The sequence below is a fragment of the Liolophura sinensis genome, chromosome 3 (assembly GCF_032854445.1).
Source record: "Liolophura sinensis isolate JHLJ2023 chromosome 3, CUHK_Ljap_v2, whole genome shotgun sequence".
Lineage (NCBI taxonomy): Eukaryota > Metazoa > Mollusca > Polyplacophora > Chitonida > Chitonidae > Liolophura > Liolophura sinensis.
Window position 1 is genome coordinate 15,942,687 of NC_088297.1, and position 126,078 is coordinate 16,068,764.

Consider the following 126,078-nt stretch of genomic DNA (forward strand, 5'->3'; position numbering starts at 1 on the left):
GTGTGACAATATGTGTCAGGATGACGCGCCTTCACTGATGTTTTCATGCCATTCAAGCTGGGACCGTAGGTTTGCAAGAGTCTATAGTTCTTACTTCCAATGTTATCGGACCCTTTGTAACAATAAGCAGCCCAAGATTCTCACGTCGTGTAGTCTTGCATGGAGTTCACTGGAGGCCACTTGAATTCCATACATCAGCCAGTGCGATTTAAAAATTTGGTGTCAAACACGCAGGGGGTTGACTCCTAGCCCTCGACCCGGTTTCATCCACTCATACATAGTACATTGGCTGTCGCTATGTACGTGAATTTTTTTTTTTAACAATGGAATATAAACACAAAAAATCTCTTGTCCATCATGGTTTTACATTGAGGCAGCACTACAAATACGCCAATGTGCTACAAGAATATAAACTGTTGTGAGATGGGTGAAAGGTCTTTTGAAATCAACGCTAGTGCAAATAAACGTGCCTAGAAATTTTTTTTACGCCGTCGTAGAAGTGAAATGTTCTTGAGTACGGTGTAAAAAACCAATCAAATAAAATAAAATAAATAAATTTCTTTTCAAACAGGATTTCCCAGGATTCCAGCAAATATATGCACTTGGATACAGTGAATATCTAAGTCCACGTTTGACACGAATTCTCTTCTCCTTGTACGTTAAATTCACACAGGCAGCTACACTGGATACACTGGATATAGGGCTTTGCATCGAGTGCCACACATTGTACATGACATACACAAGCCAACAACAGACTATTCAATTTGCTCTGCGTGAAAGGTTCTGCTTGGCTCTTTAAAAGTGTAAATGTTTTGTGAAAAGGCGTCCGTACAGAAAAATCACCGCAGAAAGAAACTTAATAGACCAATGTGGGCAAAGATACATACAATTACATTGTTATACCGAAAGAGAAAAAAAATCAGACCATATATCCGTCTATATATTATAAACAGGGTTAAACATCTGTAGGTCAGTTAAAACCTTATATCACTCTGAAGGCGGCATACTGTATACATGTAGTTTCATGTCTCACTTCTAAGTTCTTCTACAGCCCTTTTAATACAATTTCCATACTAATTTTGTTGTTCTTCGATGTATAGAGGTACCTTGATCTGAAAAAAGCATACATAGGTCTACACAGTTCAAATATAGCGCTGGCTGTGCGAACTGTCAGACCCTTGATCAATGAGATCGCGAGCTCGATTCCAGCTCTTGCTACTTCGGACGCGGTTTTAACCCCAAGAGGTTCGTCAAGTACATGTACCTGACAAAGGACGGTGCATGACTATGGTTTAATCCGGGCGTTCTGGATTCCTCCACCCATACAACTGGTTGCCATCATTCATGTGGAAAATTCGTAGTGAGTTAATGGGCTCTAAACACCAAATGCCACAATAATAATAATAATAATAATAATAATAATTGGTCTTCAGCAACCTGCGGATGGTCGTGGGTTTCTTCCGACCTCTGCCCGCTTTCCTCCCACCATAATGCTGGCCGCCGTCGTATAAGTGAAATATTCTTGAGTACGGCGTAAAATGTGGAAATACGTCAGTAAATTGCCAAAAGGACCTCAATATATCTGATCGCCATTGTACATCGTAAGGGAAATATTTCTTGATTAGCAATCAAATACATACCAAATGAAATAAAAGAAATTAAACAATTTAGTCAGTAATTCATCATCATACTGCACTACATGGTTGTATGAACATGGCACAGTTTAACAATATCACAGTTCTTATTTATGTGCAAAGTCGCAAAAAAAACAATGAAAAGCGACTGCATGCATTTAAAATATACTTCAAAATTTACTTACAAAATTAAAAGTCCTTTGCTTTGTGACAATATAAAAAGCAAAAATGTAAAAATTGCAATATTTAACCAAACTATATTATTAGCTGAATAGACTTGTCCATCCGGTCTGAGGCTTTGTGTAAGGGTTATAATCTATAACTACACTCTGAATCATGCGACAAGCAAGTACATGGCAGAAAGAAAGGAAAGAGAGAAAAAGGGAAACAGCGAAAGCAGTATACAGCAGTGTACACGTTTTCATGGTGCAATACTTTCGGAGACGGAATCACCACGTATCATGGTGCGATACTTTCGGAGACGAAATGACCACATATTCATGGTGCGATACTTTCGGAGACGGAATGAGCACGTATTCATGTTGCGATACTTTCGGAGACGGAATGACCACATAGTCATGGTGCGATACTTTCGGAGACGGAATGACCACGTATTCATGGTGCGATACTTTCGGAGACGGAATGACCACGTATTCATGGTGCGATACTTTCGGAGACGGAATGACCACATATTCATGGTGCGATACTTTCGGAGACGAAATGACCACATATTCATGGTGCGATACTTTCGGAGACGGAATGACAACGTATTATGGTGCGATACTTTCGGAGACGGAATGACCATGTATTCATGGTGCGATACTTTCGGAGACGGAATGACCACGTATTCATGGTGCGATACTTTCGGAGACGAAATGACCACATATTCATGGTGCGATACTTTCGGAGACGGAATGACCACGTATTCATGTTGCGATACTTTCGGAGACGGAATGACCACGTATCATGGTGCGATACTTTAGGAGACGGGATGACCACGTATGTTGGATATGTTTAAGCTGCAAACTACTGATATAGACCTATGGCGATACATGTAGATGTATATATTTTGATGGCAGAATTGAAAGTACACGTGTAGGCCTTTTACGTGTAGGCCTAGTATGTGGTATACAGATCTTCTCCGTGAGTGAATATAACCATGCTGAATATAGTCTATTTCTTTAACTGCTGTTTTATGTCGTACTCAAGAATATTTCACTTGTCCCACGGCAGCCAGCGTTATGGTGAGAGGAACCCGGACAGACAGTTGAATATAATAAAACCACTGTTCCTATTACATTGAAATTCCCCCCATTTTTTTACACTTTGTTTACCACCATGTAAGGACGTTAATATGATAATTTCCAGCAACAATCATACAAAATAGCACTATTTCTTATGTTCGCGAGTAGGTCTATACAGTTTGTGATGTGTGCAATGCATTCTAAAATAGAGATGTACCTACTGCCTCCGTTGAGATTACATTCAGTACCGTAGGATCACGTAGAAAGGCGTGTGATCTCGAATGGGGTGCAACGATGTGCATGATCGAGTTCACGATACATAAAGGCCTATTTAGGCCTACATATGTAGTATCATGACTTTTCATTTGTGTGTGTGTGTGTGTGTGTGTGTGTGTGTGTGTGTGTGTGTGTGTGTGTGTAGGAAATATTGATAATAATCGAAATATTGATACAACTGGAAAAAATTGGAATTGTACTGTTTTTTTCCACCAGATAAATGTTTCGTGTCTAGCACGATATTTCGATGGTCCGTTTTCGTATATTTTTACTTAAAAATTGAAGTCAAGATTTTTAACACAGCCTGTCAGCATTTGGCGGGGAAAAGAAAAAGCGGTTGACTGAGCGTGAGCGCGAGGTAGGTGCGATTACCTGAAGGCTTTCTCTGTGTGTTAAGATGCGACTGGATTTTTTCGAGATAAGAAATGATTCTTTTATTGCTGTTCTTTGTTTTCACCGGTGAAAGTACTGATTTGGAGAACATTTCAATAGTTGTTCCGTCTATCATGCGACGGTTCCCCTAATCGGAGAACAACAACAACATGATGCAAAACAACTTTTGAGAGATAACGTTACCCGCTTATTTCAATCTAGCAATGTTTTGTCGTCCTCGATCCATGACTCACGGAAAACATTAACAACTTACAATTGTTTGAAATCTAAATGTTTGTCAGCAGCTAGCAGTTTGTATCAATTGTAGTTCTCGCAATCAGTATGACAGGAAAGGGAAAGCACCTCGAACGAGGTATTATACCTCAATTGGGGTACCCCTCAATACCTCAATCGAGGTATTACGCCGCTATAAAAGGTAAACTCGTTCTGCAGCTCCTCACTTGATCAATATCGCCAGCTAAAGTAAGTAAACAACCACAACACAGATTACTCTCCATCGACCCAGCAACCTGTTTTGAAATAATTTAGTAACATTTCATACTAGGCCTACATGAAGTTTGAAGAGCAGACCATATGGAGAAAGCAACCTGTGGATGGTCGTGTTTCCTACGGGCGCTGCCTGATTTCCTCCCACCATTATACTGGCCGCCGGCGTATAAATGAAATGTTCTTGAGTACGACATAAAAAGCCAATCATATAAATAATTAAATAAATAAGCAATATACCTTGCTATTTCGTTTCATTATAGGCTACCTTTACAGGTTTATTTCTACCCTAAATAACTGATATTTTCCTAACTTTTGTTCCCCCACGTGTGCGCTGATTTTCACTCTGTCTGCCATGAACCATGTGACTGCGGAAAGTCGTGTACTTTGAAAGCTATGTAGATATTTCTGTGGTTGTCTAGTTTACATATGCACCATAACACAAGATACGGTAGGCTGTTTGTGATAAACTGATATTATATATTTTTTTTTTTTTTTAATAAAATGCGACTTGTTTATGTTTCGCCAGAAATGCCAATCTTTGCCTTGGGTTTACAACATCACATGGTAGAATCTGCACACAGAAAACAAGCAGAAGGCCTTTAGAGCATTATACATGCTTTCAACGTCTAATTTCATTGAATGACAGTTAATCTGCCCATTATGACCCTGGCGGTGTGATTTGTCACTTAAATGTTCTGAATAACAGAATTACCAGCAGAATATCATTTATGGAACAGAATATTGATTTTTGTCATACTTTAAATTAAGTTTTACCAGGCCAAATATTCCGACTAAAATTACAGTATTGTGATAGGCCTGGTGGCATGCTGCTAAAGTTAGAGTCAGAAGTCATGCCATGAGAAAAAAAAAACAACCTTTCCAAACAACTTTGCTCATGCTAAATTACCCACCTTATTCTCTTGTTTTAGTAGGAGTGAAATATTCTGTTTCCTATTTTCGTAGCAGAAATGAAAACAGTTATAAGCATGGGTGAAGTAGATGTCTTGGAAGGATTGGATGTACTAGAGAAAGAAATAGCAACCAAGTCCCACATACGAAAGGAAAAACAGAGAAGTGCCAGCAGACTTAAAGTGCTGAGGGAAAAATGTGAGTCACTGAGAAAAAGAAAGGAGCACCTGGAAGAAAAACTTCAAAGTGAACTGGTAATGTACTTTCTTGTTTCATGGATATTAATGATTTCAAAGACGGCCCTTGGTTCATTTGTTGTTCTCCTTACAGCTCTTGGACCTTCAGACTTTATAGATCCTCGCTGTTTCGGCTGTGGTCAGTAAGTTTGTCAGATACCTGGGCCTGGTAATTGGAATGGCCGCACTGGTTTACTTGAAGCTAACCATGGATCTCGGCTGTGATCTTTGAATATGGGGGTTAGGAGTAAATCATTGCCGAGGAGTCTTCCAGGTTAAAACATTGGTATTTAAGAACAACAAAAATCAGAAGCAAAAAAAATCCATGTAAAATGAACCAATACATGCATTAACAGGGCAAAACATTTTACCAAGACATTCTCTCCCAATTTTTTTCCACATTTTGCAGCCTTTACAATCAGTAAATCCAAGATGATTCACAGTTGTAACTTACACACACATACCATGTCAACATCATGACCTAATAAATCATTGTTCCTCGCCGGGCATACGTGGTTGACCTTTCCCGACGCTGCTACATGTATGTTTTGATCAGCTGGTTGTCAGTTTTGGGGCTAAGGGTCTGGGGCTAAGGGTGGCCAGCATCCCCGCGTGTCTGTATACATAAGCCACCCTTAGGTCGAGGTCTCAGGCTGAGGGTGGCCAGCATCCCCACGTGTCAGTATGCATAAGCCACTCTTAGGCCGAGGTCTCGGGCTAAGGGTGGCCAGCATCCCCGCGTGTCAGTATACATAAGCCACCCTTAGGCCGAGGTTTCGGGGTAAGGGTGGCCAGCGTCCCCGTGTATCAGTATACATAAGCCACGCTTAGGCCGAGGCGAAATGACCTACAAAGATACATCAACAACTTTCATCAACAATGTACTAGTCATTAACTCTTCTTGCCTTCATTTTCAAAAGAAAGCTTATGATTCAGCAGCTAACTGACAACATGTGGAAAAGCTTTGCGTAGCATCTTTTTGACACAATTCGGGGCCTCCATGGCTCAGTTGGGTAGAGCGCTAGCGCAGCCTAATGACCCAGGAATCTCTCACCACTGCCTTTGAAAATTGCCTTGAAAATAATTAACTGGCAGTTCACACAAAACAGGTATGATGTGTTTGTGTACAGGTACTTGAAACATGATCTGTATGTGTAAATAATATATTTGTGTACATGTACTATAAGTCCAATCGGTGTGTACATTATGTATTAGTATACATGTACTGTAAGTCCAATCTGTGTGTTCATTATATATTTGTGTTCATGTGCTGTAAGTCCAATCTGTGTGTACATTATGTATTTGTGTGCATTATATACAGTATTTGTGTGCCTATAGGTCATGGATTCAGAGGAGGGGATTATCGAGACTGTGACATCTGTGTGGAAGTCAAGACTGGATGAGTGTCTCAAAATCTACAGATTAACAGGTGAGTTCTAGTTATAATATAGCAGTACGGACCAGAAATCAACAAGCATTCAGGTAACTTCAACAAATCAACGGTTGGAGTGCTCCGTATTTGAATAGTCTCCAACGCAAGAGATCAGAATTTTGGAGGTGATTTGGCACTGGGTAATTTGAGCATTATGGTAAACTACTTCAAGCAGTTTTCATAACAATTAAAGCTGTCATCCAACAGTGTTGCCAGGGTCCAGGAGACTAGACTTTTACCACTTCTGGTAGCCTGGTGCCTATAAAGCTCATGATAATGGTAAAAAACACGAAAAAATGTAATGGAATGTACTGGATTTGAACCCTACACTGCCAAGCACCATTTACTATTGGCCAATTACTGAAGACTGGAATAGAGAATAGGTGGCTTTGATCTTCTGCTATTGCCCCAGGACAAAAGGCAGAAAGAACATATTGTTGTGAAGTTGGGAAGAAGACAGGAAGAATACATTGTGGCAGAGCTGATGAGGGTTCCCACAGTAAACTGCATTAAATGGTTTCATGCAGTCTAGCACAAAGCTCCTGTGTTATTTACATAGGATGTGTTTGTAAAATTTTTCTAGGTTTTTTGGTCAAAATTTGCGAACAACACAAAGTACAAAAGTAATTCTTGCAGATTTGTAATTGTGACATCACTTGGTACCAGATAGTGTATTTATTTAATGATTTTAATCAGTTTTAAAAATTGACCTGCTTTTGAACCAAGTTCATTGGTCAGTTTTGGCCTTACATACATACAAGACTTCACAGTTTTTTACAATAAGGTTTGGGCCACCTAAAAACTGTAAACGAAAAGTTTATCTCGACAGGTTTAGCCATTTTGGAGAAAAAGATTTTTATTAGCTCATCAAATAAAATTCAAAATGGCTGCTAAATCACGTGACTGGTAAAACAGTAGAAAACGTCAAAAGTTGCTTTATATGTTCCTGCATGTTCCTTATTAAGACCCCAAAGTTTGGTTTTTCTACTTTTACCAGTTTTGGAGATATTGCATGACTTGCCCAAGAATAATAATAATAATAATTTGAGCAATTTCAACAGGTGTCCTGCTAGGATGCTAGCGTGGACCCCTAATAATAATCCGAATGATTTCAAGAGGTATCCCGCTATGATACTAGCATGGACCACTAATTATTATTGAATTTTTTTTTGTTGGTTTGTATGTATGGCGATTCATACAAAGAAGAGTGCTGTAATTTGTATACAAAGATCAGTACTGTGATATCCATACAAAGATCAGTACTGTGATATCCATACAGAGATCAGTACTTTGATATCCATGCAAAGATCAGTACTGTGATATTCATACAAAGATCAGCACTGTGATATTCCTACAAAGATCAGTACTGTGATATCCATACAAAGATCAGCACTGTGATATTCATACAAAGATCAGCACTGTGATATCCATACAAAGATCAGCACTGTGATATCCATACAAAGATCAGTACTGTGATATCCATACAGAGATCAGTACTTTGATATCCATGCAAAGATCAGTACTGTGATATTCATACAAAGATCAGCACTGTGATATTCATACAAAGATCAGCACTGTGATATCCATACAAAGATCAGTACTGTGATATCCATACAAAGATCAGTACTGTGATATCCATACAGAGATCAGTACTGTGATATTCATACAAAGATCAGTACTGTGATATCCATACAAAGATCAGTACTGTGATATCCATACAAAGACCAGTACTGTGATATCCATACAAAGATCAGTACTGTGATATCCATACAGTGATCAGTACTGTTATATCCATACAAAGACCAGTACTGTGATATCCATACAAAGATCAGTACTGTGATATCCATACAGTGATCAGTACTGTTATATCCATACAGAGATCAGTACTGTGATATCCATACAAAGATCAGTACTGTGATATCCATACAGTGATCAGTACTGTGATATCCATACAGAGATCAGTACTGTGATATTCATACAAAGATCAGTACTGTGATATTCATACAAAGATCAGTACTGTGATATCCATACAAAGACCAGTACTGTGATATCCATACAAAGATCAGTACTGTGATATCCATACAGAGATCAGTACTTTGATATCCATACAGAGATCAGTACTGTGACCCTTGTACAAATATCAGCGTTGTCATTTTTTACAGCAACAGTTTATTTATGATTTCAGGTGATATTGAATGATGAACTGCAATATTTAGAATTATCCAACATAATGTTGTTTACAAAATGTTTGTCGTTCATCTCTCTTTGATTTTAGTACGTCGCTTTGTCAGTTGCGGTGTGTGCCATTCATGTTTAAAAAAATGTAACAGTATTCTGTCACAACATTTACAGTCAGATGTACCCGGGCCTTTTCGACTTCATAAATGTTTTAAAATCCAAGGGAAATCAGGCGTGGCTTTTTAAACAACTTAAGGAGTGTAAATATTTGTGGGGTTCTTTTCTGGTCAAAAATAACCTACAATTATATACACGTAAACAAAATGTCAAACATGTCAACTGTCTTCAGTGACCATCACTTGTAGACCAAAAACCTTGACAGTTTACAATTTATTCATCTAAACCTTTATTAAATGTTTTCAAAAGAAATTTCAGTTTGAATTATCCTTCTATTTGGAACTCCATAACAGGAATATCAGCCAGCAGCCTCGATGAGACGTCAATGTTAGTTCGCTTTGATACGTCATTTGAGGGGCAGTTCCACGAGCCATACTTCCTGGAACTTGTGAAGACTCACCGCATGATGATTCGCCAGCACACCATTCCTGCGTTTGTGCCAGTACAGTGGCTGGTAGAACGATACTTTCCAGACAGCCTGCAGGCTTTCTTGCGACTGATAAGCGACCACCTTGTGGCATTTGTGCGCAGACGAGAAGACCTGAAGAGAGCTCAAGTGAGTTGAGCCGATGATGCTTTTATCTCTTGAGAAAACTGCTCTAAAACAGGAAAGGTTATTGGTGTGAAATGAAATATTTATTTCATTGGTGTTTTACGCCGTTGCCAAGAATATTTCACTAATACATGTACAACGAAGACCAGCATTATTATGGGAGGAAACCAGGCAGAATGGCAAACCGAGGGGGGAATCACACGACCATCCACAGGTTGCTGGCAGACCTTCCCACGTACAGTCAGAAAGGAAACCAGCATGAGCTTGACTTGAACTCACAATGACCGCATTGGAGGGAGGCTCCTGGGTCATTATGCTGTGCTGACAGCAGTTTGGGAGCCCAAACATTTTCCATAATAAAAGTGGCTGTAGATATGGCCCTAGATATGGCCCTGTAACCACGGAGGCCCCCTAATCAAATATAGATGAATATATAAACAACCAGCATGATGTACATGTGTATTTAGGATCAGGATACAATTGTTCAGAAAGTGCTGTATTCTCTTTATATGGTTAATAAGCATTCAAGACAGTCCTGCATTCTGCTCAGATTGTCCATGTGTATTCAAGACAATCCTGTGTTCTGCTCAGATTGTCCTGGTGTATTCAAGACAATCCTGTATTCTGCTCAGATTGTCCTGATGTATTCAAGACAATCCTGCATTCTGCTCAGATTGTCCATGTGTATTCAAGACAATCCTGCATTCTGCTCAGATTGTCCATGTGTATTCAAGACAATCCTGTGGTCTGCTCAGATTGTCCTGGGGTATTCAAGACAATCCTGCATTCAGCTCATATTGCCCATGTGTATTCAAGACAATCCTGTATTCTGCACAGATTGTCCATGTATATTCAAGACAATCCTGTATTTTACAGATTGTCCGTGTGTATTCAAGACAATCATGAATTCTGTTTTTTCGCATTTTAATACTTTTTTCAACCAAGACAATTCTGCATTCTGTTCAGTATTGATTTTGGACATTTGTTTCAGGAATTACTGCAGATCCGTGGATATATCATCGGTGAAATATCATACACGCTAGCCGTTGATGTTGTACAGTTTCACACAGAGCGTGATACACTGGCAGGTCCTGCTCTAGATGTTGTACTCCGCTTTAACGATCTGCTACATTTGACACCAAGTTCAGCCTCAATCAAAGGTTCGTTTTTTAAATTATTTATTTGATTGGTATTTTCCACTTATACAACAGAGATCTTTGTAATATATTCCTTGTTAACAAAACACAAGTGCACATAATGGTAGGTTTAAAGAGTCTAGATATTCATTTTAAGGTCTTTGTCTGCTCAGAAAGCAAACCACCACTGTTAATACATGTATTACATATCGTCTTCACTTTGGTTAGTTTGGTTACATGCAAATTATTTCCTTTCAACTGGCAGACTGGACACCTCAAGGGTAAGTTCAATTCTAGCCTTGGATAGGACAGCCTTGCTGATACTGTTATGGTTTGTTTATATTTGTTTTAAGATTTCTTCCTTGTATCGTTGAATAGGAATATGTGCTTGTGCAGTTGTTGTATTCACTTCTCATGATATTTTGAATTGTTATAAATTCTCTGAAATTTAATTCCTCCTGTGCACCAAAGCACTGCTACCATGATGTAGTCAAGCTTATCAAGGGAGACAACTTCATCTCTCCGGCTTCTGTCCAACATTGAGGCAGGCATTTTCTGTTTTGAAATTTTCATTTAATAAAGCAAATAGAAAAGGCTAGCTTGTCAGTTCTCAAATGGAGAGGAAAACCTTCAAAACATTTAAATTATATAACTGAAATAATCTGATCACCAATCAAACAAATGAATAAGTTAACCAATGATATTAATTTAATTTCTCTTTGCTTCAGCTATAGGAGAGCCAGCGGAACCCTTGGAACAGATAGAAGACTGGCAGAAGCTGTTGATGTCTGGTCCTCCTTCAGAAACTTTACATTTTCTTTGCCCTGAAAGAGAAGAGGAGAGTGCTGATCAGTCAGAGATTAGTATGAGTGACTCAGAATCAAGTGCTCATCTGTCACAGAACACTGTCAGTGACTGGTAGATAATAATATGAGTGACTTCAAATGAACTCATCAGTGACAGAATAGTATCAGCAACTTAAAAAGATTAAGTGCTATAAACATATTTATTGTGATGCCAAACTAAAACGCTATGCCCGGAGACACAACTCGTGAAACCCCACAAAGTCACGGTATATTATTATCATACTACAGGACATGACATCCGACCCAGTCACAGTGTATTGTTTTTATACTGACACCAGACGACACCCAACCCAGTCGCAGTGTATAAATAGTATGCTGACATGAGACATGACATCCGGCCCAGACACAGTATATTATTATCATACTGACACCAGATGTGACACCTGAGACAGTCACAGTATATTATTATTATACTGACACCATATGTGACACCTGACACCGTCACAGTATATAATTATTATATGAATGTCAGACACTTCCCCCAAATATGTACATGCATAACCATGAAATGAACTCTCCGGGTCACAAATTCCAGTTATAGGAGAACTTTTACAAGACAATGAAATCAGGAAATCATGCATCATCCTATAAACAAATTCATAATTTCGTAAATTAAGGGGACGAAATGTGTTGGAAGACCTAGTAATGTGATGTAGACACAATGAAATCTACTACACCGTATAACAATACTAAATGTATTTTGTTAAAAGCTCAGTACTCAGTCATGCAGGGAGCCGAAGTGGTTAGAGTGCCAGCATGGCGCAATGACCCAGGAACCTCCCACCAATGCGGTCGCTGTGAATTCTAGTCCAGCTCATGCTGACTTCCTCTCAAGCCATACGTGGAAAAGTCTGCCAATAACTTGCGGATGGTCGTGGGTTTCCCTAGGGCTCTGCCTGGTTTTGCCACACCATATTGCTGACTGTCGTCGTATAAGTGAAATATTTTTGACAACGGCTTAAACCACCAATCAAATAAATAAACCAATACTCGGGCCTTCCGATTCAGCGTATGCGTTTTAATTGTTAGCGGTGATTCGACACTGAGTTTGCTCAGTCTAGTGTTCGTTGAAGACCACGAGTCTTCCAGCAATACGGATGGTTTATGTGCATATTTGTATCATGCCTGTAGGACGACAACACACGTGTTAAAGTTTGTCAGGAACTCGCCAAATGGTCAGTACCACTCACACACGGGTTTGTCAGTTTTCTCTGCTCATAAAACTGACCATCATTGTGTAAGTAAAATTCTTGATATGCATACATGTATGTATGACATTAAACAATAGTGAAAATTATACGAATATGGAAATACTGTATGCAAGGGAATGACGGAGGAGGTTTTCAATATGACTGCAATGTCTTGACAGTTTAATATACGTAAGATATATATGTGTGTGTGAGGGTCTGTCATCAACCTGCGGATGGTCGTGGGTTTCCCCCTGGTTCTGCCCGGTTTCCTCCCACCATAATGCTGGCCGCTGTCGTATAAGTGAAATATTCTTGAGTACAGCATAAAACACAGATCACATGAAATATATATATGTGTGTGTGTGTGTGTCGTTGGTTTTTTTTTTTTGGTCATATGACGACGAGGAGTCATTAGGTGCGTGTACATGTACTGTGTCTTGTTGTGGCAGGGCCAAACCATGCCGCCAAATTGTTGCTGCCACTGAAGTATGCCGAAGACACCAGACATGACACTCCACCTACTCACATTATATGAACAATGGGCCATCCAGTCATGTTTCCTTGCTCTCTCTCCCGGTGCTGAGTGCTAAGCAGGATAGCAACAGGCACCACTGTTAAAGTTTTTGTTTCACCCGACCAGAGTTTCATCCCAGGTCTCCCAACTTTGAGGCGGACACTATAGGCGTATTAGGCCACCGGAGTGGTCCCCACCAAAAGTAATTCTGATTTAAGTTGTGTAGTTTAAGTATATGGGCATTGCATATTTCTGAATGTGACGACGTTTTGTGGGCTCTCAGCCCACCTTATTATAGCTTATTTGAAATGTTTTCAATCAGGCATGTATGCACCATTCTGACTTATCGAATGTAGATGGCCTACTTAACGCTTGGAGTAGGCCTATACTGAATTTACGATGAAGTGATCCAGATAAACCTGCACAAACCCTCTAACAACAAGAATCCATTTACTGGATTGGCGATTTGCGCCGTACTCAAGAATATTTCAGTTATTCCACGAAACCCAGCATTATGGCCGGAATTACATGGGAAAAGCCACGATCATCGGCAAAATGCTGAAAGACCTAGGGCCTACATGTGTGCACTCTAGACCGATGAGGAAGCCAGCATGTTTAACCTTTTGAATCGAGAAGTCAGACATCATTCATGCCTACATTCTGGCATCATTCAGATACAAAAGACTATAGCAAAAGCAAATTAAAGTAAAACCAAAGCAGTGATCACACTGAATAGCGGGTTGTGGCAGGTTTGTAAGCTGATAGTGTTAACCGGCACCTGATTTTTTTCATGGCATAGGCACACCGCCAAATTGTTATAGGTTTAGGGCTATCAGTTTTCGATCTGCGCAATAATGTGTAGGCCTAAAGACGTGTCTGTTTGGAAATTAGTAATTCTAGACTGCGAGACTGATTTGCAAATTCTCCATTATAGTGTTGCCCTTATAGGTTACGCATATACATGCGTAGGCCTGTCTTAGCAGTAGGCCTACTCCTATCCATCTACGCAAACGGGCGAACTATAGTTTCATTGTCAGTTCAGAAGGAGGGATGAGTTAAAATTCAATGAAGTCAACGGTTCAAATCAGCCTGAAATACAAACATGATAGTGCATCAAGCGACGTTCAAATATCAACAGTTTTGAAGTAATAAAACTGTACTCGATAAAACTTCTTGGGTAAAAGTTCAAATAAAAGAAATGTCAATTTTCATGACTAAAATGAGATCACGAATAAAAGATGGACATTACGCACATTAGCTGTCACTTTTGGAATTTAGCAAAGTGTCACAAATTTAGTTTATCCACATTTTTCACAATTCTACCAGAACGAGTTCGGTACTTTGGGCTATCTGCAGGTGGGGAGTAACTGCTGGTCGGTTCACATAAACACTGTAGGAGTGATCGCTGCTGGGTGTTGGTTGGGACGAAGTGATGTTGGTTCATCTCTGGACTTGGTTGTAGATCGTAAGACTTGGAGATTCCTCTTGTATCGTTTACCATTGTCAGCTTCGATCTCAACTGTCTAGGGACGACAGCTTGGCGCCATTCCTTTTTCCCCGGTTTCGATTGGCTGCATCCGTACGGTGTCACGTGGATTTAATTGCGGCAATTCTCGGCGATCATTGTATCTAGAAGCTGTTTTGGCACGCTTATTGCCTTGACGTGTCAGACCACAGTATACAGGCGGACGAAGCCGGTGTATTGTAGTAGGCAGGAGAGTTTTTTCTACGTCTTCCAATCAGGCGTTGTGCTGGGCTAGTTGTCAAGCCTTCTGTGGAAGTGTTGATTTAACAAACTAAGCTAAGGGTCTTATTCGGAAACTTGACTTCTTTTCATGAGCTTTTTGGCGATCTTAACGGCTGCCTCAGCTGCTGCATTAGATTTGCTGTTACCAGGGCTGGAAGTAGTATAAGTGAAGTTCCATTTTCTACCGAACGATACAAAATCGCTTTTGTAAACTGAGCCCCTCGATCAGAAATCACAGTGTCAGGAATACCGTGTCTGGCAAAATGATGTTTCAGTTTTGTGATGACAGTTGCAGATGAGGTTTCTGGAAGGAAATCTACCTCCGAGAAGTTACTGAGGTAATCAACGGTGACTAGGTAAGATCTGTCACTGATGGAAAACAGATCACATCCGACTTCTTCCCATGGTCGATTTGGAATATCATGTATCTTGATCGGTTCAGGTGATTGCTTGTCACTGTATATTGAACAGGGCCAGAACACGAGTTCACGTGCTCTTCTAATTCAAGAGTTTGTGCCCATATGTCCTGCATGGACGTAGCCTTTCATGTCTGGTCTCATCGTAGCAGGGATGGCGACACGTTCACCACGTAGAATTACTCCATCTTGTACAGTTAATTTAGCTTGCCACTGTTTAAATATGCTTAGTTCAGGGCCTGCTGTCTGCCTCTGCCTTAGAATGTTCGAGAATACCCTCAGTTCGGGGCCTGTTTGTTTACAACAAGTGTTCAAGAATTTTCTTATTCTAGAAAGACCTATGAAAGCAGGTCAAAAAGAGGAGAAAGGAGAATTATTGAGAGTTTTGGATGCTTTCGCTGTGTGTTACTTTAGTAGGCCCTTTGTGCTGAATTTTGGTGTCTTTATAGCCTCTGGCTTTGTTATATCCTGTCTCCACCGAGCACTTGTTCAGCCTGAACTTGTATATTTAATTTGTGCTCTTGTGTACACAGTGCTTTATTAGTACACGGACCCTGTCTGTGGAATTTTGTGTATATTTCGTCATACACTCAGTTATTTTTTAAGCATTGTGGAGTATATGCATCCGTTTGGACTTGACACCGCTGTACATGTAAGTACTTTAGTATTTGTATAGATACTGCTATCCTTTCTTGTTAAATTTAAGTACTTTAGTATTTGTAAAAGTCTGTTTATCTGTTCTTGTTAAACCTAATAAATTGTTGTAAAATAAAATCTGCTGGTTTTGGTTACTTTTTTGTGCGGCTAAACTGTCGTGTATCTCAAATAAGCCATCTCTTTATAATACAGACAGTTTGGGTCGTAACACGTATCTCATCCGAACGAGAATCACTTATAGGAAAGAATCTGACGTTGTTCACATTAACAGCCTCAATGTCAAGTTTTTCTAGTAGAGGTGCTCTAGATAATGTGTCTGCCACGGGAATAGCTGACCCAGGTTGATACGTCAGACGAAAGTTGTAGGCTTGAGTGCGTAGAAGTAGAGCTTACAGACGTTTTGGAGCTTTAGACAGTTGTTTGGAGACGATGGCTACCAGTGGTTTGTGGTCTGTGATGATTTCGGTCAGTCGGCCATAGGTGTAGTGATGGTATTTTTCAAGTCCAAAGCTGACCGCTAACATCTCTTTCTCAATTTGCGCATAGCGTGTTTCAGTGTCTGCTAGAGTATGCCACTGGTTTTCCACATTGGAAGAGAGCAGATCTCAAACCATACTCACTAGCATCATTTACCAAGACCAGTTCCTTATTTGGATCATAGTACGCTAGCACAGGAGAGTTAATAACCATGTTTTTAACTTTGACAAAAGAGTTCTGTTGGCATTCAGATCATACCCAATAACTATGAACTACAACAATATGTATAGGACTAACGCTGGGAATAGTGGTGCATGTTCCCAGGGCGAGTCAATAAATGATTCGTTTTGCACTAAGACCCATTTCCATCGAAATACCGGATATATTTGAGAGCATTAAACGTGGTATTTCCACCAAACCGTGTTCTATCCAACTGGACGATTGTTTGACATCGAATTCCCAAAGCAAACATTTAACTATTTCCAAATGTGGACATACCAATTGTCTTACATGTCTATCATTTGATACATCTGTCACTTTTATTTCCTCACTGACTGGTAAATGTTATTCTGTTAATTCGTACGTTAACTTAAGTTGTATTGCGTCCAATTGTATTTACTTGGTAACATGCAAGAATTGTGGTCAGCAGTATGTTTGGAAGACCACCCAGAAACTACATCTACGGGTGAACGGGCACCATAAGTCCGTGCGCAAGAAACAATTGCTAATATACAAGCATTTCTCTGCCTCCGACTATGACTGGGACCATTTCAGCATTCAAATAATAGAATCGGTTTATCCATCAACAAATGAGACTGATGTCGAATTTTAACGTAAAATCCGTGACCGTGAGCTTTTCTGGATGCTAGAGATTGGTTCAGTCTTCCCATATGGGTTGAATGATAATGTTATGGGAATCGGCAATGTAACATCTAGCCAACCATATGACTCAATGGTAACAGATTTATTCAAATACCATAAACGTAGACCTCGCAGTCATGGTAGGAGGAAGTTCAACAGAAACATGATTCACAAAATACGTTACAGTTAGCTATTTAGTAGGATTGTCGTATGACACCAATAGCATGCATGCTCTACGCACAGTATTATATGCACTGCCACTGAACTTGCTAAAACAGGTCGTTCAAGACGTATCCAATAACATGCACAATTTGAATGTTCCACCTCACCTTGTACGTCTGTGTCAAGACATATCGTATTTTCGATTGTATCGCCCTGTAACTACAATTTAAACTCAACACGATCGACTCTTTCTGAAGATAAAGTATTTAGACAGTGGCCTTGATTTAATTAATCTACCACGTATCTTTAATGAACCTGACGTTCGTAGTGCTGTGCCTAATTATTTTAATATCCAAGAGCCACTTTGCATATCCTATGAGTATACAAAGCCTATCGCTTCCAAAATTTTCAATTATTCCCAGGCCATCAAGGAGTTCGATTTGGCGACGTATACGTCTGGCGGCTATAACTGTGATTGTGAATCCTCAGTTTTTACCTACCTCAAATGTAAACATGCCCTGACTGGTGACCTTAATATTATTAAGAATCATGATCTAAGGAATCTCTTTGTGAGGGGTCCTAAGTATAGAGAAAAGAGTAATGTCAACATTCGATCAAACAAAAAAATATCATCTCGGCACTTGAGGAATATGTTAAAAAATGGTCAAAACGGGAGAAAATGGATTCTTCGGTACTTAACGAGTACAAAAAGAAAGTTAGTTTAACTATACACCGTCTAGACATTGATGCTCTACCTAAAGTTAAACAGGTTCTGAAGGATCCCACTATGCAAGAAACACTCGCTGACCTTCAAAGTAAATTTGTCGTCACTGTAGCAGACAAGGCTCCTAATAATGTCATCTTTATTTGCAAGAATTATTATTATCAAATTCTTGTTCAAGAGCTATGTGCATCTACAACGACATCCACGCATTGTGCTACTACATGTACTCCGGTGGAACTATTTAACAAACACAAAACCTTTCTTAAAGAAAGGCGCATAAATATACCTACCCGTCACACAGAAATACCACCACTTTACTGGATTCCTAAAATGCATAAATCCCCATACAAGGCTCGATTTATTGCAGGTTCAAGAAGCTGTACCACCAAACTCTTGTCAACCCTATTTACGAGAGCGTTACGAGGAGTAAAGTCATTTTGGAATAAGTATTGTTGTGCCATAACAAAAAATTCAGGTGTCATCTGCATGTGGGTTCTTAACAACTCCAAACGTCTTAGAGAAGAACTCGATGCTCATATGCATATACCGTACAAAGACGTATGCACATGGGATTTCTCTACTCTCTATACTACGATTCCTCACAAAGATCTTATTGAAAGAATATCTCAGTATTTACTAAAACAGGTCACCGTTACAGAAGCAATAAGCTTCTGAAACGTCAGAAGCAATAAGGCTTTCTTTAGTTCTACTCTTTATAAAGGTTACCACTCATGGGATGTTACATTATTTATTGAATTACTTGAATTTCTCATTAATAACATCTATGTGAAATTCGGAGATACCATTTACCAACAGTGCATAGGTATTCCAATGGGTACCAATTGTACGCCTCTTTTGGCAGACCTAAACCTGTTTCCATATGAATACGACTATATGCAGAAATTACTTAAAAGTAATATCTTTAAAGCTCGATCCTGATGGTACATCTTATTTGGATTTATACTTCTTGTTGTTCTTTGGGTTTCGAATGGACCTACGATGCATACCAAGGGGAGAATACTCAGTACCATTCCACATCCGCAGCCTACAGGTTGTGGGAGTGAGAGAGTCAGCACATTTCACAGGTATTATGTTGAATGAAGATCCGGTGTCAATTTGGAACACCACGTCAATTCCATTGACAAGGGGGTGACATTTAATGTCTTTAGAGCCAGGAGTTTGGACGACATTTATCCAGTCTTCTTCCGATAAGGAGTAGCCAGTGACTTGGTGAACCCTTTTGTCACGAGAAGACTTTTTACCAGTTTTCTTGGGGCATTTTTTGGCAAAGTGATTTTGCTGCTCGCAAACTGAACAAGTTTTATCCCAGGCTAGGCATCACTTTTTCTCCATTAGGTGTCAGATCGCAAAATTAACATTCACGCTCCGTTGGTTTTTAAGCAGCGGACGCCTTCTTGCGGCCATATTGTTTCTTTTGTGGTCTCTTGTAGTCCACCTTATTGACAATATCTGGATGTAGAGCTCGTTCTTGAGAGCATGCATTTTCCGATGCTTTACAAATGTCAATGCATGTCGCCAGTGTTAGGTTGCGTTCTTTTTACAGTGTAATCTGAGTGGAGTGGTCATTAATGCCCAATACAATGCGGTCACGCAGAATAGAGTCAACACAATTGTCTCAATCTCAGTCTTTACAAGAGTTCTTATTACAGCAGTAAAGCATTCAAAGCTTTCACCATTAATTTGGTACCGTTTATTGAAAATGAACCTTTCATAAGTTTCATTATAGTTTTTCCGACAGCAAAATTGTCAAATTTGGCTAAAATTTTAGCAATTGTCCTTTCATTTCCAGGAGTCTCAAAATTAAACCATTGTAGATTTTCAAGGCGTTGTCCTCTAATGTATGTAGCAAAAGGGCCACTTGGTATGCCATATCTTGTCTATTGAGCTGAGTGGTGATGGCATAATTTTCCCATTTTTGCTTAAGAAGTTTCCAATTTTCAGCAACATATGTCTCTGGGTTGAAGAGTTGTGGGGGTTTTTATTCCTTGAATTGGATTCAGGGATCTATGAAAGTCCACATTAGCCATATTGAGGAGTTTCGGGAATCTTTCGCTGTGAGTTCGTTGAGTGCAGAGATTATGCTGGCTGGGAGATTGGGCGCATCGCTGTGAGGAGTTTGACGACTTGCTTCTGTACTGTTTTATTGAGGATGGGGCCTTTTGAGAGAGTTAATGAATTATAAGTGTCTTACAGCTGATCGAGTAGTGATCTTTTCACCAAAGGTCTGAGAGAGTAACAGGAAAACAACACACAGCAGTCCAGGAGAGACTTAACGTTGAATCCGCGAATGCAGACGACAGGGGGCTGTTGTTGTTTTACACAGAAGTCTAACTTCTTTTTTTGAGAGAAACAGGCTTCATTTAGAGTTCAAAGTTCTTTCACAGCACCGCTGCCACCATGTTACGTGCTGTGGTTATTAGATATGAAGCACGAGATGTCTAGAAGTACATGAAATAACATTGGTGTTTTACGGCGTACTCACCAAATTTCACTTATACGATGGTGGCCAGCATTGTGTTGGGTGGAAACCGGGCATAGCAAAACCACGACCATCAACAGGTTGCTGCAAGACCTTAATTGCAAAGTACGACCGGAGAGGGTACATATATATACGTGCTGGAAATATTAATTTGATAATACAGAAAACAAAGTATACATAAGCATAGATAAATCGTGTGAACCTGAACATGGATAGAATCAACATATATTTTATAATCGTGGATAAGTGTATAGTTGAATACATGTATATTTGAAAAGACCGGAGACCGGTAGTTATATCCGAAACTTTCGCGTCAACAAGTAACAGCTGGTGAAATGATAGCTCTGTGCCTTCGAGTATCGAAAGGTCAAACCGTCCACAACCTAATTTTCGACAATAATCGTTTCAGAAATGTTTTTGTCTTAATAATTTTAAACGAGATTTGTTCTAGCAGCATTAAATCATTGATGGAGTGCAACATGCCAGTGTAAATCGGTCACAATCAATGTCTCTTCCGTTGAAATTGCTTCTAATTGGTTGGCAAGGGTTTGTGTCAATACATTCCTTACGGTGCTCTGCTAGTTGCGAAACGAAAACATGGCAAAGTGTCAGAAAGGAGGTCTCTTGTGAATCAGTCATGTCTTAATCGATGACACATTGCCGTTAAGCAAATGCAGAGGCAGCTCGTATGTTAAGTGCACACTGCTATGGACAGTTTAATGCAAATATTCATGTGATCTCTGCTTCATGCAGACGTTGCATTGTGGGTCATCCGCGAAATAAACGAAGGTTCCCGTGACAACAACAACATCATCGTCAACGAAGTAGAAGTCGTTTCATACTTTGGTGATCTCATTTACTCGTACTGACAGACCTGGTCGAGAAGCCCATCGACCTGTGGTAAATTAGTCATTAGTCTGTATTTTATAGGGTATCTGAGGTTGTGTCAGTTTACGTCCTGTCATCTCTCAGTCTGTCGGATCAGCAATGGCAGAGTCTGCAGTAAGATCTTCTCCTGTTGGAGAGGGGGACAGAAGTAGCGTGTCAACGACTGGCAGTTTTCACGGTAGTACAGATTCCATTCCATTGGATGACTCCGATCTAGCGCATCAGGGGATCAGTCTATTGCTTAACAACAAATTCAAGGAGGCGAAAGAACTCTTCGAAACACATAAGTGAGTTTTTATGGTGCTTGTACGTCCTTGCAGCAGTATACGCTTGCCATAGCGACAAATATGTAACTCTGATTAAGGTGGTTTTGCCACAAGAGTTACAATGCAAAACAATGTGGAATGTTATAGTCATGTCCCCATTGAATGATATTTTGTTTGTCATTACTTTATGTAAATGTGTTGCCTTCATCAACAAGTGTCACTGGTAATTACAGTATAGCCTAGCCGAATAGGGCCTATGAGAGATACGCGTTCCTGGGAGTTTCGTGTTGGGGCACTGGCGCATGTAACGGAAGTTGGGGTTAGAACCCTGGCGGTTCACAGCAACAGGCCTCCCAAGAACTCGTATCTCTCATAGGCACTATATCCTATGCCCTAGATGCATCATACGTGGACCCTTATCCAATCCTTACTGCCATCCTGACGTAACCATACGCCCATGGGACCATCAGGCCTTACATGGGAGGGTTTCAGCAACCTGCAGATGGTCGTTGGTTTCCCCTGGGTACTGCCCGGTTTCCTCCTACCATAAATTGCTGGCTGCTTTCCTGTAAGTGAAATATTCTTGAGTACGGTGTAAAACAGAAATCAAATAAATGAATAAATAAATAAATAAATAATTAATACAGTGTAGATTTTTAAACACTTGTACAGATTGGAACATAAGTGAAAGATGCTGTGATGCCATCATTAGTTGCACTAAATAATCCGCAGACATCTGAATAGTTACTTTGTTGTAGAGTTTTCAAGCGGACTGGCCGCAAGAACATAAACATGTACCAGTTGTGTTAGTGTCATAATATCGTGGGCCGCGGAATGTCGTAAAATGATGCTCGGATTGTCTTGTCACGATGGTACCATGGTGGCGACATGATGCACAAATCCTGATCAGATTGTACGACCATTAGACACATGCAATGGAACATAATCTGACTATGGCGGGCCCACCATACGCGGACAGTGGACCTATGATGGTCGTGGGATATTTGGCCGGAATGCGGCTGTACTGTACTTTGTATTTGAGTACTTACAGATAAGAAAAATCCCATTCTCATAATCTTATGAAATGAAATGTGTGCTCTGGTTGTTTCACAAGTTAGCTTGCATATAAACAGAATTTGCCATTCAATCTTGTTTGATATGGAAGCAGAATCAATTTTGTCTGTACCTTGGAGTGAATAGGACTAATCACAGGGGCTCAGACATGTCAGAATAAATACCAGTTGGCTTGTCTCAGGCGATTGCAGTTTGCCTTGTTCAGGCGCAGTAATAACTGAACCAGTCCCAGGACAGACACTTGTTTTTGAGTCAGTTTTGGAACAACAAGCAGGAAAATATATTTTCAAGCCCTGAATTATAAGTCCCTTCCCAACTATGATTATGTATAAATTACAGCATATCAACTGTTTTGCTTGATTTTTTTTTACAGGAATGGCAGCCCTCTTATGCACATGGGGTCAAGTTTTGTTGCCTTTATGGTAAGAGATAATAGTTACATAAAATATAAAAAAATTATTTTATAATTATTATGTCAATTTCCCCACCTCCTAAAAGAACAATGGTTTACAGCCACATTGGTTTCATGTGAACATAGGCTGGTATAGCAGAATTTGCTCCAGTATGGTTCCCAGTAGCAGATCAGTGCCTATTGTCTAATAGTTATAATAGTCTTATAATAGTCTTTGAAATTCTTCGTTAAGCACATCATGGAGTAGATCACATTTATGGTTTCAGTTTCAGAGCTTCCTGTATCGGTAGGAAAAATAGGCAATTTTGGTTTGACACTGATTTATGATAAATGACACAATGGTGTAGTGGACTGAAATAACCCCCCCCCCCCCCCACCCATGGCTGGTTCTGCCTCATGGGGTTCCCATGTTCCTAAGGTGGTTTAATACACCAAGTACTCTTAAACTTTATGATTTATTAGTATTGGTGTTTTATGTCGTACTCAATATTTCACTATATATGCGACGGCTTCTAGCATGATGGTGGGAAGAAACCGGGCAGAGAGGGGAAATCCATCACTGTTCGCAGGTTGCAGGAAGATAAAACTTGGGCATTGTTGTGTAATTAACAACTTTTTTTCACTTTCGCTTTTTTCTTCACCAGTTTCATTTACATATATAGTAAATATGAATTGGATAATATAACATTCTGGCGGGATTAAAGCTAAATGAGCTTGTGTAAGGCATTAAGAATTTAACCAATCAGGTAATTTTGTCACTACATGTATCGCGCTTTGAACTCGGCATATAAATAGGTTATATGAAATGGATCTCTAAAACACAGATTGTTTTTCTTAGCCAAATGAAAAAAATTAGGCTCCCAAAATTTTTTTTTTCATTTTCATTTTTGGAGTATTTTTTATACCTGTTAATTACCTCTGTTTTATGCATGTTTTCCGTGAATGATCCAATTTCTTTTGGAAATTATGTCATCGTTTATCTTGCTTGGAAGAAAACTTCAATATCAAACAAATACCAATGAAAAGAGTATGCATTTTCTCGCAGGTGCATGCCATGAAAAATTCTAATATGTACCTCAAGTTGATAAACTGTAAATAAAGTCAGTGCCAAAATCCGCTGTGGGCGACTCCATTTTGCCTAAGAACTAGTCCTGAAATCTTCTGTATTAGGAAGAGAATTTCCGTCGGAAACCGCCGAAGTGCAGTTCGTACGTTTCCTGTAGAACTCTTCTTCCCAGAAGGTAGCAAACAGTACAGTTCGTTTTCCACTTGACGATTGAGAAACCAGAATGTTGGACATAGGTTCCGGGTTTACACAAACAAGCCGGCAGTTTTAACGACTCTCATTGGCTGAGAGGCAACACACCCCCAGCATAAATTACAGGGTGCTAAAGATGAGGACGCGATGGACAGCGATTTATGTCAGCTTTGCCATTTGCAGCCTTTTTTGTATGGTGAGGAAAAATTGCAAACTTATGCAACAGGCGTCACCAGATAGAAAAAATGTGCTCTTTTCAGCCTCTAGTGTCATTTTGTAAAGTTTTCTTCTCGTTTAAGAATACTGAACTTTGAAACAGTTTTTATGCCCCAAAAAGAAGGCTGACATTTTTTTTTACTATTATATCTTATTACACATCCTGAACTGCACATAAAGAAATAAAACTAAAGCGTTTCATGTGTCCTTTAAGAGGAATGTACTTAGTATTTGTCAGCTCATTATCAGTGTAATATGTGACTGGGGCAGCACTGTAGATATCGGCATTTGGTCCGGGCCTGTTACAAGAAGAAACTGTTGTGATGTGATGGAAATTATGTAAATACGTCATGTGAAAACAAATTGCCATTTCCTGAGGATTTATTGCGTGAACTGAAGCAGTTTTGATTCTGTACCACGCATCAACCACAATTTTATGACCACTACGTTTGTAAGGCAAAGATGTTTGCCAAGCATGGTAGAAGGCTTTGGTTCATCTTTATGGCCTTGGGCTATTCTCACATGTATTGTTTAAATTTTTAATTATTATTTTTATTTTTTTTTACATGTATTGTATTTTTGTTCTCAGGAAGGCCTCATGTCATTTGAGGACGAGAGGCTGTCTGTTGCCATGAAAGCTCTTCAGGAAACAGAGAAACGATGCGAAACAAACAACGGATTTGTCAGTTCGTTTAAACGAAAGCTGAGTCGCAAGAAAAATACTGTAAATATGCTTGTATGATGATGTGCATTGTACATCTAGTAAATTCATAATCTTTCATTTAGAAGGCTCTTTTTATATTTTGTCAAAATTTTTTTCCAAACTTTGTTAGTCCTTATTTGTTTCTTATTTGTTTATTTGGTGGAATTTTGGAGATAGGGTATGATCAAAAGATAAATTATAGGCAAAAAGTCAGTTTTGTCATACTATTATTTCAACTGAACAAACCTGTAAAAATATGTATTTTGGACTATTTTATTTATCAGAAGTTAGACTTTCTAACCAGCAAGCTGCTTTGGGTTATTCATAGCCCTTGACTTCTTGCTAAGTCCTTTTCCATTATTTTAATTTGCAGACCCAATCACAGCTCAACCTGGAGGACAAACTACAGCGAGATGTCATCATAGCAGACACAATTCTCTATCAGTCCATCCTCACCTTCTTAAACCAGGACATTCCCAGCTACGTCAAGGGAGGCTGGCTGCTGCGCAAAGCGTACAAAATCTACGACAGGGTTCACAAAACTGTGGTACAGCTCCAGCAGAAACTCTCAGATTCCAAGATACCGGGACGAGCTGATCTCACCAAAAGTGCAGCAACAGACGGCAATGAGAACGAACTCACCGAAGACCTGTTATCACAGCTTTTGGCCGCTGTCAGTTTCGGCTACGGAACTCTGCAGCTCTCGATATCCCTGGTGCCGCCCAAGATTCTTAAGATCATTGAATTTTTGGGCTTTGAAGGGGATAGAGAAGCTGGGTTATCTGCCCTTCATTACACCAGTAACAGCCGTGATATGAGAGCTCCATTGGCGATGCTGGGAGTCCTGTGGTATCACACAATATTACGTCCCTTCTTTGCCCTGGATGGTACAAATGCAGCTGCGGGTGAGTACTGCATGGTTTTGTGTGGATGAGGTGTGTGAAGGAGAAAAGAGGGCTTGGTGGTGACCTAGAGGCCCTTAGATAAACTTCCATAGTACAACACCGTGAGTTTATTGCTTGGCACAGTAAGTTTTAAACCTTGTGGTACTGTAACAGTAAATTAGTGTGCATTTACTGTATCTGCTGCATGTCTGAAAATTGCACAGTTCTAAGCAGTTGCCACACAGTACCATCAGGCTTCAACAGAGTGCATGTACTCATGACGGCTGTTTGCAATAAAAACCCCACGTACTATGCAGTACTGAAATGAAATTGCCAAATGGTACAGGACAGCTGGCACAGTGTTTTGACCATTTTGAACAGTATTGCATGGTTTTTAAATTAACCAGCCAGAGGTCACAGCTTTGCTGTGTACAGAAATGTTACCTACATGTTTCCTCACTCTGTGTTTTAGTTCTGACAGGACACTGAGTCATATATCCATGTTATTATTCTTGGGCGTAAAATAACTACCACTGAACAACAACAACGTACACCACAGATATTATTCAAATCTCCATAAATTTAGTACTGAGATAAAGCCAAATAGCCAAGGCATCCATTTCTCCCGTCGCAGCAAACCGCTGCTGTTTCAAGCCAATGTTTTGAAACAGCCAAATCTGTGAGTTGTACCTGATAGCACTCTGCTTCTGTCGTGTCCCCGCCCACAACATTATAGGGAGCATCAAGTTGCAGCATCAGTCCCGAAACCAGCATGGCAGTGGGTGAAGTGGAATAGCTCAAAGTCTTTATTTTACAATTGTTTAATATCTGAAAAGCTTTACCCGTAAATTTATAATATGAAACAGAGAATGTTGACGTGTAAATTGATGCTTCCTGAAAATGGCAGGAAAATGCACATGCCCGGATGTAATTTGTGATCAGGAACAAATCGCACATTTGATAGCTTCAAAACATCAACTCGAGATATCAGCACGGAAGGAAAAGCCATCTGGGGTTGATACGGTGGCTATTTTGCTTTACCCAAGTACAAAATTTTTGATGGTTTGGGCAATATCCTGGGTGCATGCCGTTGTTGTTGAGAGGTAGGTATTTTTCGGCCGTGAGTGAAAGACATGAAGATACGGATCTGTGTCAAGACTCCTATTGTGCAGGACCACAAGCATGTATGTCATATTTATAGATCATAAAATGTATTTTTGCGTGACATCGAAGCCTGAACGACGAGCTTATGAGGAATGTTCTGCTCATTTGGCTAGATTTGTGTGTGTCAAAATATGTTATAATAAGGTCTAGGGATGTTGTATTCCTTTGCCAAGAGGTTGGTGTCAAACTTTGTTGTAACAAGTGGTGTTCTTGTTCACCACACAGGTGTGCCTGATGCTGAGGCTGTCCTCGACGCCAAACAGAAGGACTTCAACAATTCCTCTCTCTTTTTATTCTTTAGAGGCAGGGTTCAGCGAATGAAGGTACGTTTATCTGTTTATTAACTTGAGGTTCAATGCTGTACTGAAGAATAATGAGTGCAATCAGTTTTATGAACAGAGGAAATTTGAGCGCCTCAGTTAAACTACTGACTTTAGACATGTACATGTAACTTATTGACTTTCAAACATATGATTATGCTGGCATGCATATATTTGCCTGCTACATTGGTAGAAGACGAGTGGTATTCAAGTAAGGTATTTATTTATTTATTTGATTGGTGTTTTCGCCGTACTCAAGAATATTTCACTTATACGACGGCAGCCAGCGTTATGGTGGGAGGAAATCAGGCAACCCGAAACCATCATCGAATGTACGAAGACTGTATAAGATGGTCCCACAAGCACTGTCAACATCATATTATCATCAAGGCCCAACTTCCATTATGAACCAGGAAGTCCAGAAATTCTTTGTCCAATCCCAGGATTGAACCCATTCCTCATGGCCAAAAGTTTAGATCCTCTGTGCTCATCCACAGAATATATTTTCAGAAATGCTAATTTACACGTGTGATTCGAAAAATATTACTAGCATTAAAAATTTTAACATTTTAAACTTTTAAACTATTACGGTTTTCAAGTTTTAACTAAATTGTTAGTTATTTTGACATGTTTTGAACATGTTCGTGTTTTTATTTAGATGCTCTCATTGCCACTTCAAAACCATTCACTGCTTCCTTGTTTAAGTATTTTTCTCGTAAAACATTTCATTTGTTCATTGTTGTGCTGCTGTTTAAATTGAAGCCATGCCATGTTTTCAGAGGGAGACGGAGGCCTCCCTAATGACCTACAACACTGCACTGGCCCTAGCGGCTGACCAGAGAGAATTACAGCTAATGTGTCTCTATGAAATAGGTAAGTTTTACAAATCTCCAGTGCACTTTCGGGCTCATTTATGTGTAGCATTATCACTGTACAAATGTAGACAACAGGGAAATAATCCAATTGTTGTTTGCCTCAGTTGTGGCCCTTGACCAAGATGGGCATAGCGCCATCTGGAGGATAACTCATTGACATAGTCCATTGAATTATACCACTGAATTATCCCATACTCTAACCCACCCCCACCCCACAAACCCACCCCACCCCACACCCACCCCTTTCTTGCCTTAACTGAGCATTGTTTCCTGTTGGATGTTCCTGTCTGGCTTTCACTTTTTTACACCATTATGTCATAGGGTTGCCCTAATTCGTCAGCTTTTGTTAACTGCCTCTGCAACTAATATTCTGAAACATTCTGAGAAATCATTTTGCACAGTTTAATGAAGCTTTCAGTTTTAATGACATAAACAAGTAATTTTTAGGGTCATTTTCATAATAATTTTGTGCATACATTCCACTGGAAACAGAGCTTTAGTTTTGAAAAGGTTGAAGAATTTACAGTAATTGTTAATTACATGTAGAGATCAGGGGAAAAGTCTTTGTTTGATTTTATTATCCCACATTTCTGCAACAGTAGAGTGAGGGGTATTGATTTTTATATGAAATGTCTCATCCATATATTTATCTAGATATGATTAATTTTATGTGCTGTTTAATTTTTTTTCAATTTTGAAAACCATCTCTGTCCATGTATACCTTATGCAAATTCTGTGATTATTGATTGTTGCCTCGCCGAAAATAACTCAAGTGTTGTTTTGTCTTGATAATTGTCTTTCACTCTTTTAGGCTGGTGTCATCTACTTCGCTTACAATGGCACGAATCCCTGAAATGTTTCCTCAGGTATGTTCTAGTAAAGGACACCTTTTTTAATGTTTGGATAGTTTCTGATTAAGATCTTTATGTTGACTTCGTTTATACCTTTATCAAGAGTAGCAGTCAGCATTTAACATAAGTCTGCATTAACAGGTAGCTTTGTTTGCCAGTGCATCTCTCATTTCCATGAGCCGCAAGAGGTGCAGATTCAGTCCAGTCATGTGTAGGAGAATTTGTAGATTTCCCATTTGCATTTGTGGAGCCATTTACACATTCATGCTTGGTGCTTTAGTTGGAGGCCACTTTCTGTCCATTTTGTCCGCTCCAGGAGCTGTAGATCCCATGGCCAATCCTGAGTCGAGTCACACCTAAGACTTTAAAAGAGGAAGTTGTAACGTCCTCACTTGGCCCTCAGCAGGAAGGGGATACTGCAACGACTGGTTGACCCGTATCAGTATAATGGCTTGGGCAGAGCAGCTTACTTGCCTTCGGCAAGGCGTCTCGATGAAGCAGCACTAGATAAATGAGCGGTGGAAATCCATCCTGCAACAAGATAGCGCATTACATGCACTCTAAGGATTTCTTCGTCGTCATATGACTGAAAAATTGTTTAGTACGACGTTAAACCCCAAGCACGCAATCAGTCTTCTGTCCATTTATGTGGTGTGTGCCCCATGTGTGCAAAAGTTTTGTAACTTGCTACTTGCCAAAGCTCAGGGGTGTTACTCCAGTTTCCTCCACCCACAAAAATGATTACTATATTGTACTGGTTAAACATTATTGATTGTGACATATAGCAAATAAATAAATCTAATAAATTCTCCAGATTGTTATTTTTAATCTTGTGTTTTAGGCTAAGTGAAGAATCCAAATGGTCCAAGTGTTACTACGAGTACCTTCTTGCTAGTAAGTATAAGCAGTGTGGTATTTTTTTCTTTCGAAGATAAGCCACATCAGAATCCTTACATCTCCTGCTGATAAAAACTGACAAAACCTGACATACTTTGTATAATGTAGCACATAATATACCTATATCTAATATAACATAAAGCTGACTTGTGACTCTCTCTCTCTCTCTCTTTCTTTAGTCTGTGCAGGGGCCTTAGGAGACACAGCAGGCGCTAGGGAGAGATTCAAAGTCGTCCCCTCCCTGGTGAAGAGGAAGAATAATCAGATTGAGGCATTTGTCGCCCGCAGGGTAAGTTACTGCCGCCAATTCCACACGGTCATTTCTAACATAAATCAGTCATTCTCTAAAGCACATATTTTTGGACCTGATAGAGAATATAGAGTTTTGGAGATGTTTAGTTAGAGTTGTTTCCCCTTAGTGTTGATAAACAGACTTCTCAGGTTTGTCTTCAAAGGATGTATGAAATTCTGGGTTTTTACTTCTTCGTGTGGAGAATAGGCTGTGCCTTAACGTATTGAAGTACAAAAAGGCTTTTGCTTTCTTACTGAAGTTTGAAAATGGCTTTAAACCTCAGCTGTCAAATTACTGTCAAATCAGCTTTGCAGGGGTGGTAAGCTGGTACCGCGTTCACTATTTGTTCTTCGATGACGTCATTTCCGAATATTCCCTGCCACTGATGGAAAATATACATAAGTATATTAAGAAATATAAAATATGCCTCAAAAATGGAGAGAAAAAAATTCTCATTTTTGGCGTATTCTTTTTGCTTTTCCTTAAAACCATAGTGTTGGTGAAGGTGAATCTTCACTCAGGTAAGTAAATAAGGAACTACTTGGATTGATTGATGTGAAAAAAATATTTTCACCGCATTGTAACTGAAAATGTATACCTGCATGGGAATTTGAGCTGGTAGGAAATTTCTTTATTATTTCCGGTTAGTCTGAGAAGCTGGGGAAGACCGTTCCCAGTGCTGAATGCATGCAGCTGTTGACTGTTGAACTGCTGTTTCTCTGGAATGCTTTCCCCACGTGTACAGAAGAGGAATTGAGGGGGTTGTTAAAAGGTAGGTGTTTTAACAGATCATTATAAGCATATCTCAGACATGTCTGCATGCACAGGAAAGATATGACAGTTTTGATGCATGCACAGTATAAGCCTACATGTACCAGGCCTCTATTCGCTTTGACAATATTTCAACAAGTCAGTCAGGGCTTTTGTGGCCGAGAGTGTTAGCACACCAGCGCAACTCATGCTGGCTTCCTCTCCGGCCGTGTGTGGGAAGATCTGCGAGCAACCTGCAGATGGTAGTGGGTTTCCCATGGGCTCTACCCCAGTTTCCTCTCACCACAGTGCTGGCCAAGTATTCTTGAGTACAGAGTAAAACACCAATAAGATACATAAATAAATAAATACATGAACAAATATACTCAAGTATTCTTGAGTACAGAGTAAAACACCAATAAGATACATAAATAAATAAATACATGAACAAATATGCTCAAGTATTCTTGAGTACAGAGTAAAACACCAGTAAGATATATAAATAAATAAATACATGAACAAATCAATCAGCGCTTTACCTTTTGACAGGAATCCAACTCTTGTGATGACTCCCATAAGCCAGAACTACAAAAATCCTAACAGATGCCCATTACGTCACGGAAATTGTTATTAAATTTTTAAAATGACCAAAGTTTCCAAATTTCTAACTAGCATACCTCCTGTAGACCGGTGGATGTCTACATCGGTGTGTGAATGTTGTGATTTTGTCTGTCCTCAGTATGCGAGAGTCAAACAGAGAGGGGCGTACTTCATCTGAAGTGTCTAATAGAGGGCGCTTTGTACCGAGAGCTTCAAGATGAGGAACTGGCCACTACAGTAAGTACACTCCCTCGATTTGAATCTCAGATGGCTTGCCTGTGGAGGGGTTTGTTGCTATGACAATTATCTGCTGTTCAAGATTCATCATTTCTTTTCAAGGCTGGTGCATTTTTTCTTGCAGTCGTGTTCAGATTTGGCATTCAGTTACAAAATTTTGAACATGTGTTGATGGTAGAAAGGCTTGCCCTATATTGATGATGTTTTCTGATGTATTAAAGCTTAAAGTTCATTGTATGATTCAAACCATATAAAGTTTTATGGTGTGAAATTCTTGTAAATATAAATTAGTAATTATGCAACAAATAGATGTATATTGTGAGATGTGAGGGGGCCTCCGCAGCCGAGGTGTTTAGAATGTCAACGTTGCACAGTGACCAAGGAACCTGGCACAAGTGCAGTTACTGTCAGTGGCGGATGTGCGTGGGAAGGTCTGCCACCAACCTGCAGTTGGTCGTGGTTTTCCTCCCATCCCAGCCTAGGTGTTTAGAATGTCAGCGCTTACAGTGACCAAGGAACCTGGCACAAGTGCAGTTGCTGTTAGTACCGGCTGTGCGTGGGAAGGTCTGCCACCAACCTGCGGATGGTCGTGGATTTCCCCGGGCTCTGCCCGGTTCCCTTTCCCCATAATGCTGGCCGCTGTCGTATAAGTGAAATATTCTTGAGTTTGATGTAAAACATCAGTGAAATAAATAAATAAATAAATATAGTCAGATATGTGGGATATCAGATGGACTTGTGTTAACATAGATCACTTTTGCAGAAAACACACCGAAAAACATTACTGCTAAAATGGTGCACATAAATGTTATGAAATATTATTTTTACAGCTAAATCTGACATTTATCAAATATGATTTCAATGTACATTTACATGTACACATACCTTCTACACAGATCTTGAAATATCTTTCTAACTTGTCTAAGGCGAGTAGAAAATATGCAACTTGTTTGAAGGCATGGGCGAAATTTTAGGTCATTTACGGTACATGCACTGATTGTGTCTTTACAGGCTCTGTAAGTGCATGTTTTTAAGCCAGTGGAGGTCATGAAATATTGTTTTGGAGCTAACTCTTTTTGCCAATATGATTATAATCTAACTCTCAACAGATCAACAGGAACTCCCAGAAACAGGTGAAACGTACAGTTTGCATGAGCAAAGTTTTGGGTCATTTACTATCATACATGAAGTATATCCAGCTATCAATTGTGTGTCAGTCATGGTGGTATGTGTTTGTCTGCAGTGTTTGGAAGAAGCCATAGCGCGCCACCAGGGTATGAAGGATGACCTACATGTGGCTGCTTTCGCTATGTTTGAGTTGGCTACAATCTACCTGAAATCACCTCAGGTAAGGCTGGATAGGGGCTCAAATCTCAGTCTGGGTAATAGACTCGCTTCGCGTGTTGAGTGGTGTATGTAACAGAACTGACATACATGTACAACGGTATTAATGTATGCAAAGTACTTGCACACCTATGGTCTGAATTGTCCACACACAGGGATGTCACAAAGGCTGTAGGCTTCAAAGACTGTGTGGTGTTTGGAAAGGGGGATGGAGGAAATGGGTGTCCATCTAGCACCTCATCTAGTTTTTTTACAAGAACACTTTACAGCTACGAACAGAAAGCTTTGAAACTGGCAAATTTTGCAGTAAACAGTTTGCACAATACCTGTTCCGCGCAACGTAACTGTTGCTTGTACATAAATGTTATGCATTTCTGTCTAATCAGCTTTTTTGCATCTCTGTTCCTTACACAATTGTGCAACTTGCCACAGCTTCCCCTCAGAATCATCAACCACCTTACAAAATCCCCAACCACCCTACAAAATCCCCAACCGCTCTACAAAATGCCAAACCACCCTATAAATACCTGACCATCCTAAAAATGCCTGACCACCTTACAAAATCCCTAACAGTCCTACAAAATCCCCAACCACTCTATAAAATGCCAAACCACCCTATAAATACCTGACCATCCTAAAAATGCCTGACCACCTTACAAAATCCCTAACAATCCTACAAAATCCCCAATCACTCTGTAAAATCATCAATCCCCAACCAGCTTAAAAGTGCCCAATCTCGGTACAAAATCCCCAACCACATAACCATGTCTACGAAATCCGCAATGACCCTTGACAGAACAACTGACAATACAACACCCATGTTGTGAATGACAGACGCAAGGATAAGCTGGACCCCCACGGATTGCAATTTCGTCTAAATCTCATCTCCGTCATATGTTTTAGGGCTGTGTTTTTTTTTTCATCATTTCTTATATATTTATGTCTTTCAGAATACACGTGCTTCACATCTTTTCAGCAAATTATAAATGGTCCTTAAGGCTACTATGTTCTTTTTTTTTTCCATCATTTCTTATATATTTATGTCTTTCAGAATACACGTGCATCACATCTTTTCAGCAAATTATAAATGGTCCTGAAGGCTACTATGTTCTTTTTTTTTCCCATCATTTCTTATATATTTATGTCTTTCAGACTCTACCAAAATCCAAGACATTGCTGATCAAAATTAGAGTGAGTATGTTTTAATGTGGCCATCCAAATATGTTACAAATTTATGCTTGAAAGGAAAAGACAGAAAACGTGAAAAAAAAAACCTGATAGCAAATGTACTGTAGTATGATGAAAACTCACCCATTTTCTTCTCTTCGGTGTCTTAACTTGATTACACATGTAGCATGTGGTACTAGCTGGGTTTGTACATGTATTGGTGGGCCATACTGAGCAGCCAGGACTACATGTATTTATTTGTTTGATTGGTGTTTTACACCGAACTCAAGAATATTTCACTTATACGACGGTGTCCAGCATTATGGTGGATGGAAACCGGGCAGTACCTGGCGGAAACCCACGACCATCCACAGGTTGGTGGCAGACCTTTCCACTTACGGCCGGAGCAGAAGCCAGCATTAGCTGGGCTCACAGCGACCGCATTGGTGAGAGGTTACTGGGTCATTACGCTTCGCTAGCGCGCTAACCAACTGACCCACGGAGGCCCCCGTACATGTACAGATACTTATGCCAAGTTACATCCAGCCTCCTGAGCAATTAGGCCTCAAAAACAAGTTACATCCAGCATCCTGAGCAATTAGGCCTCAAAAACAAGTTACATCCAGCATCCTGAGCAATTAGGCCTCAAAAACAAGTTACACCCAGCATCCTGAGCAATTAGGCCTCAAAAACAAGTTACATCCAGCATCCTGAGCAATTAGGCCTCAAAAACAAGTTACATCCAGCATCCTGAGCAATTAGGCCTCAAAAACAAGTTACATCCAGCATCCTGAGCAATTAGGCCTCAAAAACATACGAGAGGTGATGTATGGTATCACTGCCGTCATGGTTGTTAGCTTAAAATGGACATTTTTAGGAGTTCCAAACAGAAATTGGATGAGTTTGACGAAACCATCAGTGAAATAAATAAATTGTAGTTTTAGTTTAAATAACATACATCTGCAACTCATTGATTATGATGTTATGGATCTTGTGTAATATTAATTTACAACAATAATCTGAGAACAATAATCAAGACATTTGTCAGAAATGTGTCACCTACCATTTATTTATTTATTTGATTGGTGTTTTATGCTGTATTCAAGAATATTTCACTTATACGACAGCGACCAGCATTATGGTAAAAAACCCACGACCATCCGCAAGTTGCTGGAAGACCTCCCCAGGTACAGCCAGTATCACCTACCAGACCCCTTTCATAGCCTCAAGAGGCATACCATATGTAATTCGTGAACAAATGGCATAGTTTTGTAGGATACCTGACATGGTTTAAATTGGCTTATGTTCACAAGATGTCAGTTAGCTTGTCAGTGTACCCTAATTCTTCTTATTTTGAGGACAGATTATAATTGTGCTGAGTTTCATTTTTTTTCCCAGTCTTTATGAAAAGTAAAGGTACATCTGGGACTATAATATACATAGTTCCAGGTTAGATGGACTAACCATGTGAAAAAAAACAACTAAATATCCCTTCTACAATTAGATATATATTATACTGGTTAAAAAGAGCGCACATGGGCCCAGTTTCACAAAGATGTAGTACATGTATGATAATCACACATATAGGACAGTGGGACAGATTAGTGATGTACAATATTTTGTACAACAAATGTACGTTAAAAAATGTTATGTTGACGCTTCGTGAAACTGGGCCCAGATGCCCCAAAAATTAGAAGAATTTTATAATACTTCTTTACTAGTTTACAAAATCCTGTTGTCTTTGTTCACAGGATAACCTGAAGGATTATGATTTTGAGAACAGACTGAGTGTACGAGTAAATAATGCGATCAAGGTAGTGGAGAAGACACTGAAGGCTCAAAATTGAAGAGATGACGATCTTAGTGCTCAGAGCTTTTTAGCTCCTTGTTTGTATTAACAGGTATCCAGGGAACATGAATATAATTTATTAGTGGTGAAAATTATTCTTATGATTTACATGTGATTGTATCAAAATTGCCTGTATGATAAGGTTGGAAAAACACTGTGAAAATTTTTCACTGACAGTTGCTGTGATGTGGTTGACTGGATATATTGTTGATTGTTGGTGATTTTGTATGTCCAGAATTTTGACTGGTGCAGATGAAAATGTGTTCTTTCATTTGGAAACAATCCGCAGAAATGGCCCATGATCAAGATATGCATGCCGCCATCAGAATGTTGTACAAGAGAAGGATAACTCAGTGGGCTAAGGGTTATACGTGTGCAATTCAGGTAATATGGTGCAAGATTTGCCTCCGAATTGAAGACTGAAGGAGCACTGATTGGGTAATACTGCCACACATACAGTTTCGGTTGTTGATACACTATAAATTTCTACTGTATTAGTTTGCATCTAATTAAAATATATCAGAATTTTGTCTGTTTTGATTAGAACTGAAAACTTCTTTGCCAGTGTTATTTCCACCCCTCTTGAGGTTACCAAGGTAACAACGTGGTGTGACTTTTTTTGATATGTTGTAGAGAAAAGTTGAAGCTGCATTTGATGGTATGGCATTGTACCGCGCGACAGTTAGGCGGTTTATATTTTTGAGGTTGAAGTTGACAAATTTACCATATAAATAGTAATGAAAATAAATGCGCTTGTGTATCCAGTAGCACAGAGTGATGGAGTGTATCACAGAGTTATCTTCCCTTATACAACGTCCAGATGGCGGTATGGCGGCCACAGCTGAGTAATGTTTCCCCTTGCTTTCTTGGTAGAGGTGCGAACACACTGACATTGTGAGATTTTTCTTTTTGACTCAACAAACATGACAAAAGATAATACATGTGGACAGACTAGTTTAATGCGTTAGCCACATTGATATCATGATATCTGTTGAATGCCACAAGTCCGATGAGAATATCCGGAATTAAATTTCCCCAGTTCGCGAATTTGTGGAGTTGTTACGACTTGTGGAACAGTGTGAACTTCGATGTTGCAACGCTTGTGAATGTGTCCGTACTACGTGACTGGCTGGCTGTGTACGCCTAAACAGTGGTTCAGTGGACACCATGGCATACTATATGGACAAATAGTGCATGCTTCGCGATGGGAAATCAGAAATTACCAGCTCGAGAGAATTGATGTTGAACGAGAGCGGAACACAAGTTGAACATCACTTGTCGAGAGCTGACAGTTCGTGATAGCCGATCCAAAAGCATGCACTATATGTTCTATAATACTACTACTAATAATAATAATAATAATAAAACAGAGTACCTGCTCAGTTGGCATTCCATCTGTCAGTCGATGCTAAACCATCGTCTTGGTTGTTTAGTTTACTAGCAAGCAAACGTTAGAGCACACCAAGGGGGATAACTGCAGTACACAATAAATGCAATTCATGGTTGGATGATAAAGAAAGGTCTTGAGCATGGAATATTACTTTATGAGCGAGACGTTACCTTGATTGAGCACTGTACATCATGTTTACGGAATATTACGAGACTGTGTATTGACCATTGAAAACCAAAAATCAATCTGTGAGGTATAGTAATACCAGATATATATTTACATGTAGGCCTACGTGATAAAACTTCTGCACGAACCTGGAAGTCTAACATGTTACCTCGTTTTTTCAGGGGGTTCGCGGCTGGTGTCCGTTATTCAGATATCATAACAAAGTCAGATGTTATTGTTTACATTAACATAAAGATTTCATTGAGATTTGATGTGACAGGTAGGGAAAGTTCGCCAGTAATTTACCAATGGTCGGGGGTTTTCATGTGCTCTAGACAAAGCAGTTTGCTCCACCCTTGCATCAAACTCAATTTTGTAAGTGGAGGAAGATGCATTAAATGGGACACTCGACGAAAAGCTACGCTGGCCATCCAAATGACAGTAGAACGCTCCCTTTTCTTCTGTGACGCTGCAGTGCGTGTGTACTTCATATATGTTTTATGACCACAAAGAACAAATGAGTTCACAACTTTGGACCGTCTTGATACAGCGGGGAAGTTTTATGAGTTTCCCATCGGCTAAGTAGCTATTGAAATCTTTTCTTTATGAAGGGTGTGATTATTAAAATGAGATACTAGAGCTGTGGAAGACTGTTTTCTATGTATATACATGGAAACAAATATTTATACGTCTCATATCGAAGGAAAATATTGCGGTTGTTATTGTGAGATTTTTATCCTTTGCTGAAGGAGTTTTATGAATTTCCCATGGGCTAAGTAGCCATTGAAATCTTTTCTTTATGAAGGGTGTGATTATTAAAATGAGATATTAGAGCTGTGGAAGACTGTTTTCTATGTATATATATGGAAACAAATATTTATACGTCTCATATCGAAGGAAAATATTGCGGTTGTTATTCTGAGATTTTGCTGTTGTGTTAGTAAACGAAACGTATTTAAGTATTGTCAAGGACCAAGTTGTTGTTGTTAAATTTTTAGAAAGATTTTGTAAGAGTCTCATTTTAAAGAACAGATAACCGTTAAGTATTTTAAGTATAAAGTTTTATGTCTTTTTTTAATCTAAATAATGTTTGTGGTGTAGCTTGTTTTAGAATTTTAAATGGTGATCAGGTTTTGGAGTGTGAATGTACATATGTGTATGCAGTGTTTTGCATTTATGTGAATTAATTACATGTCAGGTGCGGATTTTCTAAAGATATGACGGTATTGATCCTGGGGTATCGTCATTACATTGCACATGTGGTGAAGACGTTTCCAAGCATATCAAAGGCGCTCAGCGCAGTGTTGCGCCCATAGCGCTAATCACAAGATTCTTCAGAGAACTCGATTATGACGAAAGATAAAAAACGGTTTTGTATTCACTTCTTCATAAGTGTTAAGACTTTCTGTTTTTACTTAAATATATCTTTGCATTTTGTTTTAAAGCTTTGTTAAACGCACCCCAAGTGTTTGTCACGAAACTCTTCAGCAAGTTTGGCTGTGACAAAAGATAAACGGTTCTATACATGATAGATAATGCATTCCCGTTCTGATTCTTAAATGTTTTAAGAACTTATTTTTTATTTATATCTTGCGTTTTGTTAAAACAATATTAGACACAGGGAATTCCTTTTCGCAGATGACAGTTTTTGTAAACAAATTTCTGAAAATAAAAGAAGACAATAGTCAAGCTGTATATACAGACGGGCATTACAATGTACAATTTCTTTTATCTTATGGCCTTAGCCAATGTCATTTAGAGTAAATGATGTTTGACCTATCAAAGTATTTTAGTCAAAACATCAGACGTGGTACAAATAAGTTTTGAGACCGATTACGTGATTCTCAACGAAGACTACAGTCATTGAGATTTCATTTTATTTCCTTTTTTTATTTCACCGACACCTGCAATTTTGGCTGACACAGTGTTCCTTTTAAGATGTCCCGTGCAGATGAGCGTTTGACCCAGGACGAATTCATTGTTTTGTGTGGGTAGACAGATGCTGTTGCGTTAAAAAGGGATAAAACAGACGACATATGAAAACGAACAAAATAGAAACATTTAGATTACACTGGGTCACTATGATTTCTCTTTCTTTAAATATCTAGGGAGTTTCCTAATTGAAGAACCTTTAATACATTTCAGGAATAAGAAAACATAAGAAATGATAAAATTCTGCCAAACTTGAAACATGAAGGGACAATTTTGACAGATACGAGTTCTCACAGTCTTCCCTTCTGCTTTATAAAACTCGTAATTAAACAGACTCTTGGTTACCAAAAACCTGTGGCTTGAATTGGTGCAAGCCAAGTTTTGATTGGCTCGGTGCTGGTGTCTGGTACATGCATGACTGAAGTGCGTGATCCTCCAGTACTACGGCACTATATTTACGTCGTTTCTGGATTTTGGCGTCAACCGAAATGGACATTCTGAATGAATCGCAAGACCGCTTTTCAAAACTGCGTTGAACACAAATCACAAAGAACTAAGAGAGAATGTAAAGTAAGAAATTAGGGCGGATATATGCAGTTAAAGAGAGGTAGTCAACAGTTTTCAACGGTGCAAGGATTAATATTCTGTTCGAATGTATTAAATCTGAGACCGACCGAAAAGGGATATCGTCGTGATTAGAAGGAAGTGATGCTGAAAAAAGTGACGCTAGAGTGCATAGCAAATAATGTAATTCTTAAAATTTTAAGGACAGATATTAGCAATGCAAAGGGAAAAATCACGTTTCTCTCATTTGTCTTTTTTTGGACAAGTATAGACATGTTTTATGTTATTCATATATGGACTAACCATGAAACGGCAAACTGGCCATTTATGTGACTGTTACAAATATATTGGCTAAACGGTGCCCCGAAAACTGGAAGAATAAGGGTAAACGCTTTCCCAGTAGAATCACGTGAGATTGTCTGCCCTGGGAAGAGGAATATTTCAAGTCTGGTCACTAAAACCACTTGATAAACGCGTGAAGTAGAACACTTTAAGAGATCCTTGACGCTCTGTCCTTGTATGTGATAGCTTGCCAGCAAACCCATGCCATAGACACGGTAAGGAGTTCACAGAGTGGAGATCTCCAATCGGACAATTGGTGGCGTCTAGGAAAGCTGTTAGAGAGATAACTGTCAGCTCACGACAGTCCCGCGGGAAGTGACCTGGAATCCAACAGCTGTAGCAAATAACCCCGCAGACACACGTGTTACCCAGTGACCTAAGACAAGGCAGTGTAACTACTGTTATCGTTATCTGACACCTCTCTGAGTTCACACCTTGGCACCATGTCTTTAAATGAGGTAAAAACATGCACTGCAACAATCAGTTTCGAAAAAAAAGGCAAACTAAAGAACGGTTCAGAGTAGAGGAGGATGCCATCATGAATGTTCAATGAGCAATTACTGAAGCAAGTCTAGCATTATGTGGCTGTTTTGCTCCCTTTATACGTGTGCGTGACTAGAGGCGAATTCGCCCAACTATCAAAGTTTTGGGCGACGGTATGTAATATGAAAGACCACAACATAACCAGTAGAACGAGAGCAGCGACAGTAGTGGCAAATGGCTACGCGTCACTGGTGAACTTAGGCCTCCCGTCAGTTTACCTCAAGATTTTATTTTGTAACTGTTCACGTAAATACTTAACTGGCAGCAACTTAGAAATGCAGTTGTCCTAGCACCATGACTTAAGCAGATAACCAAACGAGAGAAAAAAAATGTAGCGATGCTTACAGCAATGCATTAGACGTCACATCACCCGTCATTCCGCCATGATGTAAATGCGAAACATCTTGACTCTAAACTGACTTTCGCTTCCAGTTCATGTTGCATTCACCGAAGAACCTCAGTCCATAATAATCATTATTGTACAATTCCATGAAATAGCCCAAATTCCTCTTTTCCTTTTTAAAAAACAGCTACAGTATTATAACTAATAAGTTACGAAGGGCATATAAAATCAAAGAGATTAGTTACAGCTGACAAAAAACGAGACAAACGAAAGAAACTTGTTTGATGATTTGTCTGTTTCGCCTCAATCTTTGACATCAGTGTAGTGGTATTTGTACAGTCCCTTGGGAGTGTTTTATGCGGCGCACAGCTTGCCCGGTGTTATTACGTTTTGGGGACGTATCGATCCGATTGTGCCGTTTACAACTCCCCAAACATCGATATATCCTGCTGGTGACATACTTGGTTTGGCTGAAGCCTTTATAGCAGTGCGAGAAACACCATGTTCATACACTGTAACAACAAACGGTGTATTTGTACAGTAAAATTTCTTGGCAGTTTGGCCTTCAGAGCATTTTTCTGTAGATAAATGTAGATTCTGTAGATGTCTCTGCTGACAGTAAATTAACGATCAATATAGCCGCACCGAATTACCTCCCCTGGGATCACTCTTCCATTTAAATGGCTCTTCTTAGATGTAGGCCTAAACTGTGGGTAGGTCAGACCTCAAAGACTACTCTCGGGTTACGTCATAGCTGCTGACAACGGAGGTAATTCAGAGGAGGCCTATTGCACAGATGCATAAGACATCGCTTTTATTTCCGCATACAAATTGCTGTAAAGGCGTAAGCACTAACTAAATATAAACTAGCATGATGTACCTGTAAAGTTACAGCTCTAACATAATAGCCCGGGAGCTGTCAGATGTTTATCGGTCATGCCGCATACAATAGGTTTGACACATTGAACATACAGAACGATGTGTGAATACGCCAAAATGGTGATTCTTAAGTGTGGCAGCCGTGCACAGCCCTCTAGGGGGTGGGGTGTTAAGTGCTCCAAAACTAATTTTATCGGTCACGATCGCGTACGAAGATGAAACTCATTTTATACATTCTTCAAGACAACCTGATCACTAAAAACCAATTCTTAAGACCCCAGATCATGCACTAAGTCACTTAAGAACGGTCTAATTAACGCTAATTATGACTTTTACCGGTCTTGTCGCGTACGAGGATTTTTTTCCCTTGCCTTGTGCCACTGCGCAATAGGCCTCCTCTGAATTAGCACCGTGAGATGTGCTAATTATAAAATGGTAATTCTTGTGTTCCAACTCAATGTTAAAAACCATTTAAGAACGGTACAAAGGTCAATATCTGGTCAGTATCTGGGCTAAATTACCTTAAAACTAGGGTAATTTTCAAAATTGAGTACAAGGAAGAAAATTATTTTATACACTCTTCAAGACAACTTGATCGCTAAAAACCAATTCTTAAGTCCCCTGGTCATGCACAAAGCCATTTGAGAACGGTCTAATCATACCGCGTACAAGGATTTTAATTATAAAATCATAATTATTAAGTTCCAACTGCATGTTAAAAACCATTTGAGAACGGGTCAAAGGTCAATATTTGGGCTAAATTACTTTAAAGCAAATTACCGGTCACAACTGAGTACGAGTCAAGGCAACTTGATCACTAAAATCTTTTCTTAACTGTTACAGCTTATGTACTAAGCCACTAAGTAAATGTGATTTTTCCCATGTATAGTACGAGAATTATTTTCTGACGAAAGGGTACATTGAGATATACTGATTTTAAAATGCTAATGAAGTTCCAACATGCACACTTAAAAACAGATTAAAAGTTATCTACCGACCAAGAGTTTGCAGCTAATGGACGAGATTTTTACATTCATGCATTTAGCTGACTTGAATCTCATAATACAATTTCCTGCTCTTTGTGCTCTTAGGGCGTCCCGACCGGGTGTCTGGCAATTCGTAGGACTTAAAGTCGCAGTCTAAACAGCGCGACTTTGATTGGAACACCAGTCAACGCTTTAATATAATGAGCCAAGCCACTGAATAACCACCTAATTAACGCTTTTCTGGCATCTGTTGGTAATGTCCGTTACACATGTGAACATGTGCAACAAGATGCATCAGGGTATGGTCATTATAAAATGGTTATTCTTACTGTCTTCAACCCTTTGTTCTGAATGGTTTATAAGAATGGACTAGATTTAATGAAATGGCTGAAATCATTTTCTGGAACGGAATAGGTGGGGCATTTCACAATAACTCAGTCGGGTACGTGGTTGAAAGCCGCTTTTGAAAAAAGTCTGAACAGAAGAAATGAGAAGTCAACAATAACTTTTAAATATCAGATGCATTTGGAATTATTTTTGAACATCATTGCCAATGTCTTTCTTGGAGAATGACAGCTTGACGTTACCCCTCATGGGTTTATTTGGTCTACCTCCCACATTTGTAAACAACAGACATTGTAAACAACAACAGAAAGGCATCAAATAAAGTCTCGTCATCAGATGAAGAAGAATATCATGAAGACGTACATCAACATAGAGAGAAAAACCAGTGCAGCGACGACAGTGTTACCCTTACAGACATGAGGTGCACACCTCAGTGTGAGGTATAGATGAGGTGTACACCCCATTTATATTATCCGAGGTGTACTGTACCTCCAGTACACTCCAGCCATATACTTATACCTCAGAAGTACCTCAGGAAAAATATAAGCACCTAGAAGTTGCGCCTCAGGTACACATTAGAAACTTTGAGAGTTTTTTTTAACTGGAGATATTGTACCTCAAATAAACCTCAGCAACTCTGAAAAAAATCAACACTTAGAAGATGTACCTCAGGTACACTTTATCGACCTTGAAAGTTAAATAAGTAAATGATGTACCTCAAGTACACCTTAGAAACTTTTTCAAAGTTTTAAAACAAGAGATCAGATTTACATTTTACTTCAGGCAAAATGGTGAGTACAAAATTTCAAATATTTTTGTGCAAAAGATAAATGCTTTTCTAAATAAATACAAACCTTTGTCTCGCCCTGTAATGACTTGCCATTCAGTGTGCACATATTGATCAATCACACGGTGGATATATTTGCCTCTGATTATTCCAAGATGGCTGCCCTTAGCAGGGTACATATATATTCTAGGCTATGGGAAAACAACACAATTATTCACTGATTGATGCTTCCTGGAACAGATTTTGTAACATGTTTGGACACATGCACAGCCCTAAAAGTGAAACCAGTATACATCCACTTTGCCTATAAGAATGAACCTCAGCTATACCTCAGTTGTACCTCACATACACCTCAGGCATTATATTTTTACCTACTATTTACAGGGTGAACCTCTACTGAGGTGTACTATAGGTGTACTTGAGGTACTAATTTGCATCATTGTCAGTACCTCAGATACACCTTTAATACACCTCAGATACACCTCAAGTATACCGTAGACACACCTCAATTCAGATATGCTACACCCCAATGGTACACCTCCTATGCACCTCAAGTATACCTTTAGTCAACCTTATAAGAGTAAGGGAATAGCTGGCAAATGGTCACGTGTAACCGCTGATATACGACATCTTCTCATTTAACCTTTGTTACAGTTATATTCTAACTGATCATGTAAATGCATAAATACCGGTAAATTACACGCCGAAACCCCCCCGCCCCCCCGCCAAGAGGATTTGTCAAGCGAAGAAAACCCATGCCGAGACGTCTTTCCTAATCTTCTACTTGAGCCCCATTCAGATAATAAATATTTTTCTAATATTTTTTTCTGTTCCTAGCTCTGAATTAAGTGAAGTGAATCTTAGAGAGAAAATTTTGTAATATTAAAGTATGGTCGTGTTGTGTCTGTTGTTGTTAATACATTTTTCAGGATAACATGTCAATGTGCAGCTTGTTTTTGCGTGTTGGAGTTGGAACTCCATCTCTTCTTGGCAAATGTAGAAGGTAGAACAATAAACCCATGAGGAGTAACGCCAAGCTGTCATTCTCCAAGAAAGACTCTGGCAATGATGTTCAAAAATAATTCCAAGTGCATTAGATATTCAAACGTAATGGCAAAAATCGTTTTTTTCTGTTCAGATTCTATTTTTTAAAAAGCCATTTTCAATCATGTTCTCGACTGGGTTATTGTGATTATCCCTTTTCAGAAAATAATTTCAGCCATTTCATTAAATCTGATCCATTCTTATAAGCCATTCAGAACAAAGGATTGAAGACATTAAGAATTACCATTTTATAATGATATCCGTATCTTGGTGCATCTTGTTGCACCAGCAGATTTTAGAAAAGGGTTAATTAGGTGGTTCTTTAGCGGATTATTTCATTATATTAAAGACTGGTGTTTCATTAAGATGGCACTGTTTAAGCTGCGGCTTTAAGTCCTAAGGTTTGTCGGGCATTTTGCCATGGTCGACACTCCTCCGGAGCACGAAGAGCACGAATTATGTTGGATTACTAAATATAAGTCAATTAAATGCATGAATTCATAAATTTATCCCATTAGGTGCAAACGTTAGTCCTGCAGTCCTGCTGTCTTAGTCGGTAGATAACTATTGATCCGTTCTTCAGTGTATATATGCTGGAACTTTATTAGCATTTTTCCTCGATAAATAATTCTCGCACATGACATAGGAAAATTCATAATTGACGTGAATTAGTGGTTTAATACATAAGTTGAACAGTTAAGAATTGGTTTTTAGTGATCAGGTTGTCTTGATGAATGTATAAAATAAGTTTCATCATCGTACGCGATCGTGACCGATAAAATTAGTATACACATACCCTACATATGTATATAGGCTACACATTTGAATGAATGTTCCAATCAACGGTTGAGATGTAAGTGTTGGCTCCGATATTCATATATCATATATTTATATGTATACCGTACATCATTTAATTTGTATATGCACAGCGTTATGGCCTGTTGACCACAGTAAGTTCTTCATTCTAGTGAGAATTTTGTTAGTATTGCGTTAAACACGATCAAAATAAATAAATAAAAAAGTGCATTCGTATGCTTCTATGATATCCTTTTCCTATACACCGTCAGTTGTTTTAGTGCGCTTGCTCCTGTTTTGAACTTGTTCTCGCCACGATATGGCAGATGTGCTTGCCGTAAGCTATAATCAATCATTCATTCAATTATTCGATCGTTTTAGTGTGTGCATGCGTTGTTCTTAATTGCATTCAAAAATTAATCTGTTAAATTTTACAGAAAGCCTGTTGTCTGAGTGATGCTAGAATGTGTTCTGTTAAAACATAATACTGTGTTATATTCAACATAATATCCTGTTGGTTTAATAGAATCTTTATTTATTTATTTATTTGATTGCTGTTTTACGCCGTGCTCATGAATGTTTCACTTATACGACGGAGGCCAATAGAATCTGTAGGTTGAATTAATAGAATATATGAGTTATATTTAACAGGATAATCTGTTACAACAGCAGAATACATTCTGGCATCACTTGCATAACTGATGAATTTTTTTGAGTGTAGGCTCCATTATTTTATTTTACAGTTTTCCAAAACACGAGGGTTAACGTGGAATCGGCTAAATAAATAGACAATTAAGTAGAATCCAGCATCCAGGTGACCTGAAAGTAAATAAACAGAAAACAAAACAAACCACATAGAGAACAAACGAACTATATTTATTTATTTTTTTCATTGTTTTACGCCGACAAACGAATTAAGTATTGTATTTACCTCCACAAAAGAGCTTTTGTTGTTTTAGGGTTTATTTGTCAGATCAAGATCCCGATTCACGATTTCTTTAACGCTCATATGTTCACCTTCGACAGATACGTGTAAGAGTATTGTCCCATTGTATGTAGTAGAGGAATTTGTACATTTTTCTGTTGCGGATGTTTGTTCTCTCCGAGAACCTTCTAGTATAAAGAAGAAATAAGCTTTGTATCAGTTTAGTAGTATAGTTTACCGAAAAATGATGTCTGTAAGTGTAGGCGATGTAGAAGAAATCTGGTAAGTACGTTCTATAGAATGCAGAAGAAAAGAATTAATTTTGTGAGGCTCTGATGCAAACTAGCGTGTACAACATAAGGGGTTACTGAAGACATTTATTAGTGCCTAAGAAAGAAAACAATATCCTTACAAATACAGTGAAAGTCTTTCACACAATAGGTCTTTAGAAAAACTAAATAACTTGGACAAAAAAGTACATGTTAAATATGTAAAATTGCGTATTTTGGGGGAAATGGTGGGTTTGATAATCAGGCGGAGGAAATCACTAACTTACTAAAGAAAAACTGTACAAAAGTTTAAAAAATAGACTCTATCCGTCAAGCAGCAAAATTTGTAACATGCAGAGAAAAGTCAGGGATTGACTCTTGTGTTTGAGATAAAAAAAAAAGAAGTGCGTCGCGTGCAGAGATCCGAAAACTCTAACATGCACGTGTCTTGCAGAAAAAGAAGCATGGTACTTTGCGTAAGTCGGAGATTCCATTATGCCGAAATTGAAACAACGTGCCTTTTGTAAATCGGAGATTCCCTTATGCCGAAAACGAAACGCAGTGTTTTACGTAAGTCGGAGATTCCATTATGCCCAAAAAGAAACAATGGGCCTTATACGTAAATGGGAGATTTCGTCATGCCGAAAAAAACTGCCTTACTTAAATTGGAGATTCCATTATGCCGAAAACGAAACAACGTGCTTTACATAAGTCGGACATTCCATTATGCCGAAAAAGAAACAACGTGCCTTAAGAAAATCGAAGACTCCATTTAAGCAGACAACGAAACTACGCGTGTTACAGAAGTCGGAATCCGTACCATGTAGAAAAAGAAACCTCAACAAAAGACATATCGTATCTTCTTTAATATGATTAATGACGTACTGCATGGAGGGTAAAACAAGAGTAGTCACAACACTGTGATAGCTGGCAAATGGTCATCCGTAACTGGTGAAATACGGCCTCTGTGAATTTACCACAGAAAATTATTTATTCTAACTGTTCATGGCTTAATCAGAATTAGGTAATTTATTTATTTATTTATTTGATGGGTGTTTTACGCCCTACTCAAGAATATTTCACTTATACGACGGTGGCCAGCATCATGGTGGGAGGAAACCAGGACCTTTGAACTAGTCAAATCATCTACATACAACTTTGAACCCTATATGGCCGATTTTACAAAGCACATCATTGTTTTGACTTGTAGGCCAAAATTTGAAAATTTAGCTTGAACACCTGACAATATTATGACAGTATAAATGAGTCCCATTGTTAACTTTTGGGCCGTTAATTATATATCGTGCATGAAGTTTTAAATTTTGTCTCAAGTCAAAAAATCCATTTTATGAAATCGACCTTCGGTTCGTAGTTTATATAATAGATGGTTTAATGCACATTTAGCTGTCTATATACATGTATGTACCCTACCCCTGTTCAAATCCAAATCGTGGACATCAGAATTCAAAGTTCACCTAACTGCCATGATCGCGTAAAGAGATAATTCGACTAATTCAAAACAGAGTCGCTTCATGCTAAAACCTTTTTAAATGGCTGACTTGTTACTGAGTCTCCTGTCATTTAGTATGCGGGAAATGGGAAAATAATTGGTGGCCTGGCATCAGTATGCTGTGACAAGTCGGCTGGGACGTCATGTCTGTCGTCTTAATTCGGCATGGCATTTCAGTGATGCAGCATTATAAATATTGGTGCGCTGAAACCAGGCTGCTGTAAGAAGGCGTTCTGGTCTGCGATAAGAAGAAGCTATGGATAAAATGCTGCAAGAAAAGCCGTCGAGGGACTGCTAGAAGAAATAGCCGTCATGAGACTCCTTCAAGAAATAACTATGGTGAGACTACTACAAGAAGCTGTCGCAACAAAGTCTATATATGTATCGTCGAAAGCAAAATCAAACCTTATTGTTTGGGGTGTTTTTTGTTCCAGCAAACAAAAACATCATTTGAATTAGAATACATTCTGCTGCTGAGTTTTAGTTTTCCTGTTGACGAAAGCATCAAAAAGGTAAAAAGAAACCGAAGTCCTGCTTTTTAACCTGACATGGAAACTCGAAAACATGGCAGAAGCAACACGGTACTGGTATGAACCTCCAAAGCCTTCGTCACGTTGGCTTCCTCTCCGGGTGTTTGTGACAAGGTCTGGCAGCAATCTGCGGATGGTCGTGGGTTTCCCCCGGGGTCTGCCTGGTTTCCACCATAATTCTGGCCGCCGTCGTATAAGTGAAATGTTTTTGGGCACGGCGTAAAACACCAATCAAATAAATAAATAATTAAATAAATAAATAAATAAATCCCAAGTCTTCGCCAAATTAATCTGCTTTTACACGCACATACATGTAGGTATCAGCCTATTTGCTCTGTGCTTTCTTTAGAACTCTCTATTATAAAACCAGTTGTTGGTACCAGTGTACCCTTTTCAGCCATCGGCGAGCCATAAGAAATATACACACACACTAATATAGCCAGCCTAGCTATCAAATGCTCATGTGGAATTCGTTAACGGTAGCAGAGTTTCTAGTACTGCAGGGAGGCCTGCGCTCATATAGGCCACAGCAGGGCGAACCTGACGGGTGAGTCCTCCCTGGCTCGAAGTTGAAGCTAGAATGTATCTCCTTCTGACAGTCTTCGCGGTGTATACGGGTGTCCCGAAATAGATTTGGGTGTATAAGGCTGTAGCGCCGGCTCTACACTCTCTCGCTCACAGGCGGATCGCTCCCTACGTCTGTATGCCTACACATAGGCCTATTTGCGCGGCCAGATTTACCCCAGCTTTAACATTTGCCAAGAAGAAGGGCTGCTGCTCCTACCCTTGTGCCCGTTTTCGCCATTTTCTTACCGGACCGAGCAGCCCATGTTTTCCCGTCTCCTCCTCCCAAACTCTAAGTAATATGGCGGACGTAGAGAGCGACGAGGACCGATACAAAAACGTCGACGTGGACTCGATCCTGTCACGTGTTGAGCGACGACCGCTGACGTTCACGCGGAAACGTTCGTTATGTCAAGGTAAGGATAGAACCTCACTGACTTTATTTGGCTATGCCGATAGGCGGAGTATACACTTATAGTTCTACATATGCCATACCACCTGGTTCTGTACCTATCCGAAATCCATGTAGTCTTGCACATGTACGGTGGTGAGTTTTTCTGTTTCTGACTCAATCTGCCGGGTTTCCTTCAGAATTACGTGACCTCCACCATACACGTGAAACTGACTTAACTAGATATACCACTGCATGACTAATTGCATGAGTAAACAAATACATATGTTTAGCAAATACCTGTGCATATGTATACAGAGACCTACATACTTCGTCATGAAGGTATTCACTATATATATAGCACACGGTAGAAAGCACGTAATTAATACACAGCAGTAATTAATGCATATATATGGCACTTTTAATAGTCAGAAATCGTCACAGGTTCAATACCGAGATGCGTCATGATCAAAATTTTAAAATTTTCAGTATTGAAATTTCCTTACTTGCCATACATGGTACATGTAAGAGTTTGTATACACACACACACACACACACACACACACACACATATATGGGATGGCGCTCCAATAAGGCAGCACTATAAATACGTATATGTCGGCAGATGGGCCTAAGGAGACACTGAGCTAAAGTCGCAATAATAATGACGATTGTCATGTTAAACCTCGAACAAACAAACGAACAGGCAAACAAACATGGACACAAAATCGCGGTCGAAACAAAACAAGCAGAGCTACATATAGCTAGGACTTATAGTTTTGATCATTTCATTCCACCGATGTCACGTGAATATAATCACGAGGCCAATGGGTCATTGACCACTCAGCCAAGGACCACTTCTCAAAATCTCGCTGATAAAAAGTAATGATATATATTATATTATATTATATTATATAATATAATGTAATGTAATATAAGACCTACTGCTTTGAGAGTAAAACCAGAGCGACGACATGTGATAGCTGGCAAATGGTCACACGTAGCCGGTGAAATGTAAGTGCATAAATAGTAGCAATTTACGCGCCCTCTGCACCATATGGCGTATGACCTTTATTTCCATTTAAAATGGATTAATTTTTGGGGTGATTTGTTTAGCCCAGTATATGTTTACTGTACATATCATACACAACATACAGCTGATGTCACTGTTCAATTGCGTGTAATTGTATTTCTATATGATTATTAATAAATAACACTCATGTAAACGTAGTTCACTGCAGAATCAGTAGACTCGACACATTATTCATAACCGAAAGTTTGGTCATTCTGGTTTCACGTGGCTATATATTAGGATCGGTAATGTTGCAACCATGTATCTTTTTTTTTTCACTTGGCTAAATATAAATTTCAGTAATGTATATGTCACGTGGATCTTTGTAGATAGAAATTATAAACGTCATAACCAAGTAGTCCAGTTAAAAAAGATTCGGATCATGTGCTGTACTTGGCTAAATAAATATTAGTAAAGTAAATGTCACGTAGATGTCAGGTAGATCTACGCTGAAAGGGACCTACAACAAAAGCATCATGGTCAAGCGATCCCGTTCAGACAGCCTGGTTTCTTACTGTACTTAGCTTAATTTATTTATTTATTTATTTGATTAGTGGTTTACGCCATTCTCAAGAATATTTCTCTTATATGCTGACGGCGGCCAGCATTATGATGGAAGGAAACCGGGCAGAGCCCGGGGGAAACCCACGACCATCCGCAGGTTGCTGGAAGACCTCCCACGTACGGCCGGAGAGGAAGCCAGCATGAGCTGGACTTGAACTCACAGCGAGCGCATTGGTGAGATGCTTCTGGGACATTACGCTCCGCTTCCGCGCTAACCAGTTGAGCCACTTAGCTAAACAGAAACATGAGTAAAGAAAGATAAATAAAGGAGCATCATAGCCGAAAAGCTTTGGATTTCGTTTTATTAGGTCATACTTACACATAAGCAAACTAAAATGCCCATGGAACAATATATACATAATGAAAACGTGAAAACTAAGTAGGACAGTTGAAAGTGTTTAGGATGTTAGTATTTGCTAAATATAAGCATCATTAAAGTAAACATCATAGCCAAATATTAAACCGCTTCAGTGGCCTAATGTTTAGAGCGTCCTCATCGAAATCGGGTCATACCAAAGACTTTAAAACTGGGATTTCCTGCTCCCTCGCTGGGGGCTAAGCACCGAGAGGTTATAGAGTAAGGAAACATGACTGGTTGGCCCGGTGTCAGTATAATATGACTGAAAGGGGTGTCATGCCTGGTGTCTTTGGCATTATACTTCACTTTGGCGGCATGGAGTGCCCTGCCACCAGAAAAGACATTATATGTACACACCTCTAGTGGTTCCTCATCGTTATATGACTGAAAATTTGTTAACAACGACGTTAAACCCCAAGCATATGTACATACATTCATGGCCAAGTAGTTTCGATCAAACATCCTGCATAGGACATTGTTTTACTTGGCTCCCTCTCTATTTATATACATTAGTAAGCTAAAACTCAGGTGTATATGAAGGTAAATATCACAATCAAGTGGTCTCTTCCAAAAAACCTCGGATCTTGCGTTCACAACGCTATTTCTACCCTATTTATTTATTGATTTATTATTTATCTGATTGGTGTTCCGTACTTTAGAGTGTTTCACTTATAAGAAATATATCATTTTAAAATAACGTAGTTCTGTGTAACAATTAATACAAACATCATAACAAACACATGCAGTGAAGTGCGAAAAGTTTGTGATTTGGTTTTTACCTCGTGGTATTCATAGTTACTGTCTAAGCTCTGAATTAGCATTGTTGTACAACGTTATATAACCGGATTCTTAGATTAAAGCGTTCGAACTTAATTATACTTTGGCATCCTTTTGTATTATCCGCATTTTTGTTTGGAAAAAAACGGCCAAAAACAGAACAGTTTTATTTCCTCTTTGGTCAAAGGTCAAACTTGGGCGCCGAAGGCGATGCCTTTGAAAACTGACTCAGGAGGGGCTCCTGCAAATCCTTACAATATTGTGTTTGTTTAAGATGCCTGGTAAATTACCTCGTAGTAACTTGACTCTGTTTGTTTTTACGTCCGTAGTCGCTTGTACATGAGATATATAGCCAAGGTGTGCAGTGAAGGAGAAAGCCTTAGATATGCGATATTATATAATAATGAATTGACGTTCCCGTTTAGGTTACCGTATTACGCCTGTTCTATCACCACGCTTTCCGCTAGTACGAGTTAGGTCACCTATACACATTTTGCTGTCAAGCACTTAGTTTGTGCGAGTACCGCCATAGCCGCTTTGGATTATCGCTCAGTTAGCCCTAGTTAACGTGCATAAACGTAACGTTGATCTCTGTATTACCCAACATTCTGCGTTAATTTTGTTTGTTGTATCTAAAAATACAGAGGTCAAGCTTGTGATCTCGGTAAATCTTTTACAGTGTACGACCGGCTTCTTGGTCGAAATGCACAATTTACTTTTGATTTGGGTTTACTTCAATTTGCACGCAAAAGGTTAAGGTAAAAATTACATGTACCAGAACGCCCTTCAGCGGGAGCGGGTCTGTTTTTAGCCCTTTGTACACTAAATACACCACGATTAGTCCCCATCCAAAGGATATATTATAGGATCACGGTAAAGAAACGGTGAAATTTTCGTGGATTGCGCAGTACCGTATGTTTGTCCAAGTAAAGTTTATATAAAGGTCTCCTTGATATTCGTCCAACACAGTGCATGAATCCAAGATACCTCCGATAGCAGGGAAGAAATATATTGTTTTTACCTTCCCCATGTATATATATTATACAATTATAGCGTAATGTATGTGTAGGAACGGTTACCTGGGACAGTGCTCCCCATTCTTAATTTGCTTCCTAGGCCATTGTTACACGTTAGTACTTGCTTATGAATACGATAGTGCTAGGATGGATACAGCATATATGTGTAAGAGTGCCGTATAAGAGAATACGGCTGTGTAATTTCTTTCAGCGTACATTGGTTAGTTATACCCCCATTAAGACGCCATTGTTACATAGTACATGTACATGGTACCTGACTTACGTGAGCACCTGTTCTAAGCGGTCGCCTATTATTTCATCTCACTTCACTGGCCACACACAACAGGTTTGTCTGTGCATCTGTAAGATTTGGTAGTGCCGTATAGAGATATTATATGTACATATATCGTACCACGCTGTTCAGCTTCTTTCAGCAAATATGCGACAGTCAATACTCATTTAGATATGATTTGTCAAAGTTTGTAAATGGATGCAAGAAACCCGGAAAAACGATGCATAAAATCAGGTCTAGAGTTGATATTGTTTTGCGACGATACACTAATAATCAAGGCCTATATATCCATCGAACCAAAGACCTTTGATTATTTTTTATTACTGAAATGAAAAGCCAAGCAGTCAAAAGAGGAACGAAATTCCTTAATCTCTTGCTATTGTTTTCCGACGATTCACGTAATTTAAATGTCTATTGAACCAAAGACCTTCATTATTTTTTCATGATATCAATGCAAAGCCATACATATAACCTGTTTACATCCCATATTTTGTAAGATTTAATGCTGGAGATGCGCTGATCTGTACATATCCCTGAAGATGTCCGACAGACGACACATTTGGTATGACGTCATTTGGAAGAGGTTTTTGTTTTATAAATTGGCGGTCAAAGCATTGCTGGTAGACCCTTTGGAGCGTTGCCAAGTCAATTTGCTGTTTCGTCTGAGCTGATGAATGAATCGTGTGTCCAATCAGATCGTGACCTGGGACATAAATTCGTTATTGTTACGTGTCTTTAATAATAACAATTACCGCGCCAGATATACCGCAGAAGCCTTAATTGTTTTCAGTGCGTTGAGTATGTTACGCGAAGAAGTACAAAACGGTATAAACCAAACAGCAGGGCCTACGTTTAACTACAACTACAGCTGCGAATGATGAAGAAAGAATAATTAAAATAACAGTAATAAAAAGAATAATAATAGCTATATATAATAAAACGAATCAATTATTCACAACAGATAATAACAATAATCGATCATAATCGATCATAATCTATCATATCCATAACAAATATGAGATTCGCCGTAAGTTGTTTTAAACAGAAAGACAATCAAGGGACCCTCGGCCGCCCAGTGAGGCTTGGAACTCTCCACAATCAATTCCTTCCTGATGAAATAAGAGAAAATTTGTTATAAATGTAAATCAATTATGGTAAATAAGCTGGTATCAGTCTGCCCATCCTGTCTCTGAAGTTGACCCGTATCAGGGATGGTCTTCTCTCCCCAACCATTCAGTTTCGGGAAAATTAAAAAAAAAATGGGATATTGATCCGGAGACAGGCATGCCCATCATTATGCGGAGTAATCGATGGCTTCACTTTGACGGCTCGGCTCAAGTTTACGTTCTCCATACGCGCTCGCTCAAAGAAGTCCGTGATGCCAAAGGACCTAAGGAGGAAAGTGTAAAAAAAAGGTGGAATTTGATTTCAATGAATCTTACAATATGACATTAGCTCTTTTGAATGCTGTCGGATTACTTTTTTCTGTTCTGCTATATTGCAGTCAGGTTAGTCTGGAATAAAGTTTTACTGCAGGCAAAGAGAACTGTTTTCTTCTCGTGACAGGACTCGTCACTCATGGCGTGTAGATAACAAATTTTTTAAGTGTAATCAGACATCATCGCCACGTGACCAGCTAGATAATGACTTCTTGTAAAGTGGCAGTGCATTTATCATGTTTGTTGGCGTTCAATTAGAACTGTCTCACACAAGTGAAATTATACGTAAATATCATGTCGGGTTAATGCTGTTTTAGTTTTATCCGTTTGAAAGAAGACGGGCATTATTTGCAAGGAAACAACGCAGAAGATTTGCAGTTTGGTTTTTATGGTTATCTGTTCTTGGTTAATTATTGAAGCATCTAGTGCTGGATCTCGTATATTGCAGGAAAATATTTGGCTCGTACTTTTATGTATCTTTGGCTTTTGTATAATAATGAAGAACTTATTATTGTATTGACCTAAGATTTATGACGTCATCTTCTTTTCGAAAAACAAATGCAGATATCAACTTTCCCTCCTGTCGCTGTATAATATACGTCACTTTGAACTTGACTAAAGTTAATTCGCGATCAAATGCAAAAGCGGATTTCCAGTAATAAATATATGCTGGTGAGCAAAACAGTTTACAGCAGATGATAACTTAGGGCCCGGTGGTTCAAAAGTGTATTATCTAATTCTAGTCTGAAGTCATGTTATATATTGAAGAATTTTGCTAAAGTGAGCAGCCAGTTCTGTTGTAAATAGGCCACCAGCGGCTGATTTAGTTATATTTAATATACTATTACAGCATCAGGTTTGGACGATGTATTAAACTGACCACTTGGCTTTAAGTTAAATCTGGTATTAAGTCTTAAGGGCCACTTTTGAACCAGATTTTTTTCCAGATCTCTTCCTAGGTGCGACCGGAGATAAAGAAAGAGATAAAAAAAAGAGATAAAGGTTCATTGCCAGTGGCGTGTAGGAGTAGGATGTGCAATCATCCGTGACAGATGATCGATTAGGACGCCAATCAACGGAGAAATTTGGAATGAATGAATGGTGATCCTGAACGCTACATGGACACTATTTCCGTCATTTTATGGCAAGTGAACAATTTTGAGGTTATAGAATTTAATGACGTAAATGCTTTGGTTTTTGTTCAGTAAAATTGGCTTACCATCATAAACGGACCAATTTAAAGGTAAACAGCCAACCAAAAATATGTACCACATTTCTTTTTTACATTTACATTGCCTTAATAACAGTCCCTTATTTACTTTATGAAATGGGAAATACAAAACGAATCTCAGACTTTCTCATTTTAGCGACTTGAATGAGTAATACATCAGAGTGAAAATAGCACAGAAATTAACAAAACACGTCATTTTGTTCAAAACATCGACTTATAAATCCCCAAATTATAACGTTCGATTATGATTGATATAGATAATATATAAACATTACCTGAAATGTCTAGATTTTGTATTATGCTATGTTTTATTATAAGGCGTACTCAGTTTAAGGCTAACAATTCCTATTTGTCCATTTATTTATTTTTTGGTGGTGTATTAACGCAGTAGTCAACAATCTTTTCACTCATACGGTGGCAGTCGGTTTCATATAGTGTAGAAAACTAGGCAGATCGGTAGTGGCAAGAATCTGCCTTCACAACCTGTCAGATATGTGTACGATATGGCATGCAAAGTGTGTTGCCATAGGTGTATAGAAGGCAAGTAGCGAACTTCATGTAAGACCAAGCAAAATGCCGTACGAGCACCGTGAATAAAACTTTCAGAACTGTCAATCAAGAACGCGCAGTTGACCATAAGCAGTATAATGTTGTAAATAGGTCAACCAGCTGTCCCTCACCTTGGCTGCAAATGTTCAATCTTTCTGACTTCACAATTTCTTTCATCGGGATTGGGATGAAAAGTAACGTTGTCACGAGAAGGGTTGGTAAAACATCGGGTGCGTTGGATTCTACCCCGCTGTTAGTTGCGGGCGGTGTGCAAATATACATATTAAATCGAGATGGCCTTTTAAACAACATCGAGTGTGTCAGTCCACACACCGGCCGGCACATTTACCTCCTCGAGTAATACCATTTCATGCCGTTTATGTCTACAAATAAAAGAATTTCAGTTTGTTTACTTCGTGAGATTTCCTTCGTAATTTAGATAAAGGTAAACTGTCGGAATTTTGTTTCGGTGATGAAAGTGTTATTTCGCACAGTTTATAGATATCGCTTTTGTTTTTACATGTTTTATATTTTACACGCAGATATCGTGACGTGGGAAAAGAAACATTTGTTTCATGATGTTCCAATCTGAGCTAAGCGGTATGACGTCATAATAATGTACAGTTAACTTTTACAGTTCGTCACGCAACAATACGACGCGGCGTCATGCATACACAGCTTTGACGTATATAGATTAACTGCTATTGCCTAAGCTTGAAGTTGACTTGTCTAAAATGCATGACTACTGTGAAGGAAGTAAAACAGAATGGCAGCATGAAATATGCAGTTTTTGTCCCATTTTCTTCATTTTTTTTGGGGGGGGGAATAGACTTTGACACCTTCGTCTTTTGTTGTGTAATCCGATACCGCTCAGCTTTGTTTCGTACGTCGTCTAATGCTTCGAATACTGCGCGTCCTCGGGATTGACTCGGTACGAAACAAGGTTCAGCGGTATCGCGTTAGACAACAAACACGGCTACGGCGGTGTTAAATCCTTATTCTCTTGTGCATCGACCTTTCCTTCGCACTTTTAACCCGACCAGTCTGCCTGCTATCGAAAATTGTAAATGATATCATCCATGGTTGCTCAGGCAAGCGTATCGATTTCGGTGTCTCCGGTGGTATTGGAGTTTTCTGCTCAGGGAATTAGACAAGGGCTTGAACATTACATAAGGCCACCACCGAAGCGTGTGCGTGTCTTTTGATGCAAAATTCTACCGCATATTTCAATTTACAACATCCCCCTCCTCCCCCCTGCCATAAGAAGGTCGGCAACCAAGCTTTGTAAAAACACGATACAGTGCTTGTGAACCATCTCTTTGCTTTACCACCACAACTGCAGAAACAGCTCTTACTACTATTTAAGCATTTACATGAACAGTTAGAATCAGGCGGCCGTATTTCACCGGTTACGTCTGACCATTTGCCAACTATCACAATGTCGTCGATGCTCTGGTTTTAGTCTCTGTGCAGCAAGTCCTTTATTATATTGTCATGCGGTTGAAAATTTACTTTAAAACGTTCTGCATGCCGAAGTTTTGCCCCCAGGAGCAAGAGAATTGGGTTAAGTCTTTTAACCATTGAATCTTTTTCACAGATAATACTTCCTGTCGGGCTATCTATAGAAAGCTTAATCCTTAATAAAGATAATGCTATTAATGGGAAACTTACCAAAGATCTGTAGATATCACGAAAACACATTTTATACTTTCAAATTCGTTTTCATCGGGAGGCTGGCCGCTTTTTGATGAAATTTGTAATGAATGGGCATTCCAACTGAATAGTCAGCACATCGATCTGAACAAATATAACTATTACGTGTAGTATAAAATAATTTCTTTCTCTGAAAATATATTTTCTGTTGTCATGCCTCAACACTTTCACACTTCAAACATATATGTATAGCTCCGATAAGATGTTGAGAATTCTGTGTTTTGTAATCACCTTTAAAGGAAACAATAACGCAAGGATTTCGTATGTGTATTGGCAAAAAGTGAGAATATTTTTTGCTATTTGTCGAAATCGGAATCTTCATGTGGCCAGTAGTAAAAATAGCTACCAGGATTTGAAGTAACCAGTCTTGGTAAACAAGAGAGCAGTATACATAAGCCATGTCTCAGATCATGTAATATTTTTGGTCAATGCCATCGGCTCCATTTTCAATCTTCCAGACGATACCTCGAGTCGTCTGTTTCCTGATCATAGCCTTTGGCACGAACCCATTTGATTTACGCGGAACATAAGAGAGCTCAGACCCATCGGGGATAACCCACCGGTACAATAGCTGAACCCACACGCAACTTTCCAAGACAGAGAACTTCAACAGCGTTTATCTAGCTTGCTACATTTGTTTGTTTGGTTTGTAAGGATACTGTTACACGAATATTGTCGATATAGATACATTTGTTACTATTGCTTATTTTTCCTTTAAGCACATAAACACAAGCAGATTTGAGTCCTTTTTATTGTTTTAATGTCTTTGTATGTCAAATATGATGACACAACATTTTGATTAATTCTAGACCAGTGACGTGTAATAAATTGCTGTCAACATCATTGAATTTTTAAAACCTAATTCTTCTTAAGCCACCGTGCTTAGGAGCGTGTGAACTGCTTAAAGTGAAGCATTTTCATGAACAGTTAGAATGAAACCCTAACTAAGGTAAGCCCACAAGAGACCGTATTTCATGGGCCACATGTGACCATTTTACAACTAACACACGGTCGCCGTTGCTCTGCTTTTACTCTCGGTGCTGTACGTCTTGCATGCACATATGTCGACGTATATGTATGTCTATCGCCTTACATCATTTTTCTTCTGAAATTCTCCTTTAGCTTTCACCAGACGTCTCAATTTATCATTGGCTGTGTTTCGAACGAGCACTTTCCTCCTCTTCTATTTTCGACTTTGTCGGCGTCTATGTTTAGTTCGCTAAGTGACGCTTAATTTGTGATCTCTCAACTTGTTCTGTATCGATTAGTATCGGCATTTGCTTCTGTCACGAAAATCCGGAAAGCGCTTGGAGAGAAGCCCGCGGTGGAACGACAAATACATTTATATATATGGATAGGATATGCAAACTTTGTCCTGGTCGTCCAATATTTTGTTTGTCCAATTCTTATAACTTGCCATTTATTTATATGTTATTGTCCTGAAAACGCCAAAATTATCTAGGCAGTTTCGTATTGATAAGATCTGTCAAATTCTGGAATTAAGGAGTCAGTATAAAATGAGATTTATCCCGATTTTGACAAGATCGAAATCATTTTGAGATTGAATCCCTGCAATATTTAAGGAAACCAATTTTCTTTTTTTGTCATCTTTTCATTTTTTTTAAAATTAAACAATGCACCCATCTATATCTGATTTCAGCAATGTTCGTAACAATAAAAAATAAAGAGTATAGAAATCATTTATATTTATGTCCCCAAAAAACTCTGAGCCTAAAAGTAAGACCACAACCAAATAGTATAGGTCCTATTTCGCATATGTGTATGTGCTATTCATGGTTTAGGAAGCCATTACTTTTACACAAGAAATCAGCCACAATAGTACATTATTGATCACACGTAGCTGGACTATATTTGCCACTCCGGCCATTCGTCTAACACCATTTAGGAACGCATTTCTCTTAGACTTAAAATCAAACCACGGCCACAGTACATATACTGGCCCCATTTCGCTTCACTGTATTTGTCACTCCTGCCATTCGTCTAGAACCGTTTAGGAACCCGTTTTTCTTACACAACACATCTTTAAACCAACCGAGCAGCTTCTATGGTTGGGCCACTTCTAGCAATCTCACTGATCTAATCGGTGGCTGTTAGTTCACGAGAAGCTGATCGATTAATAAAAGCCGAAAGCCGGACGTCTGCGAGACTACGCACTTCTGCGCTAACCACCTCAGCTGGAAAAGCTCCCCCCGTTCAGAGATCGGTCATCAGGACTCCGGTCTCAGACTTGATATGAATTAAAGATCAGGGATATCCCCACAAGACGTCGTAACTGTGAATTTCCGCTGTGTTTGGCGAAGAGAGAGAACGAAAAAGGGATATCGCACCGAGTATAATTTGTTTCCACAAATAATCTTGATAGAGGTAAAGCTGTAGAGGTTCCGCTCTATCAAACAGTTAGCGGACTCTCCAAGCGTGTCTAGTTTGGTTGATTCGTCAAGGGACGTAGGGAGAAATGAGTGAGAGGAATTGTTTGAATTTTGATATGTATTAAATATCACAAATTATGTTTGCCATTCTGCTCATGTGAGATGTGAGCACTGGATATTGAATGACTGGCTTCTTATCAAGGTCATATTTAGCATGACATGACATTGAGAATGAATTCTTATAGAGGTGAAACTCCTCGTTTTGAGAATGCCATCTTATACAATGTTAGTTATATTCGTTGCTCACAGAATACTGTGAAGGTAAAACTCCTGGTTTTGAGAATGCCATCTTATACAATGTTAGTTATATTCATTGCTCACAGAATACTGTGAAGGTAAAACTCCTGGTTTTTTGAATGCCATCTTATACAATGTTAGATATATTTGTTGATTACAGAATACTGTGAAGGTGAAAAACTCATGGTTTTGGGAATGCCATCTTAAACAATGTTAGTTATATGTGTTGATCACAGAATACTGTGAAGGTGAATCTCATGGTATTTGAGAGTGCCGTCTTTAATCATATTTTTGTAGCGAAAAAAATGATCAAGTTTGGATATAAACATGTGAATATTCAAAATCACGAAAAATATGAACTTTGTTAATATGAATTTGGAATAGTTCACAATGATTCAACGCTTGTACTTTTTAGTAATTTTCTTGTGATTTTCTGCAAATTGTTTACTTAAAAGAGTGCAATGCAAGGTCATGACCTGGAGCTGATTGTATTCGGTCATATTATAACTACCTTTCTGATAGGAGTGAGATAAAAACTTTATTTTGCTCCATGCTTCCTTGCTTTCTCTTCGATAAAACCGACATACATTATCTTTGAAGACTTACAATGTTGACTTGACTGCGCATGTGCCACAAAGCTTACGTCTCCATGACAACCGGATCTCGCACATCTGCGAAAACCTAAACAGACATGGTATGGGAGGGCACGTGTGTTAGATGAATTCCCAGTTCTCTCAGCAGTCATTCTTCGTGGACTTGAGTAATAGGCGTGGAATTCCGTTCAATTTAGGCAAAGCATAAGGTACGTCTTTGGTACGCGTGTGTGTAGCTTAAGCGTAGATCGTAACAAGATGATACAGGCCGGGCTTACAAGTAGTGGGAGGTTTGCCGGAAATCGATATAGAGGATTATTAATTTCCCACAGAGAGGAAAGGTACGAGCAGGCACATCTGGAAATGTACGGGAGAAGATCGGATCGACAGTAGAAAACCTCTTGAGTCTCAAGGAGACTTCTCGGTCGGTGTTTAGAGAAACCTTCTGTTGTTGATTGAAAATGAATCCCTAACCTCTACGATGCCATATACAGAGTAACATACGGTAGTTACAGTTGCCCGATATTTTGCAGAGCGCATGGACAGCAGTAGCAAAGTACGTATGTGCATTTAATCAAAATGAAGTAGTACAGGTCCACCTGATATAATTTTTTTTTAAATTTTTGTTTCTACTTTTTTCCTCCCTACTTTCCCGTTTTTCTCTCTTTTTTTGTTTGCTGTCCAGGTTTGAACAACTGTAATTTTCCGACACATTTACATATCTCTTGCAATACAGTTTTCAACGAATGTCCAGGTTTCAAAGATTGGAATTTTCCGACCCACTTCCATATTCCTCACTTTGCATGTTTTAACAAACTGGAGTTTTCTGACCCACTTACATATTGCTCACTTTGCATGTTTAAACAAGTGGAATTTTCCGACCCACTTCCATATGCCTCACTTTACATGTTTCAACAACTGGAATTTTCCGACCTACTTCCATATTGCTCACTTCACATGTTTCAACAACTGGAATTTTCCGACCCACTTCCATATGCCTCACTTTACATGTTTCAACAACTGGAATTTTCCGACCTACTTCCATATTGCTCTCTTAGCCCGTTACAATAACTGGAATTTTGGACACACAATTCCATACTCCTCAAAGTGGGACTCCACTTCCACATACATTCTTCACAGTGCAAGTTTCGTGATACGTATTTTTAATAGTTCCATTCTTCTCACGGTTCATTCTTCAGTGACTGCAATTAGCTATTTTCAGTCTCACAGTGGGGTGGACGTCTACATTATTTGCTTTTGCTACTGTTTGTGTTTCCTTTCTGGCTTGGGACGTAGAATGGAATTTACGATTACTTGAGTCGTTTCACAGTCGCGGACATGAATCCCAATACTGCCATATTATCTTGATATTGAATTCTAATACCTTCCACAATATGATATACACTGACTGTGCTGCGCATGTGCGTCAGTGACGACGGTTTACCAAAGACTGTGACAGTCTAATAACCTTCCCAAGAGTTTCCATGGGATAAGTGTTCGTGTTTTTCGTCCGATATGCTGGTTTTATGTACTAATCGGTCCCTTGACGAAACGGAGATTCCTATTATTCATAGTTTTATATTTGACGCCTGGGCATTCCAGTATTGTGGCCAAGAATTCGGTGTTTTCAGGACTTGATGCCTTTTGCAATGTGTCCGCCCGCCTGGAAGCAGAGTCCAGGCCTGAAATAGAATGTATAGGAAGTCTGACAGGAGAAAAGGAGAATGGCTATCTGACTGTGGGCAATATTTTGTCCCCTTATAAGACGTTTAACACAGTTTATTAAATAATATATTTGTTTTTTATACTTTTTACTTCTCACTATGACAGTCCATAATATCAAACTTTTGTTCCAATACTAAATGTATTAATTAAATGACATGGCGCAAACCGTCCCTCAGAAAGGAGCCATCGTTATTCCATTAACACTGTTGTTGTTCTGATAGTCGTCAGCTTTTTTTTTTTCACAAGGGTAGAGCGTCCGCTTCTGGAGCGGTAGATCCAGGATCAATACCTGGTCGAGCCACACCTAAGGCCTTAAAAAAGAGGAAGTTGTAACTTCCTCGCTTGGCGTTCAGCATGAAGGTGATAGTGCAACGACTGGTTGACCCGTATCGGTATAATGGCTCGGCCGGGGCGGATTACTTGCCTTTGGTAAGTCGTCTCAGTGAAGCAGCACAGAATTAAAGAGCATTACATACACCATAAAGATTCCTTCGTCGTCATATGACTGCAAAATTGTTGAGTAAGACGTTAAACCCCAAGCACTCACTCACTCGTTTTCACAAGGCGTCAGATGGATAGCATTAAAACTGCAATAGTCATCATCCAGAACACGTCACGCGGCAAATACCTCATGTTAGGATGTAATGGACATATTCATTCATTCATTGATCCATCCATTCATTCATTCATTCAGTCATCGATTCATCCATTGATTCATCCCATCGTTCATTCATACATCAATACATCCAATGATTCATTTAATCATGCAGTCAGTCATTGATTGATTGAGTTATTGATTGATTCATTGATTAATTAATTCATTCATTGAATCATTCATTCAGTCAGTCAGTCAGTCAGCCAGGCATTCATTCATTCATTCATCCATTGATCCATCCATCCATCCATTCTTTCATTCATTCATTCAATCATCTATTCATCCATTGATCCATCCATTTATTCATCACATTCGATCACTGATTCATTCATTCGTCTAATCATTCATTCATTCATTCAGTCAGTCAGCCAGGCATTCATTCATTCATTCATCCATTGATCCATCCATCCATCCATTCTTTCATTCATTCATTCAATCATCTATTCATCCATTGATCCATCCACTTATTCATCACATTCGATCACTGATTCATTCATTCGTCTAATCATTCATTCATTCATTCATACATACATTAATACATCCAATCATCCAATCATTCTTTGATTCATTCATACATCAACACATCTGATGCTCCATTTAATCATGTAGCCATTCATTGCTCCAATCATTCTTTCATTTATTCATTCATTCATTATTTGCGATGATGCGAAAACCGAGTCACTGTTAGTTCTCTGTAAAGGAAAAGGTTGTGTGTTGTCGCGCCATATCTGACTATATTTCCCACAGACTAGTCTGATTTCCATTAGACACAATATTAATTCAATCCTGATTACTCTACATATCCGGGTGACTAATGGGTGCTCTATATTCTTTTTGTATTACACTTTGTAAACGTAAGTAGATAATTTAGCAGTTGATATTAACGGCTTATTTATGGAACGTCAGGGGAAGCATCTAACTAACTGCAAGTTACATGTCTGCCTCTCGTGTTCAAGACATGTTGCTGGCTGTTAGCTATATTAACTTTTAAAAAGTTTAACCGTCCAGAATCCAGGAGTCTAGGAAACATTCCTATACGATCCGTCAACCAAAATGAACGCTCCAAAATGACACAAAAGTCACACCCTTAAACGTAACAACTTTAGTTTATAATTAGGTGGCCCCGCACTCTGTACTGGGACACCTATTGAAATCGATTGGATTTTTATTATTTTTATTCCGTTCTTTCGAAAGCTTTTTGAAAGCTTTAAAAGCTGTGAAAAGAAAAGTTTTTATTGGGTGTTGCTGAAATTTAGTCATTTTAGGAACAAGGTTAGGGATTATTTTGATATTTGATATATATGTGTAGTGATCTCAGTTAGAACAAGCTTGAAAAAATCTTGGACATGCAGTGAAAACTTTGGAAGCACGCCATTGGTCGAACTTATGACGTCATAAAAGTTTCTGAGTTTGATAATGTTTTCATGTATTCTGGTGTATAAAGAAATCTGCTTTCGGATTGTGCCTATCTTTATAACTTTGTGGTTAAAAACTGTTTTCAGTCATGTAATTTCAATGGCCTGTAACTCGGAAACTACGAAAGCTTGCACCAAATTGTATCCCAAGACATCTTAGTTTTTGTTACATGCCAACGGATTTGAGCTACGATCTAAAGTTTTCTCGCTAGAAATATTTAAATGACACCTCCTTACTTCATAAATAGAAAAATAAACCTGCGCATCTGACACAGACTTGGGAGGTAACTGTGTACATGTGTTGCAGGTAACCTGCCCCATAGGTCGGCCGCCCGTCACTCAGACCGAGAAAAGAACAACCCTCCCTCCTCTCCAAAGCTATCAACGAACAATTTTCAATGTTTGCACGTAAAGCCAGCCCTGTTGGCAATGCATCATGGGTAATTCTCGACGGCATTCCCCCATACCCCGTGCTATCAGAAATATAAGTTTAAAGCAATGGCAAAATGTACGAAAAATGTCTGTCCACACATGTACTTTGAGTCATGACGAGCACAAAACATCTTACTCTTATTAGACCAAATTCAACAGTTAAAGAAATATCGCGGTTTCCAGTTTCTATTCGGGTCTTACATGCCCGTAAGGAAGAGAGGGTTTTGGGATGCCGCACAGAAAAGTAACTACGAAATCGTACGCCCATGGCTTTGGACTTAAAAAAAAACAAACACACACACCCACACCGCTTATTCCTTTTAACTATTTAGACCAAAATTTCATGTGCTTATAAACTCCTAACATTTCCTGTCACCTACATGCACCCTCCCCTCGCCCGCTCTCAAAGCTGAACGGAACCCAGGCAACCAGATGGGACACTAGAGTGGGGTTGATTACAAACCATGTCGAGCAACCTAAAATGTACATACTTAACCAAGTGCGGTGATCGCCAAGGCTTACTCGACAAGACGCTGTGGTGGTTTTCAGCTCTGGACGCATCGTATATGTTATCTGGTAATGTGGGGTTCAAACCCAGTTGATTATTTTCATTTTTGTCATGCGTTTTCTCCATGTTGCCTGTTTTTGTAAATACTGTTGCAATTTCTACATGCAGGTTAAATGTGTTAAATTTTTCACTGTCTATGTACTTTGGCAGTTGAATAAAGCTATTCGTCGCTATGTGCGTTAGCATCGGTTGGTAAACAGATGTTTTCCAAAGCTGAATTTTTCCAATCATGCAAATTAGTTCAGTACATTACTTTCATGGTGTTATCTTATTTGACATTCAATTGGTCCTTGATGCTTGGCCACTGGTATCGCTGTAAGGAACGTAACAGCTTTAATTACAATTATTACTGGCAAATCTTAATGAGACCCTTCCAGCCTATCAAAATTGACCTTTTTCATCATTCTTATCCGATACATTATCATATTTATCCAGATATCCGACCGATTGGTTACATATGTTTGACGTCATATGTTTAACCCTGTGACGTCATGACCTAAATTTTGGGTTCACCCAGAATCGAGCGATGAAACACTGAACATGGGTCGTTTCCATGAAATATTACATATTGACTTCAGACAAAAAAAGATGCATAAATTGAAATTGAAATCATCCATGGCGTTTACAGTACAAACTGATTCTCTGACGGGTTCTTGTATGCCGTTAATCTCAGCTAAAAATAGAATAAACCCAATACTTCTTACGTCGAGAAATCAGATGGCTATTGCGCGATACGATGAGAGGGTGGTCATTCGTACCATCATTCGTGCTACATGTATCGCTTCGTATCGTCGTACTATGAATTTGTGCTATTTGTCCATCGTTCATAACATCGTACCATTGCTTTGTAACATGCTGTCATCGCTTCGTACTATCGTCTCTTCACTTAATGCCATCGCCTCAGAGTTTCATGCCAGCGTTCCAAAGTTTATACCATCGTCCCATCGCTTCGCGCCGTCGTGTCAACGGCAACATTTGACCAACTTTATTGTACTTTTATGATGATTGTGTGGTGATGTCTTAATTACTTGTTTAACTCTGGCGGTGTAATTGTTAATTGCACTTAATGGATTTGTTTAAAAATCTACTTTGAATAAATACGAATTTGCAGGATGGTCAAAACTTGCCGTTGACACGAAATTTTCTAAATTCAGTAAAATGCTTAAGTGGGTAGTTTTTTTATTGCCCATCTCATACATGGAATGTTCCCCCAAAAAGACACAAGTCCATCACTACATAAGTACAGTATTATGTAGAAGAAATCTTCAGAAGTTTCCTGAAACCTTTCCCTGGTTAACAAATCTACTTTTATACCTCTTGGTATAGATTTCTACAGTTGAGTCATTCTCTAGCATACCTGTTCGCTACTCGACAGGAAGTGATGTTTACGGTAGGTATCACGTGGGTCGTTTGTGATCTTGTGTTAACACTTTGTAAAACACTGTATGGGATGAGTGAACTGTGATCATTCCAGCAATTCGTTAAACAAAATCTCGTACTGTACAAGAGTAAACTCTGATGCAAATCGACGCCATTTTCTTGAGAAAGGCGTCCAAATCTGTTACGTGATTGGTGGCAAGAGATTTACTACCAACTGTTCTTTGTTTATATATCGTAAACCGAACTGCATGGTTGTTGAAGCTAAGCCTGAGGTGAGACGGACATTTCTCTAACACCTGCCATGTTTTCTCTGCAGGGAGACTGGTTTTGGCACTGCGCCAAGACGAACACAGATTTGTCTATTTCTGACTCCAGCCTTCTCAAGATATTAGTCTGCATGGGCATGAGACACTGGCGTTGTTAGATATAGAAAGTAGTGCTGTGTGTACCTCTGGAACAGAGCGGTACAGTCTTTAGATACAGGTGATCCCTAAAGATCTAGTTTACACTTTGAAAAATAAACATTTGTTTAAATGAATAAAAAACGAATCTCTCTAGGCAATTTGTTTCACTTTTGATTTTTGTAATAAACCAGCCTTGTTGGTGACCTATTACTTTCCCTGCTTGACCTATTACTTTTCCTGCTTGGCCTGTTACTTGACCTAGAGTTGATATAGGAATACGGCATGCATGCAGGACAATTAGCTATAGAACACCCTAAAATAGGGCTCTATATTGGGCCAATTATTTGATATGGTGACGTAGAAACCTTTCATACACAAAGACAAATGTTTAGTTTTGAAACACATTTCTGTCACAGTTTAAAAATACACCCTAATGTTTATTCATGACAAAAGCTATGAATCTGTTTACCCATTTTTGTTTATTGAAAATATCCGCTGAGCTACTATGTAAACAAATGAAATGTTTACTATGAAGAGCACATCTCTCTAGTCATTAAACATAGATTTTTATGAATAAACACCAGGCTGCATTTCCAAACTGTAACGGAAATGGGTTCAAATATGCTGTCCCTGAGCATAAGACAGCTGAGCAGTAGTTTCAAGTGTTAAATGCACTTCCCTGCCTTTGAATATTGTCAAATGCGTGTCCAAAGAATCTGACACTCTTCGATTGTTTCTCAGTCTGTGTGACCACTATTTTCACTGGCAGTAATACTAAACATTATGTTAAAAAATCATGGTGACGTCCTTTTTAAAATATAGTGTTTCGCACGATGGTTATATCATTATTACGATGGCTATGGGAAACATAGCCATCGTAATAATCTTCTGTTGTCGCTTCAATTTGATTCGGCTCTGAGACTAGCTTTCGACATATGATTTCTAATCTTGACAGAAACTGATCATAAAATGCACTAAAACCCACTACCATCAAAATGGCGACTATATATATATATATATATATATATATATATATATATATATATATATATATATATATATATATATATATATATATATATAGTCGCCATGTTGATGGTAGTGGGTTCCCAAGGGTTCTGTCCGATTTCCTCCCACCATAATGCTGGCCGTTGTCGTATAAGTGAAATATTCTTGACTGCGGCGTAAAACAAATAAATAAATAAATTAACTGGGATACATATTTTGATCATCGACAACTTTATGCTAGCATGGTATACGATTTGGATATTGACTTCATTCGCCTCCTTGCATGCCTTGTGTCTTTGTCATGACCGTTGTATTGGGAATAGTCCTTGTGATCGTTGGCCCAGAAAATCCGTTTTGGTTGATGACTGGTACACGAGCGTCTGTTTTGACGCCTAGGTTGTACAGAACTGAATCCTAATTTTCCCAACCTCATCTTTCGAATATATCTTATGAATTTCTTTCCGTTATCGGCTAAAATGTACAAAAAAAAATCATCCATACAAGCTACGTGTCCACCAAGCTGTTAACCGGTTTGGTTCACGATTCGATTCCGCATAGTTTTCACTCTTTAGTCAGCAGCTTCAAGTCGGGTGGTTTGTTAGGTATTTGGAAATGGGTTGTGATTTACTCCAGGCACTTTATACACCATCCATGAACACCGTGGTGAAAAATTCTCGTCGGTGGAGCTAAATTCCAATCAGGTTAAATGCTGATCGTATTAAACCTTTTTCGTTCTTACCACACAGGAACCTGTGGAAGCTCGTGGGCTTTGTCCCGCTTCCTCACACCATAATGCTGGCCGCTGCCGTTTAAGTGAAATATTCTTGAGTGTAGTGTAAAACTTCAATCAAATGAATAAAAAGAGTAAATTGTTTTTCCCACAGCTCCGGAATTCCTTAAGAGATTAACGGGAGAAGACACGATAGAAGAAGGCGGTAGTTTGCGACTGGAGTGTAAAGTAGTCGGATTTCCCAAGCCGACTTTACGCTGGTTCCACGACGAAGAAGAGATAACCAACAATGAGAGGTACACGTTCGAGTGCTTAGACGACAACTGCTACACGATCAGTATACCGCTGGTCAGCAAGTGCGATGAGGCCTCTTACAAATGCAAGGCGGAAAACAAAGAGGGATACGCGTCCAGTTTATTATTTGTCCATGTAAAAGGTGAGTGCTAAATTTGTGCCTCGAGATCAAACTTTAAACATCGATACATTACCCTGTTTACGACCACGGAGGATCAAATTTTGATGGGAGCCTCTATGGGCTTGTGGTTAGCGTGATTTTGCGGCACAATGACCCATGCATAAGTAGTGCAGTACAATGACCAATGCATAAGTAATGCAGCACAATGACCAATGCATAAGTAGTGCAGCACAATGACCAATGCATAAGTAGTGCAGCACAACGACCCATGCATAAGTCTCTCACCAATGCGACTGCTGTTGTTAAGTTCAGCTCATGCTGACTTCCTCTTTGGTCCAAAGTGGTAAGGTCTTTCTCCTATTTGGTTTTGCGCTGGATACAGGCGACAATGAGCAGTCGATGGTGCTCAGTCAGTCGTTCGCACTGTCTTCTGTTAATTGAAGACGACTTCTCTTCCAGGAACGCGGCGTGCAAGTCTGTACATGTCATGCGTGGAATTGCTAAAGGTCGTTGATTTTCCGCAGGTACTCCGCTCTTCACGTCGTGCACATGGGAAATCCCTGAGTGTGGTGCTAAACAAATATGAAGTAGTCTAGAGAAATAAAATAATAAATAAAGAAATAAATATACATACCATCACTAGCTCTGGTCAAAATGGGGTTGGTTTAAACAGTTAACCCCTGTCCAAAGATGTCTAGTGTTTGAATCCTATTTCTGTTCGCTCACATGTGACCATGTGTCGTCACTATATGACGAAATACCGAGAACATGTTTGTTAAGCCATAATCATCAAATTATTCAACCTTAATGTTAACAGGTTTTGGCGTGGCAGTGTTTTACTCCGTGCACCGCCTCTCTGGCTGGAGGAAGGTCGGCCAACAACCTGCTGATGGTCGTGGGTTTCCACTGGGCTGTCCCCGGTTTCCTCCCACCATAATGCTGGTCGCAGTTGTATAAGTGAAATATTCTTGAGTACGGCGTAAAACACCAATTAAATAAATAAATACTCCGGGCACCTAGGTTTCTTCCATTAATAAAGCTGACCACCACCGTATATAAGTGGTAAATTCCTCACCAAGACGTTACACACCAATTCAATAAATATATAATTAAATAAATAATAATTAATTTAAATAACCACGGTTAAGTTGCTTTAATCGATGTATGGTCCAACATATGACGTACAAATAGGAGAGTTTCGAGTTCAAGCTCTTGTCGTTAAAGATAAGAAGCGGGTGAATTGTACGAATTGTTAGGCAACTTTTGTTGATATTACTTTACCAATCATTTCCCTCACCATGTTCCAGGGGCACAAATGACGCCTCTTTCCTTTACAAACTTCTCGAGTTCAAAAATGTTCAGCTCGTCCATTTTCTCCATCGTTCCTCTACTTCAATGACTTTTATCGAAGCTTCTTCAGACGTCGATGTTATAGAAAGTGTGATCGATAATAGTTGCCTGACATTTTTGACAGGTCACATGATATGGTAAGTCTCTTTTGTAACCTATAGCGATAAAAGAGTTCGAACTCAAAACTCGGCTACTATACACTGACAGAAGAGTCAGACACGTTAGCGTTATTTAGGCTTTTGTGGTAAATATCAACTTTAATTGAATGGATTTGCATGAAACTGAGTGAAAATGATGTCTTATATATAACGGTGATCAATCAATGAATCTATCACTTCCTTAATCAATGCAAAATGGATAAACGTGGAAACCAGTTAAGCAGAGAGTGAATGTGTTAATGAATCGGTTAATGAAGGACTGAATGAATACTTGAGGTTTAACGTCGTACTTAACCAGTTAATGAACGATTGAAAAAAGTCATTCAATCAATTCCTCGATTCCATCCATCAGCCCATCTCCTCTTTTTCTGCAGGAAAGTCAGGGAGCAAAAGTCCAAAGAAGTCCAAGTCCGACAAGTCGCCTTCGCGGAGAACCGTTTCGTTCCCGCCATTAATTCCGACGATCGTCGAGCGAATCGTGGAGGAGGAGAAAGCTGAGGCAGAGCTGGAGAACCTGCCACCGTCACCGCTGACGTCACTCTACGACGGCGTCACGATGAAACAGAAAAATACACGTCCTCAGTTTCTGGGAGACTGGGCCTTCGTAAAAGACGTCGTGAAAAACAACCACACCGGTAGGCCAAAAGTCACCCGTCGACCACCCGCTTTTTTAGTTAGATATTTAGTAGACAAATTCAACAGCCAATGTAGCTAGCTAGTAATCCCTATAGCCTACAAAAGAATTCCCGCTCAAATCTGTGCCTTGTGTTAATGTCAGATTTGAAAAAAATGTACATATTGCTTAATCTTCAAAGATTCCCGCTATTTTTTTCAGTCATTTGTCTTTTTTCCCCTTTAGCCACTGTACTGAGCGTGTGCGGCTGCTTTGTGGCATCTTACGTCTTCACAAGACCTTCCCGTTCTTTTTGCTGGGAGGATTGTATCACCGTAAGATTTTGAAATGGCAGAATCTTCATCTTTTAAAGTCTTGACATCAAATAAAATCACACTGGGCTGTTGTTTTTATTGTGTAAACCAAACATCAACGCCTTCGCTGGAAGTAGGCTTATCGTGTTCTGCCTAGCGGAAAAAAACGATGAAAGTAAAGTGCCCTCCCCGATATCAGACCACGGTTTGACAGGCGAGATTGTACGAGATCATACGGTTTCGAAAGTTTTCCTATGTTGACCACAACGGGGTGTCTTTGTGAAAGCTGTTGCCAATTTCAGATGTGGGAAGGCTTGAAACCAGGAATAGAGCGTTATGATAGTTGGCGCAAGCAAACAATGTCTGAGTAATTGTCTAAACCTGGTAAGAAATAACCGCGGTATATACATGAAAACTTGTATTTTCTGACAATTTGACAGTGCTTGTATGCTCTGAAATATTTAAACATTGCTCCAGGACGTGCAAAACACACTAGACATTTACCCTTAAGTAACAAGTATCAAGGATTGCCCTTACGTCATATGTAACTGTAGTGTAAATGAAATCATGGGAGCTGGCAGAAGACGCGTTTTAAAGTGTCCCTGAACTGAACTATATAAATAAATAAAACGTTTCGACAGCAGAAAACAAACTTTCGATTATCTCAATTGTATAAATGTAATACTAATAGAAAGAAAGATTATTTTGGGTTACATACACCGCTTGCTATCATTTTAGGTGTTTACATAAACTTGTTTTTTAAAAAAATGCCTTAAATATATAAAGGTGGTCTGAGACTAATCGGACTACATGTATTTATTTGTTCATGGATTCGCAGGGAAGTCGCTATTATAGTGTACCATATCTGAATATTTGACGAACCTTGTTCTTCATACTTGGATTGGAAACTCCCAGCATGCTCTTTCCTCGTCACAATGTGCCCGTGGCGCATTGCGCCTATTTCTGAGCACAAATCCCTTAAGATGTTGGTTGCTGTTTGCTTGTGATAAATTTTGTGATTTTGTGCGATTTATCTCAGAGAAATTCCCCTATTTTTAAGCTTCAGAAAGTAGACGTTATTTAATGTAAATCGCTTAATGTTATTTCCTGTGATACCTCAACTGTTGCTATGTGTTAATTTCTTTTGGCAGCAATGTTTTTTTTTTACATCCATTTGTCATTATTTACATTTGTGGCGTTTGTATATTTGTTTATACTAAAACAACAAAAATGAAGCAGAAAAGAAAAACGATATATAGAAATAATTATATTTAGTAACATTCTGTTGCCAATGCGCTACGAAAGTTCTAGATCACCAAAATTATGTTAATGTATGTATATTTAAGTAAGGTAGGGTTTGTGTGACGAACATTGTAATGCTGCCTCTCTGCCCTGTGTTTTGACACCCTATTATTCAGTTGTTCACACCCTATTCTTCCATTTTTCTCCAAGCCTCATGTTAGCCAATTAATGACCCGTTATCTTATCTTTTCCTATGTTCCAAAAACTTTCTGTTTTCACATTTACTTTATACCGTGTACTTAATTGTTAACATTTATTAATTCTACCTGAATCGTTTTTTTTATTTATTTTCTCCTTCTACTCTGTATTATTTTGTATTTTATTTACTTCTTTGCCTGTATCTTTTTTTTTTACTGTTACAAACTTTGTTTCTCTGACACCTTATGTATACATTTTAATTTTGATGGGCCATTATGTAGTACTATCCTGCTGGATAATCAGGATTAAAAGATTTATGTTAACTCTTGAGACGTGTTTGATTTGTTTATCGCCAGATGGACTCGTGGTTGACAGCGACATCGACGACGAGGACGACATGGTGTTTCTAGTCACGAACAGAGAAGGGGATCTTCACGACTCCTCTTCGGACGAAAGCAAAAGTGAAAGCGGAAGTCCGGACGAAAGGAAACCGGAAGAAGTTAGCATCGCCAGCCTTGCGCAGGTTTCAGATTCGTCTAACCAGCGCGAAATGTCGAAAGAAGGAAATGTTACTGATAAGCCAACCACCAAAGCTGTAGACATAAACCGTAACTCTACGGAACTTGTGTGCAGATCGAAAGTGAAAGTGGATCAACAGCAATTTCCGGCTTCTGGGGTGTCAGACTTCAGTCGCGTACAAATAGCTTCAGATACACCTCGTTCATCCAACAAACCTCTGTGTACGAAAAGAACAATGAAGCCTAAGAAACTTATTGTTCGCAAAAGACAAACCCCTTCCGCCACAGATTTATGCAGCAGCTGGGATGTTGGGATTTTGTTTCTCTTAGTATCTTTCGTCACGTTTGTGTCACTTTGGGTCGAGTTAAACCCATGTAGATTCTTACCAATGATTTTCTCGGGTTACGTCATATATGCCTTCGTGATGGCCTTATTGTCCGGCGATAATACGACGTATGCAGAAGTTAACAGACAGCCCACTTGAGCCATGGAATTTACTACAACACAAGAAGTTCCTTTCTAATACACACGTGACAACAAATCGCTAGTAAGCAAAGGTCGAAACTTTGACCTTGGCTACTTTGGCTGGTCTCTCTACTCGGGTGTAAAGTAAGCGTGGTGAATATCTCGCTGAGTGTGAATAGCTGTTTGTAACCATGATATGAACTAAAAACATCAAGGCTGGATGTATAAAGATGTTTAGGTTTCTGTTAAACCCCGTATTTCACATACAAGTAGTACATGACTAATTCAAGAGAGAAAGTAAAGTACACGTACTCAATTGAATAACCTTGAAGTGAAAGAAACAAACAACCCACTGAAATGAGAGTTAGTATAAAGGCCAAAGAAAACTATGTATAAAACTGCGTTTACCTTACTTTTCAGAACCTTGTCCCATTGACTTCATTAATGTAGTCAAAGGCTTGCATTTTATCTTCTCTGATATTACTAATGCGTTAAAAGTCACTGTTAACCATGATCAGTATGGTTCACAAAATACAAAAGACTCTTATCTTAGATAGCAAAACCAAAGCCAGAGCAAAACCATCTAACCGTTAAATTCCCGCCTCTTGGCATTCCACCTCAGACAGGGTTTTGCCCCATGCAGGTTATAAAACCCAACTTAGAATTTAAGCATTAAATTGTAATGGATGGATCCAACACATTCGATGTCCCACCACCCCTTCTCGTGACAACGTTACTTTGTCCATGCCATTCCCGGTGAAAGCAATTTGAACATTCGGTTGACTTATTTGCAACAATGTTACTGATGATTGGTCAATTGCGTGTTCTTGATTGACAGTTCGGATAGGTCTATTCATTTAGTTAGACAAATTTCAAACCATAAGTAATGCTAGTTTAAGATATAGTTTTCAGTGGTCTTAACCTAACCCTTGCTTCAGATTTTGGTTTTCTTTCACTAGTTTGCATACGTTAGTATAAGCACTGAATATACCCTGAGATACAGTCTAGATATCAACGAGATTTCAGAAACACTATGAAAAGTATGGTCACATGCTATGGATGAATCGTGAAGTATTATGCCACCATATTGTGCGATATTCAAATCAACTGTCAACATTAGTCCCTTTCTTGAAGTTTACCTGTTATGAGTCCATGATACAGGTAGAATTTTTGCCATATAGTTTGTGAGCTTCGCCCGAAATTCCATCAGCTACCAGTGACAATTGCACCCATTACGTACGCGTAGATATATACTTTGTTCCAGAGGGACGATTATTAGTTGTGACGTCATACTACGTAAAAAACAAAAACGATAGCGTCACTATAACTTTCTTATTGAGTATCACTTTGGAACATTTGTTATCGAATATCTTGAGCCCTCGGGCGAGACTTATAATGCTTTGAAGTCTCAAAATAGGTGCCTAAACATACCGGAAAACACCCCAAATGAGACAATATTAAGACCCATATTGTCCAAAACCGTGTTATATAATACTGGACAACCTTGGACGTAATCTTGGTCCAATGTCGTATGACATGGACAGTATAAGTTTTGCCATTTTATTGACAGAGGTGTTTTCAAAAGTGTCAGGTACAATGTATATGTCTTCAGGCTTGGCTCTGTTACTGACTGCCACATATCTGTGCATTAATTGTATTAAAAGGCAGTTAACCAAAAAATGACGTAACATAAAATGAACATAAAGTGACGTTGTCATCACTAAACACGCTGCTGACAACTTTATCTAAAATATACTGACTTTCTACCAAAATCAAATACATTCAAATAACTAAATTTCATTTGATCCACTGAACAGTTTAGCATAATAAATAAGAAATCCATTTTCACCATCTCAATATTTTGACCTAATTAAGTCATCCTCAGGAGAATTCTGCCAAGTGAGGCACATTTTAGCTCACGTTTTAAATCATTTTGTCTCACTTGGTACAATTCTCTTGCTGATGATTTAATTAAAGTCGAAATAGTGAGATCGTCAAGATGAATTTCTTCGTAGGTTCTTCGGTTTTCCAACTATATTTTATCGACGGCTTTAGTGGACCATATTAATAAAAGCACTGGGTGCTGATTACGCCATTAAGTCTTGTAATGCATGGTCAAATTACAGGTCATGTAACAAGAGCTCTTGCAAAAGCTAAACATACAGTTAAAGAAATCCGTGTCACGTCATTTGCCCCCGAGAATATCAAAGTAGTCCAAAAACTTATCTAACAATTCAAAAATGAAAAATACCACCCCCTCCACCCCCACCCCACCCCACCCCCCGCCCACGGTATATACTGTTTTCAGTGATGTGCCTAATATTGATGACATGGTTTATTTCATGTTTTCCTCTTAAATTTAAGTCTTAGAAGTTAAATACTTGAATTGTAACCTAGGTACTTTGAAGCTCATTTATGGTATTAGGTCTAATGATGCCAAACTGGCATGTTTTTATGTTTTCATCTTTTATATTCGCACACAAACAGACTTGTGTGCAGTTTGTTCATGAAATCTGCACCGATTTCCATGTGTTTAGAAAGCTACTCCATTATAATATACGCCGTTTGGACAGAGAAAAAATGCCGGTGGCGTCATTCCACCTTACACCTTCAGTATTGTTCAAAATGCCCAATTTATGGACTTCATAAGGCTTTATTCTGTTAACAAACCTATTCTAAAATTATAGAAGTGCTTCTTGACATAGTTGTCTATGATTTATGAAATGATGATTAAACAAGCTCTACAGGTCATTTGTTTTTAGACACGGATCAAAAAATGCTTAGCGCCTACGATCCGCTAGCAATCGTCACGTTTGTCTAAAATTGGTAAGGCTGAAATAGCGGTCAAACACTTCCATGCATTTGAAACTACAACTGACACCCACAGAAGTCTATAAGATCATCCATATACAAACACATGTATATTCCAACATGGTTGCGGTCGGTTACCTGGCTTTAGACATTTAAACCAAAAAGCCAGTTGTTCACGTTTACAAAATGATTTCGATGTAACACGATGGACACGTGAACAAAAGGTGCTGCTCGCTGATAGTGCACTGTATCGATGAAGGCTTCCTAGTCCTTTGAGCCGCTCCCTACCCTTTCCATCAACCTTTAGAACTATCTGGAGGATATGCATAAATAAAATAAAAAAGCGGCAAAGCGGCACTTTACCTGCGTAACAATATAATAACTCAGAGGGTCACCACTTTGTCATTCAGCTAAAACTGCACACCAATAAAGTTGGGGGTTCAAATCCAGCTCTAAATGGTAAGGCTGTCTCATTAAGTTTGGAAGCTCGTCAGATACCCAGCTGACGGTCGAGGTGCATTCCTGCCATGGCTGAACTCTCAACCCATGAATGGGCTCGTCATTGTTCAGTTTAAATATATTCTTGAACGTGTAGTTAAACAGCAATGTCACACACAAATAAATAAATATGGTGACTCATCATGTCCTTTGAATGCAGTAACAAACCTTATTTATTGGCGAAGTGGATATAGGAATACACAGACTGTATCTTAAATGGAGGCAAATCACGAAAACGTCTTCAACTTGAGTTGTGTCCCTTGGTAATAATGCAAGTCCCACATCTTGTTTAAACTTGCAATTAGAGATTCATTGAAAACGAGCTGTACGTACGCTACACCAAGTTCCAACACTTATTTCTACAAGTAGACATGCACCACAGTAGAGGTGTGAATTTAACTTGAGCGAAGACAATAGTTGCGTTTGTATTTTGCTCAACAGAACGACACAGAGGTCTTTGGCCATGTGGCATCAATGCAATGTACATAGTCTACGGACTGCACATGAGATGTTCACTTTAACACTGATGGCATCCTGACGACTGGAGATTGAGGTCTGTGAAAATAATGTATTCATTTCCAGAGGAGGCAAACTATTGCGTGTACAGTTGATGAATACTAATATTTGGGGGATAAACTGTATACATATATTACTGCCATAAAGAGAAAAGGATATACTTATCAACAATTGGGGAGCATTTCAAATGTTATCTTTACTGTATACATGTATATAATTTTGGCGATGCAAAGGTGAGGTGTGCGGCTCTACTAATGGTGTATCGGTAAGTTAGTTTTTTTAAAAAACAATAAATAGATAATGTTTTTCGAACTGAAAAAAATTCCTGGAAAGTCATGACCTGAACCGTTGTAAACGCGAAATATGCCTTGTTGTTTATGTTCTTATTACCAAATCTTTTATTTCTTCAACATCTGGAGACTTTAATTTGTAAAACTCCAATAAAATGTACGTGACCGAGATACAAATAAAGCTGCATCTCGGAAACATAATCCCTTTCATTTGTTTGTATTGAAACCTGATTCGAATGTAATGGCTTGATAAACACTGAAATGAAGTATTTATCAGATGAAAGACCATTAAACACTATCCAGGAAAAATACGATTTTTTTTCTAACCGAGTAAATTGCATTTAAAAGATATGATGTTATGTTCGTCTGCTGAGGTCCAGAGGTACATGTGTCGATGACGTCATAGCCATATTTTGGCATGAAATAGTTCGATTCAAGGTCCATTTGGTGAATGCAAGTATAGTTCTAAATGCAGATGGAACTTGAATAATGAAATTAACAATCTACGGGAGTCAAGTGGCAAAAAGCTCATCTGACGTCACTGGCCCCCAATATGGTCAGAAAAGGCCAACGCAGAATCAAAACTTTCAAATGCATTTTATTAGGTCGAAAAATATTCTAAGAAAATAAATGAAACCATTTTCCCGGGAAGTATTTAATGATCTTTTATTTGACATATACTCCATGCTAGTGTTTTATTTGCTTTCAAAGAAGAATAAAGCAATAGTATGAAGGAAATTTGTGCCACAAAATGGTACTAAGCACTATTAGTAAAATATTACAGGTCGTCTGAACAGAACTTTTGAAAAACCAGACCAATAATCACAACAAAATGCGGCGATGTATGAGAAATCATAGACACCTCATTTGACCACCATTTTGCAATTGTTCGAATGTAATTATTTTCAATCTTTGTAAATAAAGAGTTTATTTGACCTTGAAATGACCTGAATGTGTGTTGTACTTACATTATATCGCAGTTATTTCGAACACGAGCCGAAACATTAAGGCATGACTAGGTGATAATAATGGGTATTTGGTCGATGTTTAATTAGAAAGTCCTTAAATGAGTGATTCATTTCTTGGGTTAAGTAGTTTATAATTTATTTGGGGGCTAGTCTCACTGGAAGCAAACTAACATTAGGATTTTAGATACATCCTTGTTTACGTAGTAGGTAAATGGAGGTGCTTAATTGAATTCTGCTCAATGCTGTTGTGTATTGGAGCTATGGATTAAGTTTCAACGCAACGAGTTCACGTGTTATATTTCAGAGATCATTTGGGATTCTGTATTAGGACGATAAGGTCCAGTGTTGCACCAATGTCCGTTAGTCGGGCAAAAGATTCGTGTTCTGGAGCAAAACGTACAGGGGCAAGGAGCTCGAGTAGGTCTATTGGGACAATGCGTTGACGTATCAGTCGATGGGTTACCTTGACCTCGTGAATTGTCTGGAGATGTCTGGTGTCTTCAGCATGATACTTCAGTGACAGATACGGTTTGACGGCATGAACTTGCCCTGTCACAAGAACACATAGTTTTGTATACACACATAATTCCTCCTCATCTTAAGACTGAAAAAAAACATACATACATACATACACATACATGTACACATACATACATACATACATACATACACACATACATACGTACATACACACATACACACATACATATTCATTTTATGAGATCTTTATTTGTGTGGATTATACATACATGTTTTATTTATTTACATATTAACAATTCCTTCGTTAATCATCACTGCAATCATCACTCGTCAACGTTTATAAAGTCATCCTCAGCTTGACCAGATTCTGATCTATTATTCTGTTTCGCCATGGAATCTACAGATATTCCAGGCGAGATGCAGTCCCGGGTTAGCTCCCCTGGAGAAGTTATACTTTCTTGATATATGCGCCTAGTTGTCTGCTCTTCATCTCTGATCACGTCTGCAACTCCCTTATTACGTGGAAATTGGTCTGTCCAAGAGACAAAATAATTGAGTAAATATTGGTAAAATCATTTCAGGTCTACTAAGTGTTGAATCTTACCTACGATTGTACATGTAGGTCAAAAGATGTATTCTTGTCGCCTGCTTGTCTATTATGAAACCTATATTATCTAACCATCCGTATGCAGTAAGAGAGACGTGCATAACATGCACGTGCAAATGCTCTTATTGCGAAAGTTGATTTATAATGCCATACGCATTAATTTTCACCATTGAACTGTGGCCTAGTTTAGGGCGAAACCCAGAATGCCAAATATAAGTTAGCCTACACACCACATTACGCCGGTCAAACCGCAAAGTTGAGGTGTTGTTCAATAGAAAAGGTATTCTATATGAATGAGTCAGAGCTCCTAAAATTCAATGTCTTTTATTAATTATCTGCAAGTGACCGTGAGATATTTGATGGAGTACAAACTTAATTGCACACAATATAGTGGAAAACTAGTGGAAGTGGTTGAATGTGCGAATGGCAACTTTCCTGATAATAAATATTTCCACAGTATATCCCTCATAGAGGCTTCTGTGGCCTTTCTCGGCCACTGTTCGAAACAAAATCACTCAGAGCGATTGATTTAGACCAATCTGGAAAGTGGCTTGATTTTGTTGGCATAGAGTATTTCCAAGAAACATCAAGAATGGCCATTGACATTTTACTAAAAGGGATAACTGAACAGAACATTTCATAAGATTTTAACACAAATGTAATTGGCGTCTTAGGCTGCTCATTCACTTGAGTCATTAAAACATCTGATTTCCAAACAGTCAGATCCACCTTAAATTTTCTACAGAGTAAAACTTTGCAAATTACAGCTACCATTTAGCTGGAACACGTCTGGAACCCTTCCGAATTGCGCATGCGTTCTCCTCACGTGACTGTCATGGGCGGCGTGCGAAGCAAACGCTTTGCCACAAAATTTACACTGTAACAAGGAAGAAAACGGTAATAAATTATAGCTATTAGTATGGGAAATTTATTAAAATTATTACAAAACAATACGTACTTTTCCCCTGAAACCATCATATGTCTTTTGCTTAGGACGTGTATGAATAAGGAGTGCTGGAGAATGAATCTGCCGTCGTGATTTTTCTCGTGGTGGGTAAATGCAATAGTTCATGTATGCCACCCACATATTTAAAGTGGCGATATGAATGGAAAAGTTTTGTCTCATGTCAAAAAATCCAACTAAAATGAAGCATATTCCAGATGAGAGACAGATATGGAAACAATGTCCAGGAAAGTCTATATATTCGGATTAGAAGTAGCATGTTTTTAAATATCAGATTCCACAGCGGTCTACTGGGATCAAGTACATGTAGCTGTCAACGACGCTACATCTGTAGTTTTTTCCTTGAAATATTTCGTTTCTGGTCCAGTTGCTGAACACATTTATAATTCTATGTGTATGCATTCTGAATGCAGAAGGACAGCAGCTTATGCGCCTTAGGTGGTAAAAAGCTGATGTGAAGTTACTAGTGGCAATATGGCATCGTAGAACCCATTGTTTCAAATGCAATTTATATCGAGCTACCTTCCTGGATTGTAGTTTTTATGGCCTTTCACCTGATGTGTGTATGATATTCATCTAGTATTTACATTTGTCTTTTAAAATGGATTTATGTGCGCATAGCGGGTGCCTTGACGCTGAGCGACCAGAAACCCGATTATACATGTACCTTGAATGGTTTTTCCCCGGAATGTTGACGAATGTGAGTCCTCAGGATGCTGGAAGCCGTGAAGGATTTACCACAGAACACACACTTATACGGCCTCTCTCCATTGTGAACCTGTCAACAGACAACAATGTAATATAAAACACGAACAGCATAGAGAGTAAAACCAGAGCAGTGACGATATTGTGACAGTTGACAAATGATCACACATATGCGGTAAATTACGACCTCATGTCAAGTTACCATTGTTTTATTCTAACTGTTCATGTAAATGATGTGACATTAATCGTAATTTACTGGTCGTCACTGGTCTACAATTACTCAAGCTGCTATGTAGTCATCATATTTCCCAATACTTACATGAAAACAATCCAAAGGGACCAGGCTTCGAGGAAGCTTACTACACCAGCGGAATTTTGCTATTTTTCAGGAATACAGTATAACAATATAACAGCAGTGTTTTCGCTATTTGGAATTACGTTTCCTCAGTTTGAAAGCAGCGACATCATGAACAGTCACCTTGTCTCCAGCCGTGCATGTCAACCAACTAGAACATTTAGTGAGAGGCTTCTGCATGGTCCATTGAGCCGCGCTGGTTCGTTAACCACCTCTGCCACGGAGGCCTCCAGAACATTTGGCCTTCGACGTATAAATTAAATATTCTTTATGGTACACACTGGGGAAAAATGAGTCACAACTAAATAACTGCAACTGCATGATACAACCATTATATAATGACGCATCTTTGCACTCATCTCTTGTCACATAACTTATGTGAATCAATGATTATGGCGTTAAAATCAAAAAGTTACTCATTTCACACAGTTGAATAAGTGGACTTACTCGTTACTCCCGTTTCCTCATCTTATTTCTCAGTGTAAATATAATCAACGATATGATTTTACTTTCATTAAATGTCCTTACCCGCATATGCTTGTTTAAGCTGGACGACTGGGAGAAAGTCTTCTGGCACACGTGGCAACTGTGTGGTCGATGTTTTTCGTGAACGTGTAACACGTGGATACGAAGCCGGTCACGTTTTTCAAAAGATCTGCAGTACGAATGTTTTAGTCCACAAAATACATAACATAACTATGGGAATTTGATATCCGTGACAACCTCGCCAGAGCCACGGGATTCTGCGAGTGGAAGTAACTGATTTCGTGAATGTCTGTTGGCTTACACTTAATTTGCATGGTGGACATACCCACCTTCTCAATATCATTTACTTTGACCCTTATCTACCAAGGGATTTCAACATAAGGGATAAAGAAAATTGATGATATCTTTCCCCGTATCAGTTCATTTATGTAGGACAGCATGTATCTGATCACCACAGCCCTGTAAAACCGAGTACAATGGTAAATGGCAGACCCTTCAAAAATCTGTTACCAAGTCTCGAAGAATCCCGTGGCTTTTCGGAAAATTTCTGCGGGACAAATATCGCTCAACTTTCTTTTTTGGTACAAGTTATAACACTACTTTAAACCAAATAAACCACCAAATGCAACATTATTATCTGCAGCGAGACAACTTCAACTCTTTCTATAAAGGTATGTCTGTTCAATAACAACATGTCTGAAATGAGGAATCTAGATATGTATGTATATTATTTATCTCTCAAATACGGAAACTAAAGTGTTCAATATACGACCAGTTCAGGCAACCTAGGTGATGTATAAGCACCCATGGTTATTACATGAACATGGTGCTTTCATGAACAGTTGCAATCAAAGCGCTACCGACATACCTATTTTTGTACACAACCTATTTAGAAATTATTCACGGTGTACAAGTTTTAAAATTCATTTGGATGTTACCTGTAGAATATCGACGGCATCTTCCTATCACTGAAAAGTGACTACTCCTTCGTTACATAAAACCACCTTTGTTTTTCATAATCCTTTTGGAAATGGTGTTTAAGGTTGTTATGGAAATGGGTCTTGGGGGTATCTACTGCTAGGCCCTATGGTATACAAGTGGTTTACGATATGTCGGACTTAACAATGAGATTCGAACCCATGGACTCATGGCTTTAAATTGTAAGCAAGCGCTATTTCACCTATGTAAAATACGACAAATTTCTATTATTTAGCCGATTGTCAAGCGATAATTACCTTGGACAAAGGTCACAAGGGAACTTGCGGTTGCCACTGTCCACACATCGAGTGTACTTAAGGTGTTTGTCACGATAGTAGTTGTAAGCAAACATTCTTCCACATCTGTCACATTGATATCCCTGGTCTGAAACATCAACAGAAAGATGGACGCCTTCGGACATATGTCACACTGATATCCCTAATATGATTTATTAATTTGTTAATTTGATTAGTCTTTAACGCGCTACTCAGGAATATTTCACTTATAAGACTGCGGCCAGAATTATGGTGGGAGGAAACCGGACAGAGCCCGGAGGAACCTACGATCATCCGCAGGTTGCTGCCAGACTTTCGAACACAAGGCCAGAGAGAAAGCCAGCAGGAGCTGGACTTAAACTCACAGCGATCGCATTGGTGAAAGGCTCCTGGGTCATTGCGCAGCACTCCCTAATATGAAACAAAAATAAAAAGATTACCACCTTCGGGTCTGCCAAAGTGATATCCCTGGTCTGAAACAAGAATAGACAGACAAACACCTTCAAATATCTGCCACAATGATATGCCTGATCTTAACACAACAACATATAGATGAACACCTTAGGACATCTGTCACACTGTTTTCTCTGGTCTGAAACAATAACAGAAAATTGAAAATCTTCCCAAGTTTTCCCCATTGGTATCCCTGAACACTACCAAGATGAAAATCGTCCCACAATGATAGCTTGGTTGGGAACAAGAATAAAAAGAAAGATGAACATTTTCCACCATCTGCTACAGTGATATCAATTCTGATGGGCGATGGCTTACATATAATGGCGTCAGTTTGTCATTGAACAATAATTCATTAGGGGAACTCTTATTGGTTACAGGTGATAAAAAAAACTGTTAGAAGAGGTGGCATTATACAGACACGTTGTCGACCATGCGCACCATCACGAGTTATGTCCCTTTGATAGAGTAAAATTTCATAACTCCTGTTTCTAAAGCATATACCCTTGCAGAACAGCAAGTTATAAATTCATCTGGAAATAATTCAAGTAGGCCGATAAGGAAACAAAATTAAAATGGCAATGCATTCATTTAAAAAAAAGTGAAATGAAATTTAGCTGTTCACTTGGCAAACATGTGAAAGAAAATGACATCTTTCTGGGCCCTCTTTCTTCGTGAATTATTTTTTCGTAATGTTTCTCGTAAATGACGTCGCCTTACAGCACTACAACCTAGACAACGTCTTATACGAAGACGCCTCTATTACATAAGGATAGACAAACACAATTTTTACTTGTAATCAAGGGCCGATAACTCCTGTGTTCTCGGATCATTTCACGAAAATGTCAATGGGTGTATTGAAAGAATGACGTTGAAGATGAAGGGAACTGAGATGAACATTGAAGATGGTTTTCTGCAATATAATTGTGTGACGGAAATTTAAGAGATCTGTCAGGTACCTGGTGAATAACGGTTGTTTTATTAAGGCCACTAGGAATTCTGATAAACTTTTTATAAGCCTTGATGTCGCTGTTTATTTATTTATTTACTTATTATATGGGCATCTTATTTATCTTTACCTTATTGTATGGGAATTCCTTAAGTCCGGTTGAAAACAAAAATCAAACAAGGAAAAAATAAATTAAGAAGGAAATAATAATTACACACCGCTTGACTTTTCTTTTCTGCTCTCTTGATGCATCAGTTTCATATCGCCTTTTTCATTGGTCAACTTCAATCCTGTTGGGATCCCGAGATAAAGGTCATAGTCTGTTCCGTACCACACCAAAAGTTCCTTGCTGGGTTCAATGACGTCACACACTTCGTAAAAAATCTGACCGTCGTGTTGCGTCACCACGAGATTCTGTTCCTGTCTCGTGCGCGCGCACCTGACGTACGTCATCCAGTTTGCGCACGCCCCTCGGCCGTCGATGAAATGACTGAGCTGCCCATTGATGAACACCTGTGACGAGAGATGGAGACGAGTTCCTCGAATCATATGTACAAATGCATATCGATAATATATGCTAATACACTGAAGATACCTTAACCAATTGATCAGAAAATGAAAGCTTTAACTATTGAGGTTCTGTGTTCGAATCCTTTTCTCACCAAGGGAATTCAATCGGCTTTCCTCTGTCCAAAAAAAATCGTGTATATAGGACAATATTTGAATCTTCTCTAAAAGTTAGAATATTTCAAGCCATCCGTACACAAGAAATAAGCTCAACACTTTCTTCCAGTTTTAGGTTATGATCACATCTTTTTCAGATTTATCTGTTCTTCGTTATTCTCTTTTGATTCTTCTCTGACAACTAGTTTTCCAGTTTAAATTCTTCTATTCATCCTGAAAATGTCAAAATTCATCTTCTGTTTCTCTGTTTCTCTGTTTTTAAAGTTTTATTTCATTCTCAGCGTTAAGTGCATAACTGCACATGTGCAACCGCCTTCTTTTGTTCATTTAGCACATAATCCACAAGGCGGGAATATTTGGCTTTCCTCGCTGGCACTTATCGTGAAAACTTGACGATAATAAACGGCCTATGACGGCTCGTATGACTGTTTGTGTAGTCTATCATTCGTTGAAGACAAGTTGTCCTCCATCATTATGATACCCGGATGTACCAAGGACGTTCATGGCATTTATTTAAAAGATGACGTCATATATCAGAAAATTACCATTCAAATGACTTCATTGTCTCAATCTCAATATATGGAAAGCTAACAAACAAATTCATTTGAAATATAGGTGCATGCGTCAGAGTTAAAAATAGTGACGACTTGTATTTCCTCGAATATCCATAATTTTTTTACCTCCCACATTCGGGAATTATCGTCCTTGGATTTGACTTCACTGAGGTACACTTTCTTCCCTGTATATGGGCCGAATCGAACTCCACACTCCAGCCGAATCGTTGAAAACACGCCGTGAGTGGAATGCGCAGGCATCTTTCCGGGGGAGAATTTTACTTGAACACCAGTACCTGAATAGTAATGGTGAAATTGGAATGTTCAGAGGCACAAACACAGCCATAGTCACATGTATATGTAAAGTTTTACAATGGTTTGTGCTTGATTAGTATGGGTTACTATGGTTATTAGTAACATATACAAGCGTAATGAGAGGGGGGAACTACCTGCCTTTGGCACGTTACTAGGGAAGTTTTCTGACACGTGACAATCACGATAAAAGGAAGTGGTCGCCATTCAACTTTATGTAAGATGACACAAGAGAGCTACAGCGCCAATCGCTTCTAGCCTTCGATTTGGGAGGCAGTAGATCCAGGAACAATCCTAGGTCGAGTCACACCTAAGACTTTAATAAAAAGATGAAGTTGTAACTTCCTCGCTTGGCGTTCAGCATGAAGGGGATAGTGCAATGACTGGTCGACCCGTATCAGTATAATGGCTCGGGCGGGGTCTTACTTGCCTTCGGTATTGCGTCTCCGTGAAGCAGCACTAGATTAAAGAGTGGTGGAAATCCGTCCTGCAACAAGGAGGCATTACATGTACTCTAAGGATTCCTTTGTCGTCATATGACTGAAAAATTGTTAAGTGCGTAAGTAAACCCCAAGCACTCACTCACTCTTCTCAACTAAATTAAGATTCATTCGTAAATTTAGCTGAGAGCTGAGTTGATATATCCATTTTTTCATCTCAAAAAAGTTTCTGCGTGTCTTTATTCACATTAAACGGCTTGGACAAGGCCAGTGGCAAGATTGGAGAATATGACGTGTAAGTCTGTGCTTCATATGTAGGAATGTCCACTAGTAACCTGCCTAAAGGTCAAAGGTTTACCCTGGGCATAAAACTGACAACGTTATGCAGATAAGTTTATTAAGCATACCTGTCGGTATTTGCTGAGCTGGGCACCTAAGTGTTTTGGACACCTCTTGACTTCTGAACACTGATGAGATGGTATCTGAATGCCCTTAAAAATTAGCATTATACATTACACATTGTCTGTGAAACAAGCTGAATCATTGACTGCATGAACCATCAACAATGACACAGGGGATAGATATATAAGCTTTCGTGAATAATTAACACTGTAATTCAGCAATCACACAAGATCTGTACATGGAAATAGGTAGAAACAGTGCCGCGCTTGGATTAATACGTAGAGATTTAAAACATCCATATTCTCGGAAAAAGGAGGAAGTGTCAGATCTAACAAATACAATATGAAACGAAGGTAGCTATCTGTAACTGGATTTGAACTTCATGGCAACATGCATTTTTAGCTGTTGCTGTGCACGGCGTACTTATTACTTATCCCTGATTGTGGTGTGCTTTATTGAAATGCGCTTGCATCACAGCTTGTGTTTGCGCATCGGTATTTTCTTGCTGTTTCTTGCAGGTTTTTAAATGGAGCGCGCTCTGACGTTCGTTTGGGGCTATCCTTGCCCGAACAAAACTTTGCCAAACCTAACGTCAGACCAATCTCGGACTGTTCAGGTCTCATCTACACGCCTGCCATAATTTATTTTCTTAATATTAAGCTGCACGTGTTCTACGCCGTGCTGAAGAATTTTACACTATTACGTGACGGTGGCCAGGTTTATTGGCGCGGAACAAACTGGAGCCCCCGGCGTAAATGTGAACTACCAGCCTCCGAGAGGTGTCTGACAAACTTCCCCTTGAGTTAAGGCCGCAGCCAAAACAACAGTGCGACCTCAGTGGTCAAGGAGCATGCTGTCGGGCAGACCGGAGTAGGGAAATCCGTTGCTTGTATGTGGGATTCGGGGCTTTATGTCGACATATCGATGTGCACTATATAGAAGCGAATTACCAAGCATTCTTCTCCGTTTACATTACAGACAGGCCATAAGAACAGAGTACAACCTAGGGTGGGGGTGTATGCATAATAGTGCCCCTTCATGCTTACCTATTGTGTAACATTACAAAATGTTAATTGTTTACCAGCACTAAATGAACGTTGGTTTGTCCTTTCGGAACAAACTATCTAACATTCCAGGCTAGCCTGGATTGCAAAGTGTGTTGGAGTGGATAGGCCAGAATAATTGTAATTGTAATTCTTTATTTGTTTACTGAGGATTTCCCACAGCTCTGTAGTCACGAGGGGATCTCCTCAACATAAAAGCAACGTATATACGTAAAACAACATAGAAAACAAATAGAAGAAATGACATGAACATGTACATGAATAAGGTGAAGGGACATCGTTTTGGGGAACTGGCCTTGAGATTATTTTTGACCTGGAACGTCCTTATGTTGGTTGACGGCTGGTATGCGAATGTGTGTTTCCACACATAGATCGAGACGTAGGCGAAGATTTAACGGACTGCTGTGTTAGATAGTTATGTAAAGAAAGATTTTCTGGCTCCTCCAGACTGTCCCCTTTTCTTTAGGCCCCTCCAGGCGGGCGAAAACTACCAGACTACGGAAGCCCTCACGGACGCTTTACGTTATTAGCTTTCTCAGCTACCTGGGGAAGAGAGCTTTGCATATGTGTCGTCTTTGTGTTGTGCACAGTGGAATTATGCGATCAACCGTCTTCAGTATACCCGAAACATTTTATGACGAAACCCCTTGTCTAACCCCCAGGGGCTGGTCCTACTAAGTTGTCGTAACACTACGCCATGTGTATTTAACCTACTGATGTACGTCTTCACTGAAGGTTATCCGCGCTCATTGATTTCCCTTAACACGTAGCACATTTGTCAGCTTCAGCTCCAGATATACATATACCCTCACTCTCGAGTTACCATGCCATACCACCACCCGTTATAGCCTGGATTGCATTGTGTGGTGTTGTGAATGGATGGACCAACATAAGACAAGGGGGGCATTGGGGCTTAGGCGAAGATTTAGCGGACCGCTGGGCCTTGACATGAATGTGTACAGAAGGGATCTCTGGTTCCTCCCTTGCTTAATAATCAAACAAGCGACAATTAGAAGGGGTGCAGCTGAGGGTGTGCATGTATGCATACAGATTGTCCACTTTCTTGAGACAATGTTAACTGTTTACTAGCACTTAATGCTGAAGGCTCTCATTTAGGTGTTGTTTACGTCATCGGTTTGTGCAGTCAGGTAAAGTCCAGGGGCCGATTCCACAAAGCTTTTTCTAACTAAAGTCAAAATTTAAAACCTGTTCACAACCCATAGTGTGCGGTACCGGGAAATGAAATTTATACACATTTGTCCTCTGATCACATTTATAAGGTGGTCAAAATTTTAATTTATGCAGCCCCAAAATCAGCTCTAATATCCCATTAAAATTTTTTTACTTAAGTCAGAAATGGATTGTGAAATCGGCCCCAGCTGTTTTATGCTAAAACTGGTGGATATCCACACATCCATAAAGCCTGCTCCCAAGAAATAAGTGAACGGGACAATATGGGTTTCGGCGCGTTATAGATGGACTAGCATGCCTAGTAATCAACTGCGATGTGACATATTTTCATCTTCCAGAATGGTAAGTTAATACCCTGTGTTCAGAGAAGGTATTGGACAGCTGTGTTCAGAAAGCGTGTTGAATACAATGTTTGGAAATTGGGTTGAGAAAGGATGTAGGTACCTTCTGAACACACTTTCCAAAAGAGTGTTGCCAACCGGTGTTCTGAAACGGTGTTATACTTATTTATTTATTTGGGGTTTTATGCTGTACTGGAGAATATTTCACTTATACGACAGTCAGCGACCAGCATTACGGTAGGAGGAAACAGCCAGGGCCCGGGGGAACCCACAACCCACGTGCACCCGCTAACAAAACTTCCAAAGTACAAACGGAGAACTTGAACTCACAGCAGATCGCATTGGTGGGAGGCTCCTGGAGTTCTGTGTAAGCATGCTTACCACTCAGCCATTGAGTCCCCAGTCTGGGAAAGGGGGCGTATGTCTACTTTGAGTACCATTTCTTTTTAGCTCGAACACTGTCTAAAAGCCCCGCGCACACGGACAACATTTGTTATCGAAAATGAGATTTCTTGATCCGGACAAGAGAAAAATCCTCAGAATATACTTGAGTCTGGAACATTTGATCCAAAGGTTCGGCTTGTTTAATTTTGGGCAACAAAAATCCAGAAACAAATGAGCCGGGCACAAGATTTCGCTCGCGTGCGAGCAATATGGAACTTGTGGGATTATTGTCTTCTGCATCAACCATTCAGCGTCTAGGGAAATATCATGTGAGTACATAAAACATGGAGGCTACTTCCGAAGTGACACAGCTTGTTAGGGTCACATGACCTTGAGCGTATGTCATGTAACCGACTTTCCTCGTTGGAATCTTCCAAAATGGACAACAAATGTTGCCCGTGTGCGGGAAATGATATTCTGGATCATTTGGAACCGGAATCTGAAAATCGTATTTTGGCAACAAATGTTGTCCCTGATGTGCGCTAGGCTTAATCCTTTAATTTAATATTTATGTTGTCCATCAATATCAGTTTTACTTATATAACATACACAAATGAGTGATAAAGGTAAAAAAGATAGGTAACTAGATAAAGTAAAGAAAATTACTTACCACTACCTAATTCTGCGAGATGCGGTAATTTGTCATACCCCTCTCTTGACAGAGGATAATCTCTGCCGTAGAGGACGAGATTCACGTCCGCTTGCGTGAAGGTTATTGCTGAGTCCAATGAATGATTAGGGGGAAAACTATCTACCTGATCTGTATACCGCTCTCTCTGAGATCCGCTTGCGCCATTATTCATACGAGCGAATGGAAAGGATCTCTGACTGGATCCTAACCCCTGATGGGGCACACTTCCGCAGCTACGTTTGCTTGGGACTACTTTCCATAGCGGAGGAAATGATGACCTTATTGGCGGTGAGAAGACAACAGGTCTGTTCGTTATTCGATGGTCGTAGTTTACTGCAGGTGACCCGGTACTCATTGTGCCCTATCACAATTGATCTCAAGACTATGGGGTCAGCAAGGAATAGAAACTGTAACAAGCAAATAAGCCTACATGTTTGTTATGTCAAAAGTTATGCAACAGTAAAATAAAATACTTACGTAGACCTATGAAACGGTCATTTGAAATTAAAAAGACGTACATACAAGGACTTTCGGTACATAATAACGAATAACCCAAACTTTTCTTGAAGGCGTAAAAGTACTTTTGCCTAGTTCCGATTAGTCTTTGATCTGACTGATATAACAGTATATTTATAGTCCATAGTTTCAAATCACAACACTTAGTATGAACTTTATTATCTGTAAAATCTTTTGTTTGATTGGTATTTAGCACCTTACTCCAGATCTTTTCACTTTTACCATGTTTAATCGCGGTCAGTCGCCATAGTTACATTGCATGTCATATTTTTACCTTAGGGACGGCAGAGAAATTATCTTCGTTTATCGTGAAAATTAGATAGGACTTACTGTAAAAAAAAGCCTGCTAACAATGATTTAAAAAGTAAAGGGAAAACAACAAAATCGTGTACTCTTTTACGAAGCGCAGATATATTTGAATTGAAAGTAACGATATTGGGTCAAAACTACACCTATCATCTGACCTGAAGAAGACAGAACGTTGAAAATTTAACCTCTTAGGCACAGGGTCATTGCTAATTCATTTGCCTTAACGGTTGGACTATCCAAACCGACGAGATCACAAACTCCAATCCAGCTCTCGCTAGTTTAGCCAAATCCTTTTGAAGAACCACTCAAACTGTATCTAAAATACATTATTAATTAGACCCACTAGAAGAGAAATCAAGTATTTCAGTGCTAAGTAGACGTTCTGGTTGTTTCTAACCACCTGGGATTCACATACAGAATAGCCTTCATAAATAGGCCTCTTAGTACGCATTGCCTAACGCGCTTCACAATGAGTTCATCAAAAAGCCAAACACAATCAACAGGGTCCGTCTCAAAATTCGAATATTTAAATGCACTTAATTCTATTCGAGAACATTTTGCAAGATATCTTTAGATAAATTTGTCAGTGGTTTTTGTGATTCTTTTCTCTTGTCTTTTGATTATTAAGATCTGGTCGGTGATATTTTGAAACTCTCAAAACGCAGATACATTGTGTGGCTTTGAAATATATGTAAATGGCGTGATAATAATTCGGGATCAGGAATTTACATAATATAAATTTTCATTCAAAAGCTACATGTATTTATACTTAGGTTTATACTTACCTTTCACAATTGATTTCACCCTAGTCGCATCAGTAAGACTCGTCATGCGCGAGAGACAGACTGTAGTCAAGTGGCAACAAAGTAACCCTTAATAACGTATCGCTATCATTTATGCGATATTGCGATGTTACTCATCTGAACTCAGCTCCTGTCGCGTTCACCTTCAACAGCAATGTTTTCAAAGGCAACGATTCCAATGGATTCCTCCTGCTACGAGGAGGTTGTGACAAAGACGTAAGGGAGTTCGGGATTGGTTGAAAAAAGCATCTGTCTATCGAAGTGTTAAAAAAAACAGTATAACATGATGAAAAGTTTAATTAAATTCTTCTACGAGAATGTTGCGATGTGTTTAAAGCGAGAGACCTAACGGAAGTGGATAAGGGATGAGCAAACAGCGAGGATTTGCTCATAGGCTTCCAAACGAGCGGCGGTAACGTAAGATAGCGTCACTTCGCTGGCGCTTGCACTGAGGCCGTTTTTGTTGTGGTCACGTCATGGAGGCGTCAAATGTATAATCCTACCAATCAGACATTAACTAAGGAGGCCTTATCGCATACTGCCGGGAGGAAATTGATGTTTAAATGGTGTTTAGAGATCGTCGGTCAACTCTCATCAACGCCCCCTCCTCTGTAACGGCCTAAGAGTTCGTCTCTATTCATTCCAGTGGGGTCGTATTACGACCCTGCTGGCCGCCATTTGCTGCCCGTCACTAAATCCCCTAACAGCACGCCCGGTCAACATAGCACTTAACTCATGGGGGTCAGATCAAATCCCCACCCTAAGGAAGTATCCATTATTAGTGACGAAATCTCTCGGGGTAAAACACCACTTAGCAAACAGAGAGCACGCACGACCCGTAGGCTTACTTCGTTGAAGTGGCAAAAGTGGCAGAAAACACATTTCCACAGATAATTGAATAATAAGATGTCTGTATTGATTAGCGATCAGATTTTATTTACTAAATGCGCTGCTCTGGGGGTTTTAGATCCAGCTGAAGGACACGTACAAAGGAAGGTCCTTAATTCTACCACTGCGCGTCACTATCGATCTATATCTATCAGTACGTCATTCTCCTAATTGTCAGCCTGTATTAAAAATATTTTACCAACGTTATTTGGGGTTCACATTTTCTCGGACAGCACAGACGTATGACGTACTGTTAGCGATTGTATTCAGATTCATAACACGAGAATCTGTTTTATACCCAAAAGGTGTAACTGCCAAGTGATTTTAATGTAGTCTGTTTACTTAAACCAATTTCCGAACGACATCCGTCAATCTGCACTATGGTGGGGGGAAAGCGGGGGAAAGCCACAGCCATCCGCAGATTACTGCAGACATTCCCACGTACGACCGGAGAAATTGCCAATATGAGATGGACTTGAACTATCACCGATCACATTGATGAGAGCCGACTAAAGTAGTTTGTGCATTTAACATGCCGCTTTTCAAAAAACAATGACCTGTAGCTGTTAACGTCGCTCTGAAGCAATAAATTGGGTGATCATGTTAAATATTAAAATGTGATCATTCTCCGTCATACACGGAGTGTGGTTTTATACACCTCCATAAAACAGTATCAAACCAATTACTTTGACAACTAATACCATTTACCAGGTATATATAGGCATGCTTCATGAACACTATAACAACTGGTAATGTTGCAAAACAAATAAAGCCTATCCACATACACCGGCAGCATTGATTGTGAATGATGTGAACAATATGCAATGAATTCATGGTAATAGGCGTCAGAGCCTATATATATATATATATATATATATATATATATATATATATATATATATATATATATGTATATATATATATATATATATATATATATATATATATATATATACATAAATTTATTTGCTTATTTATTTGATTGGTGTTTTACGCCGTACTCAAGAATATTTCACTTATACGACAGCGGCCAGCATTATGGTGGGAGGAAACCGGGCAGAGCCCAGGGGAAACCCACGACCATCCGCAGGTTGGTGATAAACCATCCCACTTACGGCCGGAGAAGAAGCCAGCAGGAGCTGGACTTGAACTCACAGCGACCGCATTGGTGAGAGGCTTCTGGGTTATATATATATAAAGGTTTAGTCACGAAACGTATATATATACGTACAACTGTGGACAGTATGCATCAAGGGATTTTGTAAAATAGTTTGCAACATGTTTTCACTTAAGTTAAGTTGTCTAGAATATGATTAGCTGAAGTAGACTAAGTGGGGGAGTCATAACAAAAGTTATTGACAAGAATTCGATTCGATTCAGTATCAGTCAATTCGATTCAGTGTTTCAGAACACATAGTATTTTGTCCACATTGTATAGTTTAACTAATTTCAGTCATTTTTTTTCAATTCCTATTAAAATCTTTCAGAAAAAAAAAGAAGAAGAAGAAAAACCACACACCCCCCAAAGAAACGCACAAAATAAAACGAAGATTATGCATTGTGTTTACAGCTTTACAACGGTAGATAAAATATTAAGCATTTAACAGAAGGACTTAACAGCTTTGGTAGATGCTTTTTAGCACACCAGTATAACCTATCGCCAGAATTCATTCATTCTGCACCCGCTATTGTGGTAATACACTGGAAAAAAAACACTTCAGTTCCAATCAACTTGATTTATAACGTGATATTATAACGTAAAGTCCAAGGCGAAATTTTGAATAGTAAATTAACACGTTTAGTGTACAAGGGAGAAAGAAAAGGGTTTTTTTCTCGCTCTAACGGTAGGCTAACCACTGACCATTTATTCCAATGATCGATCACGTTTTCACAAAATGCTACAATGGTAGTAAAAGGCAGACAGTATAGAGAACAACACCACAGAAGAGACGACAGTGTGATACAGTCGTGACCAGTACTGATGGATCCCGGCCACTTGTCATTTTACCTCAGTTAGGGTTTCATTTCAACTGTTCATGTATATGGCACCATGGCTTAAGGTACAAAAAAAATGCAGTGACGATGGTCGCAGATTATTGGACTGCTATAGCCCGGAATTACTTAAAATGCTTTTTGTGTCTTCACATTTAGGTATATATTCACTTCTACGACTGGTACAATTGCATCAGTTCACATACATGCATAGACAGCTATTGTTATGACCTCAAGTCTCAACACCATTGAGGTCGCTGTGAGTTCAAGCCCAGCTCATGCTGGCCTTCTCTCCGGCCGTACGTGGGAAGGTCTGCCAGCAACTTGCGGATGCTCGTGGATTTCCCCCGGGCTCTGCCCGGTTTCCTCCCACCTTAATGCTGGCCGGCGTCGTGAAAGTGAAATATTCTTGAGTACGGCTTAAAACACCAATCAAATAAATAAGCAAATAAATCAAAGTCTCATCTATAGGCTTACAATAGATAACGTACCCCTAAGTTAAACTACAAGTATTTAGTACACATACATGAGAATATTTCTCATATAGTTAAGTGATACACATTTCTATAGTTTTTAATTCAGCACGACTAACAATACTTAAGTAACGATTTGTGCGCTGCCAATCAATGCTATATATATATATAGGCTATATGTAAAAAATTTATTAGTGCAACAAGGCGAGGCAATGGCTATGTTTAAAACCTCTACTTAATTATTAATATATAAGGGATATAGTTTGAAAGTTAACATAAAACTTAATTCTACTCAAATATTTTCAAAGAATCATATTTTCCCTTACTTTTTAAAAAGGTAGTGACTTCTGCTTGAAAAAATGCTGGGAAACAGATGAAGTTTATTTGCTTCTCTGAAACATGGTTTGCATAAATATAGTAAATTAGCATACATGACGCAAAAGTTAATTTCTTGAAAGAAATCCTTGAAATAACCAAAGAGCCTCTGTTCCTTGGAAAGCATTATGTTGACGGGCTAAGCAAAGCTGCGGCAAGGTAGGACTAGAGTTACGTCCCTTGTAACGGGAACTCTTCATGTAAACATTGAGTGACAGAGTTTTTTATTCAGGCTGTCTTAACCTTTGTTATTCATTTAATAAGTAAGTGAGCACATTCTTTAGTATTTTATGCCCTTTCTTAAGTGTTGTGGGAACACGTATTCTTCACAGCCGAATATCGGCTAAACTGTAAAGCACCGTCTGTTTTCTGCTGACACTACTGTGCTGATTGCTGTTGTTGTTGTTGTTGTTGTTTTTTATTGTTCATGTACAAATATATGAAAGCCAAGGTAGTAGTTTCAGTCTCTTACACAGTCTTCGATGGATCACTTAAAGTTTAGAGGTCCGTAGGAAATTTTCCTCAACATGTGACGGTCACATTGAAAAGACAACCCGCTTTTCCATTCATTGTTAAAGTCCACTCCCCTTTAGTCCGACTACAAAATACATGCAATGTGTTAGACTGTAATTTATTTATTTATTTGATTGGTGTTTTACGCCGAACTCAAGAATATTTCACTTATACGACGGCCGCCAGCGTTGGGAGGAAACCGAACAGAGCCCGGGGAAAACCCACGACCATCTGCAGGTTGCTGAAAGACCTGTTAAACTGTAAAGCTGTACCATTAGTGTCAAGCAGTTTTGTTCTTCCTAAGGAGCAGGAGGTGATAAATAACATCGAATTCAAGGGCGAAATGCTAATATTTTGCATTACAGGGCACTGTAACTGTCATGTGAATGGAAAGCTAAGCAGTCTGACCTCTTTTTCTAGAAGGAGTTTTTTGGTTTACCCCTTTTTAATTTTAATTTTTCTTATTAACTCTAATTTTCTTTTCACAGGAAAGGTTCTTCATTAACTATATTGAAATAAAGGAAAATGTAAATATTTTTTTATCTATTATTTGCCCAGTTGCTTTTCAAAGTATTGACCCATACACATTTTTTGATGGCTGCAACACTGACCAGTACAGATGATTCTATCAGTCACAGCCCACCATGTAATTTTCATTTTTTTTTTCATACTTTTCAGCTCATGCTACATTTCTACAAAGATGCGTTTGTCTTCATTGATGCATTCGCTAGGATGTTTTCGCAGTCCACGTGTTGACAAGTGCATTCGGCTGTAACCATAGATTTGGTAGGAGGTCAACACTGTAGCTCAGGTCTGTGTCAAAATAGGGAAATAGTTCTAAAGGTAATAATAACTGGTAGTGCATAATGGTTACATTTGAAGCCCTGATGCTATTTTTATGTTTTTGGCAGAAAAGAAAAGACAAAAAAGAAACAGCAATACCTTAAAGAGGCTGTACCAGAGATTTGTGGCAAACAAACAAAAAATCCATATTTGATGATCAAATCAAACTTTTTGTATTGCCGAGAATAGCTCCAATGATAACCTTCCTGTTAAAAAAATGTTACAGTGTTTGTAAGATTTGAAAATTTTTGGAAATTTGTTACTGATTTTGAATAGTAACATGCACTGACAAAGCTGGTATTTTAGGAAACATATTTATTTGGGCTATTCTAAAATAAAAATTTTAACAGGTTTGTGCTGATCGATTTTTGGCCCAAAATGTTGATATATAGCTTCTTTAAACATAAAAGCGTTTATTCTTTGCTTAGTTTTCATCATCCATCTAATCCAGAAAAAGGATGAGAGGAAGATTCATTGTAATTAGTTTTTGGAGTTCTGGCTTGATTAATTTGTTGTTTAGCACCATTCAATTCTAAATTATGAATCCAACAGCATGTGTATAATACATCTTTTTAATTTTCCCACCCATTTAGAGATGTAATTTGGGCTAAACATTTTCGTTTATTAAGAAATCTGAAACCGATACCTTATATGCCAAATTATAGTGTCTTAATTACTTTTTAGAGTCTTTTTAGAGTCAGTAACCTTAAATATGAGAAATTTTATGAAACATTTGAGTTTAATTTATCAGGCAATATTCTAAATAATTTGGGCTGTTTTAACATATGCTGTAATTTGGTCACCTGTAAATACTATCAAAATATCACGTTAAATTGGACATTGAAGTCAATAAAAAAAATCATACAAATTAGATTTGCATTTATGTAGGTGTGGAGTCATGGGGGTAACACTGGAGCGAGTTCAGAACAAGTTTGCCTGTATTATTGGTGAGCTGTGTGGAGAACCTAAGATCCTATCACAGTTTGCCATTTGGGTAGACCTTCGTTTGGCTGAGTACAAGTCTAAAGGCTCCATATCACTGGGTGAGTTTCAAGGAGACATACAGTACATGTGTGTAGCCACTTGTATAGTTTTAGTGACATATATTGTGCAATTCTGTCTTTTTCTTTGCATTGTTTCCGTAACACAGGGCAATATCTACCGAAATGTATGCTCCAGGGGCTGCTATTTGACCCCATTCGAATTTGCACCCACTGATTTCCAAAAGTATACAGTTTTCAGACATGTAAACCTCTCATTGTTTGAAGAATTACATGCGAAGCGAAGGTCTGTGTGTTTGATTTTGTTTAACTTCCATGTGCATTCTCAACTTTTTGTTTAAGGTGTTCATTTTTGTGACCTAGGTTAATAAGTAACTCTTACCTGTAATGTACACAGTCTGACAGTGCATAAAAATCACAGCTCCCTGGTACCCTTTTCCTCTCCAATACGCAATTTTTGCAGTGAACATCCCCAAATTGCCGAGGTCACAGGCACTCTCACACAGTCTATGGATTATACTGTGATACAAATTTACACAAATCCGATTTTTTTCTAATGTTGTGTTTCATAAAGTAACATTAATTCACTCAGGAATTTACTGAGGCCGCATCTTTCTTTTACTTGCATTGTTTCAGAATGTTCTGGCTCTGTGCCGGAGCCATCATGGCTGGAAGGTCTGACACCAAGCCCCCAAACTCTGTCCCAGAATCCTTCCTCATCCTTCTCCCGACCTACGTCCACTTATGCCGGAGCACCTGCCCCACATTCTCACACGGGAAACTTAACCGACAAATCTGCAGATGTTGTCGTGAAAACTGAATCATCGGGAGACGATAGTTTCGCCTACCTAAGACAGTGTGCGGGATTTGACACTGGTGACCAACTCAGTACGGAAAGAGCAAGCAATGCACGCAAAAGAACTTTTGCACATGCCAGTGCTTCCTATAACGTGGGGGCAGAATCAGTGGCCGATACCTGCAGAATTAGGCAGCCTGGTCCTCCAGGCCATAATGAACACGTGAACTTATCTTCACCTGTGAAACGTTTCAGGAGGTCTAGTTCGTCATCTACTGTTGTGCCAGTGTCTCAGGTAGATGTGGATTGTCCCGATGTAGCTATTCTCCCGTCTCCACACGCAAACACGTCCATGGGAGAGGGCAGTTTGCTAACCGCAAATGGTGGGGAGAGACCAGGAATCATTTCCATTTTGGCTGAGGAAGCTTTTACAGGAGATCTCTACAATTCCAGGGAATCTATCAGCTCTGCCGCTCATGGTTTCAGGCAATCTTATGACAACCAAGGTGAGTTTCCAGCGATAAATTCATCTTTTTTATTGAATGGGTGTGTGAATTGCACCTTGGAATGGATATACGCTTTATACAAGTAGATGTCCGTAGGAAAGAGATCTCAGGACATTTTTCTTACGAATGCAATGAACATTATCGGATGCATTTTCAGTATGAAATAATTCTGTCAGGCTGTGCATTTTTCTGTCCAAGATTGCCATTCATTATTCAGGTGAAAAAATATATAAATAGTACTTATTAATTGCTTTACAGGTATTATTTGTTTGTTGTTTAACGCCGTGCTCAAGAAGTTTTCATTTATACATGTACACGATGATGTGTATTGTAGCTTGTTGTATGACATGGGTAGAGGGAACAAGGGCAAGTGAAGTTAACCAGGTTCCTTTGCCAGCATCCGGACCAAATATTTTGACTTAAGGAACAAAGAATTGACGCTGATGGTTGACAGTAGGATAGGGTTTCCTGGGTTAAATCTTGCAGCCTTGATCACAGCTTCGATAAATGTACCATACATAAAATTTCAGCTTGGGCTACTACTAGGCATCGCCTGGACCTGCCTATCTCTCACACGAGCCAATCAGAATTGATTCTGTATCAAATTTGTAATCTCATTGGTAGGAGTCTCATCAGCTTCTTTAATATGTGACCTGCTAAGTGATGCTTAAAAAAGGGAATTAACACTATTTCATTTTTAAAAATAATTCTGCTTAAAGCATGATGTTAGGAGGCATGTGAGTTTTTTAAGCATTTGTTACATGAGTAGAAAAAGCCTTAAACTGAGTTAAATTGACAAGAGGCTGGATTTCATGGGTCACATGTGACCGTTTACCAACTATCACACAGTCATTACTAGTCTGGTTTTACTTTGGTGCGAGTATGGTGTTTGACAAGCCTGCTCAAGAGGCCATTAAAGAATAGTAGAGATGGTAAAACATACCAGTGCATGCACATGTATGGCATAGAATATGAAAAAGATTGACATACACCTGTATAATATAATAGGGTATCATCTGCTAGAAAATATCTTGGTTGTATCAGTTTAATTTCTCTAGGAGGTTCACTTTCTTTTTCATTCGGGTGTTGTTTTCTGGTTTGAAGAAAGTAGTGCGCTAAATGAACAGTCTTCTGGGTCATGACAGTATAATTTTAGGGTCAAATGAAGTTTATTTTCAGGGTTGATGAAAACTGAACTTCTGGATTCAGCTTCTCTGATGGAAGGGAATTTCCTTGATTGATGAAAGTGTATTTTCTGGATTGAATAAAGGGTATTTTCTGAAGTTATGGGGTTGATGAAATGATAGGTTCTGGATAATGAATATTGAATTCGAAAGTGCAGCCCTGTGATTGATGAATATACAAGCTTATTCAAGGGTGTTGAAAAGAGAATTTCTACTTTGAATTGTCAGTTTCTTGGAAAGAAGAAAATACATTTTTGCGCATCTACACACAGATGAATCTGCCTTCAGTCAAAGTTTATTCAAGTTCATTTTAGAGTCGATAAAATTTCAATTTTAGGTTGATGAAAGTTTTCAGATCAGTGTTTCCTGGGATGTTCAGAGCACATTCCTTTGGTGAACTTTCTGTGTTGGTGAGACATTTTTCTCTGAGGTTGTCAAGGAGCTGATGAAGGTGGATTTTCTTACATGTGGCGGCAATGGTTTACGTTACAACTGATGTCGTTCTTTTCACATCGGTTATCCAGGTTTTGTTAGATATTGATTTATTTTATTTGATTGGCGTTTTACGCCGTACTCAAGAATAAATCACTTTCCTATGACGGGGGCCAGCATTATGGTGGGAGGAAATCGGGCAGGGCCATCTGGAGATTACTGGCAGACCTTCCCACGAACGGCCGGAGAAGAAGCCAGCATGAGTGGGTCTTGAACTCATAGCTACCCCATTGGTGGGACAATGCGCTGCGCTAGCGCGCTAACCAATTGAGCCACTAACTGGCCACGAAGGCCCCTCTATATTTGATGACCATAGTTTATCTGTTTATGATGTTGAACCAAAATTGTTGAGATTTACGAGTACATGTATCAGTCCTGATTTAGATTTTTACATGTACATTTACACGTACATGTATGCCAAATAAGAATTCCAATCACGAGAAATTATATCAAAGTTCAGCAAAATATCGTCCACAGTCAGAATGTACATGTATATGACAGAGATCAGCATTAAGCTAACCAAAATTAAATATAGTTGGTTAGCGCGCTAGCGCAGCGCAATGACCCAGGAGTCTCTCACCAATGCGGTCGCTGTGATGGCTTCCTCTCCGGCCGTACGTATGAAGGTCTGGCAGGAAGCATGGGTTTCCCCCGGGCTCTGCCCGTTTTCCACCCACCATAATGCTGGCCGCCGTCGTTTAAGTGAAATATTCTTGAGTACGGCGGAAAACACCAATCAAATAAATAAATAAATCAATCAATAAATAGATACATGTAGATAGCATTATCCGGATGGCAAAATTATCGTGCACCTTTAGTTGTTTGAAAATTGTCTGTTTCTGTCTCTATCTATCCCCGCTCGCAACATTATTGTTGGATCGCGACAGTCTCTACTTGTTGGTATAGGTACATAGGTACATGAACACCCCCATCCCCATCTAGTAGTACATAGAAGCCCAGTTTTGGAACATATTTGTGTTAACATATACGGTACCTAGTTAATGGAAATATTCAGATATATGGAGTTATCCGCGTGATAGGAAAGATATATGGAGTTCAAACCCTGGGTGTGAAAATATTAACCGTGAGCCACAGAACTCTTGTTCTGCGCAGAAATTCACATGCTCAGAGTATAAAATATTTAAATTCTTTATCTACGACGTGTGGTCGTGACCTGCAGCTCTGACAAGTGCTCTCAACATTTGAACCCGTCTAATCAGCCAGTGGCAATCGAGAATAACGGGTAATGTAGGGACAAACTGTTATATTTGTCTGATACGTGGGAAGGTTTGTCAGCAACCTATGGAGGGTCGTGAGTTTTCTCCGGGGTCTGCCTGTTTTCTCCAACCATAATGCTGGTCGCCGTTATATTAGTGGAACTTGCTTGAGTATGGCGTAAAACACCAACCAAATAAACAAACAGTATTATACGTAGGCCTACCTGAAATGCTCACGATTAAGATTTCTTTATTTGATTGGTCTTCAACGCCTTTTGATTTGTCACTTTTATAACAGTGGTCAGCTTTACGGGTAGACCTGCCGCCTTACAGCCGCAGCTTACTTACGACCTTTTGAGAGCTGAAATTAATCCTACATAAGGAGGTCATTGTCAAGTGGTGTACCGTCGAGTCCCGGTTGAGCCCCGGCTTTAGACAGTGAATTCGCTGATTCCACCGCTTTAGCTGACCGTGGTGACAATAAGCGGTCAACGACCGTCGTGTTATCATTTTTGCAGTCTTTGAACGCATGCGCATAATTGTTGAAAAGCTCTCGTGTTCCACCAATATAGTATGCATATATGTGTGTGTTGCGTCCCACCTTGGAAAGTTCCTTGGTGATCGGCCAAAGGTCGTTGCTTTAGCTGGGGCACTCCTGTTTTCTTCGCTCTTAAAGTTGACCACCACGAAGTGGAAATTCTTGAGTATAGCGTTAAATAGCACTCGAAAGGCAAACATAAGATTTTTTACTTCTGTATTTTCATATTTATGAGTAATAATGAATAAACGTGCTGCGAATCATACCACCTTTGGCCTTGTTTCTTTGTCAGACGTGGAATGGGCTCGAAAAGAGGCAGGGGGAAGTTATGAGAGGCTGGGATCACAATGGTTGTCTCCACTTCACACACCAATGATCATGGAGAGATCTAGAAGCAATTGCCAGACAGCCAAGAACATCCAGTCTGCGGCGACGACATTCGAAAGATGGCTGGCGGTGAAAGAGAAGAGCAACCGCCGGCCAATGGAGCATATTCCACCAGCAGAGCTGGATAAGTATCTGACGGACTTTTTCTCAACTGTGAAGAAACGATCGGGACAGGATTACAACTCGGACACTTTGCTGTCGTTGCGATCTTACATCGATAGGTACCTACGTGAAAAAGGGTACCCGTGTTCCATTACCAAGTCGGACGTTTTCGCCAACAGCCAGGTGGCTTTTAAAGTCAGGCGCCAGGAACTCGCTGGTGGAGGGACACACTTACGGTCTCCATCGTTCGGACATTTAGCCAACGGGATTCCACTGTCCCCAAATACTTTAGGTGCGAACAAAAACGGTGGAATGGGTTTACCTCTGCCTTCAACAGATTCATCCTCGGGTAGTATTTCAAACGTTCCCAGAAACTCTCTTTCTCATCTAATTTCATCACCAGAAGCTGATTCTCTTTCAGAAGGCAACTCGATTTCTCAGATAAATAACTCCTATCGACAACCTGACTTACAGCACACTTCGGAAGACAATGTGGATCCTAGTTCCAAATCAGATACGGGAAAATCTTTCATGACGACGTCTCACACGGAACCATCAAAATCAGGAACGCCTGATCAAGTCAACGTCATGGATAGCACTGGTGTAGTCCCAGCAACTCGCAGCGTGTGTTCCGAGAAACGTTCCTCAAGTTCACCTGGAGAGTCCCGCAGTCCGTCATCGGAAATATCCAGTCCTATAGACGTTGTTCAAGTCCTGCCTTATAGGGCTCTTTCAGATTCTAGTCGAAGTTCCCACAACACCGAAACTCCTTCCAGTCCGTTAAGCTTTTTCTCTGACTTGCCTAAAATGCCACAAACACTAGCACAAACAACACCACAAACACTACCACGGGGGTTACAAGAGGAGCAGCAGTGACTCTTGAGCATTGTGTTTTTCTTTTCACATAAAAGCGAACGTCAGGAGTAGCTTTTAAGCTATTATTTTCACACCAAATAGGGAGTTTTTTTATGGAAGATGTGGGAAACTTGGACATCCTGTTAAAAACTTCACTCAAAAAAATCACCTGTTAATTTTAACAGTGTGTTTCGAAGCCTGTTGTCTGAGTGATGGTAGAATGTATTCTGTTATTATAACATAATACTATGTCATATTCAACATAATATCCTGTAAGCCTATTGAAATTAATAGAATGTGTGTGTTATATTTAACAGAATAATCTGCTGCAGTAGCAGAATTCAGTCCAGCATCACTCTGACAACAGATTTTCTGTTAAAACTAGCAGATATTTTTTTGGTCCAGTCAAATGTCCAATGTTTCATGTCCAGCATTGATAATTTAGTATACTATAAATCAAAAGGAGAACACAGCATTTCCGTAATGCCCACGCCATCAGTTAAGCAGGACTGTTTTGTGTGTGCATTATGGTGAGAGGAAACCGGGAAGAGCTCGGGGGAAACCCACGACCATCCGAAAGCTTACATTCCCTTGTACGACAGGAGAGGAAGTATGAGCTTGATTAGAACTCACACCAACCGTATTGTGAGTGAAATATTCTTTAGTACGGGGTAAAACACCAATCAAATGAATAAATGAACATGACCACTTGTTAAAGTCCAACAGTGAATCGGTCTGTTATAAGGAACTTTAATGTGTTCATTGCTGTAGAAAAATCCCAGTAAATATTTGAAGGCATGTACACTTATGGAGATATGTAATATATAATAGACTAGTCTTGTAAAAGCTGTCTCGAGCCCAGTGTCATCCCATAAGTTGTTTGTGACTGTGATGATGTCGAACCTCTGCCGACAGATGAATGGTTTGACTAAAAGCTTTTAAAATTATTTGAAGACTTTGTTCCTCTAAGACTGAGTTGGTTACAATTGTTATTGTCTGAATTGACTGTGTTTTGAACTGTATAATGTGTATATTGGAGATTTGGTTGCATTGTTAGCTGGCAGTGCTTTACAACCATGTTTAAAAGGATACAGAAGCGATGCTGATTGGCTGACAGTTTAGATAGGCTTTCCTGGTTAAATCCACGAAGCCTTGGTCAGACTTGGTCTGCCATCCCTAAAATTTAGCCTAGACAAGGCATAGCCGAGACATACGTATCGCTCACACCAACTGATCAGAATCGATTCTGTATCCCGACGTTTCGGTGGCTTAATGGTTAGATCGCCCGCTTCGGGTGATACCAAAGGCTTGAAAAATGGTACTTGTTGTGGTACTTGTTGCTGCCTCGCTTAGCGGTAAGCACTGAGAGGTTAGAGCAAGGAAACAGGGCTGGTTCGCCCTTTGCTATCATAATGTGACTGGGTGTCATGTCTGATGTCGTCGGCATGATACTTCAGTGGAGGCAACATTTTGGCTGCATGAACTAGCCCTACCACAAGAAAACATAATATATGTAAACACAACCAATGACTCCTCGTCGTCATATGAGTAAAAAAATTGTTAAGTAGGACGTTAAACCTCAAGCATGCATACACACATACTTCCATTGTGTATCCCGTTAAAGGAAGAAATGTAGACCAAAAATATTATAATGACTCGTTTGTTTGGTGAGATTGTCTTGTGGAATCGTGTGTGCATTATAAGTGTATTTGAAACATAAGTTAGGTGTAAAAGGTTAGTATCCCTTCATTGGTACTAAAAGATTTCCGGTCTGTTATGTGTATTGAAATTTGTTTTTGGTATTCAACTATTTATATGTATTTATACTGTGTAGCATAATGTAAGTCATCGTAATTGATATTTCGAAGGTCTTACGTATAACTTACGGTCTATTCGCATGCTAACCTTGCATTTTGTGTCTCATGAAAATCTTGTGTATGTCCAGTGACTCTGTAACGGGCACGTGTTGTCAGAAGCACGTGTCCGAAACGTGCACTATTCTTCATCCCACGCACAATGTGTTCACCTGCCAATCATGTCACGCATCTACTTGTATGAATAAGCATAGAATTTCCACTTACGCCCCGCGTCGTTATCTTTGGTGTTCACATCAACTCATTTTGCTGTAGGCTAGCTCCGATATCGTCGCGGTCCCAGTTTCATGTCATTGTAATTGTTCAATGTATCCAGATCAGTTTATCCTGCACTACATGTATGCAGGTTTGTTAATGACCAAAAAAATATTAAAGACCCACTCGCAGCAATTTTAGACTTTGTATTTGTGTTTTTGTGGTTTTTAATTATTTTCCGCGTCTGTAGTCATACTGGGGTCACGGTGATGAGGTAGGAAGTGATGTCAGAGAATAGAGACAATCCGTCTCAATATTTGTGTTTAACAATACTTAATACACATGAGTTCTCTTATCTAGAGTATGTACAACATGATTCTAACCAAAACCTAAAACAATTGTATTGATGAATTCTGATGAAATAGTTCCGCGTGAAGACACGGGATGATGTTAAGCCTAAACAAGTCGACGTGCAACTCACGGGCTCCAAATGTCGAGCCTAGATTGGCGGCAGTGAGGTAGAGAGCGACGCATGCGCTGTAAGGAGTATGGTCTTTTAGTGAGGATAGCCCTTAGGCCTAATTACGTTACCGATTGTTTATCGCTAGAGTAAAACACGGTTTCATGCCTCGTTGCCATAAAAGGCATTTTAAGGAAGGAGTCCTTTGAGTTGTCGACCCACAATTTTGGCACACAGCACTTAATGTGGCGTGTTGACGGCGTGGTTTAAGCAGCTTCCAAAAACTATACAAACCTGGACACTGTTTCTCAAAGCGGCGTACGTCAGTTTTGTATAGTGCATTTGTGCGATATTTTGTGCGTCAATATTACCGTAGCATTGTCCTATATGCGCTATTATCGTACATGTATGACATCTATGTGAAACCGGGCCCAGATTGTAAACAAAAACGGCTTTTCATTCCCAGGTATTTCCCAGAATGCACCAGTGTAAGCAAGCAGTAACGTAACTATTAGGTCCATTGAAACTGCGGGTTCTGGCCGAGGTGTTTAAGATACTTATTAGTCTCCAGAGGCCACTAGAGGCATAAATGGGTTCTGTATCCGTTTTTCATTCGATTCTCTGACTTATGTTGTTACTGGGGTTTTGGTGGTGACACTGTCTTCAATATTTGAGCACTCTCTTTTATATTTGCATAAAGTTGACTGAAGACCACGTTCCTTCCATTAATACGATGTACATGTATGTCACAGGTCAGTTTTCTAGGTACATGTACCTTCCGTAACGCAGAAGAAAACGTAAAAACGATGTCAAAATCAGATGAAAGGGGCGTCAAAAGTCATCTGCATATATGGTCTTTATTATTATTATTATTTTATTTTGGGGGTGGGGGGTGGGGTAGCAGTATAAATGGGTATTTTAAAATGTTTTTGTACGGTGGGTATTTGCCACCACTTTTTGATATTTATGGTCATTGCATAATAACGGTATAAATAAGGATGTGATGCAGGTCTAATAAATTTATTTGAATGTAAATTTGTTGTTTATATCCAAACTTATGCATTTAATCTGAATTATGATAATATTTATAAATATATTGGAAATATAAATGTGATCAAAATTCAGGTTGAACACATTTGTTAGCTGAAAATACCAAATTTTAGTGCAAATATATTTATGAGACAGGGGTTGCATCATCATGTACTATATTATGACACAAAGACAGTATATACCAAGAGGTGATCCCAAATACCCATTATTTAAGCAGTATTTTCAAGTGACTTTTTCTCTTTAAAGAGAAATCGAAAAAAATGTTGGACCACATTTTACAACTAACCTTTCGTACTATTTCATCTGAACTTTGTCATTTTATATTTTCTCCACCTTTATTGACAACTTGTGTTCCACTTGTAACTAGTTTGATGGGTTACGCCGCATACTCTGGTTTTCCCAGACATAAATATGACCGCTATTTGATATGTGGTAAATTCTTCACTTTGTCGGACACTTAACTTAGATCAGTTAAATCAGTAGCCTCTCTGACTTGTCGTTCCAACTACATTGGAAGAGAGACATTTTCTCCGTTCGTCCACAGTTGCCTCAAACGAAGTCTGGGATTCTCGAAGGTAGAATTGGTTGTATGTGTGAAGTATTCTTGAGGAAGGCGTAAAACTCCAATAAACTAAATAAAATCAATAAGATGGATACATCTAGTGAAGGGAAACGGTACCAAGATTGAATGTTAATTTCGAAATGCACCTCGGTCACATTGATATACATGTCATGCGGAACGCCAGCAGGGTGTGTTATAATGACCCGTTTTGAACAGCCAGTATGTAACTGTACCCTTCATTCATTCACATTCATCTAGTACATGGGAAGGCCTGCCAGCAACCTGTGGATGATCGTGAGTTTCTCCGGGCTTTTATCGGTTTACTCCCACCATAATACTTTTGGCGGTGGTACAAATGAAATATTCTTGAGTACGGCGTAAAACTCCAATCAAATAAATAAATAAGTTCCTTTTATACTATGGAATCGTGCTTTCGAGAAATATCAACACGACCTAGAACATCGCCTACTTGTTTAAGAGTGTATTTTAACGTCAGTTGTTAACTCTGCATGTATGATGTGGAAAGTTTGAGTTTTAGTACCAAATTTTCAGGTACATTCTGTCAGCTCAGTTTTATGTGTCTTTTAATTTTTTTTTTATTTTTTTTTGTGTAGGTGGAGGAAATTTGGAGATGGAATGCGCAGAGAATTTCGAACACCAAGTGGACCGGTCAACCAGTGTATTTTACCCTGATGTGGAAGGAACAAATGAGAGTAAAATCGCTTCGGGGAAGTCATATTCAAGAACAAACAGCGATCTTTTCACCTTTTATCGTTGGTTACGGTCCAGACCAAACAATCTATCATCCTCGGAGCAAATTGAAAACATTCCTCCAGCGGAACTCGATCCACTATTGGCCGAGTTTTTCCGGACTATTAAAAACAGACGGGGCCTCGACTACGATCACAAGTCGCTCAAGTACATCCGGGCGAGTTTAGAGCGCCACCTGAAGGCGAAAAATTACCCAGCATCCATCACGCGGTCTCCTTGTTTTCAAATCAGCCAACGAGCGTACAAAGAACGCAAAAACCAGCTACGTTTTGCTCATTTAAATGCTGTCGTGGAATAAAACACACGGTCATTAATGAATTTCAAGACCGAAGCTCAAAGAGAAAACTGTAGTACGGTGAGAACTTTTTAGCCAACTTGAATGGTGTTGATTGGAAATTCTGTTCAGATCCTACAACTTTAATGACGAAGTATAGAAACAAACGAATACATCAATACGAATAGCTACACTAAAACAATAAATGTTTTATTCGTCGACGAATACAAAGTTATAGAGTGCATTCGCTTAATCCTCTGATCTAAGCAGTAAAATAACAGGGTTTAAACCCGACCTAGAAGAGGGAATTTGGGGACTGTTTAGCTCTCACTTGTACGTGGGGTATGACCCAGAAGCCTCCCATCAATGCTGTCGCTGTCAGTTCAAGTCCAACTCACGCTGGCTTCCTCTCCGGGCGCACGTGAGACGGTCTTCCAGCAGCCTATAGGTCGTGTGTTTCTCTCAGGTTCTGCCCGGTTTCCTCCCATCATAATGCTGACCATCGTCATATAAGTGAAATATTCTTGACTACGGCGTAAAACACCAATCAAATAAATAAATAAGTTATACGAATATTTATACCAAGACAATAATTGGCGTAAAACACCAATTAAATAAATAATATTACTTTTCATGGGGATTTGGTGACAATAAGCGATCGACCACGCTTGGGGTGTGTCTGTTTATACAGTCTACCGTTCGTTGAAGGCCGCTATATACTAAACTGTGACTGTACGTCAGACGTTCACAAGTAACTTGCCAAAGTATATAATGGTTTATTTTAGCCAACCGCAAAACCCACTGACTTAAACAAATTCTTGATTATAGCGTTAAACAACGATCATATACATATAAAAGAACATTAATAAGAAGTAAAATAAAATACCATGACAACCACGAATTAAAAGAAACTGGAATCCAATTGTTGAAAAGAAATACAGTTGAACTATCCAGTGTGTTTCAAATTTTAAACCAAACTTTTTACGTAAACTTATGACATTAATTACATTTATCTTGATGACATAATCTACCTTATTTCTCTTGTACGACCGCAGCCAGCATTATTTGGTAGGAGGAAATTGGGAATTGGTGCTTTATGCCGTACTCAAGAAAATTTCACTTATATTACGACGGTCAGCATTTTAGATCGTAGGAATCCTGGTATAGTTCGGAAGAAACCTTCTGTAGGTTGCTGGCAGACCTTACCATGTTCGACCGGAGAGGAAGCCAGCATAAGCTGGACTCGAACTCACAGTGATAGCATTGGTGAGAGGATCATGTGTCTTTGTGCTGCGCTGGCACGCTAATCGCTAGGTCTTGGAGGCGCCCATTTCACCACAATTAGGCCTATACTTTCATTATCTGTTACAAAGCTTAGTTTTCTAAGGGGAAATGTATCACCGTAGATATCTTGCTTCTCTCGGATGGTTTTTATCAGGACAAACAACACTTCTTTTTACTTACGTGTAGATAAGCAGCAATATGAAAGCGCCCACAACTATGAAAACCGAAAGTCATTGCCAATAGCCGTACAATTTTAATACATCGGCCTTTTTGTCTGTCTGGCTATTCAGGGAATTGAACTTTTCGGACACACTTCAGCTTAATTCACTAGCAAAGCCGGTGAGTGGTGTGTTACGGCACCTAACACTGGAAAAGGGTGTTTTTGATAATAGAAGCTGGCTATTAATTCCGAGATATTTTTCTGTCTCTATTACATCGCGATGTTAATACATATATCATACACTTAAAAACTTAATCTGTTAAAGAAACTGCATTTCTTTGATCTCTAAAATGACTGAATGACTTTTCCTATAAAGCTGTAAAGTGAGTAGTACACTTAGACGAGGCTAGATCATGAACGCTGTTAAGCCGACACGAATGATTTCCGACTGGTACCGCACTATAGTTAGCACTCTACGCTCATCCAATCCGTGGCCCTAGTTCTGTTGTTTTCCGACATTCAACTAAGACGGCACGTGACTGCCAGGATTACAGCGCAGGCGGTTGATTCAAATCATGCATCTGGCCTCCGTGGCTCAGTTGGTTAGCCGGCTAGCGCCGCGTATTGACCTAGGAGCTTCTCCCCAATGCGGTCGCTGTGAGTTCAAGTCCAGCTCATGTAGGCTTCCTCTCCAGCCGTACGTGGGAATGTCAACAACCTGCGGATGGTCGTGGGTTTCCCCTGGGCTCTGCCAGATTTCCTCCCACCATAATGCTGGCCGCCGTCCTACAAGTGAATAGTCTTGAGTACGGCGTAAAACACCGATCAAATAAATAAATCAAATCATGCATCGGGCTATCCACAGGTTTTCTCACCAAAAGACTGCTTCATCAACTTGGTTATCTACCAACGACTTACTACGGATGTAACAAAGCTAATGAACTGCCCTCGTAACCTGTTGACTGCCGAATTTGAGTGCTCTGCAACGCATCTCCGGCCAGCTTGCGTCAAGCTCACACTGAAGCGTATGGTCGTGGCCAATTAAAAGATTTGCCAGGTACCTGACAGTGTTAAAATTGACCAGGTATGTTTTCTTGACAGTATGTAATACAAAAAAACAAATTATGAGTAATCAGAAGGACAAGGGCAGCGGTGTAACTGAAAACATGGTATATAATATTTAGGACTTATGAGCGAGTGCTTAGGGGTTGACGTCGTGCTTGATAATTTTTCAGTCATATGACAACGAAGGAGTCATTAGAGTGCATGTGCGTGTAATGTGCCTCCTTGTTGAAGGACGGATTCCCACTGCTCTTTTATTTCGTGCTGCTTCAATAAGACGACTTTCCGAAGACAAGTAAGCCACCCCACCCGAGCTGTTATACTGATATGGGGTCAACCAGTCATTGCACTTTCCCTTTAATGCTGAACGTCAAGCGAGGAATGTACAACTTCCTCTTTTAAGTTCTTAGGTGTGACCCGACCCAGGATTGATCCTGGATCTACCACCATCGAGGCCGGTTAGGACATAATGTTCATCTATTCTTTAACCCCATATAGTATGTTTGTGAAATACTTTACGCAACTAAGCATTAAAAAAACAACTTATCTGATTATTGTGAAAAAAAGTAAAAAAAACATGCTATAATAAAGCAAATGTGTATGATCCATAAAACCCATCTGGCTATCGAAACAATTCACTTCACTTTTCTTGTTACGGTACGAAATTTTGAAGAATGAGCACATTTTAAATGTATATTCCATGGCCTTTCTCCTGGTGCGGGGTCCATTTTTTGTATATATTTTTCTCTTTCCTTTCTCTATCTGCAAAGCGTGAAAATCTGCCCGGCAACAGGGAGGCACATTACATGAACTCTAAAGATTCCTTCGTCATCATATGACTGAAAAGTTGTTAAGCACTAACTCACTCACTCACTCTTTCTTCGAAGCAGCGCAGTACATTCTAGTTTAGTGTTATGTGTACATCTATAATATAATATAAATGAAAAATTGGTCTCAGGTAATGAAATCTCTCTCTGGCTTTTTTAATCAGTGACTTTAAGTCATGAGGTTTGTCAAATATCTTGCTAAGAGCGGTAGTTTACTGAGGGCATTCCAATTGTACTCCACCCACAAAGCTGACAACCGGTGTGAATGCAAAAATTTCTTTGGCTCTCTGGCTTTTTTAATCAGTGACTTTAAGTCATGAGGTGTGTCAAACATCTTGCTAAGAGCGGTAGTTTACTGAGGGCATTCCAATTGTACTCCACCCACAAAGCTGACAACCGGTGTGAATGCAAAAATTTCTTTGGCTCTCTGGCTTTTTTAATCAGTGACTTTAAGTCATGGGGTTTGTTAAACATCTTGCTAAGAGCGGTAGTTTACTGAGGGCATGCCAATTGTACTCCACCCACAAAGCTGACAACCGGTGTCAATGCAAAAATTTCTTGAGAGCGCTTTTAATGAATATTTATATAGTTGCTGGGTTAAGGTTTTCATTCACTGGAACACGTGACGGGGCTTTTCAACTGGACAATGACTTACAGATAAGATTCAAACGTACGCATACCGTATGGGTTCTTCTGGAGACGAGATACTCACTTTCATCGGCACTCAAAGGAAGCTCGTTGTTTGTGTCATGAGCAATGCTGATGGCCACAATGGGCGGAATGATTTGATAACGCAGTTGGAACAACACATTCCAGTGTCCATGGGCGAGCCTTGTGATGGATATCATCAACAAAATGTGACCCAGCCTAAAGCTCGTCCACACTTGGAAGGTTATTTATTTTATTTAGCCTTTGAAAACAGCAACTGACGAGACTATATCACCGTGTTTGTGAACGGTTTCTCTATGGGAACGGTCCCTGTTGTTTTCGGAGCCCCTAAGCAGATTGCCTTAGGACTTTACCGCCATATTCTTTTATTCAGAAGCTTTCCTTCCGTTACAGTAGTGAGTAATCATTTACTATTCCTTGCTCAAAATCGACAAGAGTGCATGAAGTATCATCAGTGACACGAGAGCTATGAAAGCGCAGGTAGAATACAGTATAAGGTGGGGTCGATATGGTGGCCTCTGTGGGACGGAGCTTGGCCTCATGGTGGACCTGAGCAGACTGTGAGAAGCATGCAGACAAATATCAGCATAAATATATACCTGCAAACAACACTTATAGAACATTTAATAGAACTTAAGGCAGTTTCAAGCAGCAGTTCAGCCGCCTCACCAGGCTTTGTGACAATATTTATTACGAAAGACCGTATTGCAGCGGTATCCATACTATGGCAGTGGCTTAATGTATGACGTCACTCATTCATGTTCTGCACTCTTCAGTAAAGAAGATACCAATAGTATCGTAGCGTGGGAACTCTTCTGACAGCCCAAACAAGCCATGTTCATGGCGGACAGAACTACATGGGCTTGTTTTAAGATTCCGTATTTTATCTGTTCATTAAAATCAACTCATTTTCCCGAAAAGAGATTTTAGAAACGTGATAAATAAATATAAGTTAAAGGGAATACACCGACAGACTCATTGGTTAAATAGGGGTCAGTGGGTCCAGACGGTGTCTGCATTGAGTGATAACCTGTTAGATATGTCCATGGTCTTCAAGCATTTAGTGACACAAGTGGGCTGTCAGAAGAGTTCCCACGCTACGATACTATTGGTGTCTTCTTGACTGAAGAGTGCAGAACAACCCACTCGTAGTGGTAACATAGAGAAGGACCTTTGGTTAATGATGTTTCTGTATTGGGTTATATGTTTGATAGGAGGAAGTGGAATTAAGCTGTGTGTATACTGTTGGCGTATCTGCCTTTTTCTTGGAAAAAGCTTTATTGGGAGGCATTAAACATGCCACCCTCTAAACATGACATCCCTCATAGATGTACCCACTGCTAGCTGGTAAAACACAAGTGGGTTCATGGTTAATTAAATACCGATATATAGCACAGTAAACCGCTAAATGGACTCACTCAGCTGTCACATCCTAATACCCCAGTGGGTTCATGTTTAATTAAATACCGATATATAGTAGGCTACACCTCTACATGGACTCACTCAGCTGTCACTCCCTAATACCCCAGTGGGTTCATGGTTAATTAAATACCGATATATAGCACAGTACACCGCTACATGGACTCACTCAGCTGTCATTCCCTAATACCCCAGTGGGTTCATGGTTAATTAAATACCGATATATAGCACAGTACACCTCTATATGGACTCATTCAGCTGTCACTCCCTAATACCCCAGTGGGTTCATGTTTAATTAAATACCGATATATAGCACAGTACACCGCTACATGGACTCACTCAGCTGTCACTCCCTAATACCCCAGTGGGTTCATGTTTAATTAAATACCGATATATAGCACAGTACACCGCTACATGGACTCACTCAGCTGTCACTCCCTAATACCCCAGTGGGTTCATGTTTAATTAAATACCGATATATAGTAGGCTACACCGCTACATGGACTCACTCAGCTGTCACTCCCTAATACCCCAGTGGGTTCATGGTTAATTAAATACCGATATATAGCACAGTAAACCGCTACATGGACTCACTCAGCTGTGACTCCCAAATACCCCAGTGGGTTCATGGTTAATTAAATACCGCTATAAAGCACAGTACACCGCTACATGGACTCACTCAGCTGTCACTCCCTAGTACCCCAGTGGGTTCATGGTTAATTAAATACCGCTATATAGCACAGTAAACCGCTACATGGACTCACTCAGCTGTGACTCCCTAATACCCGAGTGGGTTCATGTTTAATTAAATACCGATATATAGCACAGTACACCTCTATATGGACTCACTCAGCTGTCACTCCCTAATACCCCAGTGGGTTCATGTTTAATTAAATACCGATATATATAACAGTAAACCACTACATGGACTCACTCAGCTGTCACTCCCTAGTACCCCAGTGGGTTCATGGTTAATTAAATACCGCTATATAGCACAGTACACCGCTACATGGACTCACTCAGTTGTCACTCCCTAATACCCCAGTGAGTTCATGTTTAATTAAATACCGATATATAGTAGGCTACACCTCTACATTGACTCACTCAGTTGTCACTCCCTAGTACCCCAGTGGGTTCATGGTGAATTAAAAACCGATATATAGCACAGTACACCGCTACATGGACTCACCCAGCTGTCACACCCTAATACCCCAGTGGGTTCATGTTTAATTAAATACCGATATATAGCACAGTACACCGCTACATGGACTCACTCAGTTGTCACTCCCTAATACCCGAGTGGGTTCATGTTTAATTAAATACCGATATATAGCACAGTACACCGCTACATGGACTCACTCAGCTGTCACTCCCTAATACCCCAGTGGGTTCATGTTTAATTAAATACCGATATATAGTAGGCTACACCTCTACATGGACTCACTCAGCTGTCACTCCCTAATACCCGAGTGGGCTCATGGTGAATTAAAAACCGATATATAGCACAGTACACCTCTACATGGACTCACTCAGCTGTCACACCCCAATACCCCAGTGGGTTCATGTTTAATTAAATACCGCTATATAGCACAGTACACATCTACATGGACTCACTCAGCTGTCACTGCCTAATACCCCAGTGGGTTCATGGTTAATTAAATACCGATATATAGCACAGTACACCGCTACATGGACTCACCCAGCTGTCACACCCTAATACCCCAGTGGGTTCATGTTTAATTAAATACCGATATATAGTAGGCTACACCTCTACATGGACTCACTCAGTTGTCACTCCCTAGTACCCCAGTGGGTTCATGGTGAATTAAAAACCGATATATAGCACAGTACACCGCTACATGGACTCACCCAGCTGTCACACCCTAATACCCCAGTGGGTTCATGTTTAATTAAATACCGATATATAGCACAGTACACCGCTACATGGACTCACTCAGCTGTCACTCCCTAATACCCCAGTGGGTTCATGGTTAATTAAATACCGATATATAGTAGGCTACACCGCTACATGGACTCACTCAGCTGTCGCGCCCTAATACCCCAGTGGGGTCATGTTTAATAAAATACCGATATATAGTAGGCTACACCTCTACATGGACTCACTCAGCTGTCGCGCCCTAACACCCCAGTGGGGTCATATTTAATTAAATACCGATATATAGCACAGTATACCTCCAAATGTATTCATTGTCACTCCCTAAAACCCCGGTGGGTTCATGGCTATGAATACAAGGCCTCAGTGGGGTATCACGGAGTAGCGGTGAGTTCATGTCAGTATTAAACAAGAACCCACTGAGGTATTTGGGATTGACAGTGAGTTGATGTACAGATCCATTGTGCTATGTGACTACACATGAATTCACTGGGGATATTATAGGGTGACAGTGAGTCCATTTAGATGTGTGCTGTGCTATGTAAGTACTAAACCTGAACCCACTGGGGTATTAGGGAGTGACAGTGAGTCCATGTGGAGGTGTAATGTGCCATGTCAATATTAAACATAAACCCACTGTGGTATTAGGCAGTGACAGTGAGCTCATATAGAAGATCTGTGTTATGCCAGTATTAAACATGAGGTATTATGAAGTGACAGTGAGTTAACTGAGAGGTGCACTGTGCTATGTCAGAATAAAACATGAACCCACTAGATTATAATGAACTGACAGTGAGTTCATATAGAGGTGTACTGTGCCATGTCAGTATTAAACATAAACCCACCGGGGTATTAGGGATGCATAACAATGTAGAGGTGTAAAGGTGTACTATGCTGAGTCAGTATACATGTATTGTCAATATAACGCACTGGGTGTTTAGGAGTGAGAGCTAGTGAGTCCATGTGGTAATCTACTGTATTATGTCAGGTTAAACATAAATTCTAACCCATTCTTTTAACTGGGTATTAAAAAGTCACTTAAGTGCTTCTTACAACTGACCAACCATTCCTTGTGTATGAATGATTTTTAAATCATGGCCTGGTCGAATCACTGGAAATGCGACAACTTTGTATCATGAAGCTAAAGAATGCGAACAGACAACACTTAATTTTCATTGTAAAGCAACATAATTTTATTAACTTAGTATTTTACTTTATAACAACGATGCTTCAGTTGGGTTTACATATCCAAATAGAAGAAAACCTTAGGCAGACGCTAAAACACACTGCGGCACTACACTCTAAAAGTGGAACTACTTCGGTAAATCGATGACAAGTTTCACCACCTCAAAAATGTCCCCATAGAACTCTGTCCACTTCGCTTCCAGACACCCAAAATCCTGTTAATCAGGATACCATCAGAGAGTACATGTATACGGTATACATGTAGATCACACAGTTGAAATGTGAGACATTGGAAACTCGGCATTAAAGTTAAACAAAGCACTCCTTTCGGGATAGCTGCAGATCGAGTGGCGAGGAGTGACGTCTGACAAACAATGTGATAACATGACGTTTCTCATCTCATCAAACGCTGGTCGGGTCATATCAAAGGCTTTAAAAATGGTACATGGTGTTGCCTAGCTTGCCACTCAGAACTAATAGTTTAAAGCAAGAAAACATGACTGGTTGGTCGGAGTGAGTATAATATAACTGCGTGGGCTGTCATGTCTCCCTAAGCATAAAGAAAAACAAATCGGACCTCAGTGGTTCAGCTGGTTAGCGCGCTAGCGCAGCGTAATGACCCAGGAGAATCTCACCAGTGTGGTCGCTGTGAGTTCAAATCCAGCTTGTGCTGGCTTCCTGTCCGACAGTACGTGGGAAGGTCTTGCAGCAACCCGCGGATGGTCGTGGGTTTCCCCCAGGCTTTACCCGGTTTCCTCCCACTGGCCGCCGTCGTATAGGTGAAATCTTCTTGAGTACGGCGCAAAACACCAAATAAATAAATAAATAACAAAAACAAATGACCCTGTCACAGTAACTTGAGTGAGGTTAATCCTTCCAGTGAGGAACATTTCTAATATTCCCCTATTGAGACCGCCTGTCAGCAAATACACAGCTACAACCAATTGTAATTACAGATGCTTTTTATGACAAGATCCTCACTTTTCCGAACTGAAAAACATCGAATAACAAAACTGAATTAACAAAACAAAAAATGCCCGCAACAGTTTTAAATCTATGTTTTCATCACAACAATCAACTTGGAAATTGTAGATTCCCGTGCTCTAACTGTTCGTGGGTATCTTAGATATAGTAACCTGTTGAGGTTAACTAGTGTGGCCGTTTGGGCTGTTCAGTGTTCGTTGAGGACACCTTTTCTCAGTAGTGCTGAAACTACAAAGTACGATCTAAAAATAACAAAGTATAACCTGAAATCGCTTCTGATGGGTCTAAATGTGATACAAGTCCTTGATAGCTTTGCGTATTATTTGACTGCAGCAAATATATAAGACAAAATTCACGGTAGGATTAAGAACATGCAAGCTGACCGATAACAAAAGAAGCATTTGAAATTCAAACAGAAAGTTAACTACAACAGCGCGCCCACGAATTACCACCGTAAACGTTGTGGATGCCTGTAAAATGTGACAAATCAGAAACGCCAACAGATTGGCGAGCAGAATTCGCTCTATTTGCCTGTTTTGTGATTCGTTGGCGTCATCGTTTAGTTCGCTCAAGCCTTTGCGTGTTATATTGACTTGCTTTCGTTTGAACAGACTGTCAGCACAGCGAATGACGGGATTGGTTTGATTACGGCTGAGAATACGTACACCAGGAACTGGATTTTGGAATATAGAGGCTTGGAGTCAAAGTCGCTGTAGAAAATGACGTGTGTTGTTTCATTTGTTAGCGGGTCTGTTTGCGTTGTGAAGGAAAATCTGAACCACAGCGACATATTTAGAAGAACTGACACAATGAATATTGCGAACAGGATCTTCTTTGCGCGTGATTCGCTGCAAATAGCTTGTACTTTTAAAGGGTAGCAAATTACGATGAAGCGTTCGATTGCAAACATCATGGTCGTCCACACTGTTTGGGACACTCCCATGTAGTTCACAGCATAAAAGTACGCTAAATAGTAACTGTGAAAAGTATGCCAAGACCTGGTGCTAGAAATGGCATCTATCCTATGCAGGGACGCGATGAATTGGGCGAAGAGTGCGTATAAGTTGAACCAAGCCATTTCTCTGAGGTACAAGAACGCGCTAGACCTCAATGCCTGTCTCTGCAGAACAATGATGGTGATTATGGAACAAATTGCACCAGTAATAGACATCACCAAAATGTGTGATTGGTAAACAATAGCTTCGGCAGTGAGAAACCCTTTCTGTATGTTCCATTCAACTGGTTTTGTCGCCTTGTCGCTCTGTATAGCGTCGGTTGAGTTATTGGTCCAGTCGTCCTGAAAATCACTGGCATTCCATCCGGGTTCTTCGATGTTGACAGTCAAAGGAACGCTACTGTCCAACAGTACATCAACAGTTATGTTGGATGATCTCCCATGTACTGACAAAAGACCTGCCGTAGTTACGATCACCAATAGTAAGAGCCCCAGCGTTCCCTGCAATTAAAAATAATATTTCCCGTATTTTTTGTTCTCGTACTTCTTTCGTGTTTGAAATTCCACAAGAAGGAATGCAAAGAGAAAGAACCAATCGGTAACACATATGCCGTCGACTCGGTATTTCAAGGCAATGCAATATGTACCAATTCCGAACGTGTTTTGGCAGACCTATCCTTTTCTTATATGAGTATAGCTACATGCAGAGAATATTAAACAGCAATCGTTTAAAGGTAGTGCGATTTTTCATTTACCAGGTGGCATACTGATGGTCTTTTTGCAAAAAAGCCTTTGGCGCTCAGCACTGAAAGGTTAGAGTAAGGAAACCTGACTGGTCGGCGCCCGGCGTCAGTATAATGTGACCGGGTGGAGTGTCTGGTCTGGTGTCTTCGGCGTGGTATTTCAGAGGCGGCAGCACTTCGGCGGCATGGACTCGTCCCGCCACAAGAAGACAATAATATATGCATACACATCTAATGAGTCCTTGTTTGATTTGTTTATTTGATTGGTGTTTTACGCCGTTCTCTAGAATATTTCACTTATACGACGGCGGCCAGTATTATGGTGGAAGAAAAAGAAGACGTGAATTCTTGTTGTTATATGATGGAAAAATTGTTAAGTAAGACGTTATAAATTATAAATTAAGGAAATTATAAATTTCCTGTATTTGGATTGTTAAGAACCGAAGTGACCTCTTAGGTGACCAAGACATACATCTCGCCTTATTTGATCTTGTGTAAGATTTGATGATTTCGGTCTGTGCCACGAGATATTGATTCCTAAATCAGATTGTTAAAGATATTTCATCAAACGATTTCACACTAAGTTTCTTAAGTGCTGTGACGAGTATAAATCTATTCGTCCACACAGACATTCGAATATGTGCCGTCAACGAATAAGGACATTCCAGGCCAATAATCGGAAGGCAAATTTCCAAAAAACGACGCTTAACACAAATTACCAAAGAACCAAGAATGTCTTATAGAGTACGAAAGTAGGACAGAATCATGCAAAGAGAAGCAGTCAACAGTTTTCAATGATGTTGAAACACCGCAAGGTATGTTCTAGGCGACTGAGTGAAATCATTATTCAAATTGTGTACCATGCCAGAATACGAGTCCTCGACTAGCTAGTCCTCGATAAGAAAATATGCATTTCAATTGCGCTTTGATTGCAACTGTTTATGTAGCCAACTTGGCGCTCTAATTCAACACGATGAATATACAGGCCCCAGTCCAGATAGAGCTGCTATCTCAGACACTCCATCAAACGATTTCACATCAAGTTTCTTAAATGCTACAACGAGTAAAACACTCTCGTTGGCTAATATAGAGTGTTAGTATTTTTGGACCTTCAAAGTGGTGGTTGTAAATAATTCCTCTTACCTCAGGGATGTAGGGGTTTATAAGCATCCATGTTTATTGTATCAACATGGTGCTTTAATGGGGAGACGGCATATGTTTTAATCCCGTGTGGTGGCAATAGTGTGAAGCAGGAGCTCTAGTCATTGTTACACCAAGAATGGATTGTAACGTAAAATCTACCCCGTTACAATGTATCACTTTCTATTTTAACGTCGTACTGTCTTTAATAGGACGTCATCATGTTGGACTGGGAAAGGAACTTCTGACGTCAATAAAATGTTGTCAAGGACCTGCTGCTGGACGTTTGACAGTTACTTATGATTTCACCCATTTGTCTAGAATATACCTTACGTCCTGAAATATCATTGACAACTGTTGACCGCTTCTCTTTCCATG

General features: G+C 39.4%; 5 protein-coding genes across 7 annotated transcripts; 4 read left to right on the forward strand and 1 right to left on the reverse strand.

Moving 5' to 3' along the window:
* Nucleotides 1-3,475: 3,475 nt before the first annotated feature.
* On the forward strand, nt 3,476-12,857 carry LOC135463892 (centromere protein O-like). Of its 2 annotated transcripts, none has more exons than XM_064741355.1 (6): nt 3,476-3,512; nt 5,000-5,199; nt 6,520-6,610; nt 9,262-9,524; nt 10,513-10,681; nt 11,386-12,857. In XM_064741355.1, exons 2-6 carry the CDS (start codon nt 5,005-5,007, stop codon nt 11,577-11,579), a joined length of 912 nt encoding a protein of 303 aa, XP_064597425.1. In that variant the 5' UTR covers nt 3,476-3,512; nt 5,000-5,004; the 3' UTR covers nt 11,580-12,857. The 2 variants fall into 2 exon arrangements, with proteins under 2 accessions (XP_064597425.1, XP_064597426.1); XM_064741356.1 differs by having other exon boundaries at nt 3,480-3,512; nt 5,003-5,199.
* Nucleotides 12,858-21,373: 8,516 nt separating this feature from the next.
* Nucleotides 21,374-37,174, forward strand: LOC135463893 (tetratricopeptide repeat protein 39C-like). Its single transcript, XM_064741357.1, has 14 exons — nt 21,374-21,946; nt 23,373-23,421; nt 25,475-25,609; nt 25,962-26,493; nt 27,862-27,959; nt 28,736-28,829; nt 29,643-29,697; nt 30,524-30,576; nt 30,759-30,868; nt 31,520-31,643; nt 32,361-32,458; nt 33,702-33,806; nt 34,955-34,993; nt 36,721-37,174. Exons 1-14 carry the CDS (start codon nt 21,759-21,761, stop codon nt 36,814-36,816), a joined length of 1,776 nt encoding a protein of 591 aa, XP_064597427.1. The 5' UTR covers nt 21,374-21,758; the 3' UTR covers nt 36,817-37,174.
* A 13,536-nt stretch (nt 37,175-50,710) lies between these two features.
* Nucleotides 50,711-77,156, forward strand: LOC135463790 (myopalladin-like). 2 transcript variants are annotated; one of them, XM_064741224.1, is made up of 4 exons: nt 50,711-51,147; nt 71,885-72,166; nt 74,028-74,288; nt 76,377-77,156. In XM_064741224.1, the coding sequence occupies exons 1-4, from the start codon at nt 50,871-50,873 to the stop codon at nt 77,021-77,023; spliced, it is 1,467 nt and encodes a 488-aa protein (XP_064597294.1). In that variant the 5' UTR covers nt 50,711-50,870; the 3' UTR covers nt 77,024-77,156. The 2 variants fall into 2 exon arrangements, with proteins under 2 accessions (XP_064597294.1, XP_064597295.1); XM_064741225.1 differs by lacking the exon at nt 76,377-77,156 and adding an exon at nt 74,513-76,333.
* Nucleotides 77,157-82,890: 5,734 nt separating this feature from the next.
* On the reverse strand, nt 82,891-89,838 carry LOC135463416 (PR domain zinc finger protein 14-like). Its single transcript, XM_064740676.1, has 7 exons — nt 89,704-89,838; nt 88,558-88,852; nt 86,920-87,046; nt 85,727-85,853; nt 84,806-84,916; nt 83,946-84,051; nt 82,891-83,099 (listed from the first exon to the last, which is right to left on the reverse strand). The coding sequence occupies exons 1-7, from the start codon at nt 89,836-89,838 to the stop codon at nt 82,891-82,893; spliced, it is 1,110 nt and encodes a 369-aa protein (XP_064596746.1).
* A 10,115-nt stretch (nt 89,839-99,953) lies between these two features.
* Nucleotides 99,954-108,213, forward strand: LOC135463418 (uncharacterized). Its single transcript, XM_064740677.1, has 5 exons — nt 99,954-100,021; nt 100,950-101,114; nt 102,003-102,157; nt 102,752-103,417; nt 107,141-108,213. The coding sequence occupies exons 3-5, from the start codon at nt 102,013-102,015 to the stop codon at nt 108,211-108,213; spliced, it is 1,884 nt and encodes a 627-aa protein (XP_064596747.1). The 5' UTR covers nt 99,954-100,021; nt 100,950-101,114; nt 102,003-102,012.
* The last annotated feature ends 17,865 nt before the right edge of the window (nt 108,214-126,078 follow it).

Bases quoted from the DNA above. Each gene is read 5' to 3' on its own strand.
- LOC135463418 (XM_064740677.1), top strand. From the start codon at position 102,013: ATGGGGGTAACACTGGAGCGAGTTCAGAACAAGTTTGCCTGTATTATT. The intron at 102,158-102,751 runs GTGAGTTTCAAG...GCATTGTTTCAG, and splicing joins TAAAGGCTCCATATCACTGG to AATGTTCTGGCTCTGTGCCG. The intron at 103,418-107,140 runs GTGAGTTTCCAG...TTTCTTTGTCAG, and splicing joins GCAATCTTATGACAACCAAG to ACGTGGAATGGGCTCGAAAA.
- LOC135463893 (XM_064741357.1), top strand. From the start codon at position 21,759: ATGGCAGAGTCTGCAGTAAGATCTTCTCCTGTTGGAGAGGGGGACAGA. The intron at 21,947-23,372 runs GTGAGTTTTTAT...TTTTTTTTACAG, and splicing joins GAACTCTTCGAAACACATAA to GAATGGCAGCCCTCTTATGC. The intron at 34,994-36,720 runs GTGAGTATGTTT...CTTTGTTCACAG, and splicing joins CATTGCTGATCAAAATTAGA to GATAACCTGAAGGATTATGA.
- LOC135463416 (XM_064740676.1), bottom strand. From the start codon at position 89,838: ATGCCTGCGCATTCCACTCACGGCGTGTTTTCAACGATTCGGCTGGAG. The intron at 87,047-88,557 runs GTGTGTAATTAT...TTGATGTTTCAG, and splicing joins CAGAAAAGAAAAGTCAAGCG to ACCAGGGATATCAATGTGAC. The intron at 83,100-83,945 runs GTAGCTGTAATT...TCTCTTGGACAG, and splicing joins AGACGTGTTCCAGCTAAATG to ACCAATTTCCACGTAATAAG.
- LOC135463892 (XM_064741355.1), top strand. From the start codon at position 5,005: ATGAAAACAGTTATAAGCATGGGTGAAGTAGATGTCTTGGAAGGATTG. The intron at 5,200-6,519 runs GTAATGTACTTT...GTGTGCCTATAG, and splicing joins AAAAACTTCAAAGTGAACTG to GTCATGGATTCAGAGGAGGG. The intron at 9,525-10,512 runs GTGAGTTGAGCC...CATTTGTTTCAG, and splicing joins AAGACCTGAAGAGAGCTCAA to GAATTACTGCAGATCCGTGG.
- LOC135463790 (XM_064741224.1), top strand. From the start codon at position 50,871: ATGCCTACACATAGGCCTATTTGCGCGGCCAGATTTACCCCAGCTTTA. The intron at 51,148-71,884 runs GTAAGGATAGAA...TTTTTCCCACAG, and splicing joins GAAACGTTCGTTATGTCAAG to CTCCGGAATTCCTTAAGAGA. The intron at 74,289-76,376 runs GTAGGCCAAAAG...GTTTATCGCCAG, and splicing joins CGTGAAAAACAACCACACCG to ATGGACTCGTGGTTGACAGC.